General features: G+C 37.2%; 2 protein-coding genes across 12 annotated transcripts in view; one reads left to right on the top strand and one right to left on the bottom strand.

Annotated features, from left to right (window-relative positions):
* LOC117322309 (sushi domain-containing protein 2-like) overlaps nucleotides 1-31,165 on the top strand; it is a 38,313-nt gene extending 7,148 nt beyond the window's left edge. Inside the window, exons 2-18 of the mRNA XM_033877161.1 lie at nucleotides 13,505-13,795; nucleotides 14,219-14,356; nucleotides 14,786-14,948; nucleotides 15,389-15,640; nucleotides 16,648-16,787; nucleotides 18,654-18,796; nucleotides 19,382-19,651; nucleotides 20,265-20,527; nucleotides 21,095-21,238; nucleotides 21,730-21,891; nucleotides 22,695-22,838; nucleotides 23,166-23,291; nucleotides 23,777-24,010; nucleotides 24,697-24,879; nucleotides 25,887-26,031; nucleotides 26,710-26,796; nucleotides 27,271-31,165. Of these exons, the coding sequence (XP_033733052.1) occupies nucleotides 13,505-13,795; nucleotides 14,219-14,356; nucleotides 14,786-14,948; nucleotides 15,389-15,640; nucleotides 16,648-16,787; nucleotides 18,654-18,796; nucleotides 19,382-19,651; nucleotides 20,265-20,527; nucleotides 21,095-21,238; nucleotides 21,730-21,891; nucleotides 22,695-22,838; nucleotides 23,166-23,291; nucleotides 23,777-24,010; nucleotides 24,697-24,879; nucleotides 25,887-26,031; nucleotides 26,710-26,796; nucleotides 27,271-27,358 (2,973 nt within the window). The 3' untranslated portion in view covers nucleotides 27,359-31,165. The remainder of the gene's footprint in view (nucleotides 1-13,504; nucleotides 13,796-14,218; nucleotides 14,357-14,785; nucleotides 14,949-15,388; nucleotides 15,641-16,647; nucleotides 16,788-18,653; nucleotides 18,797-19,381; nucleotides 19,652-20,264; nucleotides 20,528-21,094; nucleotides 21,239-21,729; nucleotides 21,892-22,694; nucleotides 22,839-23,165; nucleotides 23,292-23,776; nucleotides 24,011-24,696; nucleotides 24,880-25,886; nucleotides 26,032-26,709; nucleotides 26,797-27,270) is intronic.
* Nucleotides 31,166-33,980: 2,815 nt separating this feature from the next.
* Nucleotides 33,981-111,534, bottom strand: LOC117322308 (microtubule-associated protein 2-like). 11 transcript variants are annotated; one of them, XM_033877153.1, is made up of 12 exons: nucleotides 108,950-111,534; nucleotides 106,829-108,886; nucleotides 101,308-101,354; nucleotides 100,382-100,553; nucleotides 98,103-98,197; nucleotides 88,258-88,356; nucleotides 86,497-86,586; nucleotides 84,461-84,550; nucleotides 82,130-82,225; nucleotides 80,982-81,077; nucleotides 53,278-53,336; nucleotides 33,981-40,780 (listed from the first exon to the last, which is right to left on the bottom strand). In XM_033877153.1, exons 1-11 carry the CDS (start codon nucleotides 111,423-111,425, stop codon nucleotides 53,322-53,324), a joined length of 5,334 nt encoding a protein of 1,777 aa, XP_033733044.1. In that variant the 5' UTR covers nucleotides 111,426-111,534; the 3' UTR covers nucleotides 33,981-40,780; nucleotides 53,278-53,321. The 11 variants fall into 11 exon arrangements, with proteins under 11 accessions (XP_033733044.1, XP_033733040.1, XP_033733042.1 ...); XM_033877149.1 differs by lacking the exon at nucleotides 53,278-53,336 and having other exon boundaries at nucleotides 106,829-108,760; nucleotides 108,824-108,886; XM_033877151.1 differs by lacking the exon at nucleotides 53,278-53,336 and having other exon boundaries at nucleotides 108,950-109,075; nucleotides 109,196-111,534.
* Nucleotides 111,535-122,305: the final 10,771 nt, after the last annotated feature.

Genomic DNA, 122,305 nt, shown 5'->3' with positions numbered 1-122,305 from the left:
CAGAAATTAGACATTAGAACTTAAAACGATTTTCATCTTATGTAATTCGTTCTACAATATATTGTGTGTTACGATAACACTCCTGTATGTATAAGTGCTTTAGGGAATATGATATACTTGTAGGTAATCATTTTGTTTGTCATGAAGAGCTAGGCGTGATATGCAATGATAATTAAACAAGTGCAACGATGATTGCGAATTCACCGTCGGCAAAGGTAACCCCCGCAAAATACTTAAACTTTACGAATTAAATGATATACAGTCTCAATACAGAAGTAATGCATTTAAAACACAAACAGTAGATATCTCCTTCCAGTGATGTTCGGCATCAAACAGTTCCGGACGAAAATCGGAAAATCAGTCAACTCCAAACACACCCCCTCCTAAGAGTGAGGACGAAACAAAATCCAAAAAAGATCGCAACACATTTAGTTTTTTGACAAAAATTATCAAAAATATTGTAAGATTGAGTGTTGATCCCCCCAAAAAATTAAGTCCAATTCAAGAACTTAATTTTGAAAAAGATCAAATATCATTTTGCTGCAACATCGCTCCTAGACCAATAATTAGAATTGTTTATACCAAATTGGAAAGGTAAATAATTCCTTAAGCTAATTTGGGATTTTTTCCCGTAATGTCCGACTATACATGTATGCCTTTTCTTGCTGGATGTAAATGTATTTGGAAGCATTTTAAAACTTTATCCATAAAAAAACCATTAAAGTTATGGGATGGCACGCCGACGTCGGGGAATAGCATTACCGTAACTCCGTAAGCGGTGAGCTAAAACTGTTTAAATTGAATTTCAAAAACGGAGGATCACGAAAATGTATAAAATGGTACACACGTTAAAGAAATGTGTCTTATTAACAACAACAACAACAACAAAAACAACAACAAAGGCAGAAACAACAGCGACCTGAAAATGACCTACGTCTGAAAGTTAAATACCACAAATATTGAATTGGAATACAACAGTGTTTCTTCCGGACGCAAATAATCGCTTAACTGTAGCATTTATTTATGTAACATTTCAAAGATAAAAAGTGAACTTTAAGTGGCAGCGATAGCTCAGTGGCTTAGAGCGCCACCAGCCGGTGAAGATCCGAGGTTTGTGGTTCGACTCTCCCTTCCCGTGTCGGTTTGTGTTTCTCGGGAAACTGGGAAAAACACCGGTCTGTACAGTTGAGGCTAATTGCTCTGGATGGCATACGGGCCTCTCGTATGTTGTTCAGTGAGGTAGTCACCAACTACTACAATGAGACCCCGCCTCAAAATGACCCTGTTCACGGGCGATAAACTCAACAAACAAACTGTTAGAGGGCGGCAGCAGCGTAACTTAGGTAACTTTAAGTATTGCATATAATATACAACAATCTATTTTAATTTTCTAATTTTCAATTAATCACAATTACTCATTGTCGGCGTTGTAGTTTCGTTAAACATTTTTATCATTTTATGCTTAGCATTACTTAATAATAGAATACATTGTAGCCAGCTCTGTAGTCCGAGGTTTGACCTCACACCGCTGGACTAGTAATCTTTAGTCCGAGATTTGACCCCTCACACCTCTGGACTAGTAATCTTTAGTTCGAGGTTTGACCCCTCACACCTCTGAACTAGTAATCTTTAGTCCGAGATTTGACCCCTTACACCCCTGGACTAGTAATCTTTAGTCCGAGATTTGACCCCTCACACATCTGGACTAGTAATCTTTAGTCCGAGGTTTGACCCCTCACACGGCCGCTGGACTAGTAATCTTTAGTCCGAGATATGACCCCTCACACCTGTAGATGGTTTGACCCCTCACACCTCTGAACTAGTAATTTTTAGTCCGAGATTTGACCCCTCACACCCCTGGACTAGTAATTTTTAGTCCGAGATTTGACCCCTCACACATCTGGACTAGTAATCTTTAGTCCGAGGTTTGACCCCACACACCTCTGGACTAGTAATCTTTAGTCCGAGGTTTGACCCCTTACACCCCGGACTAGTAATCTTTAGTCCAAGGTTTGACCCCTCACACCTCTGAACTAGTAATCTTTAGTCCGAGGTTTGACCCCTCACACATCTGGACTAGTAATCTTTAGTCCGAGGTTTGACCCCACACACCTCTGGACTAGTAATCTTTAGTCCGAGGTTTGACCCCTTACACCCCGGACTAGTAATCTTTAGTCCAAGGTTTGACCCCTCACACCTCTGAACTAGTAATCTTTAGTCCGAGGTTTGACCCCCGCCTCAAAATGACCCTGTTCACGGGCGATAAACTCAACAAACAAACTGTTAGAGGGCGGCAGCAGCGTAACTTAGGTAACTTTAAGTATTGCATATAATATACAACAATCTATTTTAATTTTCTAATTTTCAATTAATCACAATTACTCATTGTCGGCGTTGTAGTTTCGTTAAACATTTTTATCATTTTATGCTTAGCATTACTTAATAATAGAATACATTGTAGCCAGCTCTGTAGTCCGAGGTTTGACCTCACACCGCTGGACTAGTAATCTTTAGTCCGAGATTTGACCCCTCACACCTCTGGACTAGTAATCTTTAGTTCGAGGTTTGACCCCTCACACCTCTGAACTAGTAATCTTTAGTCCGAGATTTGACCCCTTACACCCCTGGACTAGTAATCTTTAGTCCGAGATTTGACCCCTCACACATCTGGACTAGTAATCTTTAGTCCGAGGTTTGACCCCTCACACGGCCGCTGGACTAGTAATCTTTAGTCCGAGATATGACCCCTCACACCTGTAGATGGTTTGACCCCTCACACCTCTGAACTAGTAATTTTTAGTCCGAGATTTGACCCCTCACACCCCTGGACTAGTAATTTTTAGTCCGAGATTTGACCCCTCACACATCTGGACTAGTAATCTTTAGTCCGAGGTTTGACCCCACACACCTCTGGACTAGTAATCTTTAGTCCGAGGTTTGACCCCTTACACCCCGGACTAGTAATCTTTAGTCCGCGCTTTGACCACTCACACCTGTGGACTAGAAATCTTTAGTCCGAGGTTTGACCCCTCACATCGCTGGACTAGTAATGTTTAGTCCGAGATTGGACCCCTCACACCTCTAGATGGTTTGACCTCACACTTCTAGACTAGTAATTTTTAGTCCGAGATTTGACCCCTCACACCCTTTAGTCCGAGATTTGACCCCTCACACCTCTAGATGGTTTGACCCCTCACACCGCTAGTACACTTGTATAATCCACAGAACTATTTTGGGGGCGAATAGGGCCGCTGACCTCAAACTATCTACAGAATGTTGTTTGTGAATAATTATACAACCATCACTCCCGACTTTAATACGACTGTGTATGCGGCAGCTTTTATATATTAGAACATCTGATCATAGATATTCTTCTGTTTAACAGCACTCCATCTGAACATAAACCCAACGATAATGAGATCGTGTATTACCGCCCGCCGTCTGGTACCACTTTCTGTTTCATACATATGTGACGTCATAAGCCGTAAACATGGGCGTGGCTAATTAATGGACAGGCGCATCGATACACACATGTTCGTAAATTCATATTATGCCTTTGATGACGGCAAGATAATATGTTATGCGAAATTATAAGGTACAATTGAATGCGGGACGCCATTAAAATAAATGCACGCCCCACTGCCAAATATAGCTCAATAGCTATGAGAAATTATTATCCCAAATTTTAAGATAACATAAATGAATATACTTCATCCAAATTTGTTTACATTTTCACCCATTTTTCTGATTTTGTTGTCGTCTGCCCCGAACCTTCTGAACAATGAGCTGCTAGGATGTTCTCGCCGTAGTTTCATTAAGATCATTTCATTGAATGCGATACATAATATATATATTAGTCACTGAGCAATATAACTTCTGCATACAAATAAAATAATTATGTTTTATGTTGAATTCATATGTACAATGCTAACCACGAATTCCACTTCCGGACCCGAATCTCTAGACCACCCCACGGCTGACCACATCCCTTGATGTCGTCTGAGCATTGCAAGGTTTCGCGAGATGCCGATTGATGAAAACTCCGAGGAAAGTTTTGTGGTCGTTATTACAATATCAGCGGGGTTACTCACTTAAGTGTGAGATGGTTGTGATGTCACTGTCTCGTTCTGATATGGAGCTTATGGAATAAGGGTCAACAGCGTGACGTCATAGATGACAAAATGGCCGCGGAAGTCACTATAAAGCGAGTGTCATTAAAAATACGTTGAACGGTTGAAAAAAACGTATTGTTTGTGGCAAACCGAATATGCTAATTTTGTTACTTTACTTTTGATATGTAGGTATATCATGGTCTTAAAGGTTTATGTTTCTCATTTATGGGCAATGAATACACTTTACTTTCTCTGGAAAGCACGAGACGGGTCTCCCGTATAATGTTCAATGAGCAAGCAAACAGCTGCTACATGGACAGCCCGTCTCAAATTGACCTTGCATATATATTTGGCTGATATCGGAGCGATTAACGAAGCAAGCAATTAAACTCGATGAAATATGTGTTTGATAAGTTGTTTTGTTTTCAGTCTAAAGAGATATAGTCCCGCTTTGAAAATAGTGACCCTCTATATTGGCGTAGACAGCTTGTAACCAAAATCAAGTATATATTATATATGATATATATATATGTAAGTTAAATAGGAAGCCTGGTCTATGCTTTTTATTAAAATCAATATTTTCCAGTAGATCAAAGTGAATGCTTGGAGATTTTACCATTTATTTGCTCAAGACCATAATGAGGTTCAGTATGTGTCGATAACAACTTAGCTCACGCATTGATAAAATTGTATATCAACACAAATGGACCTGTGCCCATTGAGTAAATATATGTATAAAGGGCGTGAAGTTTTAACACACACACAGAAACAGATTGTCTTCATGACGGAAACTGTTTCACGCGAACGTTTACTTTTTAAACGAGGAGTCTTTGTTCCGGCTTCAGTAAAGCGGCTACTGTCGTACTATTCCAACGCGACGGTCTGAAACCAATCTTACGTAATACCTTTTCACTTATTTCTCTCAATATCTACCTTCCCGCACAAAATAATCCCACGTCGACCGCCATTAGAGTACAGTCATATAGCGAAGAGTTGTCCATAATCTCTTCTTTATTTGTTTGAATGTTTAGTAAAATGGTTTTCATAAAAATTGCAGGAGAAGAGTAGTTAATTGTTCTTGGTGTAGTAATACCTATGTCCGTTTGTAAACATTCTCGCAGAGCACAAGTGTCTGATAGGAGTAGGTGGGCTAATATTTCTTTCTATAAATACTTAACAGATGCAGACGCCTGTGAGCAGATATATTTTAAGTTTTAAGATTTTCTTGTGGCAATTAGTTTTGGTGATAAATCTTTTTTTTATGCATATAAACGCATCTGAAAACGCTTTAACTTTATCAAACTTCGCTATGTTAATTATTTGTCTAGATGGGATATGATGAAAGAATTGTCTCCAAATTTGCATGGACGACAAATTGCCGTCGCAAACTTAGCCTGATTATGTCAAGCCGTCGAGATGCCCCATAGCAAGGCCGCAATTTAGGAACCTGTGTTAATAGCCATTTTTTCAGACTTCGTATACACAATTGTATAAAATCTTAATTTCCATATGTCATGGCAGATGTTTTTGTGAATAACTTACTTACTGTGTGCACATGTTAGCCTAGGCATGTGTGTTTAAATGATTCACAGCCGGCTTTTTGTTTACCGTAGAAAATTTCGCCGTGAGTGGGCAGTGCCCGAAAAATGGCGGATCCCTTTCATAAGATCATTCTTCGGTCGGGATAAATTTCGGGCTTGTTTCATCAAATTTGAATAATCTTGTTGTGAAATTTGATGAAGACGGATGTAAAAAAATGCGTCATTGGCGGACATTTCGGCCACGGCAAAGTGGCTTTAAAAGGTTGAAGCAATAAGGTGTCTGAAACTCAATCTAATTCAAACATTATGTATGGCTAGGGTGTCCGGGTAGGTTGTCTTTAGTTTCGGGGAACTGGCTGAATTGATAAACATATTTTTTGCCACAATAGTTTAACAGTTAAAGGAATCCTAGGTTGCTACACGAACCAAGACTCTTATAAGTTTTGATGTCAAAATTTCACTGGAACTCGATATTGTATCTTTCTGTTGGATTTACGCTTCTTTAATGTTTAATTCAATTTATCAAACCTGTTCCTAATCAAAATAATGTATCCGTCAGATAATTTTTATTTGGGTATAAATATATGAAAATGTATCTAGTGTAAATTATTTTGAAAATATATTGATTTATTATTTTTTTTATTTATTTTTTTTAAATCATAAAATGGAGGCCAACTGGAACGTTCTCTGTTGTATTTAGTGTAAATAACTTAATATTATTATCTTTAATGTAAATTTTGAAAATCTACGGTGGATTTTTGTAACTTCGCTTTTGTCAGCTACATACGGCGAGGCTTTATAACAGGAACGAACGTAAAGGGGAGTGTCAGTAAATCTTAAGCAGGGATACTTCGGGGAAAATATTAAGTATTTTGTGTCGATTAGACCCAACAAGTTTTGAATGGGATAATTTTTTTTAATAAAACTTTCATCCCAACGAAAGATATAGTATTGTGATTATCAAGTTTCCGTTATACTTCTAACTGTGTGTGTATCGGGTCGTTCATTTCCCCAACATTGGGTGTGGTCCCAGTTTGACCGGGAAGTGTACTTATGTGGCCAGCCATACACTTAGGTGGTGGTTGGCGGACGGCGGTAGCTGGTCCGACCGTAATATAGGACAACATGGAGTACATTTATGAATGTCGAAACAGACATACAAACAAATTCCAGGCGTAGTGTCGGAGTTTTTATTATGGTCTTTCTTGTGTTTGTCCAAACCTGATTTTCCGGTACTGGTTATTGAAATCCGATTTCCAACAACATACATATATATATAATTATACAAGTATCACAAATTCGTGAGAGCCTATAGTTTGAAACGGTTTCATTAATTTTATATGCAATCCGGGTCTCGTGCGCAACACCTACATTTGTTGTTAAAATGGAATTTTGTATAAGGCTTTAATTCATGCATAGGGTTAAATGCAAGAGGTTTTTTTTTTTTTTTTTGTAAAAACGTACGCCCTTTTTGTGACATGTGATACGGTAATAAGCATGGATGACCAAGCAGTGTGGAAGCTTTTTGTTGTTGGTTTTAAAAAAAAAAAAATTGTTGTTTTTGTTTGTTTTTTTTTTGAGGAAAAACAAAAAGCTAAAGATTTATTCTGATTGCTTCCAGAGACGCATAAGATATCCCCTAATTCCGCGCGATAAAATTAATTCTGGCATTCAGGCAATTTTGAACAATAACAACGAAATTCCTCACCTCCGACAGTACCACCACGCCCGAAGTCGTGACCCCGCATCCAACACAACACTGACCCCACATGTGGCAGTGAACACGGGGATTTCGAGAACAGGTGCACGTGCTTATCGGTGACTCCGTGTCTAAAAATAGTACATGCACGTAAATACGTCGACTGAGATGTATTTACTTTTGACTGCCTGTTTGTTACCTGATGTTTTGGTATGTTGTTGTAGATATGTAGACTACTTGACAATAGTGTGACACCTGTATGATCATTGTTATGATGTAAACACGTGGATTAAAAGATATATAATTCCTAATCATTATCATCACTTTTCGTCAAACAGGTAATTGGTACAAGAATTTTGGTGATTGTCAAAATCGCATTTGAAGCCGAGAAACCCCAATATAAATGCATATTTTAATGTAGAACTTGAAGATCTATAAAAACATTCTATGAAATACATTCAGTGTGTTTTTTTCCTTATTATGGATATTAGCATAAACTTGATTGAAATGGAATATTCAAATTTTCCGATATGGAAAAAATACTTTCTTGATCTTTTGTTCATGTTGGGTTGAGGCCTGTTTGAACCATGAACCTCATTGTTCAAATTGTCTCTACATCATTACTTCCCGTTTTAAGAATAAGATAATACCATAATTTTATCTAGATTTGACTGGCTAAATTTCGCTGAGGAAGCATAAGCGAGGACGGTCGCCCATCTGAAACGCCTAGTCCTTCTCTTTGTATATTTTAATGGTCTAGAAATCCTTCCTGTAAACTTACTCGATTATGACCTATAGACTTCGGATACGTTGGCGTTGCTGTGTTGTTTTTTACATGACTAAAAAATATACATGATGATGTATATATATAAATTGGCAGTCAATAATTTCTCATATAAGTTTAATATATTTTACCTGCTACATTTGACAAGGCAGTCAAACGTAAAAAAAAAAAGTCATTTATTTCATTTATTTGATATTTCAGTCCTAACTATAAAAAATCGTGATTTGGTATGACGCCATTTCTCTAAGTAATGCACTTTATCAGACTGAATTGGTGTCGATATACATGTACAAACAATTGAATAATTGATGAGAAAAAAGGACATTAGGAAGATATATATGGTGCAGTTGTTCCTACTAAAATCCGTCTTGAACGTACAATGTCACGTATAGGGCCGCGTTATGACGTGTGCTATTTGCATACAAATGTATGATATTGTGTACATATGCTACTAGTCGACTGGTTCCACCACAACTTACAAACTCTGGCTCCTGACCACACTACGTATTTTATTATAAAGGTCATACTTCAAGCGACTGTCTTACAATTTAAAACGTTTATTTATAGATACCAGACATGTGAAGAATCGGGCTATAGATGAGTAAATGAACACAATACGTCATCATTTGTTTAAACATAAGCTATTCATCAACATCTCCCTGTGACTTGTTTGTCTTTTACGCGTGTACACTCACGGATATTTCAAAGTAGAATAATCGAAGATCTTAAAATGATTTATTCTCTACCCTAGGACACGAACAACAAACGATGCAAAATGTCATTATCCCTTATCAGACCCCAACCGCATGGGAAATGTGATCGCTGAGTTATCGACACGAGGCGATATTCCAGAACGAGGCAAAGCGACTCCACCCATGTTTATTTATATAACGTATTTATATTGACTGCAGATAGAAGGGGCTTACCGAGAGCAACGAGTAGGTCAATTCCACATAGGTGAACGAATACACACAGGCTTTAATAAGTCGATTGGATTTTTAACTCATTTGTGTTAACAAGGCCTACGTACCAATGTGTAGATATATACCGAATGAATCCCAGAAAACCATGTTATATTAAAACTAGATTTGTACCGTTGTATAAAATATGTTTACTTGTTAAATGTAAGAAAAACGTAATGTTTACTATATATTTAAGTCTTTGTATACAAATCGCGGTTGGAGGTTATTGAAAACCCCCAAGATTTTTCAATAACAGTTGATAAGAATTTTAAACAGTATGACGTACATGTATTCGTTATAAAATTGCGCCTTCGACTTTAAATGCCACGCATATCACAATTAGTGGGATGTTTCTATTGAATACACGTGTCTCCCCGATTCACTTGTACCTAAACCAAATGTATTTCCTGGGCATACGACCAGGTGTGTCATAAAAATTAATGACCCGTACGACTTGATATGTGTGTGGAATGTTGTACTATACACAGATATTATATTGGATACGGTATGATGCAGTTGTCTGTCATTGTCGTTTGGCTTCAGCTCTGTAAGCGGCCGTATTACGTCAAATCGACATTTCACGATAAGAGTGGCCCCCTACATGTGTGTATTTGCTTTGTTCTGATAAATCTTAACCATGATTTCATTTGTTTGATCAATAGATTGAGTTAGCCGTATACGTATAATACAGCTACCATGATTAAGTGTTTGATATAGAGACTAGCCTCCAATCTAAGTGCTATCCTCAGATGAAATTTTAATATGTTTTTACTCTTATGTAGACCATCGTTCGTGAGTGACGATGTTATATTGATTTTAATAAACCAGTTCAATAACTTGATATATCAGGAGTCTTTAGGTGTAGTAGAAATTGTTTAACGAGTTTTAGAAATATATAAATGATATATAGCCACAAGTGTATGTAATTTATCAGTATAAGTCAAAACTCTTAGATTAATTCTTAATGTAAGAGTTCTCAGATGGTCAGGTTTTTCTGCTCAGAGTCACCGACTTATTGCAACGTAATAAATAAACAATGACGTCGCGATGGTGTTATTAGTCGCGTGTCTTACGATATTTATAACACAGTCGTATGATGTTGTATAATTAGCCAGTTATGTAATTATAAATGTTTGTCTCGTTACGAATGGTGTACGTCTGGCAAGTCGACCGATTGTTAATGGTCCCCACCTCACAGCTAACATACAACTGTACGTGTGTACGTCTGACGGGTGATACAGCTGTACGTGTGTACGTCTGACGGGTGATACAGCTGTACGTGTGTACGTCTGACGGGTGATACAGCTGTACGTGTGTACGTCTGACGGTTGATACAGCTGTACGTCTGACGGTTGATACAGCTGTACATGTGTACGTCTGACGGTTGATACAGCTGTACGTGTGTACGGCTGACGGTTGATACAGCTGTACGTCTGACAAGCGATACAGCTGTACGTGTGTACGTCTGACGGTTGATACAGCTGTACGTCTGACGGGTTGATACAGCTGTACGTGTGTATGTACTGACGGTTGATACAGCTGTACGTGTGTACGTCTGACGGTTGATACAGCTGTACGTGTGTACGTCTGACGGTTGATACAGCTGTACGTCTGACGGGTGATACAGCTGTACGTCTGACGGTTGATACAGCTGTACGTGTGTACGTCTGACGGTTGATACAGCTATACGTGTGTACGGCTGACGGTTGATACAGCTGTACGTCTGACGGTTGATACAGTTGTACGTCTGACAGGTGATACAGCTGTACGTGTGTACGTCTGACGGTTGATACAGCTGTACGTCTGACGAGTGATACAGCTGTACGTGTGTATGACTGACGGTTGATACAGCTGTACGTGTGTACGTCTGACGGTTGATACAGCTGTACATGTGTACGTCTGACGGTTGATACAGCTGTACGTGTGTACGTCTGACGGTTGATACAGCTGTACTTGTGTATGTCTGACGGTTGATACAGGTGTACGTGTGTATGACTGATATTTGGCATGATCACATGTAGATTCATTAAAGCGAACAGAAATAACATTCTTTGGGCGTTGTCTTGTTTAGGAGTGTTAATTCGATCGCTTAAACCTCCAAACAGTATCTCGGCTACCTACCTTTATTTAATCTCGTCAACCAGACATATCCTGGCAAAGCCTACACTTCCCTGTTCCCCGCTAACCTACAAATCTAGCCTGTTTGTTTGGGCGGTACCTTTGCGATTCCACAACTTTTGTAAAGAAGTATAAAACCTATTTAATTTTATTGTTTAATTTCTATTGTTGCGTGATCTATTTTAAGCATGCCATAGCAGCCACATGCAATGACACACGCATATCCAGTATTCAATGCTTAGATCAGAAATAGGAATAACCGGAAAAAAAACAACTGCCGGGTTGGTAAACTATATGGTACAACCTTGTTTAAATCATGCTCTTTCTTGTAATGTAAAATCATTATCCTTGCCTCATATATATATCTGCATATGATATAAATACTCTCTCTAAATGTCCCTTTAATTTGTTTGAGTATTTGGACATACCTGATCTTAATGCCATTGAATTTGGCTCTTCAGTCCCGACCATATCCTGATGTTTTTTATATTTGAATTTTTTATTATGGATGATCAGTATCAAGAACATTAATTTGAAATTCGTGGAAACATGTAATAAATTAGGCAAAACTTTCTTAGAATGACGGGTCATTGTTTATTTGCAAAAATCATCCGTTACGTATTTAAACATATCAATATACATATATTGTACAATATTGAAATAACATCCAATACATCACACACTGAATAAGCCAAATTGAAATTGTCCTCATTTAGTCAAACTCTCTCTATTAAGCGAAGATGCATTAGTAGGTTGGGTTTACCTGTTTTAAAAGTCTAATTTAAGGCGAGTCGCCCGTAGCCCATGTGACACAGATGTCTCCGGGAACATCTCTTAATGCTTTGTCGTCTGCCCGCTGTAGTAGCGGATGATGATGGATGAGAAGGGAGGTGCCGGCGAGATAACACACATGTCAGCCGGGTATGGCAACATCGGATGATTTCGTGTTGTCTGCTCGCATTGCGGAGAATTTAGAGTAGTGTGATGGATTTGACTAGATTTGTAAGTTATCCTTTGGTGGTCATATTTACATAGTGTTTATGTAGCTATAATTGAAAGGAATCCACTCAAAGTGGCCTGTCATAGCCGCCATCTTGAAAATAAAATTGCTATCGCCACCTCTGAAATGTATTAAGATTAATGTTTGGTCAACAAACGTGCCAAACTAGAATTTGTGTCATACCCAAGGTAGCCGACATAGTCACTATTGTGGAAAAACATCTACTTCTTTCCTAACTGAATTTCAAACCCATGCCACATTTAAGAGATGGCTGCCATCAACTTGCAATATGGTAGCCAGATTGAAAATGCACTACTGTTAATACAATATTTGTTTATGGAAACATGCGACATTCCTGTTTGTAGCGATACCCTTTCAAGCATCCTCGCTGCCGATCCATATACCCACAACGCCTCAAAATGGCCAAACCGAACATGCATGTCAAAGCAAAGACAATTGCATCAAACCCACTTGACCTTCCTAATGCCTTGCCAGTTTGCTTTGTTGAATGTCAATTACATTTCCTGCAATTGAATCGGATTTGCAACAACTAAAAAAAAAATCATTTTACTGAGAACTTACATTCGTATAACGATTGAATACTATGTCGTACACTCAGATGTAAACTGTTTTCTGTTTAGCAATTCCGGGAAATTGTTGATGTCGCACGCTGCTGAAAATAACATTTTATGGTGTTATGATAATTTATTAACCAAATCACATTAATTTCAAACTGCCTGATATAATCATTACACTGTTCATCATGTCCTATGACAGAGCTGTTGGTTGTGCGTATACCATAAGAAACCCCAACTTCGTGTAGTTGTGTCAAGCGATGGATGAATCTAAGATTTAAAGATCTTTGAAAAATGCATGATAATCTTTGAATTTTTGAAATATTTCGTTTGAAATTTAAGACTTAATGGGGGTGGTGCAGTTTCTACTGTTCATTGAAGCAATAACGTGAGCGCGTGCGCTATACATTCTATATATGGTAATGTTTTTAGTAGATGATTGAATACCGAAAACGATAACAATGCTGTCAGAACCTTGCTTGTCAAACGGTTTTTGGCAGGATTTCAATGGATAAAATAATTTCAATGAAACCAAAACGGAAAAAGTTCGTGCGTCTAAAACATGATTTCTTTAGTAATTTTTTTTCTCGATTATCCTCGCATATCTCAAATAAAACGTGGTTTCGATATGAAACCTTTTTTTTCATAAATTTCACATTTTGCGTTTGATAAACTTTCCGTACTTATATCTCTCTTATGTTGTATTTTTTCAGGTGAACAATAACGGACTGTTGACATTTGAAAAGGAGAAAACGACATACAAGCCTAAAAAATTCCCTCTGAGTGACAATACTTCTGTGATAGCCGTGTTCTGGGCTGATATAGACATTCAACGAGAAGGCGGTAATGTAACATACAGACAGACCACTGATCCAAGTCTTCTGACAAGGGCTACAGAAGACGTTAGAAAATATTTCTTCTTGAGAAAAGAATTTACCTGGATGTTGATTGCAACGTGGTACGAAGTTGGGTTCTACGGGGCATCGAACTCGGGAGAATTAAGGGTAAGGGCTTGTGATAAGAAGTTACACTATTTGGATTTTAAAATTTGACTAAGAATGTTTAAATGTATCAAAATTTTGAACAGGATACATATTTTTGAGAGAGAAAAAAAAAGGAGAATATATTTTGCTATTTTCATTTAATTTGTTAATAAACACATTTTTGACATCAAACAAAAATGCTCTTCAATGGACAATTGAACTGATGCTTTGCTATCGTTTTGTTCATTCATTTCTAGGCGCTTGGGTTTTGGAAGTTCAGTAAGCTTTATTTTTACAATCCTAGTTTAAAACAACAGCAATTACCCAATTTTAGAAGACGCCACAAAGTACATTGGGAACGTATCAAAGATGTATTGCTAGTTTTCCGATTTCATCTGGAAACTATCACTTTGTTAGTTACACATCAATTTCATTGTGTTCCAGAAAAACACTTTCCAGTTAGTCCTTTCTACAAATGAAGAGAAGTCCTTTGTGTTCTTTTACTACAACAAACTTCAGTGGACCACTGGATCGAACAGTCTTGGGAATTCCTCTACTGGACTTGGAGGAAATCCTGCGCAAGTAAGTATATTGTCAAATAGAAAAGTTATCATCGTCTTCTAGTTACAAAATATAACTAATGCCTTGTGGTTTTTCAACAATCTATCGAATGTCATTTAGATGATCAACTTATTTTTAATTGTTTTGGAGTGCTCTATTTTCGTGGGTCTCTTATTCGTTGTTTTTCGAAAAAAATATTTCGGGAGCAATTGTCTTCGTGAATTATTAGTGCTTAATTATAAGAAATCAGTTTAAGATGTAATTTATAAATTCATTAATTTATGAGTTTTGCTTAAGAGTACACACCAAATGAACAAAAACGAAAGCCTACGAAAAATATTTATTTTACAGTAATACAAATATATATTCAGCATAAATAACATTGCATATTTAAAATTAAGATTAACCTTGGAATTGATAGGTTCATATTGTTTTGTTGTCTGTTAATAGGTAGGCTTTAACTCTGAGGACGGCGTGAGTTACCTTAGTGTTGACGGGGCCCAGACTGATGCCGTCATCAACCTAACCCGAACTAGTAACGTGGACGTACCGGGACAGTGGATCTTTGGAGTTTCCGGATCCGAAATCCGAGATGTCAAGTGCAACCATGATGGTCAGTACATCTACGTAGTTTTGTTTTGTTTGTTTGTTTGTTTTTGTTTTTTGTTTATTGTTGTTGTTGTTTTTTTTGGGGGGGGGGGGGGGGTGGTCTGCTCAAGGTCATTGGAGACTGTAATGTAATTGTGGAAGGGCGAGATAAACGTATCACAAAAACAATGAATATGATCACTTCAGATTTCATAAAATTCTGGTATTAGAAGCAGAGCAACAACTGTTACAGAGTTAAAGATATCCTTGAACCGAGTTCTTGTGGCTAAATATCAAGTGTATATTATTAAATTTCATATTAGCTTGTACTTGTAGAATTCTTACGAATAATGTTGTACTTGTATAATTCTTACGAATAACAAAGTTCCACCTTCAACATGTTATAAATTGATAGTTATTGATTTATAATTCCTTTATATTACGTGTTCCTTTTTTTTTCTTCAGTTCAAATCCAGATTGTGCCAAATACCGGATATATGTTGGGAGGTGAAGAGTTCCAAGTTACCGGTCCCTGTTTCCAATTGGATTCTAACGTCACAGCGCGAATTGTGCAAACTAACACAACTTTTAAGTGTGCAGTTATTAACTATGTGTCAGCCAAGTGCGTGCTGCCACCTTTATTCAAAACAGGGGAGATGACCCTTGAGTTAAATCCGTACGGCATTAGTTGGAATTACTCCACAGTTCTTCAGATAGGTGAGTTCTGACATTGTCACTTCCCTGCTCTCTCGTCCTATATTTTACGTGTCCCATCTGATTCGATATCCAAGGATTTGTTTCAAGTGTCCCGACAATTTCAGTGACTGCAGACTGAAAACGGGGTTTTGAGAAATGTAGGTTGATGATGACCATATCATCAAGTTGTATGGTCAATATTTTGATCTCATTAGGAAAAAGTATTTTCCCCAGAGTGATATAAAGTCAGATGTGTTAATGCATGTTCATTTAATGTGGAAGTAAAGACGCTTACTTTCCGGGACACCTGGCCTTATTCTCCTTCTATAGTTTTGATATATATCAAGTCATATGGAAAAAAGGGTTACCTGGTGATAGACATGTTAATTCATCTGGTATTTATGATATATAAAAATGTTTCTGATGTGAAAATACATTGGCTACATTATGATAGTTTGATTAAAGAATATCCAATTGCGCATTTAAGTTATTTTTGACTAAAGGAGACAATAGGATTGTTTTTTGGGTTTTAAAAAAAAATTATTTTAAGATATTAAAGGATTTCAGTATATAATTGTAATATTCGATTTAGAACGAAATAGGTAATTTGAATTTTCAAAAATTCGTCAAATTATTTCGTGAATCATTGCACGAATGGAACACGGCAATATTTAAAATGGTGCCGACGTCACTGATATTCCATTATGCAGTTTACTAAAACGTGGACCTACTTATCTGCCTGGTAGGACTTCTCATCTACTCAAAATCAAATCGGATTTCTCTTTCTGGTTAATTACAACCAGAAGACTATGTTTTATAAACACATTTTTTTCTCAAGCATTCGTGTAATCTAACGACTATTTAGCATTACCGAGTGGTAAAATAAAACTTGAGATATGTTGTTCAGTAACAACAATAAGTATCAAAGGTCAGGTTCAAGCGTCCCGGTGACAGTTTTTGCTCACGTAACAATTGTCACTGCGTGTAATGAAGTGATCTGAGTTTCATATGACGTCTTGTTCTTTCAGATAACGTAGCGTCGATGGCGCCAAAGGTAGTGCGAAAGGAAATCAGCCAGTGGATTGTGGGAAATCCTGTCAAAATTAATTGGAACTCAACTACTCTTCCGTACAGTCGGGGTTTGACTGTAGAACTGTTGGGCTTCCAGGTAACAACAATCAAAATATGAAAATAATAGCTACAATTTTACTTGGAAGGACGTGCAATCTTTATCAAAACGGGTACCATTGTCTCTCCTATCGATTTCCAAATTATTCACGAAGATGATTGTTAAAGACGGCTTTGACATATCTGGCGGGTTGAGTTGCACAGTGAATTGAATGCTTGCCTTTAAAAAATGCACACGAAAGGTCACGGGGTCATATACCTGACCATCTGTATTTTCTTGACACTCCAGTTTTCCACATGATATACACACGCTGTCCGGGGCAGCATGATTCGTGACATTAAACATCATTTTCTTGTAAGGTCAGATTAATCAAGATTAATTCACTTTTTATTTCTAGTATTTATAGCGGTATTAAGGGCCATGTCGTGTTAGTGATCCGTCGATCAATTTCTTCACAGAAATCGTATTATCTTCTGAGAAAAATAATAATGTTGTAAATGGACAAGCGTATTGGAGTTATCTCCCCTTATCAATTGAGTCTATTGAATTTGAAACGAGTAGAGTGCATCTCGAATGTTGGACAAGACGTCTTTTAACGCTATATTTTCGATAGAACGGACCGACAATGATTTGGTTAGTGAAACTGTTAGGTTCAACTGTGTTAAGATTTGTTCGGTTAAGCAATAGAAGAAGGACCACATCGAAAACCGCCAACTCTCTCGTGTTATAAGCATTCAAAACGTATTATTTCTAAATCTTTGTCGATAACCAATCAACACCGGCGCTGTTAGGATTAGTAGCTATAGTCTGAGCTGTGACGTCACAAGTGTGAGGTCCGGTAACTTTGTACATACCGAGATTAGTTCTAACATCGAAGCTATTTTTGTGTTAGCTCGGAGCAGACTCGCCGTAAACATTCACAGCAATTTTGTGCACATAGTCTTTATTTCGACAGCACTTTCTCAATTTACGTGTTTACAGTTACCGAATATCCAAATAGGTATTATTTGACATTTGCTATTATTGATCGGTTGTCGGTCTATTTTATAACATCCAAGACTCTCCTACGCAAAGGATCATCAATGAATATTTTCAAAATTGGTTATCGACGTGCATCTTATAGGCCCGTGTCGTGCCATTTCACTATTTATAAATACGTCTGTCTGTGATACATGGTTCCATTGTGTTGTTTTGTTGTGTTTTATTAATTTCAGTTGTTAAATTATAGTCGTAAGAATAGCTGTACTGAGCTAATGTTACTTAATTATAAAACCCGACTTTAAATAAAAATTCTCGTATCTGAAATGAAAAGGAACCTCAGGCATCCACTGTTTAGCACGCAATAGATTCATTTGTGAATTCACGTCGTGGAAAAGGCGTGAGAAATCATGTCAGGAACACATAGGAAATAGGTCTTTATATCTTTGTTTCTAATATAGATAAAAATAATAAGGAATAGTGTTTTCCTTTAGACTATGCGAAAATGTTTATTTTGACGGTTATCTGTACCATGATCTACTATTCCGGGTCATCTGCTCAGATTTCGATGACGTACCGCGCTTGTCGGAGAGATTTTATTTAGGGTAGAGAGGTGCCAATTCATCCCATAATTTGCAAAAAACGAAGGAATCGCTGAGTTTGTGAAAAGGCAATCGAATATGAAAAGCGTATTCGACTTCGAGCTTTAGGTAGTCCAATTCTAGGACAGGTCAGGTTACTGAATTTATGTGTTAGTACCACAAACATTTCTCGAGTAGGTCTAGGAGATTTGTGACTTGAAAGTCCAGATTTTTGAATTTCATTTTGCTATCTACAGGGAATGTGCTTGGATTTGCTATGTAAGTAGACAATGAATCCAAATTCCATCTATTTATATTAAGTGTTTTTTATTGTTTTATTTTACAGCATAACAATGGCGTCCCGAGCTTTACAGTTATAGAACCGACGGATCTCGATGAAAGTTTAGATTCATTTGTATTACCAGAATCACTGACGTCATTCCAGATCGCCGCTGTGCGCGTGCGTGAGACAAACCCACTTTCGGGGAGGTAGGTACACAAATCGAAAATATCAGACGTTACCTTAAATAGTGCATTACCGTGTTTTGTTGAACCAAGACTTTAGGGACACTGATAGGCTTTTGCTTGATATTTTTCGGCAAAACCGTTTATAAACGATTTTCAAAACATACGTCATGCAGTAAGAAGGTAGGACCAAAAATGAAGTGTGATTTCGGGATTTGTTGAAAATACGTAATGATAATGCAATAATGTTTACGATTGGTCAGAAGTGGTGTTGGTATAAATTTCCAACTCGGTGCGAAACGAAAAAGCAAAATGTCTGCCCCCAGTACTAGACACCTAATCGTTGCTTTTGGAAATAATGATAAGAATAAGCATTGATGTTTACAATAATGATTCAAAATGAATTAATGTTTTATAGCATATTTAAACTTTAATGTCAGTCGTGTGTAATGCCTAACAATGGCCGAAACTGCATAATACGATCGGGAGCATGGTCACTGTTTCACGTTTGTGGTCGGGAATATTTATTGGTTTAGTTTTAAATCTGCAATGTAAATCTGTGTCAATATTGCCGGTTTTTTAATATATTTATTGTTTCTATTGTTTCAGTTTACCAGTAGCTGTGTGGTCTGATGTATTCCCTGTCCGAGTCAGTGCCAACTGGTCCTCTTTATTGTGTAGTAACTGGAACAATTCTGACAATCTCTTGCCCAGCATCGCTAGTAGCGATCTGTCCTGTCCTTGCGTCGCCAAACAGGCGTCACGTGACACGGGGAGGTTCGCGTCAGATCCCTTGTGTAATTTAGACAACAATAACATTTCTACAAACTGTGTTTACAAACCTGGTGCTGTTCAGTGTTATTTACGAATCCTTCAAAGGTAATATTTCAGATAAATTTCATTTTATATAATTGAATGTCCAATATTCAAAGTTGTCGTCAATATGAACTTGCCCGCTTTGTTATTTGTGACAAATACTACATATGTCACCGAGTGTGTCGCCATCACTAACATTGCACCTCGATCCTGAACCTTGGTCAACCATCCGTCATAGACAACAATTATGCATGTTTGATTTGGTTGTCGTTCGGAAAAAAGCGCCAAAATTTGTCGATTTGCTATGCTTTAAACGTTATGATCAAATACCTCAAATTGTGTACTACGATAACTATACCTTTAAACAATTTCACGGTCGCTTCTTACACTTAGAATATCTTTGTTCTTACAAACTCATGAAAAATATTTTATTCAACGGAACATCATTAAATATAGATCAGTTAACATATCATACATAAATATTTGACAATGTCTCCATTTAGATATTTTATTTGTGGTTTGACAAGATTTGCAAGAGTAAAAGCGTTCTCACTATTGTAAATTATTTTCAAGCGCAGTAGAGACTGGTACGATACTGCTATTGTTATTATTAAAGTTATCTTTAAGGTGTTAAAAGGAAAATTGTTTAAATTTATGTTGTTATATTCCATTTCAGTGGATTAAGTACCGGTGCTTCGTGTTGCTATGATGACACGGGTGATTTGATAGACATTCGAGACAGTAACGGAGGTGGATCCTCCTTACGGTATACTGTGCAATCTCAGGGAGACACCGTCGTGCCTTACTTTTCATTCTTCAAGGACGATCTTCTTTCTTCCGTACACTGCTGTCAGTATTCTGATTCTTCTGACATGTGCCAACTTTTCAAGAATAAACGCCCACCTGTTACATGTGACCAGTATGAACCGCCCACCGCAGGTTTGTACATAAACACACGCACTTGAAATAGGTAGCTGCGTAATTGAGGACCAGTGTCGGTTGATCAAGTTTAAACATTTCAAAAATAAACAACTAAACAATAATGCCCAAATATAATCTTATATGTAATACTAACACATCATATACCAAGCCATCATCCTCGGTATTGAAAGGTATGTTTTCTTTCGCCCTCTGCACCCGTAGAATATGTCGCGGGGAAATGGAAGGTACCTATACACGACTAGCTGTTGTATTGGTATCAGGGAAAATCTGACCAATAGCTCAACTGTCACATTTCGTTTGAAGGTTACAAAGGATTAACAACAAAGTTCAAAGTCAATTTAACGGTATGGCGACCTTAAGATTCGTTTGATGTTCACCACTTCAAAGGCTCAAGATAGCATCGACAGAGCCTCAATTTTGCCATGGCATATTCCAGGGTAGCAGAGAGTGGAAGTGAAAACTCTTGACTATCAATGATGACTAAACAACCTTACCTTACCTTAGGTGAAGTGATAGTTGTTTTCTCCAATGTCTTTGCATTTACATTTGCACGTTTTATTCTAGCCCAAGCCGCAGGTGATCCGCATCTTACGACACTTGACGGAAAGAGCTACACTTTCAATGGTTTAGGCGATTTCATTTTGGTTGAAGACGAAGCTTCCGGTGTAGTGGTTGAAGTCCGAGCTGCGCAGGCGCAGGATACGGAAGGTGAGCAGATGAAAATGCATGAAATGTTTTAGAAGGATTCAATAAAAAATACACTTGTCACCATACGAAATGAATATCTGTATCCATCTTTGTCAAACTTCACCCAAAATACTACATGTGAAGGGTGTGGTCGGATAGCAGATACGTTTCTGTAAAGAGATCATATTTCTTGCTTTCAAAAGAACAAGACATTCTTGATAAACAAAACAAGCATTGTGCATTTTCGTTTTTTCCGAACGACGCTCCGTATCTCAATCTTTCAGAATTCTGGTAAATGTTTCGTTTGTGTCGGATCCCTGAACTCACTAGATTTTAGATTAACCAAATTTTATCCAGATATGTTTCAATTCAAGGATGTGCTTATCCTCGTAACTTGATAACTTGTATAATAAATGTCACTTTTGCTGTAATCCAGCGATACATTTTGTTTACATGTTGTTATTTACAAATTTTCATATTAGATGTAACATTTGTTTGTTTTCTTTTCCAAGGCAACTACCAGAACGCAAGTATCTTTTCGGCCGTTGCTATGACGACCAGGGGAGTATCTGACGTGATTGAGGTGCACAGGGACACTGATACGGTGTCGCGGATCCTTATCAACGGCTTTCTTGTCACAAAAGAATTATCTACCTCGGTCACACAGTTCAATGGTAAGTACCACATTCTCCAATGACATAAATTATTACTTATTAAAGTATGTTTCTTCAGCATTTTATTTATTTATTGTCTTTTCTCCGACAACATGTGTAGCTTATCTTATTTTAAGACATCAGACCAAAGTTGGGGAGAGTTATTTTTATTTGGATTCCTACATTTAATTATTCTTCACCGGTGCCGCTGTTTGTAAGAGTTCAAACGTGGCACACGATGCAAACTCAGTCCTTGGACTAACTGTCCACCAGTAAAATTTACCATCCCGCAATTGTAAAGGATTTTACAAAAGACACCCAACTGAAATGCAATTTTAAGTGTGATTTCCGTAACAGATTAACATATGCCGAATATTGAAGTCGTCAAAGACTCATCAGTAATACTTGAAGGCAGAATTGAAGAAATCTATAGGAGAAGCTGGGAAAACCGAGGGGCCGCGGTGGCCGAGTGGTTAAGGTGTCCCGACACTTTAACACTAGCCCTCCACCTCTGGGTTGCGAGTTCGAAACCTACGTGGGGCAGTTGCCAGGTACTGACCGTAGGCCGGTGGTTTTTCTCCGGGTACTCCGGCTTTCCTCCACCTCCAAAACCTGGCACGTCCTTAAATGACCCTGGCTGTTAATAGGACGTTAAACAAAAAAAAACAACAAAACAAACAAACAAGGAAAACCGAAATGGAAAGGGAGTTAAACTCTGTAAACAATACTTAACTCAATTTTATTTAAAGATGATAATCAATTATGAACAATCCTTGGTAATGTTCATGACTCAAGGGCTGATTCTAAAGCTACTATCGTTTCAGGCTTAACAGTGCAAATGAGTCGGACGGATGCAACGACGCACAATATCTTAGTGGTTTTTGAAACCACCGGTCTGTCCGTGTCAATGGATGTTAACTCTGACCTCATCAACATTCTTGTCGTAGTAGGAGACGACAGGATGAAAGGTAACTATGATATTCAAAAACTTGGCTGTTCAAAATCACGTATCCATAGAGATTTAGTACAAAGACACTTATGCTCCAGCAATTTAAGCAGACATCAAACCTAGTATATTGGTATATTAGTTTTCACAAATGTTACGTCTTGCGACTTGCTATTGGCGGCTTCAGCACTAGCAGATCTACGTTCAAAACTGAAACAAAACCAATATTAAAAGGTGAAAAAATACTTGAAAAGCGGCTGATATGGTCAGGGAATGATTAATTTTCATGCGTATGTTAAAAAATTGAACAACCTAGAATTTTGAATAACATATTGTTAATCCCCTGCAGGTAACCTCCGAGGTCTTCTTGGTAACTACAATGGCGATCCGACTGATGATTTTATCTCAAAGACAGGAGAACAGCTAGATACTGACATCAGTATGGAAGATATCCACTTCCGGTTTGGTATGACATGTAAGTAATCTTCCACTGGAGATATACCAGTGTGCTTGTCATGTAATTGTAGATAAACATAGTATATTTTTTATAATTTCCAATCACATATCCCGTAGAAAATATTATTCATACATTGTGATATTGTATGACACCTCACGCGAATATCTAACATAATGCTGCCTGAGAGAGAATTGAATAAAAACTTAACTTTTGGAGAGAAAAAACAACATTGTCACAAGAGAATGCTTCAAAGCAAATTCAGGCGGATACTTCACTTTAGATTGATAACGCAGTATGCCATCAATGTTGGTTACATGTTCCCGAAGCCTAAATTTTTATAACTTCTTACCATGTTCACAAAAGCAGTATACTTCTTCAATGACAAGGAATGCCAATTTACAAAAACAAGCTGCTTTTAATAACAAAATATAAATTCTATTTTCTACATTTTTATTATAGTTGTTGATGCGTCAATACTTTAATGATTTTTTTTTTCATTTTAGGGGAAGTGCCCAGAAACCAGTCATTATTTTCAAATGTTGTACCTCAAGCATCAAACTTTATACCTACGTTTAGTGATTCTGGAACGTTACCGGTGCGGAACGGTACAAAGGAAATGTGTGGAAGTAATGTTCAGTGTCAATTTGACTTTCAAGTCACCGGAAATGAAGCTATAGCAAGGAGCACCGCCAACTTCATAAACAAATTTAATGTGCTGAAAGAAGATTTAGTGAAGGGTGAGTATTATGTTAACCAACTTGTTTTCGCAGTGACTTAATTTCGCGTTTTCATGTCCAAAGACTTTTTTGCGGCGGTTCGATTTCGCAATTTTGTCATAAAAGACCTACTTTAAACTATTTCGCGGCGATTAATTTTTGCGAATTATAATCGCCCGCGAAATTTAGCTGGTTTACAGTAATTCAAACACTATATAATTTCATAACGTGCAGAATTCTTTGCAAATTCGTCGATTATAATATTTAATTACAAGTGACTTTTTTTATTTCGAAAACGTATGCATCCATACCGTTGAACTAGGGTATTGCACAGTGTGGAGATAATTGGAGAGAGGAGCAAAAATGATGAATTGTTGAAAAGGATATTTTAAGGATACATTATCAACATACAAGACTTACGTGGATGATCTCGTGATGCGTGATGTTATTAAATAAATTAATATGCAAAGCACTCGGAGAACTTGATCATATGAAGTAACTGAACTGTTGAGATTTATGCATTTATACATTTATACACCCATATGTAAAATTAAGTGACAGGCCGTCCACCTTCCAGGTTTTTGTCAGCAAAACCGTAAATACAGAGTCGATTTCAAGATAATATTTTTCGCATGACCTGCTAGCAAAACCTTTAGCAGAAATTATGTTTTTAATAACCAATTTTTAATTCCCCGTTTTGTTTCCAGTTGTTCGTTGTCCTTACCTGGATACCCCGGAAAATGGAATAAGAAATATATCGGGTTATTTTCCCGGAGCTAACGCTACATTCGAATGTTTACCTGGCTTCGTCACCATCAGTGGTGATAAGAGGCAGACATGTCGGGGTGACGGCACGTGGTCTGGTGCCACAATAACATGTGTACAACCTGGTAAGTATATACCTAACATAATAAAAGACACAAAACTAATTAAGCATTACTTATATCCCTATTAATCACCAAGGAACTCAACCTACGCAGTTTTAACAGTGTACTCTAGGTTAAGATGAAAATTACTATACCTTCACTACACCGTAGAAATGTATTGCTGGCCAGTCCCGTCATCAGGCATCTTCGCTAGCCAAGGCCTCTGATTATGTTACACACAACGAACCCTTGGCATGTATAGTCGTGTTTAAATTTTTGCGCCTTGGAATCCCAGGGCATCCAATTCAATCGCGTTTTACATTCAGGCTTGTTTTTGCTGCAAACAAAAATTGCGGCGCCCAGTATAGAGCTACCTTGTCGACTATGTCATGGCATTTTACATAAATACAGAGACGTGCAATCATTGGGGATTTGATGATCAATTGATAGAAGTTAGTTATTGATCACATATCTCATCAAAATGATCCAAGCCTCCACGTTTGTTTGTAAACATCACCGATGAAGTACATCGGTAACGCTCGTTTTGTGTTTGGTCGAAAATTTGAAGCGTAAATGGGAGGGGGGGGGGGGGGGGGGGGGGGGGCAATTTGGAATCCCCCGCTGGAGGGCTAGAACTGACGCCTATATCTGTCAAGGGTACGTGGATCGTAACGTAATCAGAAACCTTGGCTAGGAAAGATGGTGGATTATGACACTATACATTATTGTAAAAGAAGGTATAAACTTCTAAAGCATGGTAAATTGATATTTTTACAGTGTATATTACTTAAATGAATGGATAAACATACGAAATGTGTACTGATTGAAATAGAAACACGTTTTCATTTTAATGAAGCATAAATTGAAGAATGCATCATCATAGTTCCTATCCTTCCTTTCAACTACACTTTGTTAATGTTTTGATCTCGTGTGTTTTCCTCAATGACAAAAGAATGTGTATCGCTGCATGTTTTTAGTGATTTGTTTTTCGTTATCTTATCATTAATTATTATCCATTTGTCTGATTACAGTGCCACAAGCCGATGGAGGGTTCTCCAAAAAAATCATTATTTACAGCTTAACCGGTTCTGGTGTTGCTATTTTCGTCATCATCATCATTATATGCATCATATGTCATTGTCATCGACGAGAGCCGAAGACGGCAGACGTAGAGGAGTAAGTATAGCTGCCTATCTATGATTACGCATCTGGGGATCGTAGTGTGCGAGAAATACCGGTTTATGAAGACTATTGAATGTACCAAGGTCGAAAGCATGATATCTGGGGATCGTAGTGTGCGAGAAATACCGGTTTATGAAGACTATTGAATGTACCAAGGTCGAAAGCGTGATATCTTGGGAACGCATTGTGTCGAGAGAGTCGGGTTTATGAAGACTATTGAATGTACCAAGGTCGAAATCATGATATCTGGGGAACGCATTGTGTCGGGAGAGTCGGGTTTATGAAGACTATTGAATGTACCAAGGTCAAAATAATGATATCTTGGGAACGCATTGTGTTGGGAGACTCGGGTTTATGAAGACTATTGAATGCACCAAGGTCGAAATCATATGTGGGGAACGCATTGTGTCTGGAGATACTGGTTTATGAAGACTTATGAATGTACCAAGGTCGAAATGGGGAACGAATTGTGTCGAGAGATTCCGGTTATGTTAAAGTACCAAGGTCAAGATATCAGCAGGGAATATTCTACTTCTTTGCGCGATATGAAGTTTCTACGTTTTCAGTACTCGTTTGTATGCTACTTAGTCATTTTATGAGCTCTTCTTGCTGTAAGATCGGTCATGCTTCTCTAACTAGTAAATATTTACTATTATGTTTCTCTGATTTCAGGGATAACCCTCATGTAGATTTACACGTCATATTTCCCCCATCAAACATTCCACGACCTATGTTTGAGAATGAGGACTTCCTGGAAATGTAAGTGCTTTAGAAAATATTTTTCAGTAATTCATCAAACTATAACGAGGATATAATGAAAATTCACTTAAGCTCAGTCTAGCTAGTTCATATTTCGAATATTTTATAGTGTCTTGTATTCGTTCGATGCAGTTCAGTTGTTTTCTTGTTATTTAATTGTTATGCTAAATGACTCGTTGTAAACTGTAAGCTGGTCAGAGTTTTAGTTACAAATTAAATGGCGGTAAAACTCCGGCTGATGAGTCTATAAAACAAAACGGAGACCGGTCAAAATATCCGAAATAGTTGCCGCATACAGTATTAGTAATTATCCTGAGTTTTGAAATCGGTGTATAAATTGAATATGTTTCAGTCTTGTTTGATATTGTAATGCTTATGCTATGTTTATTAGTATGTCTGTCCTAGACAGATACCGTTAATGCAATAGCGTAATTTAAATATATCTGACTAATTTGTACTCTGCCTTTATTTCAGCCTTGGACAGTTAAATTCCGGAGACGGGTTTAAAATTCCACGCCCGAGCTACGTCGATCCACAAATATTTGATGAATATTTCTTCTAGTCAGGGATATAACATGTTTCCAAATAGAGAATGGATATTTAATTCATCAAATTTTATTCAAACTGGAGTGCTAATTACCTACAAGATGTACAAGTCAACAAAATGTGTCAGTGAAACTTTTTAAGACACTGAAGGATGTTTATTATTCCGACGACTTACATATGTGTTTATTGAACCGTGTCAACCGTTGTCGAGGTGAACATATGTGTTTACTGAACCGTGTCGACCGTTGTCAAGGTGATTGAGCCCGTAACACAAAGCGGGGTGTTGTGCACGCGGGAGTTCCTTGTCTAGTCAAGCAAATGAGGAGCTGTCGATGGACCATATACCGGACTAGATTTTCCTCACCTGGTCAACCGATACAAATGCATATTCGTACGGTGCTTTTTTGTCTGTTTTAAACATCTAGGAAATAACTTATTGTGTTTTTTCCTAGAAGTTTATGTAAAAATCTGGTGATAGTTCACAATGAATAATATATGTCTTATTTATTTTATGCTGGATTCAATGGGCGAATCATATGTATACAATGATACATTTCCTCCGATAATTGCTTTTAACATGAAACATATTTTTACAAGGGTCACAGTTCTGAAGGTGAAAAATCATTGTCACTGTTTCTATAAATAGAGCACGATTCTTTTTTTAATCTCACTGCTTTCGGCTACACAAGAAACATATGTATTGAAATCCATGTTTCCTTTTCGCGACAAGGAGTAAACATTTGAAAAAGAGAAAAATGGAATCGCCTGCTGTACCTATAATACCTTTTACATTTGATATTTTTCATTATGATTCACTTTTATCTTATTGCTGAACCTTACCACAACAACCTAATCATCTTTTACCGAAAGAGATAACTGTTTTTTCATGCAAATGTCTTCGCGTGATTCGGTGATTTTTTGGACTTACGTTATTGGTGATAATTCAAACTCTTTGCTTTTGTAACATTTGTTACATCAAAAATACTGTCACCGATCAGCCTCTACCCACGTCCATACAAATTTTTATATAGGCCGGTGCCGGTGGTTCTTCAACGTGTACCCCGGCCTTCTTCCACCTTCAAAACCTGGCACGTTCTTAAGTGACCCTGGCTGTTGATAGGACATTAAACAAAATAAAATAAAAAGATAAACTGATTAACGATGCCGTATTGCGAATATTCTGTAGACGTGAATGCAGGTACAATGAATAAGGTTTGTCCGTTTCATCACCTGATGTGCCGGCCACAACAAGTTCAGACGACAGGGTATCTTCCGTATGTAATACATGGGAGACTTTTTATTTTTTAAATTAAACATTTGTTGTTGCGGTAGTTTAAGGCAATGTTTTTTTAGTAAGCTATGGTAGCATAGGTTTGCCATCGCGATGACGACTCAATGAAGTTGACACTATTTTTAGATAACTTAGCTTTGACAAATTCTAATGCGTACTGGTCAGAATCCTCTATCTCTCGCTTGATGGGGTGCTTGCATTTATGTTTGCTTTTATTGGGAAAAAAGTTTGGGGTTTTTTTTCACTCTCTCGGTACATTCATCTTGGAGATGTGCGGAGATGTAATTATTCCATTTTCATTGAAATTTTGGAGGGATTATTTCTTTCCACTGTTTGTTTTTACTATGCCGTGCCTTTCCCTTCTTCACATCGACGTAAATCTAGTTGTGTGTGCTGTTTTTGTCTTTTGGTAATATAGTTACTTCTTGCATCCCATTTTCGTATTTCCCATTTAAAAATAGTTCACGGATTTATTGAAATCTGAGTGCTAATTGATGACCGTTAGTTAACGATGGTAAATACATCATATCGTTCTCACTAGAATTAGATCAGTTGTGAAGATCACATAAAAATTTATGTTCTGAAAGAAGTATGTTAGACGTTCCTTAGTCAACAGAACACTGAAAGCATGATATACTGTAAAACAACTTATTTTCGCGTGCGATTAATTTTCGCATCTTCTCTACAGCATTAATCCGATGGAGTAAATGTCCCCTACAAGTTTATCAGTACGACTCTCGTGAGCTAACAGATGTAATCAAGGAACACAATCAAGAATGATTTACTGGAAATGAAATTCGAATTTTTATTTTGTTAGATTTGTTTTCGTGGTGCTCGAGGAGTAACAGTGTTAGAAGATGACTTTTAATATCAATATTTATTTGAATTCCTCAAAATAGAAATACACACCAGTTTGGTGATGAGACAGGTGGATACGTTTATATCAATGCATGAAACACTATTCAGGGATAATTGCAGAATCGGTTAATTGTCTACAGGTATATGAATACTAGACATGAATGGGGTAAGAATGACTGATTTTGTAATATCGAAGAATATGTATACCTCGTTGTGTATTCTGGTATTGTAGTGTTCTAGTATGTATGCTAGCTAAAGATATGATTGTACAATTGGTGCTAAATCTGGAAAACGACGTTTGGATCCTAAATGGTACTGAAGCTTATGTTTACACTGAGAAATGTCTTTAATGTGTAACTAAATTCAGTAATTGGTATGCTGGCATATTCAATGTACTAGTTAAAAGTATTACGTAAAAAGATTAGGTTAAATGAAATGGAGAATATACTGTTTGACTCGGTCCGTTGAGTGACATTGTATAATTGAAGGGTGTATAATGATCTTTATCGGTTCATAGTTACCATAATATTAATATGTGCGTGTGGGAGAGTTTGTGTGAAGATATCCTAATATCATGTGCAAGTATGAGGGTTTGTGTGAGGGTGTGTGTCGGGGTATCTTTGCGGGATGCGTGCGAAGGGTGTGTGAGGACGTTTGGCTTGGATGTTTATATTAATTGTATAATGAATAAATGTGGTCTGGAAGGAATACGATCTCATTAGTGTCATTATCTGTATATATTTGTTACCATTCTGGAAGTGTTTTTGAGGTTGATATTCATTTGTATGTTAGTCAGGAGTGTAAGTGTGTTACACTAGCATGGACGCAATTGCTGCTAATCAGGTGTAGTTGTAAAAATAGTGCGCACGGCATTGGTAATGTGTAGATCAAGTCAAAGGCTGATAGATCAAAATCAAAATCGCTCCTAGTCGCGAAATACTGTATACTGGGATATTTTCTGGTGCTGTTATTTTGCGCTTTTCGCTGTAGGGCGCTTCGTGAGTTTAAAAATGCCGCGGAAATGTCCAATTCTTGACACTGTTTTAAACTACTTACAAAACTAGATAAAAACCGAATTGTTAGTTTAGTTTAGTAAGTTAGGGATCTCAATAGAGAAGCAATGTTTTAATCTGCTACTCTTATAGGGGATCACGGTGTTTTACTGAATTTTTGTGATATGGTGTGAATGAATTTGCTGGACTTTGAACTACATTTGTATGTGGAGTATGATTGAAAGAGAAGGCGTGTTAGTGTGCAGTATGATTGAAAGAGAAGGCGTGTCAGTAGAATGTTTTAAATGATTGTGATACACATATTTGCATAATCATCACCCATCTATCTTTCTGTTTTCATCTATCACCATTACCTACATTTTGTTAATGATACGCAAAGTACGAAAATGGAAAATTTTATTTATTGATTTAAAATGTCATGTTTGGTTTTAAAGTGAGATAAACAAAGAAATATTAAGCACAAAAAGGGAAGAGGCGATTTTGCTTGATCGTGATAAGATTGCACTCGAACTTTGTTACGGCCATTGTAATGTTACAGTTTCATTGATAATTCTTATTGATTATAGATATAAATGTTATAAATAGTGTACATGAAAGGAGTGAACACTGCATAATTAAATGGAGAATATTATCTGATTAAATAAATGATAAAAAAAACTTATTCAACATTTGTTACGTTATTTTTCTTCTTGAAATAAATGTAAGCATGTATAAATATATTGGTTTTCACTTTCACGGAGTAAACGTCTTTGTATAGCTGTATAAGGGATCTGAAAGGGAAAAAGTTTCGTCTCACCTGGTCATCGGAGCGGTGACCTTGGAGCAGCGTCAGTCTTCGGAGGGGCAGAAGGAATTGATCAAATAGGATAAATAGAGGTTACTATTTCATTATTCAAATACAGAGGTTGTCATCATATTCGGTTTGTATCGTCGACAACAGAAATTGTCATTATTTTGTATCAACAGATATCAATGGCTCAAGAGTCTTAGTTGTAATCACGGGACCGGACCCAGAGGGACAGAGGGGTTGTGTAATAATAACTCTCGTGCTGCTTTCGTTTGATATTCTTTTGTCGTATATTCTATCACTTCGAACAAAATTGCGTTTGAGAACATGTACAAATTATTGTTTGTGAACCTGTTCAAACGGTTACCTACCAGGTAGATCAAATCATTAGAACCATTCTGAGAAATAATCAAAGAGAGATTTCTTAAAGCTGTCGTTTAAAACCAATTGTAACCAACAGTAACAGCTGTATAATAGAGTTAACCAATTTTCACGGGGCGATATTCGGCGAACAATCCACGGATTTTAAGTGGCTACATGCATATATTAAAAGATCTTTTTCCGTGGAAGCAAAGCAAGTTCGATAAAGAAAAAGAAACAAAGAAAACTGGGTGGAACTGGACACTGCTGCACTCAGTTAGACACAGTGGATCAAAAACGAGGTGAATCCTTTTTCCACCATTTAGTCGTCACGATTATTTCTTCCCAAAATTGTTGCATATAATCTCGCGACTCGTCTGCGCCGAATGGATATCAGATGTTTCAGACCACCCTTTCAGAACTTACATGAAAAGAATGTGAACTGTGTCCTGAGCATGATGCAAATAGAATTTTTGGAATCGTAAGGAAGAAATGGTTAACTTTTAGGAAACTTTACGGACTGTGTACAAACGGGACTAACATGACGGCAGATTTTACAAAATTGAACAGAAGATAATCCGTTGCCAACTTAGTCCATTTGGGAAAGTTTTCATTCAGCGAATTTGTCTAAACGTTATCATGTAATATGGTAGATCAGTTCTCCTTACTGATTCAGGAAACATTCTCATTGAGTAAGACATACCTCTTTGATGGGTATTTCCGCCATAAAATACCAATTGTTATCGAAAGTGTTTACTTCAACGAATTCCTATCGAATCCCTTCTTGTCGTTTCCAGTCAGTGTGTCAGTACTCTGTTGAATCGGAGGCTACGTGCTGATACGCGAGTTATATCGTGGAAAATTTCCTTTTCCTTTAGCATTTTCATCTTGACCGTTGAACCCCTCCTTGATACAACTCAACTCACAGGCACCACTCTCGTCATTTTGGAGGTGAAACATTGTTTTAGGGTTACCGGAGTGTGCTAAGGGAGACAATCCCTTCATCGATCGTGTCATTATTTCCAGCTGCGCCTGTAGAAAGTCCATATTGAAATATTGGACCCGAAATATTTCTCAAACTTTTAGTTTGCAATATTTCCTCGTCCATTTTTAACATCAGGTCAATTTTCATAAGTAATACAAGTTCGAATGGAATCGTTATTTTGATCGATTTTGTTCTCTCTGCTATCAGAGACATATAGGCCTATATGTCTCTGCTGCTATATATTTCATCACCATAATTAGTGCTCCGAGCTACATAATCTTCGACATTTCTAACATGATATTCGTATTCATCCAGTGCTGTTGTGGTTTATTACACAGTATATAGCTATTCAAAATAGGTTCGCTAGCTAGGTCAGTCTCGTCAGTCACAGCTGCCCAATGGTACAGTGTATACAGGCCAAAAAAGTGAGACGATTTGTTTTCCAGGTTAACTTCATGTCAATATATACATTTATGTTTGTCTTGACATGAATAGACTATTTTGCTCTTTTCATGTCAATTTGATCTGAACAATTCAACATGAAACTGCTGAATTTGACTTTGATTGACACGAAGCCATTTTGATTTTGCCGGTGTACATTACAGCTATGTAATAACAGAACTTGCTTTGGCCTCTAGCCATGCTTGTGAAATGTCAACAAAGCATTTGACCTTCTACATATTGTAATTTGGCAACATTGGACATCCAATATACTTATTAGTTCGTCCAGCTGGTTTTTTTTTGGGGGGGGGGGGGGGGGGGGGGGGGGGGGGGATGGATAGAAGAGCAAACCGGTGTTCATTGGCCATTATTAAAGCTCAAACACTGTTATATGCGTTGGAAATGGATGGCAGAGAAAATGAGGTCAATGGATATCAAACAAATGATAGTCAGAAATGTAATTTCCCTATATAAATTATGTGCATATTCACAATTTTGTTTGACCACTGGCCATGGAAGCTTCCTGCCAAATGCCATTGAATTTGGTTCAGTAGATTTGGAGAGTCGAATATGTAAATTGTTTACTTACATTCAGAACAATTCGGTCAAATAGCAATGAAAGATGTGGTAAAATCTACGTATTATATGCAACACTAGGCCATATGTACGGACATGGTAAATGTTGATCTTTTATAAAATATGATGGTTAAACAGTTTATACGTTACATGTAATCACATTTAACAAAATTACAATTTCTCTTGAGTATAAATTCTCCATTCTCGGAATCCCTTCACAATGGCATTCTTGTCATATATGTAACTAGTACTTATCAGAAATAAGAATTGTTGATATAGCTTTTAGAATTTGTTTATGTGATAAAAAAAAACAAGTCAATTTTTTTTGGTATTTTTAATTGACATACATATATATCAAAGCATACAGATAACTTAGTGCTAGATAAAGGTATGTCAGAGAAATATCGGATCATTTAGAGATCAGACATGACAACAAATCACAGAGGCTGCTAAAGGTCACAGCTTACCGTACTTATGACCAGCTGACCAACAGGAAGGGGCCGACTTGTGAGGAACCCCTGGTCATCTCAGCTTTGACAACCTTAACAGCAACAAATTCCTTTTAATCAACGTCATATGTTAAAAAGCATCGCACCTACTTAAACAAAACATATCCCAGCATTATATACCTGTCCAGATCAGTTCGTAAGGACATCTGATCATGTTTGATTTCTAAAAATAGCAATACACAGGGGTCCCTCAAATTAAAATCCGAAAAAAAGAGGCCCAAAAGGCCTTATCACTCGCCTGGATATTTGGGCATTATCAACATCATGAGTTTGCTTTTGCTCTGCTTCTCTGAACCAAATGATACAGTGTTCTTCCTTTAGTTATTAAAAAATTGAATGTCTAGGTCCCACAGACCATAGTGAAAGTTTAATTACATATACTCTCTTGGTTAAGTGGAGTAAAGGATATAAAAACAGAACATCCAATTTTTCCATTTTAGTTTTACCCTCTCTTACGAGAGCTACATTCATGTTTTAGCAACTGATCCAAAAAGCCGCAAAAGTAAATATGATTGGGTTAAGTATATAAAGGTACATTATGGTTGCAGGTTGGGGGTCTCAGCTGTTTTAGGACACCTTCTCTGGACTGGGGTGGACCTCAAATGAAATCAATGGCATGTATAGATTTGTATTTCAAAGATACAGGGTGTGGATTTCAACTGTTTTAATTTGATGACTTTGGGTAATAAAGACATTTTAACAGTGGGGGATGATGGACTTTGGAGTCATTCAATGAAGCATGGTTGTGCTACTCAACTCATACCCAGCAATATTTGATATGACTATAAGATGGGGATCTAAAATGTACATTTTGACCTCAGGATTAAGTCTAACAATGAGGCTAATCCTATTGTACCCTACCACTCCAGCTCCAGGGGTTACACCAACTTCACATACACAAATTGTCATCATTTTGACAAACGGTGATGCTCCATAAAGCTGATTCGAAAGAGTTGTAGAATATCTCAAAACGAAAATTACCCTACAGTCATATATAAGACCCCATCTTTTAGACCCCAGTAGGACCAAAGCCTTATAGTTCAACATATAACATTCTATTCCCTTGGTCTAAGGGTACCCCAGACATAATCAAATGAATGAATATATGTTTATCTGTTCATCAGAAGAATGAAGTTCCTTCAGAACAATTGATTTCCTGTAATGGTCCTTTAGACCCCATCTATCTGCTCCCTAGGGTAACACCCTGATATGTACCTTACTCTATATATACCCCACTGATTCCCATGGTCCTAATAATACTCAAGATGACATTTTCCCCAAATCTATGCAAATACTCAATAAGATGTATTTTTAAGGAAAGCGTTGGTAATTTATTGATGACGGACGTTACACTACAGCTTAGACTCACAGGGTGAGTTCAAAAAATCATTGTAGAAAGCAGAGTGTCACTGAAGAAATTTCACATATAAAGCTGAACAGTGATATTAATGACTAGGTACATCGTGTACAAGTCTAGTTGTCTAGGTTACTAAAGCACATGCATAGCATTTCGTAGTTCAAACTAAGTCTTGACAGATACCTTATATATATGCAGTGGCAGTTAATTTGACATTTCCTTTTTAAAATCATAATAACCAATTAATAAGTTGAATGTGAAAGACATCCATGCTTCCCTCCATAAAGCTTTGTTACACAACCATAATTCATGAATTTAAGACAACTTAAACATTTACAAAACCGTGATTTGAATTCAAGACAATCTTAAAATTCACAAAACCATAATTTGAAGTAAAGACAATCTTAAAATTCTTGAAACAATCATTTAAATAATATAATCTAAAAAATCACTAAACCATAATTTGAATTTAAGACAACCTTAGAATTATCGATGTATCGAGAGAATTTCTGTTGTCTTTAATTGGATAAATAATCATTAACACTTATATATTGTCCCTGAACCAAGTTTCCTTGATCGAGAATGCTTTTATAGAATTAATATTTGAAAAAAAAATTCTGTTTTATATTCAGCTATTTATTACAGTTTTTTTCTAAATGAATCAGAAATTTGATAATAAGCTATAGGGAAGAGAAGATTTTTCTGTTTTCTGTATTTTACTGAAACACTTATTCACATTTGAATATAATGACACTTCGGTATATTTATGAATTGATATTTACTACGAAAATTAACTACAATAGCTATTCTTTTTTTTTCTGATTAAAATTTCATGCTATAAGCTTTTATAGGAAAATCTGTTTCACTCCGAATACAACCAACACTACCGCAAGATCGAAACCAATACAATAGAGATTTTAATCTGTTTAATGTAGTTTGGGGATGTTTGTTTTCAAAACAATGTTACCTTTTTCTATATCTAGTTATGTATATACAGAAAATATACTAAAGATAAAAGAATGATTTATTGGTTGTGAATTGAACATTTCACCTAGCACCTCTTGGAAGAACAAAATGGCATAGTATTTCCTCAAGGAATAGATATTTGCCGGCAGAAGTAATTTAATACCGTATCTATCGGCAGATAAACCTCTACTCACAAATAAGCTAACTTTTTTTATTTTTGTAGAATCATCAATTCTAAAATAGTAAGCTAAAAGTAGTTCACAAGTAAGCCCTCCCCGAACTTTAATACATGTACTTAAACTTTACACCAGGGGAGGAGGCTAATTCGAGGATAAATACGGTAGCATATTAAATCTTTTATAATAATTTAGAATTTCGCATTACATGATTTGATAGTTATTTCTGAATATACCTCAAGTCTAAATCACCTAACAAGTCCTATTTCATGATTCTTCATTTTAATCTCATAATAAAACCTCGGAAAATTAGCATATCCTGCTCAAAAGTAACCAACACCTGCGTTAAGGGTCATATGAATTCTGATGTAATCGTATCTTTTTGTGACGCGATTTGGAAATCTTTATGTAAACAAGGCAAGATGACTAGTAATACATGTAATGCAAATAAAGCAACTCCGGTCTACCAACAATGAAGTGCTTGTGATAATCTGGGACTGAAGAAAAAAAGTTGTTGACATTTTAGCAGATTTGACCCAATTTTTGCCCTGTCCCTCGAAGACCTGGGAATAGGTCTTGGTTAATATCCTATGCCATCAAACTGTGGTCTAATGTAAGTTATTCCAACCAAGTTTGATATTTTGTTTCCAAATGCGAATTAATCAAATTCAAGTGTTATTTTCCATTTATAAGAAGTAATTGCCTAGACAAACATCTTGACTGGTTGAACATACAATCATATAAAGCGACGACTAGATTATTTTGTTCCAAAAGGTGGGTGTTGGGATAAACAGTTTTATGCGTAATGACAATGAGATATTTGTGAAGTTGTTTTCTGTCGACATTAGAAATGCCCACACTATTTTCATTAACCAAATAATGCAGATTGTGCTCAAATTCTTTATTAATAAATTAAAATTAATAAATTCTAATAAAAAAAGATAAAAAAAATCTACTAAAATATGACAAAAACTTAAATTTAAGAGTCAGGATATCTTCCTGTTGAGTAAAATATGATAACATTGATTTGAATAAAAATGATGTTTAATAAGTGACAATTCCTGTATGGCAATACAAGGTGTATGTGTGCATTAAGGGACAGATACTGTAAAATGTAGACATTTTTGTGGGACTAAAATCTCATGGTTTCAGTGGGTACATGTACTTAATTTTGCAGGTTAATTTTACACATGAAATAAACTAAATAACTGTTCAAAATGTCTGTTTATAAAAGAGATAACACGTATATAAAGTGGAAAACTAATGAACAAAATTGATTGACAACTCTTGGACAAAGCATTGCTTACAACAGAGGCATGCACACCCTTGCTCACAAAGTTAAGTATGTGTACTAGAAAGTACCCATAATAACCTTCCAAAAAAATTCTAAAGCTTTACTTGAATAGGAGGTCACTTTCTTCCAGACAAATTCTGAAATTCTTTGACCGGAATCGTTGCATGATACCTGATCATTCTACACCAAAGCCAACCCATATCTAGGATTATCATTAGTTGCTCCGTGAACATGGGGACAATTTGAGGTATGTACCATATTGATCCTGTTAAAAACCCATGCCTGGTAATTCACTCATCCATGAATACTACTCTAAGAAAAAATTCTTTAAAATCTTATGTCCTTGTAACGCAGTATCTCACACCTACTCAGAGGCAAAGTTGATGCCTTTTTAGCCCCCTGGGCCTATTACAGGGTGAATATGGTAATCTACTTTTTATTCCTTTGGACAAACCAGTTTCTGTTCTGTAAAAAGTTTTTTTCCATGTATGGTGAATAAAGTATAATATATTGGCAGAATGATAAATAAATTGTTCGCATTTCAAGCTCCGTAACATTTTGCTAATTTAGCACACTCCATGCTAAGTGAAATTATAGCAAGTCATTATTTATTCATAAAACAATGCTGATCCTGTATTCCATCCAATTATGTTTTGTTTTATGGGACATCCCACATGAAACTGCTCTCATGATATTGGAAATTATAATATATTGCAATATGTGATGCAGAGTTGTCTTTCCTTGACTGTCCCTCCCACCCCACCTCTCGCACACATTCCTTACAGTATAAAAGTACATATGTATGTAATATGAGGTTACATGTGGTTGTATTATAAATATTTTTGATGTATCAGTTAAATTATTACCTAGATGGTAATGCTATGAAATAAATGCTTTAATTAAATAACCATATCGTTAGGTACTAATTCAATGTAAGTAAAAACATTTCAAAATCATTACTATTTTTTTACCGTTAGAAAAAATATAATAGATGATTAAAAAATTCATTGATAAATCACAACTTTCCGTTGTACATATTTCCTACAATACATATTAAAGGGACCAGCTTTTTAGAGATATAATTTATGATATATTATCATCAAAATTTCTTCCTAATTATTAATTTCTAAAACCTGATGAGCCTACGAGAAAGAGCAACAAAGCATGTTGTTGTTTTTAGTTCCAAGACTTGATAATGAACTCTCTCCCCCTTGGTAATTACAGAAAGTTGGCAATTTTAGAGGATATCTTGAATGAGTTTCCACTTCATATGACATCTATCCAACATGTGTAAAACATTTCATTTGATTGTATCCTTTGGAGAGGATACATATAAAATCCTTGACTAATTTCATTAATTTCAAATGAAATAGACACAACCGAGATACTTTTCAAACATTTCTGAAAACTTCATTTAATCTGACTGTAATGGAATCTGATATAGTGATATCCTCACTCCAATCCTCTCTCTGTGCCGACGTCACAATGCATGCTGTGCCAAGAAGTTGTGACGTCATAATTGAACCAATGGGACCTATATAACCAATCTAAGTGTCGTTACACGTGTGTTCGTAACAAAATTTATGAAATGGGTGTTATTACACTGATAACAGGGAGGTTATGTGATAAGATACTTTCTGAAATTGCCATACATTAAAATAATTTCTCTACCTCGATTATCAGGTTACCTAATATCAGAGGGGGAGTCACAATTGCTTGTAGTACAACATTAACTAATTATCATGTGCCAACATGAAAAATGAAATATACGTAGTTTGATATAATTCTAACAGTGTTTTTTTTATTCTTATAATTGATGATCTCCCACTCATCCAAGTTTCAGCTTGAATGAGAGGGATTCTCTGTAATGAAGCCCGGAGGCTGGATAGTTAAATAATATGCATTTGTCAACCTACTGGTTGCATGACACTGAAGTACATTGTCGAAAGTTGTTCTCCCGTTTGGTATTGCATGTGCCTATAACCTTTGGGGTCAGCTCACCATTAAAAAACATGGCCAAGTCTCGATTCATGCAACCAACAAGCAGACATAATGTTTTCCTCTGTAGACTAGACTATTTGAAATATTAGTACATATGGATAAGTTCTTTAAAATTTTTCTGATGATTAAAAAAAAAAAAAAACATACAAAAAATTGTTTCTTCATCAGGTTTCTGCTTTGCATAAATTTCCAGTTTTTTAGAGGGCTGAATCAGAAATTTGAACATTTCATTAACTAGATGTAATAGTTATCGTTGACCACAGACATGGTGATCACCAAACAATACAATAAAATTAGAATTCTATGCAAAACAGATTCCTGGTAAATATAAATTAAAAAATGATAATAAGAGTTTTTTTGAATGTATGATTTTCATAAGTTAAAATGTTATAATATGTTATATTGGATTTTCATTTTTTTTTTTTTTTTTTTTTTAAATGACATGTTTACAGAAAATCGAAAATATTCTTTTAACTAGTCTTTGAATATAGTAGCGGCTCCTGTGAAAGTGATTTACTATGATCCGCTTAGCAGGTTCTCTGTGTTTATATGTAGTCTCTGTGCTGTCGCTCAGCTGTAGATTAAAGGTGTTGTCAGATCATCTGTCCATTCCTTCACTTCCGAGAGGCTATCACGACTCCTGTTTTTCTAGGAGACTATCACGATTCCTGCTCTTCGGGGAGACTATCATGAGAGATACCACTGTCTGGGCGAGGTGATTTAAGGGAAGGAGACTTAGATTGAGGAGGAGAGGTCACAGGCCCACCGCCAGTGTCTGTTCGGGGTCTAGCAGATTCTTTAAATGTCAGTTTGTGGTTCTCAATCTGGAAATGAAAAAAACAAAATTAAAATTAAAACAAGAGATTCAATGGGCCTGTATCATTCATATGTTATTGATTATTTAATCCAACTAAAAATAAATCTTATGGAAGTTATTGTTCTGCAGTTGATTTAATCAGTAGATTTTTAATGTCGGTTTAAGTCATTCATGTGGATCCCAAACTTAATGACAAAGTAATCTGATTATTCAGAAGAAGCTGATTAAAGACTTTTAATATATTTGACCTCTGTGACCTAAATATGGGTCAGTCAGTCATCTCGGCAATTGCCAATGACCCAATACTGCTAATTCCCTTGATTAAAAGATCTTTGTTATCAATCAGAAGTCGTCAACCAACATTAACACTTTTGACTTCTGTGACATCAACTTTTGAGGCCTTCTGGCAATTTGTGTGAAATATGATTTTAACAAAAGAAACCACACAAACAAGTAATTAACAAGATTCAGACCATTTGTATCTACACTGAAATTGTAAAATCCAAATCTTAATTGGCCCTATATTAGAAAAAAACAATCAGAGAAGATATTTTTTACTTAGAATCTACTCAGACAGCCCTATCCATGCCAGCTTTGAATGTCTCCTCACCTGCATTAACTGTATCTACCAATCAGGAGCCTCACTAATACATCATAATATTAACAAGTTCTGCCTTAATTTGACTAACCATACAGGAGAAGTAGTGATAAGACTATCATGAATGCAGTAATGTTGACAATCTTCAATGTGGTACAAGTCTGTATTTCAGTATGAACTTTACACAAGTCATTTATAATTTTTTTTTTTTTCATACTAATCAACCTGTTGAGGAGAAATAAGATATGAGAATTATAACATGTTCAAGATGGCAGCAAAGTAAGAAAAGCACGGGTCCAAATTTGTAGAGGAGTAGTGGAGGTCCTCACAGTGTCTAAAAATCACCATCCATTCAGGAGGAGTAGCAGTTAAATCAGGAATTCTTACAGACACTGGACTAGGCCCCATGACAAGACACTAGACTAGGCCCCATGACAAGACACTAGACTAGGCCCCATGACAAAATGACAATAGGGCTCGACAGTAAAAAATAAGGGTTAAGAAAATAGGACATTTTATTGAATTGTATCCAACAATTATTGTAATATGACGATAATATTTGTTTCCATTCTACATTGATGTACATTTTCTGACTGTCTTTTTCGATTTTTTATTCTTTCCGTAAGGGAGTATCTAGACAAAAAATTTGGGATGAGCAAGATTGTTGACTCATATTATGTATGCAATGCTGATACTAGCAAGCAAATGTTGAACAACAGAAATAACATCATAATTCTCAAATCTATGAAATAATGTGAAGTCCCCCCCCCCCCCCCCCCCCCCCTTTCTAATACGTCATGATGTCAGAAGTTTTCTTCCTATTTCACATATTTTTACTTACTAATTAAAGTGCTTTATTATCAAAAGTGTACATGAAACAAGTATCTTAATTAATTTAAATCATAATTGACATTTTTTTTAATGGGGGCAATATATCTCAACACTCCATATTATTGCCCATGCTCTTTCAAATATGATAAATGTCTTTATGAATTTATTTGATGAAAAGTTGTAGTCTTTAATATGTCAACCATGCTGTTTTTAATAATGTCTTATAAAAATTAGCACTAGCACATCTTTGTAAACAGTGATATTTTCTATCCCAAGACTAAAATACATAATATTGTGAAAGGAAACCCCTGATTCATGCATTATAATTTCACTTTTTCTATATGATAACATAATATACTGCCTCAAATCAGAATTTCTTTATTTGGTTCCAAGCTGCTAGCATACTTAGCATTGAAGAGCCCTAGAAGGAGGACACCACTGCATACATATGATGCTGTTTCACTCATTATACAGGGTAGAAACTGTTTCTATAATTGAATTCATCGCTATAATATAACTTATTTGTCTTTAGGACTCTCTGATGCGGAACCCAGCCTTTATCTGAATTCATCATCCAACACTTTTATTGAAATGCTGAAAGAGAAATAACAAACTGCACTCTTAGGGACTTTGTTGCCTTTTGATGACAGCACAATTATCATTTACAATTATCATGTACCGGTCTTATAAATTAGTTAATGTTGTCATAACTTGTTCATAGGTACATCAATGTAAATATACCTTAGTTATCTCAAAATGATCTCAGTTTTAATGAAAATTAATTATTTTTGTTCTTGCTTCGTCATTTTATGATGATGAAAATCACACTGGTGTGAACAATTCAATCAACCAGGTACCGATCTGTATCGATCATATTTGTATGGATGACAATGTCCAACTAACTAATATCAAGATAGGCACTGTGTGTAAACTAACATGTTAGACACATTCAAGGTACTGCCCACATGTCCCTCTTGGTAGCTCAATGTCTTAGCTCGAGATGACGGAAATTTTTATGACAGGCATCATCAGAGTTATGATAGGGCCCCATGCATACCAATGTAGCAAATCCTTGTATGTTGAAATAGTGCCAGGATATAAATATTTCAGTATAATTTGGTAAAATACTCCCCCCAGCCAATCTTAAGGATACAATATATTATAAATATTAAATACATCGATAAATGACCTACACGTGATGTTATTTTTACATTTTTATTGACGTTTCCAGACATGACGAGTATCTCACATGCATTACCATAAACCAATAAAGTTGATATGACAATCGACATAATGCAGTTTGGGACATGCTGTACTGTCAGACATGTACCATACTGATTAATGTTTGTAGTGAAGTACATCAATTAAAATATTAATACATTTTAGAGCAATAAAAGCTGATTTTTATAAATAGTGTCAGAGTGATTCATATGGGGCCAAATTCATACGGGCCGTGAGGTGTTAACTTAAGGCCAGGTATGAATATTTGTACTATCATCCTATAACATGTATCATGACAAGTTAGAAAAGTGCTTAGACAACAAAATGAAATAAGGACCAGAAATATGTTGATACTGTATGTACATATAATACTTTGAGTCATTATTAAACCACTGATAATCCTTCTCTGGATTAGCTACAGTACAATATGTAGTCTCCCAATCACAGTACTGTAGTAATCTGTCACAGGAGAAACCTCCACAGTACAATATGTAGTCTACCAATCACAGTATTGTAGTAATCTGTCACAGGAGAAACCTCCACAGTACAATATGTAGTCTACCTATCACAGTATTGTAGTAATCTGTCACAGGAGAAGCCTCCACATCACAGGAGAAACCTCCACAGTACAATATGTAGTCTACCAATGACAGTATTGTAGTAATCTGTCACAGGAGAAACCTCCACAGTACAATATGTAGTCTACCAATCACAGTATTGTAGTAATCTGTCACAGGAGAAACCTCCACAGTACAATATGTAGTCTACCAATCACAGTATTGTAGTAATCTGTCACAGGAGAAGCCTCCACATCACAGGAGAAACCTCCACAGTACAATATGTAGTCTACCAATGACAGTATTGTAGTAATCTGTCACAGGAGAAACCTCCACAGTACAATATGTAGTCTACCTATCACAGTATTGTAGTAATCTGTCACAGGAGAAACCTCCACAGTAACAATATGTAGTCTACCAATGACAGTATTGTAGTAATCTGTCACAGGAGAAGCCTCCACAGTACAATATGTAGTCTACCTATCACAGTATTGTAGTAATCTGTCACAGGAGAAACCTCCACAGTACAATATGTAGTCTACCAATCACAGTATTGTAGTAATCTGCCACAAGAGAAACCTCCACAGTACAATATGTAGTCTACCAATGACAGTATTGTAGTAATCTGTCACAGGAGAAACCTCCACAGTACAATATGTAGTCTACCAATGACAGTACTGTAGTAATCTGTCACAGGAGAAACCTCCACAGTACAATATGTAGTCTACCAATGACAGTACTGTAGTAATCTGTCACAGGAGAAACCTCCACAGTACAATATGTAGTCTACCTATCACAGTATTGTAGTAATCTGTCACAGGAGAAACCTCCACAGTACAATATGTAGTCTACCTATCACAGTATTGTAGTAATCTGTCACAGGAGAAACCTCCACAGCTACAGTACAATATGTAGTCTACCAATGACAGTATTGTAGTAATCTGTCACAGGAGAAACCTCCACAGTACAATATGTAGTCTACCTATCACAGTATTGTAGTAATCTGTCACAGGAGAAACCTCCACAGTACAATATGTAGTCTACCAATGACAGTATTGTAGTAATCTGTCACAGGAGAAACCTCCACAGCTACAGTACAATATGTAGTCTACCAATGACAGTATTGTAGTAATCTGTCACAGGAGAAACCTCCACAGTACAATATGTAGTCTACCTATCACAGTATTGTAGTAATCTGTCACAGGAGAAACCTCCACAGTACAATATGTAGTCTACCAATGACAGTATTGTAGTAATCTGTCACAGGAGAAACCTCCACAGCTACAGTACAATATGTAGTCTACCAATGACAGTACTGTAGTAATTTGTCACAGGAGAAACCTCCACAGCTACAGTACAATATGTAGTCTACCAATGACAGTATTGTAGTAATCTGTCACAGGAGAAACCTCCACAGCTACAGTACAATATGTAGTCTACCTATCACAGTATTGTAGTAATCTGTCACAGGAGAAACCTCCCCAGCTATAGTACAATATGTAGTCTACCAATGACAGTATTGTAGTAATCTGTCACAGGAGAAACCTCCACAGTACAATATGTAGTCTACCAATCACAGTATTGTAGTAATCTGTCACAGGAGAAACCTCCACAGTACAATATGTAGTCTACCAATCACAGTACTGTAGTAATCTGTCACAGGAGAAACCTCCACAGCTACAGTACAATATGTAGTCTACCAATGACAGTATTGTAGTAATCTGTCACAGGAGAAACCTCCACAGTACAATATGTAGTCTACCAATGACAGTATTGTAGTAATCTGTCACAGGAGAAACCTCCACAGTACAATATGTAGTCTACCAATGACAGTATTGTAGTAATCTGTCACAGGAGAAACCTCCACAGCTACAGTACAATATGTAGTCTACCTATCACAGTATTGTAGTAATCTGTCACAGGAGAAACCTCCACAGTACAATATGTAGTCTACCAATCACAGTATTGTAGTAATCTGTCACAGGAGAAACCTCCACAGTACAATATGTAGTCTACCAATCACAGTATTGTAGTAATCTGTCACAGGAGAAACCTCCACATCACAGGAGAAACCTCCACAGTACAATATGTAGTCTACCAATCACAGTATTGTAGTAATCTGTCACAGGAGAAGCCTCCACATCACAGGAGAAACCTCCACAGTACAATATGTAGTCTACCAATGACAGTATTGTAGTAATCTGTCACAGGAGAAACCTCCACAGTACAATATGTAGTCTACCTATCACAGTATTGTAGTAATCTGTCACAGGAGAAACCTCCACAGTACAATATGTAGTCTACCAATGACAGTATTGTAGTAATCTGTCACAGGAGAAGCCTCCACAGTACAATATGTAGTCTACCTATCACAGTATTGTAGTAATCTGTCACAGGAGAAACCTCCACAGTACAATATGTAGTCTACCAATCACAGTATTGTAGTAATCTGCCACAAGAGAAACCTCCACAGTACAATATGTAGTCTACCAATGACAGTATTGTAGTAATCTGTCACAGGAGAAACCTCCACAGTACAATATGTAGTCTACCAATGACAGTACTGTAGTAATCTGTCACAGGAGAAACCTCCACAGTACAATATGTAGTCTACCAATGACAGTACTGTAGTAATCTGTCACAGGAGAAACCTCCACAGTACAATATGTAGTCTACCTATCACAGTATTGTAGTAATCTGTCACAGGAGAAACCTCCACAGTACAATATGTAGTCTACCTATCACAGTATTGTAGTAATCTGTCACAGGAGAAACCTCCACAGCTACAGTACAATATGTAGTCTACCAATGACAGTATTGTAGTAATCTGTCACAGGAGAAACCTCCACAGTACAATATGTAGTCTACCTATCACAGTATTGTAGTAATCTGTCACAGGAGAAACCTCCACAGTACAATATGTAGTCTACCAATGACAGTATTGTAGTAATCTGTCACAGGAGAAACCTCCACAGCTACAGTACAATATGTAGTCTACCAATGACAGTATTGTAGTAATCTGTCACAGGAGAAACCTCCACAGTACAATATGTAGTCTACCTATCACAGTATTGTAGTAATCTGTCACAGGAGAAACCTCCACAGTACAATATGTAGTCTACCAATGACAGTATTGTAGTAATCTGTCACAGGAGAAACCTCCACAGCTACAGTACAATATGTAGTCTACCAATGACAGTACTGTAGTAATTTGTCACAGGAGAAACCTCCACAGCTACAGTACAATATGTAGTCTACCAATGACAGTATTGTAGTAATCTGTCACAGGAGAAACCTCCACAGCTACAGTACAATATGTAGTCTACCTATCACAGTATTGTAGTAATCTGTCACAGGAGAAACCTCCACAGTACAATATGTAGTCTACCAATGACAGTATTGTAGTAATCTGTCACAGGAGAAACCTCCACAGTACAATATGTAGTCTACCTATCACAGTATTGTAGTAATCTGTCACAGGAGAAACCTCCACAGTACAATATGTAGTCTACCTATCACAGTACTGTAGTAATCTGTCACAGGAGAAACCTCCACAGTACAATATGTAGTCTTCCAATGACAGTATTGTAGTAATCTGTCACAGGAGAAACCTCCACAGCTACAGTACAATATGTAGTCTACCAATGACAGTATTGTAGTAATCTGTCACAGGAGAAACCTCCCCAGCTATAGTACAATATGTAGTCTACCAATGACAGTATTGTAGTAATCTGTCACAGGAGAAACCTCCACAGTACAATATGTAGTCTACCAATCACAGTATTGTAGTAATCTGTCACAGGAGAAACCTCCACAGTACAATATGTAGTCTACCAATCACAGTACTGTAGTAATCTGTCACAGGAGAAACCTCCACAGCTACAGTACAATATGTAGTCTACCAATGACAGTATTGTAGTAATCTGTCACAGGAGAAACCTCCACAGTACAATATGTAGTCTACCAATGACAGTATTGTAGTAATCTGTCACAGGAGAAACCTCCACAGTACAATATGTAGTCTACCAATGACAGTATTGTAGTAATCTGTCACAGGAGAAACCTCCACAGCTACAGTACAATATGTAGTCTACCAATCACAGTATTGTAGTAATCTGTCACAGGAGAAACCTCCACAGCTACAGTACAATATGTAGTCTACCTATCACAGTATTGTAGTAATCTGTCACAGGAGAAACCTCCTCAGTACAATATGTAGTCTACCAATGACAGTATTGTAGTAATCTGTCACAGGAGAAACCTCCACAGTACAATATGTAGTCTACCTATCACAGTATTGTAGTAATCTGTCACAGGAGAAACTTCCACAGCTACAGTACAATATGTAGTCTACCAATGACAGTATTGTAATAATCTGTCACAGGAGAAACCTCCACAGTACAATATGTAGTCTACCAATCACAGTACTGTAGTAATCTGTCACAGGAGAAACCTCCACAGTACAATATGTAGTCTACCAATGACAGTATTGTAGTAATCTGTCACAGGAGAAACCTCCACAGTACAATATGTAGTCTACCAATGACAGTATTGTAGTAATCTGTCACAGGAGAAACCTCCACAGTACAATATGTAGTCTACCTATCACAGTATTGTAATAATCTGTCACAGGAGAAACCTCCACAGTACAATATGTAGTCTACCTATCACAGTATTGTAATAATCTGTCACAGGAGAAACCTCCACAGTACAATATGTAGTCTACCTATCACAGTATTGTAGTAATCTGTCACAGGAGAAACCTCCACAGTACAATATGTAGTCTACCTATCACAGTATTGTAGTAATCTGTCACAGGAAAAACCTCTACAGTACAATATGTAGTCTACCTATCACAGTATGGTAGTAATCTGTCACAGGAGAAACCTCCACAGTACAATATGTAGTCTACCTATCACAGTATTGTAGTAATCTGTCACAGGAGAAACCTCCACAGTACAATATGTAGTCTACCTATCACAGTATTGTAGTAATCTGTCACAGGAGAAACCTCCACAGTACAATATGTAGTCTACCAATGACAGTATTGTAGTAATCTGTCACAGGAGAAACCTCCACAGCTACAGTACAATATGTAGTCTACCAATCACAGTATTGTAGTAATCTGTCACAGGAGAAACCTCCACAGCTACAGTACAATATGTAGTCTACCAATGACAGTATTGTAGTAATCTGTCACAGGAGAAACCTCCACAGCTACAGTACAATATGTAGTCTACCAATCACAGTACTGTAGTAATCTGTCACAGGAGAAACCTCTACAGTACAATATGTAGTCTACCTATCACAGTATTGTAGTAATCTGTCACAGGAGAAACCTCCACAGTACAATATGTAGTCTACCTATCACAGTATTGTAGTAATCTGTCACAGGAGAAACCTCCACAGTACAATATGTAGTCTACCAATGACAGTATTGTAGTAATCTGTCACAGGAGAAACCTCCACAGTACAATATGTAGTCTACCAATGACAGTATTGTAGTAATCTGTCACAGGAGAAACCTCCACAGTACAATATGTAGTCTACCAATGACAGTATTGTAGTAATCTGTCACAGGAGAAACCTCCACAGTACAATATGTAGTCTACCAATCACAGTATTGTAGTAATCTACCACAAGAGAAACCTCCACAGTACAATATGTAGTCTACCAATGACAGTATTGAAGTAATCTGTCACAGGAGAAACCTCCACAGTACAATATGTAGTCTACCAATGACAGTATTGTAGTAATCTGTCACAGGAGAAACCTCCACAGTACAATATGTAGTCTACCAATCACAGTATTGTAGTAATCTGTCACAGGAGAAACCTCCACAGTACAATATGTAGTCTACCAATCACAGTACTGTAGTAATCTGTCACAGGAGAAACCTCCACAGCTACAGTACAATATGTAGTCTACCAATGACAGTATTGTAGTAATCTGTCACAGGAGAAACCTCCACAGTACAATATGTAGTCTACCAATGACAGTATTGTAGTAATCTGTCACAGGAGAAACCTCCACAGTACAATATGTAGTCTACCAATGACAGTATTGTAGTAATCTGTCACAGGAGAAACCTCCACAGCTACAGTACAATATGTAGTCTACCAATCACAGTACTGTAGTAATCTGTCACAGGAGAAACCTCCACAACTACAGTACAATATGTAGTCTACCAATCATAGTATTGTAGTAATCTGTCACAGGAGAAACCTCCACAGCTACAGTACAATATGTAGTCTACCTATCACAGTATTGTAGTAATCTGTCACAGGAGAAACCTCCACAGTACAATATGTAGTCTACCAATGACAGTATTGTAGTAATCTGTCACAGGAGAAACCTCCACAGTACAATATGTAGTCTACCTATCACAGTATTGTAGTAATCTGTCACAGGAGAAACTTCCACAGCTACAGTACAATATGTAGTCTACCAATGACAGTATTGTAATAATCTGTCACAGGAGAAACCTCCACAGTACAATATGTAGTCTACCAATCACAGTACTGTAGTAATCTGTCACAGGAGAAACCTCCACAGTACAATATGTAGTCTACCAATGACAGTATTGTAGTAATCTGTCACAGGAGAAACCTCCACAGTACAATATGTAGTCTACCAATGACAGTATTGTAGTAATCTGTCACAGGAGAAACCTCCACAGTACAATATGTAGTCTACCTATCACAGTATTGTAATAATCTGTCACAGGAGAAACCTCCACAGTACAATATGTAGTCTACCTATCACAGTATTGTAATAATCTGTCACAGGAGAAACCTCCACAGTACAATATGTAGTCTACCTATCACAGTATTGTAGTAATCTGTCACAGGAGAAACCTCCACAGTACAATATGTAGTCTACCTATCACAGTATTGTAGTAATCTGTCACAGGAGAAACCTCTACAGTACAATATGTAGTCTACCTATCACAGTATTGTAGTAATCTGTCACAGGAGAAACCTCCACAGTACAATATGTAGTCTACCTATCACAGTATTGTAGTAATCTGTCACAGGAGAAACCTCCACAGTACAATATGTAGTCTACCTATCACAGTATTGTAGTAATCTGTCACAGGAGAAACCTCCACAGTACAATATGTAGTCTACCAATGACAGTATTGTAGTAATCTGTCACAGGAGAAACCTCCACAGCTACAGTACAATATGTAGTCTACCAATCACAGTATTGTAGTAATCTGTCACAGGAGAAACCTCCACAGCTACAGTACAATATGTAGTCTACCAATGACAGTATTGTAGTAATCTGTCACAGGAGAAACCTCCACAGCTACAGTACAATATGTAGTCTACCAATCACAGTACTGTAGTAATCTGTCACAGGAGAAACCTCTACAGTACAATATGTAGTCTACCTATCACAGTATTGTAGTAATCTGTCACAGGAGAAACCTCCACAGTACAATATGTAGTCTACCAATGACAGTATTGTAGTAATCTGTCACAGGAGAAACCTCCACAGTACAATATGTAGTCTACCAATGACAGTATTGTAGTAATCTGTCACAGGAGAAACCTCCACAGTACAATATGTAGTCTACCAATGACAGTATTGTAGTAATCTGTCACAGGAGAAACCTCCACAGTACAATATGTAGTCTACCAATCACAGTATTGTAGTAATCTACCACAAGAGAAACCTCCACAGTACAATATGTAGTCTACCAATGACAGTATTGAAGTAATCTGTCACAGGAGAAACCTCCACAGTACAATATGTAGTCTACCAATGACAGTATTGTAGTAATCTGTCACAGGAGAAACCTCCACAGTACAATATGTAGTCTACCAATGACAGTATTGTAGTAATCTGTCACAGGAGAAACCTCCACAGTACAATATGTAGTCTACCAATCACAGTATTGTAGTAATCTGTCACAGGAGAAACCTCCACAGTACAATATGTAGTCTACCTATCACAGTATTGTAGTAATCTGTCACAGGAGAAACCTCCACAGTACAATATGTAGTCTACCAATGACAGTATTGTAGTAATCTGTCACAGGAGAAACCTCCACAGTACAATATGTAGTCTACCTATCACAGTATTGTAGTAATCTGTCACAGGAGAAACCTCCACAGCTACAGTACAATATGTAGTCTACCAATGACAGTATTGTAGTAATCTGTCACAGGAGAAACCTCCACAGCTACAGTACACTATGTAGTCTACCTATCACAGTATTGTAGTAATCTGTCACAGGAGAAACCTCCACAGTACAATATGTAGTCTACCAATCACAGTACTGTAGTAATCTGTCACAGGAGAAACCTCCACAGTACAATATGTAGTCTACCAATCACAGTATTGTAGTAATCTGTCACAGGAGAAACCTCCACAGCTACAGTACAATATGTAGTCTACCAATCACAGTATTGTAGTAATCTGTCACAGGAGAAACTTCCACAGCTACAGTACAATATGTAGTCTACCTATCACAGTATTGTAGTAATCTGTCACAGGAGAAACCTCCACAGTACAATATGTAGTCTACCAATCACAGTACTGCAGTAATCTGTCACATCTACAGTTTACTTTACAACAATTTGTATTACATGTGATATATGACCAACTTACTGCCTAAACCAAAAGGAAGAATGGCACTGCCACTAGCTATGTGTAAAGTCCATGCTACCCTGACAGATGTCAAAACAATTCATCCTCATGGCCATGACATGGTAATGCATGTAAGGAGTTGGTGTGTTTATGATGTATGTTTAAATTCTTGATGTATGAGGATATAAAGAATTCAATATTGTACATATTGCATACAATACCTTTCTATTCCTTGATAAAGTTGGATTGATATCTTTTGAAGTTCCAACTTAAACCATAATGTACAATAAAATGTATATATTTATATATATACTAGCCAAAACCATGGCCCTTATAGACCCCGTTTCCAAGGGCCAGCAGGTACACCCTCAGGAATGATCCTAGTGCATTGAACATGACCAGCTATTCATGTGCATTCAGGGGTGGGAGTACATTATGAAAAATCACAGCTAACATGATTTTGTTTATCCACTCATGCTTAGCAAGCTTGTATATAGTGATAGAAGGGGAATCTCAACTGTTATGTCATGGACCAAGATCATGTCCCCAGGACCCTGGAGTTAATCCACAGTAGCATGATCTTGTTCATCTATTTAATTCCTTTCAAGATACACACAAGAGGTGACATGTCTATTTTCATCACTGCATGCTATATGCATTGTCACCTATTAGTGAGCCTGGAAAATAAATGATAAATACCTTCTCAGATGAATGTGACGTACCAGGTGTTGTTCGCTTAGATCTCAGTCTTGGAGAACCTAGGTCAAATGTACAAACATAACAAGGATCATCAACACCTTTTCCTGATACCTTTAGAATTACTCAGGTCACACTCCATGCAGGGATCTAGCTGAGTAGAAATATCACACTTTAAACTTATACATCACCAGGTCAATTTCAGGAATCCCAGCTGAAGGTTTCAATGACATTGTCTCAAAACCTCTAGAGGATGTAAGAATGGAGCCAGGCAGTGAGTGAATTCAGTAACAGGTGAGGTCTGATGACATGACAAATTGGCAGTGATGATGTCAGGCATAAAGTGATGATATGTCAGGCATAAAGTGGTGATGTCAGACATAAAGTGGTGATGTCAGACATAAAGTGATGATGTCAGGCATAAAGTGGTGATGTCAGACATAAAGTGATGATGTCAGACATATAGTGATGATGTCAGACATAAAGTGGTGATATCAGACATAAAGTGATGATCAGACATAAGGTGGTGATGTCAGACATAAAGTGATGATGTCAGACATATAGTGGTGATGTCAGACATAAAGTGGTGATGTCAGACATATAGTGATGATGTCAGACATAAAGTGGTGATGTCAGACATAAAGTGATGATGTCGACATAAAGTGGTGATGTCAGACATAAAGTGATGATATGTCAGACATAAAGTGATGATATGTCACGCATAAAGTGATGATGTCAGACATAAAGTGATGATGTCAGACATATAGTGGTGATGTCAGACATAATGTGATGTCAGACATAAAGTGATGATGTCAGACATAAAGTGATGATGTCAGACATAAAGTGATGATATGTCAGACATAAAGTGATGATATGTCACGCATAAGGTGGTGATGTCAGACATAAAGTGATGATGTCAGACATATAGTGATGATGTCAGACATAAAGTGGTGATATCAGACATAAAGTGATGATGTCAGACATAAAGTGATGATGTCGACATAAAGTGATGATGTCAGACATAAAGTGATAATGTCAGACATAGTGATGATGTCAGACATAAAGTGGTGATGTCAGACATAAAGTGGTGATGTCAGACATAATGTGATGATGTCAGACATAAAGTGATGATGTCAGACATAAAGTGATGATATGTCACGCATAAAGTGATGATATGTCAGACATAGTGATGATGTCAGACAAAGTGATGTCAGACATAAAGTGATGATGTCAGACAAAGTGATGATGTCAGACATAAAGTGATGATGTCAGACATAAAGTGGTGATGTCAGACATAAAGTGATGATGTCAGACATAATGTGATGATGTCAGACATAATGTGATGATGTCAGACATAATGTGATGATGTCAGACATAAAGTGATGATATGTCAGGCATAAAGTGATGATGTCAGACATAAAGTGATGATGTCAGACATAATGTGATGATGTCAGACATAAAGTGATGATATGTCAGGCATAAAGTGATGATGTCAGACATAAAGTGATGATATGTCAGGCATAAAGTGATAATGTCAGACATAAAGTGATGATGTCAGACATAAGGTGGTGATGTCAGACATAGAGTGATGATGTCAGACATAGAGTGATGATGTCGACATAAAGTGGTGATGTCAGACATAATGTGATGATGTCGACATAAAGTGATGATGTCAGACATAAAGTGATGATGTCAGACATAAAGTGATGATGTCAGACATAAAGTGGTGATGTCAGACATAAAGTGGTGATGTCAGATATAAAGTGATGATGTCAGACAAAGTGATGATGTCAGACATAAAGTGATGATGTCAGACATAAAGTGATGATGTCAGACATAATGTGGTGATGTCAGACATAAAGTGGTGAGGTCAGACATAAAGTGATGATGTCAGACATTAAGTGATGATGTCAGACATAAAGTGGTGATGTCAGACATAATGTGATGATGTCAGACATAAAGTGGTGATGTCAGACATAAAGTGGTGATGTCAGACATAATGTGATGATGTCAGACATAAAGTGGTGATGTCATACCTAAAGTGATGATGTCAGACATAAAGTGATGATGTCAGACATAAAGTGATATGTCACGCATAAAGTGATGATATGTCAGACATAGTGATGATGTCAGACAAAGTGATGTCAGACATAAAGTGATGATGTCAGACAAAGTGATGATGTCAGACATAAAGTGATGATGTCAGACATAAAGTGGTGATGTCAGACATAAAGTGATGATGTCAGACATAATGTGATGATGTCAGACATAAAGTGATGATATGTCAGACATAAAGTGATGATGTCAGACATAATGTGATGATGTCAGACATAAAGTGATGATATGTCAGGCATAAAGTGATGATGTCAGACATAAAGTGATGATATGTCAGGCATAAAGTGGTGATGTCAGACATAATGTGGTGATGTCAGACATAAAGCAATGATGTCAGACATAAAGTGGTGATGTCAGACATAAAGTGGTGATGTCAGACATAAAGTGGTGATGTCAGACATAAAGTGATGATGTCAGACAAAGTGATGATGTCGACATAAAGTGGTGATGTCAGACATAAAGTGGTGATGTCAGACATATTGTGATGATGTCGACATAAAGTGATGATGTCAGACATAAAGTGATGATGTCAGACATAAAGTGGTGATGTCAGACACAAAGTGATGATGTCAGACACAGTGATGATGTCAGACATAAAGTGATGATGTCAGACATAAAGTGGTGATGTCAGACATAAAGTGGTGATGTCAGACATAAAGTTGTGATGTCAGATATAGAGTGATGATGTCAGATATAAAGTGATGTCAGACAAAGTGATGATGTCAGACATAAAGTGATGACGTCAGACATAAAGTGATGATGTCAGACATAATGTGGTGATGTCAGACATAAAGTGGTGATGTCAGACATAAAGTGGTGATGTCATACCTAAAGTGATGATGTCAGACATAAAGTGATGATGTCAGACATAAAGTGATGATGTCAGACATAAAGTGGTGATGTCAGACATAAAGTGGTGATGTCAGACATAAAGTGGTGATGTCAGACATAAAGTGATGATGTCAGACATAAAGTGATGATGTCAGACATAAAGTGATGATGTCAGACAAGAGAGAAGTTGGTGAGATTTCACTGCAATAAGTGAAATTCATGCCTCTGAAGACTTTATGTCAACGACAGAAACAACCACAGCAGTGAAATCAAAATGCAGAATTATGAAATCCAATCCAAGCTTCTGGAAGCGGTGGTATGACAACAACAAGCTATAAGGTGTTATAGGTACGAACCTTCTAATAATGAAGGGTGATTGATATAGATGATGTATAAACAAACCATGCATTCTGTGTTACCAAGGAGATTCATGTTACCAAGGAAATTCCATGTTACCAAGGAGATTCTGTGTTACCAAGGAGATTCATGTTACCAAGGAAATTCCATGTTACCAAGGAAATTCCGTGTTACCAAGGAGATTCCATGTAACCAAGGAGATTTTGTGTTACCAAGGAGATTCCATGTAACCAAGGAGATTATGTGTTATCGAGGTGATTATGGATTGCTGTATTCCCAGTATATGATGAGTATGACACAAAGTAACAAATATTCACTCATAAAAAGCCATGCATGGTCAGCATATCACACACCATTCCAGGTCCGTAGTGACTTATATATATACAGTGCTCCTCCAATATACATTATATTCTCATTATATGTCCTTCCGTTTATCCCAATGGTCATATATCCCTTTCAGGCTATCCCCTAGTCATACATGTCCTTTTGTTTGTCCCCAGTAAGTAATTCTACATCTGTCCATCCCTCTGGGCACTTGCACAAAAAATTTGGTATACGTGTATATGAATTATTCTTAAACCAAATGCAGTAATCTGACAGCTTCAGTTGAAAATGGCTAAGGAAAATCTGACAATAAGAAACATTGTTTATGTACTCTTTGGTTTGTATGACAAGATGACAGATACTCAAATCATGTCAACACATGGGCACAGCCATCTTGGTATGATGTTTCTAATTTTTTTTAATATTATCTGTTGCAGATTAAATATCTTGCTATGGTAGCTTACTTGGGTCATACACAGTGTTGTAATATTTTTGGTTAGGACAGCCCAATGATTATATATTTGAAACATTTCAGGTCAATAAAACTGGAATGACTTGAGAAGTTTAAAACATGTTTTGTTTACAAAGTAAGATACAAGATGTTGCACAAGCATTTCCCAAAATGGCTACCATGCATGCCAAACTTCTAATTATAAAGCTGAAAAACAATAATTTGCTGGCTAGAGATCTGGAATATTTCCACCTGTTTGTTGAAACCAATCCACTGTAGGAATTTCAAAATCAATTTAGAATAGGCTTTTTCTAGCTGGGAGCATTGGCAGACAAAACTATCCAACAAAACTTAAATGTTAATTATTAGCACATATTATATATATCATTATGTTATAGGCATGTCTTAATATCAATTTATGCAAATTTCGCAAAATCAAAAAATTTTAAAATTCACCTATCAAATATATAACTCTTTTCCAGATGACAAAAGGAAAATTGCATGTAATACTGTAGTTTGAAACAGATTTTCTAGAAAATCCTTGAAATTCATGTTTACACAATGCCTTACATTTCCATCCCAAAAATACCACTCTAACAGAGAAGTAAGAAGGGAAATGTGTAGCTGTCTTACTAAAAAAAATCACCGGGTACAAAACATCTTTCGCTTTGATTATATCAACTCCCGATTTTTAGAAAGTTTCTTAAAATCAGATGTTTTAACCACAAAAATACACATAAAAAATAAAATCCATGTAATCCTCTTGCGTAATATTGTGTGTTAATTGGGATGTCATAAATAACTAGCATGTTCTGAAAAACTGAGCTTAAAATGTAAAACTTTTAAAAAGTACTGATGATAAATTCTGTATGATATGCCATAAATGAAGGGTTTATTGATATGTGAGATGTGATCCTACTATGTATATATTTACCAAGTTTGGTTAAAGTTGGATTGAAATTTTTTGAGCAACATATCTATACAAAACTATCAATGTGCTAATGGCAACACCTGAAATTAACACCAGTCCATATAGAGTCGTTTTTGTGAAATATTTTGTCACAGACAAGACAAAAAACAGAAGATAATGCTATGCAACTTAATATCATATTAAGTTTATATGGCCCTTAAGCTCTGATGAGCTTAAATAAATAATTGGGTGGGCGACTGGCATAACGGTAACACACTGAAGGCAGCTGGGGTTGGATTCCCCGATCAGACAAGAAAAAGTATTGGGTCACCTGCCGGAACGCGTGGGTTTTTGCCAGGTAATACAGTTTTCTCCCACAATAAGTACCCTAATCCATTCGAGTCAACAAGGGTGATTAATATCAGTTAATATTTAATTTCACCATAGTTGTAAAATAACTAAAATTTACATTTACATTAATAACACACTGATGACATATTACATATTTATCTACAGGTAAACTTATTTATTAGAAAAACTGCAATAAAGCCTTTAGTTGGAGTATCCTCTTAACAAACAGCACAAAGTGAACAATCAAGCAAACATTTCTGTGACTTAGACATTAAGCAAGCTTGTTATGTCCTTGATAAGACGTGTGAAAGTAGGGTAACACACATTGGACAGCTTTGGGTAAGCTATTTATATAAGATTATTTATCAAGGGGTGTTAATAAGTTTTTAGTAGGATTATTCATGGTGTAGTCAAAGTGGGATTCTGTATGGAAAAGCGAACTTCATGGTGGGAAATGAAATCAGTGAAAATATGAGTGAAGATACAAGTGTCTGGAGGAGCAGCATGTTACAAAGAGCAGAGTGTATAAGTCTACTTAAATGTCCTGATCCAAATCTAGCATTAGAGAACAGAAAGGTCTACAAAGTAATTATCCGTCCACATCATGTACATATTTGTAGTAGCTTGTAATATTGAAAAATAAAATTTTATTTATTTTTCTTTTATTTATTTTTTTTTCACTGTCATATCAAATTTAAAGAGCTACATGTATTTCAAAATATCTGAAATATTTTTTATCAATTATGTCACATGATGTATGGACTTTTCAAAGAACATACAAAAGGAAAGGTAAGTTAAATGTCCTCAATTCTGAGATAATCATCACAGCTCATGTATAGAAAAGGTGTAACTTTTCAAACATTTGTTAAGTATTCAAAAGTTAACAAATGCAATTTGAAATAAAATTAAAGTTTGTGCCAACAGGGTTTGAACTGCAAATAGCATTTCAATCTGGTTGAAACTAATTCTAATTATGTTCCATTTCGTGATTCAGAATTGAGAATATTTACCGTATTTATCCGACAATAAGCCCATGTCTGGAATAACTCCACCCACACATAGTTCAGTAAAATATTAATTCACTGTCCTCCAATAAGCCAACCCAGACTATATTGAGTCAAAAGTTTTGTGTTGCTTGCCTGGGCTTATTACAGGATAAATACGGTACACTAATTTAGTTCTAAAAAGTGCCCTCTTCCCTGCACATAGAATTTAACTTACTCCTCAGCCAATCTGGGACGTCCTACTTTGGTTTCTACTCCGGCCTATATACACATCATCGAAACATATCTCAATTATAGCAATGTCAAGGTCATATTTTTTTTTAAAGATGCTACACCACCAATGGTGCTTCTCACAAAAATGCATAAAATGGCATTTACATTAAAAAAAATGTATCTAATTATCACCAACAAATGGAAGAGAAATTGTCAAAAGCCATCTCAAAATGAATGCTTTTTAGATTGAAAGTTACATATAAAATATAGAGGTGGAGCAAGACAGACTATCTTTGGGATGCAAGTAACAATTTGTTGACTTTGTAAGATAGAAAAGAAGCCCAAATTTTCAGAGGCTGCATGGTATTAGTGTAACGGATGTAACTTTTGGCATCGTAATAAATATACAGTCTATTGTTGTTCAATAGAAAATTATTACTCCTTGTCGGAGATGTAGCATCTTTAATGTATCAGGTATCGTTAATCTATAAAAAGTTCTCTAGTCCATTTCTTCCAAATGATATTTTACCAATTTAATCACCCAGTTATGAATTCATTATAAAAGAATATTAAAGAGAATAATGCTGAAAACCTTGAACTGAGCATAAAAATGTATCAATCAGTTTGATATTATTTTACTCAATAAGGAATAAATTTAAGTTGAGTATAGTTGTTTTTTTATAACTATATTAGTGTTGTTCTGCCTTAATTGCCTTCAATAATCACCTGTAAGTGGGGAAAGATTATCCATGGATCCGCGTGGATACGGCCAGATTTTCATCGGAATTTTAGTATCCCCACCTCCAGGTTTATGATCTACATTTTCCAAGGATTTCACTTTGGATTGCCCTTGCCACTGCAACTTATGGTTCTCCACACTCACATTGCCACCTCCGGGAACATATCCAGCATTCTCCAGCGATCCGACCTTTGGGTCTGCTTGCCAACGAGGCGTATCAGTTACAATGGTGACATTTCCACCACCGGGCTGATATCCCGAGTTTTCAAGAGAGCCTACCTTAGGCGATGCTTTCCAATTATTTTTCTCATTGACTATTGAAATTTGACCCCCTCCAGGAACATGTTCACGATTTTCAAGAGAACCAACTTTAGGATTTGCCCTCCAATTTAAAGGTTCCGTATGTATTTCCACGTTTCCACCACCGGGCTGATATCCTGAGTTTTCAAGAGAACCGACCTTAGGTGAGGCTTTCCAATTACTTTTTTCGTTAACTATTGAAATCTGTCCTCCACCGGGAATGTGTTCACGATTTTCAAGGGACCCAACTTTCGGATTCGCTCTCCAATTCAATGGTTCTGTATGTATTTCGACATTTCCACCACCTGGCTGGTGGTTTTTATTATCTAATGAACCCACTTTTGGTGCTGCTTTCCAATTTGTTTGCTCTGTGACCATCTGGACATTACCTCCCTTTGGCTGATAGTTTTTATTTTCTAGTGAACCAACTTTAGCTTGCGCTCTCCACTTAACATTTTCGGATAAAACCTGGACGTTTCCTCCGCCGGGCTGGTAATCCTTGTTTTCTAGAGATTTCACTTTAGACTGTCTGTTCCAGTTCACTTTCTCATTGAGGATTTTTACATCTCCGCCACGAGGTGTGTGGTTGGAATTGTCTAATGATCCCACTTTAGAACTTGCATTCCATTTAGGTGGAGCGTCAAGAATCTGAACATTACCCCCTCCGGGCCGATATCCTTTATTTTCTAACGATTTCACCTTTGATTTTTTCTCCCACTGTAGTCTCTCATGCATTATTTGAACATAACCCCCACCTGGAGTATGCTGTGCGTTTTCCAAAGATCCTACTTTTGGCTTGCCATTGAATCTTTTTGGCTCCACAGGGACTTCAAGTCTCCCTGTGTTAGGATTTTCACGTACCCCTTTCCAGTTATGTTCGATTGATCGATTGGCATAATACTTCGGAAATTTGATGGTTCCTTTATTTTCCTCATCACTTCCAAAACTTGTTGGCCTTCTCTGCGTTCGGGAAATGTGATCAGGATCCAGCGAGCCTATTTTTGACTCCTTTTTCCAGTTGACAGAATTTTTGGGAATTTCCTTATAACTTTGTTTTGGTTTGTGTTGGATATTTTCCAGAGAGTTGATCTTGGGTTTTCCTTGGAACCCCAGATCTATATCGGGTAGTTTAGTATATTGTGAACGTGATTTGTTATCACGAGCCATTGTTTTCATTGCCATGGATATATTTCTTTAAAAAAGCACTTCACTTTCAAAAGTCTAAATGAGCTTATATGAAAAGTCATTAAAGAGTGCTATTAAATAGTTTTAGTGATGATATAAAAATACTCATAGATTTTATATACATGTCAAACATCATCACTTCTATGGCTACACATACTTTTCTCTGCTAACCACAGGATCGTGGAAATTAGTATAAACGGTAGACTCGAGTAACAGTCACGAAAGTAAGACTCCAGTCAAAATAGACTAATTCACTCCAGTATCGGAACAACTACTTCACTCCAGTATCGGAACAACTACTTCACTCCAGTATCGGAACAACTACTTCACTCCAGTAGTAACGGACCAATTCACTCCAGTATCGGAACAACTACTTCACTCCAGTAGTAACGGACCAATTCACTCCAGTATCGGGACAACAACTTCACTCCAGTATCGGAACAACTACTTCACTCCAGTAGTAATGGACCAATTCACTCCAGTAGTAACGGACCAATTCACTCCAGTAGTAACGGACCAATTCACTCCAGTATCGGGACAACTACTTCACTCTAGTACCACAATTACACAATACACATTACCAAAGTCCTGAGGAAACAGTAGTATTTCTTACTACCAATTTACAAAATCTGTACAGTGGAAAGTTGTGTTGGTGTAGTTAGGCTGGAGTCGCTAGGGACTGGTGTGACAAAGAGCATTTCACTATAGTCCAATAGTCTGTTAATGTTTGTCTAAGAAAATCACAAGTAGTCTACAGGTTACTCGCTATATCCATATCCTACTGTTTTAGCCTTATCTATATCCAAATCCCTCTTGAACACTGCTCCTCTCTCGGCTGAGTCTTTGACAAACATCCACCCCACAGTGTTTAACATATGTTTACCTGGGCCTGGTTGACATTCACAATCTCATTTCCTTCGTAGTTGTAATCTTGCATTCTTTATATAGCCTGTTTATATTTATTCTCTGGTCACCGTTTATAAATTGATCCACGGATATCGACTTTTAATACATGCATTCACTTTTAAATGTATTCCACTGCTGTTTGCTGTGAAGTATATATGTACTGTTAGCCAGAGTCTTAAATTCAATTGCAACTCTCCATGTTCAGGGTCAGAGGTCGACTTCTGTGTACTTGGACACCCATGAAAACAAGTGTATACACACACAGGTGTACACTATCTCCCAGGTGGAGACGAGTGACATTCGAAAAATCTGTCAATATGTTCGGTAAAGCAATAAATTATGTAAAATATATGAACACTTTAAAAATTACATCCTGCTCGGAAAAAATTCACCTTTTTAGAGATTGTAGCAGATATCTGTTGGAGGTATCCATGGTGTTGGACTATTGGTACAAGGAACCGATTGCTTTTCCATGGTCGTGTCATTCAGACTTTCAGTCATTTAAACATGTGTACAAACACTACACAGTACAAAGGTTCTAATAATCCCATTAGTCAGTTGTTCCTTTTAAATTTTCCGACCAACCGCAATATTTCGTCCTCAATGTTGAGGATAATTGTTATGCTGTTTTAAATCCATTTTGTATGAATGTTTATACATTATCCACTCGGATCCATTGTAATCTCCATTTGGTGTGTAAGTGGCATACTCATTCAGTTGTAGGTACTTTTGTTGAAGTGGCTATACCTACACATATCTAGATCTAGTAGTATCTGGTAATTCAAGAACATTCCACACCAACTAACAGAACTTGTTTAAAAGATATGTTATCTTTCTTCAACACTATCGAATACTATATTTGATATATTTTCTAATTTCTTATATTAATCAATATCATAATTAACTTGATTAATTTATCAAAATCTGTTTATGATAAAGAAACTAACACAGAGAAGAGAGAATAAGTTTGCATGTGATTACCGAAGATAATACAATTTTTTTTTCTCCAAACTAAGTATGCCAAGTTGTGTCGATTTGATTGTAGATAATTAACAATGGGCAGGGTGTTTTAATATGGAGTGCCTTATTAGGTGTCTAGGTTGTTATTATCGATATTACTGATCCCATGGGGTTATAGGCCCAATATTATCTAACGATCTCCCGGCAGCATACAGCGTTTCGTTTTACCTGGTCAATTACACCTGGTGTCTCATTCATAAGATACTTAGACTGTTATACCCACCTAATCTGTAGCCACCTGATCATATAATATTATACAGAATTTCTGTACAGTTATATTAATATATACTGCCTCAAAATCTGAGAATTTACTTAATATTCTGTCACTAATATCATATTTATCTGTAAATTTGCCCGCTGTCTATAAATCAGCCCCCTTCACCATTTTTGTAGAATCATAAATTTTAAGGTAGAGTGCTAAAAGTGGTTTACAAATAAACTCTGCTGAAACTTTAATACTTAACTTTTTAAAGTAGGAGAGATACCTTATTTGAGGATAAATACAGTAAAAACTTTTACACTAGGGTGTGGGGGTGGGGGAGTATTTGAGGATAAATACGGTACTTAACTTTTATACTACTACGGTACTTAACTTTTACACTAGAGGAGGGGGCTTATTTGATGATAAAGGGAGTACTAAACTTTAACACTAAGGGAAGGGGCTTATTTGAGGATATAACATACAGTACAAAACGTTTACACTAAGGGAGGGGGCTTAAATATTTGAAGATACAGTACAAAACTAATACAATAAAGGAGTGGGGGGCTTATTTGAGGATAAATGTGGTACTTCCTTGATTATAATAATATTCTATATCGTATGTGATCAGCACATTTATTGAATGAGGCTATTAGGTACTGACACTAACAAATCACTATTTTACATGGACATAACATGTAAACATTTTGAATTATCATCCTCTTACATGATTACTGCCGATTTTAAAGGGCAAGGCATATACATCCAGCTTGCCGAAAGGTTTATCGGCCTAGCCATATTTATTCTTGGTTTCTTGTATGTTAACAAAACTAAGGGTCATCTATAGAGGAAAATAATGTTGAATCTTAAAAAGGAACAGATATCCACACAGCAATCAACAAGTACAGTGTATATGTCACACAAATAATCACAGCTGAAAGATAACCAAAACAAGTGTCTATAGCATGAAACAGGGTCATATTTGTTTGACTGGTTTGGTTTGGTTTATTTTGTTTAATGTCCTATTAACAGCCAGGGTCATTTAAGGAGTGTCAGGTTTGGAGGTGGAGGAAAGCCGGAGTACCCGGAGAAAAACTACCGGCCTAGGAGAAAAACTACCGGCCTAGTCGATCCGTACCTGGCAACTGCCCCACGTAGGTTTCGAACTCGCAACCCAGAGGTGGAGGGCTAGTGATAAAGTGTCGGGACACCTTAACCACTCGGCCACCGTTTGACTGGATTTGATTTGATTAAGCTAGGCATATATATGCATTAATTTTGTTTTGCCCTTGAAATGCTCCTATTGCATAATATTATGACATCTGCTCATAGAAAGAAGGATGTTTTCAAGAGAAAAAATTGAAATGCTGAGTTTGGGGCTTTTTTCAGAAATCTGCATCTTTTACCTCAAACTCAGGAGTTTAACAATATTTCCTAAAATAGTCTTTTTGATATATTCAGAGTTCTTCATAGTGTCTAATAACAGCATTTTTGATGACTGAAATGCCTCCCTTTATGCCATATTTGTGTGATATTATTCATAACTGCCATTTGCATTTCAATGACAAAACAATTTTTTTGTTTTTTGTATGTCATATGAGTATATTTCCCGTTCTTGTTTGTTACATTTCATTTTTTCATGTTGTTGTATGTTATATAACTTACCTTTTTTCATGTTCTATGTTTGTGGTGTAGTTTTTGTATAGTTTGGCAGATTGTCATGAAAAGCTGCCAACTCACTATGTACATACTGTCACTATACCTTCTCTGATCAAACACACACATATATCCACCAAAACAAAGAGATTAGAATCAATTTTGACTTGTTCGTCTCCCTGCCTCAAATTCTTAAATCAAACCTGATTGCCTGGACATCAATATTGAAAGTTTCTTAACCACCATGCCTGGTGCTGTTATATCTTATGTCTCCATGTTGTTTGGGGATCTGGATGTTCATATTATCCATGACAAATGACATGTCACTATGATCGTGTTAAGTATTCAGCTACTGTATTACTATGGAAACGAAACAACCTAGATTAGGGATTGTTTTCGACTCTGAAGCTAGTTCAGAGTTCCAATCGGCCAGCTGACAATCAGTACTACCACTAGACTATAGGGAAATTCCCATCAGCCAACTGACAATCAGTACTACCACTAGACTATAGGGAAATTCCCATCAGCCAACTGACAATCACTACCACTAGACTATAGGGAAATTCACATCAGCCAGCTGACAATCACTACTACCACTAGACTATAGGGAAATTCCCATCAGCCAGCTGACAATCACTACTACCACTAGACTATAGGGAAATTCCCATCAGCCAACTGACAATCACTACCACTAGACTATAGGGAAATTCCCATCAGCCAACTGACAATCACTACCACTAGACTATAGGGAAATTCACATCAGCCAGCTAACAATCACGCCTACCACTAGACTATAGGGAAATTCCCATCAGCCAACTGACAATCACTACCACTAGACTATAGGGAAATTCACATCAGCCAGCTAACAATGACGCCTACCACTAGATCATAGGGAAATTCCCATCAGCCAGCTGACAATCACTACTACCACTAGACTATAGGGAAATTCCCACCAGCCAACTGACAATCACTACTACCACTAGACTATAAGGAAATTCCAATCAGCAAGCTGACAATCACTACTACCACTAGATCATAGGGAAATTCCCATCAGCCAGCTGACAATCACTACTACCACTAAACTATAGGAAAATTCCCATCAGCCAGCTGACAATCACTACTACCACTAGACTATAGGGAAATTCCAGTCAGCCAACAGACACTAAACTATAGGGAAATTTCCGTCAGCTAGTTGACAATCACTTCTACAACTAGACTATAGGGAAACTCCCATCAGCCAGCTGACAATCACTACTACCACTAGACTATAAGGAAATTCCAATCAGCAAGCTGACAATCACTACTACCACTAGATCATAGGGAAATTCCCATCAGCCAGCTGACAATCACTACTACCACTAGACTATAGGGAAATTCCCATCAGCCAGCTGACAATCACTACCACTAAACTATAGGAAAATTCCCATCAGCCAGCTGACAATCACTACTACCACTAGACTATAGGGAAATTCCCATCAGCCAGCTGACAATCACTACTACCACTAGACTATAAGGAAATTCCAATCAGCAAGCTGACAATCACTACTACCACTAGATCATAGGGAAATTCCCATCAGCCAGCTGACAATCAGTCCTACCACTAGATCATAGGGGAATTCTCATCAGCCAGCTGACAATCACTACTACCACTAGACTATAGGGAAATTCCAGTCAGCCAACAGACACTAGACTATAGGGAAATTTCCATCAGCCAGTTGACAATCACTTCTACCACTAGACTATAGGGAAATTCCCACCAGCCAACTGACAATCACTACTACCACTAGACTATAGGGAAATTCCCATCAGCCAGCTGACAATCACTACTACCACTAAACTATAGGGAAATTCCCACCAGCCAACTGACAATCACTACTACCACTAGACTATAGGGAAATTCCCATCAGCCAGCTGACAATCACTACTATCACTAGACTATAGGGAAATTCCCACCAGCCAACTGACAATCACTACTACCACTAGACTATAGGGGAATTCCCATCAGCCAGCTGACAATCAGTACTACCACTAGACTATAGGGAAATTCCCATCAGCCAGCTGACAATCACTACTACCACTAGACTATAGGGAAATTCCCATCAGCCAGCTGACAATCACTACTACCACTAGACTATAGGGAAATTCCCATCAGCCAGCTGACAATTAACACTACAACTAGACTATAGGGAAATTCCCATCAGCCAACTGACAATCACTACTACCACTAGACTATAGGGAAATTCCCATCAGCTAGCTGACAATCACTACTACCACTAGACTATAGGGAAATTCCAATCTGCCAACAGACACTAGACTATAGGGAAATTCCCATCAGCCAGCTGACAATCACTACTACCACTTGACTATAGGGAAATTCCCATCAGCCAGCTGACAATCAGTACTACCACTAGACTATAGGGAAATTCCCATCAGCCAACTGACAATCACTACCACTAGACTATAGGGGAATTCCAATCTGCCAACAGACACTAGACTATAGGGAAATTCCCATCAGCCAGCTGACAATCACTACTACCACTAGACTATAGGGAAATTCCAATCTGCCAACAGACACTAGACTATAGGGAAATTCCCATCAGCCAGCTGACAATCACTACTACCACTTGACTATAGGGAAATTCCCATCAGCCAGCTGACAATCAGTACTACCACTAGACTATAGGGAAATTCCAATCAGCCAGCTGACAATCACTACCACTAGACTATAGGGGAATTCCAATCTGTCAACAGACACTAGACTATAGGGAAATTCCCATCAGCCAGCTGACAATCACTACTACCACTAGACTATAGGGAAATTCCAATCTGCCAACAGACACTAGACTATAGGGAAATTCCCATCAGCCAGCTGACAATCACTACTACCACTAGACTATAGGGAAATTCCCATCAGCCAGCTGACAATCAGTACTACCACTAGACTATAGGGAAATTCCCATCAGCCAGCTGACAATCACTACTACCACTAGATCATAGGGAAATTCCCATCAGACAGCTGACAATCACTACTACCACTAGACTATAGGGAAATTCCCATCAGCCAGCTGACAATCACTAGTACCACTAGACTATAGGGAAATTCCCATCAGCCAGCTGACAATCACTACTACCACTAGACTATAGGGAAATTCCCATCAGCCAGCTGACAATCACTACTACCACTAGACTATAGGGAAATTCCCATCAGCCAGCTGACAATCAGTACTACCACTAGACTATAGGGAAATTCCCATCAGCCAGCTGACAATCACTACTACCACTAGATCATAGGGAAATTCCCATCAGTAAGCTGACAATCACTACTACCACTAGACTATAGGGAAATTCCCATCAGCCAGCTGACAATCACTACTACCACTAGATCATAGGGAAATTCCCATCAGTAAGCTGACAATCACTACTACCACTAGACTATAGGGAAATTCCCATCAGCCAGCTGACAATCACTACTACCACTAGGCTATAGGGAAATTCCCATCAGCCAGCTGACAATCACTACTACCACTAGACTATAGGGGAATTCCCATCAGTAAGCTGACACTCACTACTACCACTAGACTATAGGGAAATTCCCATCAGCCAGCTGACAATCAGTACTACCACTAGACTATAGGGAAATTCCCACCAGCCAACTGACAATCACTACTACCACTAGACTATAGGGAAATTCCCATCAGCCAGCTGACAATCACTACTACCACTAGACTATAGGGAAATTCACATCAGCCAGCTGACAATCACTACCACTAGACTATAGGGGAATTCCAATCTGCCAATAGACACTAGACTATAGGGAAATTCCCATCAGCCAGCTGACAATCACTACTACCACTAGACTATAGGGAAATTCCAATCTGCCAACAGACACTAGACTATAGGGAAATTCCCATCAGCCAGCTGACAATCACTACTACCACTAGACTATAGGGAAATTCCCATCAGCCAGCTGACAATCAGTACTACCACTAGACTATAGGGAAATTCCCATCAGCCAGCTGACAATCACTACTACCACTAGATCATAGGGAAATTCCAATCAGACAGCTGACAATCACTACTACCACTAGACTATAGGGAAATTCCCATCAGCCAGCTGACAATCACTACTACCACTAGACTATAGGGAAATTCCCATCAGCCAGCTGACAATCACTACTACCACTAGACTATAGGGAAATTCACATCAGCCAGCTGACAATCAGTACTACCACTAGACTATAGGGAAATTCCCATCAGCCAGCTGACAATCACTACTACCACTAGATCATAGGGAAATTCCCATCAGTAAGCTGACAATCACTACTACCACTAGACTATAGGGAAATTCCCATCAGCCAGCTGACAATCACTACTACCACTAGATCATAGGGAAATTCCCATCAGTAAGCTGACAATCACTACTACCACTAGACTATAGGGAAATTCCCATCAGCCAGCTGACAATCACTACTACCACTAGGCTATAGGGAAATTCCCATCAGCCAGCTGACAATCACTACTACCACTAGACTATAGGGGAATTCCCATCAGCCAGCTGACAGTCACTACTACCACTAGACTATAGGGGAATTCCCATCAGTAAGCTGACACTCACTACTACCACTAGACTATAGGGAAATTCCCATCAGCCAGCTGACAATCAGTACTACCACTAGACTATAGGGAAATTCCCACCAGCCAACTGACAATCACTACTACCACTAGACTATAGGGAAATTCCCATCAGCCAGCTGACAATCACTACTACCACTAGACTATAGGGAAATTCACATCAGCCAGCTGACAATCACTACTACCACTAGACTAGAGGGAAATTCACATCAGCCAGCTGACAATCACTACTACCACTAGACTATAGGGAAATTCACATCAGCCAGCTGACAATCACTACTACCACTAGACTATAGGGAAATTCCCATCAGCCAACTGTCAATCACTACTACCACTAGACTATAGGGAAATTCCAATCTGCCAACAGACATTAGACTATAGGGAAATTCCCATCAGCCAGCTGACAATCACTACTACCACTAGACTATAGGGACATTCCCATCAGCCAGCTGACAATCAGTACTACCACTAGACTATAGGGAAATTCCCATCAGCCAGCTGACAATCACTACTACCACTAGATCATAGGGAAATTCCCATCAGCCAGCTGACAATCACTACTACCACTAGACTATAGGGAAATTCCCATCAGCCAGCTGACAATCACTACTACCACTAGACTATAGGGAAATTCCCATCAGCCAGCTGACAATCACTACTACCACTAGACTATAGGGAAATTCCCATCAGCCAGCTGACAATCACTACTACCACTAGACTATAGGGAAATTCCCATCAGCCAGCTGACAATCACTACTACCACTAGATCATAGGGAAATTCCCATCAGTAAGCTGACAATCACTACTACCACTAGACTATAGGGAAATTCCCATCAGCCAGCTGACAATCACTACTACCACTAGATCATAGGGAAATTCCCATCAGTAAGCTGACAATCACTACTACCACTAGACTATAGGGAAATTCCCATCAGCCAGCTGACAATCACTACTACCACTAGACTATAGGGAAATTCCCATCAGCCAGCTGACAATCACTACTACCACCAGACTATAGGGGAATTCCCATCAGCCAGCTGACAGTCACTACTACCACTAGACTATAGGGGAATTCCCATCAGTAAGCTGACAATCACTACTACCACTAGACTATAGGGAAATTCCCATCAGCCAGCTGACAATCAGTACTACCACTAGACTATAGGGAAATTCACATCAGCCAGCTGACAATCACTACTACCACTAGACTATAGGGAAATTCACATCAGCCAGCTGACAATCACTACTACCACTAGACTATAGGGAAATTCACATCAGCCAGCTGACAATCACTACTACCACTAGACTATAGGGAAATTCACATCAGCCAGCTGACAATCACTACTACCACTAGACTATAGGGAAATTCCCATCAGCCAACTGTCAATCACTACTACCACTAGACTATAGGGAAATTCACATCAGCCAGCTGACAATCACTACTACCACTAGACTAGAGGGAAATTCACATCAGCCAGCTGACAATCACTACTACCACTAGACTATAGGGAAATTCACATCAGCCAGCTGACAATCACTACTACCACTAGACTATAGGGAAATTCCCATCAGCCAACTGTCAATCACTACTACCACTAGACTATAGGGAAATTCCAATCTGCCAACAGACATTAGACTATAGGGAAATTCCCATCAGCCAGCTGACAATCACTACTACCACTAGACTATAGGGACATTCCCATCAGCCAGCTGACAATCAGTACTACCACTAGACTATAGGGAAATTCCCATCAGCCAGCTGACAATCACTACTACCACTAGATCATAGGGAAATTCCCATCAGACAGCTGACAATCACTACTACCACTAGACTATAGGGAAATTCCCATCAGCCAGCTGACAATCACTACTACCACTAGACTATAGGGAAATTCCCATCAGCCAGCTGACAATCACTACTACCACTAGACTATAGGGAAATTCCCATCAGCCAGCTGACAATCACTACTACCACTAGACTATAGGGAAATTCCCATCAGCCAGCTGACAATCACTACTACCACTAGATCATAGGGAAATTCCCATCAGTAAGCTGACAATCACTACTACCACTAGACTATAGGGAAATTCCCATCAGCCAGCTGACAATCACTACTACCACTAGATCATAGGGAAATTCCCATCAGTAAGCTGACAATCACTACTACCACTAGACTATAGGGAAATTCCCATCAGCCAGCTGACAATCACTACTACCACTAGACTATAGGGAAATTCCCATCAGCCAGCTGACAATCACTACTACCACCAGACTATAGGGGAATTCCCATCAGCCAGCTGACAGTCACTACTACCACTAGACTATAGGGGAATTCCCATCAGTAAGCTGACAATCACTACTACCACTAGACTATAGGGAAATTCCCATCAGCCAGCTGACAATCAGTACTACCACTAGACTATAGGGAAATTCCCACCAGCCAACTGACAATCACTACTACCACTAGACTATAGGGAAATTCACATCAGCCAGCTGACAATCACTACTACCACTAGACTATAGGGAAATTCACATCAGCCAGCTGACAATCACTACTACCACTAGACTATAGGGAAATTCACATCAGCCAGCTGACAATCACTACTACCACTAGACTATAGGGAAATTCACATCAGCCAGCTGACAATCACTACTACCACTAGACTATAGGGAAATTCCCATCAGCCAACTGTCAATCACTACTACCACTAGACTATAGGGAAATTCCAATCTGCCAACAGATATTAGACTATAGGGAAATTCCCATCAGCCAGCTGACAATCACTACTACCACTAGAATATAGGGGAATTCCCATCAGCCAGCTGACAATCACTACTACCACTAGACTATAGCAAAATTCCTCTAAGGTCCAAAGACATTCCAGATTCATAACATATATGTAGTTCCTAAGAAGCCTTAGTTGCCCAAAGTTTACACTTGGACTGACCAACAACAATCTTTGAGGATCAAAGAAAAGTACCCTGCTTATGCTAGGGCTCAAACTAGTGACAATCACTCTCTAAGCAGATATCCTATCACATGGCTAACGAGAATTTACCATTGGTTGAAATACAGAATTGTAAGCATACAGGTATATTTGTTTGTGTGGTTTATTACAGTGTCATCAATACATATCAAGTAAGGTACAAACGTATACAGGAGAAATTTGGACTTGAATTGGGGAATTGCTAGTGAGAAGTACAAAAATTCACAGTCTTAATTATCAGATATTGATATAAATGATTTTAAATATTGCACAGACATGGGAAATGATATATTGTGATTAAGATACATATCTATATATACATATAGGACTATTCTGATATACATTAAGCTTTGTACACACGAAGGGATGACACAAAATACTTTCCGCAAAGATTTCAAAGAAATTTCAGCTATTTTTGGATGGCTAAAATAGTCTTTTGTAAATGATTTATAATAAGATGAGTCATTTACTGAAACACCTGGTAATTATCAGAGAACATTTGTCCCTTATTGTTTCACCCTGGGTCTACATGATCACTGTTCTGACTCTTGGTCAAGTGAGACTTGTTCCGATGATTCTTCAGCGGAGGAAATTGGTGTTCCCTCCCCCTGGGAGTGAATTCTGTCTGTTTCGGGAGATTCATCTTCTGAAACATGATTCCATGGCAGTTTTTCAGACACGACCTGGAAATTTCCTCCACCGGCCTGGTGTTTTCTGTTGAGAAATGAGCCAACCTTTGGGTCAGACTTCCAGTTCAGTTCGTCCTCTGGGTACTCTACGTTACCCCCTCCGGGCTGATGTTTTTTGTTAACAAGAGATCCCACCTTTGGTGAAGCGTTCCAATCCAGTTCCTCTGTGTTATAAGCCACATTGCCACCTCCAGGTTCATAATTTTTGTTTTCAAGAGATCCCACTTTTGGTGAAGCATTCCAATCTAGTTCCTCTGTTTTATAGGCCACATTGCCTCCACCAGGCTGAAAATTCTTGTTAACAAGAGATCCAACTTTCGGCGAAGCATTCCAGACGAGTTCCTCAGTGTGATAATTCTTGTTGCCTCCCTTTGGTTTATGAGTCGTATTTTCCAGCGAGCCGATCTTTGACTCTGCTTTCCAAGTAAGTGGCATGGTCTTGTATTCAACATTTCCGCCACCTGCCTGGTATCCCATGTTCTGAAATGAGCCCACTTTTGATTGCGCATTCCATTTCTTCTTTTCTGTCAGCACTTGTACATTTCCTCCCCCAGGCTGGTAATTTTTATTGTCCATTGACCCCACCTTCGATGAAGCTTGCCACTTGACGGGGTACTCAATTGTCTTCTTTCGCTTTTTGGTTGGTATGTAGCCAATGTTATCAAATGAGCCAATTTTTGACTGCACATTCCAGTTGAACTTCTTATTGCTGATTTCTACATACCCACTTTTTGGCATGTAGTGAATATTTAGAAGAGATCCCACCTTGGAACTTGAGTCCCACTGTGGTCTCTCATCAGGAATTTCCACATTCCCACCGCCTGGTTTGTGTCCAGCATTCTCCAGTGATCTTACTTTAGGTTTCCCAACAAATTTCTTTGGTGTAACTGGAATTTCAAGTTTTCCAGTTACAGAATTTTCATAAGCTCCATCCCATTTTTCCTTTACTCGACTGGCATGACTTTTTGGAAGGACGATTGTCTTAGTGTGTTGGTTATCGTTCCAATTCTGCGGCTTCTTTTTAGTCCGATCTATGTGCTCAGGGGTCAATGGACTTGACCTTTGCTTCACTTTTCCAGATGACTGGGAATGATGGAACCTCTTTGTAGCTCTGTTTAGGTTGGTATTGAGTGTTGGACAAAGAGTTAATTTTAGGTTTTCCACGGTAACCCATGTCAATACTGGGCAAATGGACCCAGTCCGACTTATCACGAGGTCTACGCTTCTTGGTGCTGGTTTCCATAGTTATGTCTCACCAACCTCCTGTTTAGTAGGATCAATCCTATAGCATCAAGTAACACTCTGTACAGATATCAGTTTGACTTTTGAGAGTCTTAGTCCAGATTACTGATTTAAAATGTCTCTATCCTCTTGATCAGTAATTTGCTGTAGGTACAGAGATATGATATGATCCACTTACCAGACTATCACTTGCCCAATTCTACACAGAATAGAGATATTTGTTCAATCTAAACACAATAAACAAGAATCACATGTCCAGGGACCAAACAATGTACAAATAAATCTCACTTAAAACTATCTGCTTCAGCTTACAGCTATGTTATTACCTGGCACACAACAAATCTCCCAAGATACTAATCTCCCTAACCAATTAGCTGTATACCTTTAAACTTCCACGTTGATTAAGCCAACAATATGTTCCTGACAATAAAACCAAGCAAAGAGATATTACTAAAGAATTAGAAAACAAATTGAGCAGGGAGCTAGGGTTCACATACATATACCCCACACCTTTTTTTCAGTAAACGGTAAATGAAATTATCTTTCTTTTGAAGTGTTCTCTAGAAAGTTAAATTAAGCCTGGTAAAACCTAATCAGGTGTTTTGATGCTGTGTTATGGTGTGAATATGAACTAACTCTGTTTTGGGGTCCATGAAATATCTATTACATATTTATCTTTTAACAAAAAGTGGACAAGTGTGACCCTGACCACAAGATCTATTCGGGTGTAGAACTTGATGTTTTGATGCTGTTTTATAGTGTGAATATGAACTAACTCTGATTAGGGGTCCATGAAATATCTATTACATATTTATCTTTTAACAAAAAGTGGATAATTGTGACCCTGACCACAAGATCTTATCGGGTCTAGAACTAAATGATATATATGATACTATGGTGTGAAAATAATAACTGTATCTATTACCATGTTCATGAGAAATAACTTGCATGTACATGTACTCAAGCTTTTTGCCAAAGATATACACATATCAACTAGGATGAGCAGACAATATGATTAAATATCTCTTTACTAGGTCCAGGTATTGAAAATTTTGTTACTTTAACATTATAGCCACTTTAGATATTTTGTAATGTTCCATGAGGCGAGTCTGACTTTGTTATTATAGTACAAATACTTTAAGCCATATTCTCATGAACAAGAGGCCCAGAGGGCCTGCATATAAAAAATATTCCAATTTATGATTACAATCATTTCCCTTTTTGTGACACAGCTGCCGGAGCTTTCTTGTTGGAAATTGGAAGCATTTACGTCTAGTTCCAATGATGGTTCGTAGCAAACAAGAACAACATACAATTGTTGAATAAACAATTTCTGTCAATTTGTAGGCATTTTGGGGATAATTAATACTGGCACACCTTCATTGGTACTTACTCTAAACAGTTCAACTAAGCAGAAGTCTTCATTTCCTCAAGATTATTGTATATAAATAGCGGAACTCACATTTTCTCCAAACTCCCACAGACAAATTTTGAGATTTATTGGACAATGGTTGAATTTTGACCAACCTGAGGAAGCTGCTATAAATTCATTTTTCCATTTGTCATTTGAAAATGAACCATCAGCTTAGTTCTCCATATAAGATTGTACAAGTTCAAACATTTTGATGAATTAGAAGCTTCGTTCCAGTTACCATGGCAACAGAAATGGTGCTTGTCCAGTGCTGAGCTAAACCAGAGTGCTTACATTGACAAAGAACAACTGCTTATATATTCCAAAAATATGATGTAGATTCAATGATCACTCATGTCTGAATAGAGGTTAATTGAAATCTTACAACCTAACATACCCTTTATACTATTATCAGTGTATACATATTACTGTAAAAGGTAACATGGAGGAAGACAAGCACTGGATGGAGAGATCGATGGAGGGACAGATAACCTGATAATCATACGGCACCACATATTCTAGTTATATTTGGACTTATAAATAAATAAAGACTGTTTTTTTGCATTCAAATTTGAAAAGTTTTCCATATTGTGTATAATTCCCTGTAAATTATTTGTTCTAGAGCTGTAGTCCATTCTATTAAAATGAGGTTTAAAAAATAATTTTATAACCATCCTCTAATTTTAAAGTTCAAAATAGTAAAGTTGCTACTAAGTATCATAAAATTGGAACACTCCACTTTATCCCGGATGATTTCTCAATAAAATCGTTTACTATACTATTTGGATATATGTCAAGAAGTGACTGGCCGAGAAATCTCCAGGGCTAACAAGATTGTATTTCAATTTAGCAAGGTTGTCTGACAATGTCAGATTCTATTTCTACCAGAATCAATCACATGAAGTTGGCTCCCAAAGGAAACTAGATCGTTACAAACCACCTTGTATCTCATTCATGGTAACTATTGACATGGTACGTTATTCTATTATATGAACTTTTAGATTTTAATAATGCTTATGGTATTGAGTGAATTCCTGTTGGAGTTTTCCTAGCGGCTTACATACAAATATGTAATATTGATCGACAGCAGGGCTGTCTGGCACATGTCCAATAGTCATTCCACGGCCATGGGTGTATACCCAGTTATTATTGCGGTTTATTGGCACTAATACCTCATGTATTACAAAGTACATAATCGATAGATTATCCCGTAACAAAAGTAAAATGAATTTCCATTCCAGTAGCTAACCACCTCAGACCACTACTTCAGTAATTCTGTTTTAAAGATAACAAGAGGCCTAACTGAGAGCCTTTACACTTATATAATAAAGTATTAGCGAGATCTATTGTCAACTTAGTTGTACTTAAAAGGCAGAACTAGAGACCTGCGGGGCCAGCTGGATTGCTTACCTTGATATTTAAACTCAAGCAACATTACTGCATTAATCCAGCATTATAAGCCTATGGTGCAGTTCAATAATAAATGAAAACTTTAATATATTGTCGTGCAATAAACTGGACACTAACACTATTGTCTGAGATAAAGTTTATAAACCGGACACTAACACTATTGTCTGAGATAAAGTTTATAAACCGGACACTAACACTATTGTCTGAGATAAAGTTTATAAACCGGACACTAACACTATTGTCTGAGATAAAGTTTAAGTGATGGCCCCCTAGGCTTATATCATTATGGTACAGAAAAGTGGCAGTAATGAGTAAATATGGCAAAACAGGATTGATTACTGTGAGGTAAAACTTTTATAACTTTCAGGACTCTTTCAGAAAAAAATATTTAAACTGTAACAGGAAACTTTTCTTTCACACACCTTCCAGGATCCTCTCTACAATTTAGGTTGAAAGGAAACTGACCTCTGATTTGAACTGACAAAAAGTGGTTGATAGCTAGGTGCTAAATGAGGACTTACAGTGAAGAGTTGATGTGAATTATAGAGGATTTACTCATAAATATGATGATAGTATTCATTCCTGCTTTCAAGGAACTGTGAAAGTGTTTGCACAGCTACGTTTTTTATAATTCATTTTTCACACTACATCAACATCGATTAAGCTTGCATGGACTGGCTACTACAAATGCACAATGATAACAGCCATCAATGTAAATATTGAAGATTCTAGAAATATTATTTCACACCATACAGTAAACTGAAAGCGCTAAGGAGATTGATTTTGTAATCATAAACAAACATAGGTTTGGCTTCTCATACAATTTACTGAAATGAATGAACATTGATTTTATCAAAGCAATTATATCGCATGAAAAAATGGACGTTTTGACCAACAAGAATTACATGTAATTATACGCAAGTCGCAGTCACAACTGGAAAACTAACACTGTTGTCTGACTTCATTGCAGGCGAGACAACAATGGTCAAGAACATTAAAGCATGTCTGTGCCATAAATGAAATCACCGCTTTTATCTAGCAACTTATTGTCCAAAAAACAAAGCATGTCTGTGTCAAGAAATGAAATCACTGCTTTTATCTAGCAACTTATTGTCCAAAAAACAGTCTATTTATAATACTTTCATGCGACAAGGTGTGAAGCTTTAGTGCAGCTATATATAGATGTGACATTCATGCAGCAATCTTAGTGCTGCAAAACTACGTATGAAACGTTGACACAAGCTGAAACACAACAGACAGCTTTTGAGCCACAATTTAGTGTGGCCTAACTAAAAGTCACAATATCGTGGTTGTCTGCTACAATTATACGTGTAAAGCCATTCAGTTCTGTTAAAGGGATCAGATATATATGCTTCAAAGTATGGAAATCATCAAAGATGAACATATGTATGTAAACAACATCCTTAGAAAGTACATGTAAATTCATTAATTTCATTTGTATCCTCCACATAACTTGCAGTATAGCAGGGGTGTGCAATAAATACTAAATACTTATATCCATACACAAAAGTAATCATTCTGTTCATGTGTTTTGTATGAAAGGCATCGACAAAATTAAATCAACAAATTTTCTATTATCTTATACAGTTGGTGTCAATATAGAATTAAACAAGATACCTAATAAACCAACCCTAGTTAATACAGACAGCTCTTAGCCATACGACTTCTAACTCTGGACAAATGAGGGATTACACAGGGATGGATACGATGCAGCAACATCTAGTGTCCTATATATATGGACTAACAGACAGAAAACGAGATGTTTGAGAGGCTGGGTGTTATGTAATATTGGATTCAGTTTATCCAGACAGAATGACATCAGAGCAGCTTCAACACATATAAAGCAAGGAACCAAGAACCTGTTCAAATTTTTTATGAAGCATGATTCAGAGCCATTGGGAACATCACATTTTGAATGTGAAAGATCCCCCAATACTACTAACAGTGCTTAAACAAAACTGAAAGCGCAAACTTGAAGGTGGCTTATCTTTCGGGTGAAATTTAAGGAAAAGCATTTTAACTGGAAATCCAAGATGGCCATTATATTTTTCTGATCAGTCAATACATACAACTAATACATCAAAGGAAAACCACACCTCAAGTCTCAGGTACCTCCTAAAATTCCCAGACATGGTTGCATAGGAGAGAACAAAGACTGAAAGGGGGGTCTTGGGGACGTCCCCTAGTGGGGTTACAAGGGCCAGAATTGAACATCAAAGTTTTATGAAAAGCAGAATTCTGCTGTAAAGCTGAAAATAATCCTGTCTGAAATCCTGAGAAAACACACTAACAAACTCTTAACTCTCCAAATGTATTATGCCTGTCTGTTGTCTATTCTGATGTCTGGGAAGCCATTTTGTTTTCAATCAGCCCCAAAATACAACTATAACAACCCAAACATTTGTGTAATAGTTTCTATGACAGAATACATGCATGGATGAAAAAGGTGATTTCTGCAGCCAACTATCTCAGAATGATGGAATAAATATGAAAAAGCCAAATGAATTTATCCAGAACCGATTCACTAAAGCACCATGCATGCAATGATTTAACCCCCTCCACCTTTGGTAAAAACTACCAAGTTCCATTAGAATTGGGAAATTTACACTGGGAATGACCCATTGTATTTCTATGATTTATGTAAATGTCCCTTGAAAAGTGTCTACTTTCAACAAAAACAAAATTATTTCATTGAAAGTCACTCCAACAAAATGGCACCTGAGAATAACAGGAGGAAAAACCTAAACACTTACCTTTTTTTCTCCTCCTCCAGGTTTATGAGTAGCATTATCTTTGGAACCAATTTTGGATGCAGCCTTCTCTTTAAAATCTAACTTCTTCGTTTCAATCTGAAGAGAAATATATGATATGTTAAATGTAAAGTAGCATGCTAGATTCAGATACAAGGTACAAAATACATATTCCTATATCATGTTTGTCCTTCTGTGTAGTCCAGAAAGGCAGTTGGAGGGGTGGGGTTAGAATATATAATCTGAACTGAAATGGTGACAGGTGAATGTTATCCAAAAATTTTCTGGAAGATGTTCAAAGGAAAATGATGGGAGGTGGAAAACTGATGTTTCACCAACCAAAATCTCAATGGCATGTTGTGACAGGTGATTTAAAATGTGATTTAGGAAATTTGGATATGGTTAGAACATAATAAGAGCACAATATTCACCTGTCTGACGCCAAAGTGACATAAACTCCTGTATCAAAATGCATAAAATAGGGAAATTTAATAACAATCGAATAATATAATAGTGTATGTCAAGGTAACAAATCCTTATGTCTCATATAGATCACTTTGATTTAAAGCAATGTCATAAAACTTTAAATACTGAAACAAACGGAAACTAGTAGTGCTTATTGGGGACCGTTACATACCCTTAACAATCCCTGCAGTCGTAAATCAAGAAATTGATATCTCAAAAGTGTTTGTGATGTCATACTACACCTACATAACAAATTGCATCAAGATCTGACAATGTCTAAATTTCGACCAGTCAGGGGCCTCTGTCCAGCTGACCGCTTGACCAATTGAACATAAAATGCATTTGCACACCACAGGTCATGCACAAACTTCGTTTGGGGGACATGATTATTTTGTCAGGAAATGTTTCAGAGTGCCACTCACAGAAAAAACAATTACAAATATCACGATTACAAAATGACTGCTACCAAGTTTTAAAGATATCAGCTGAAAACATGGGGAGGAGATCTCCAGATAAACACAGACAGACAGACAGGAAGATGACAGATGTGCAATGTCATACTATAACACTCCATCAAGATTTTGACAGGAACATAAAACAAGCGTACTCAAGTACATAAGATTAGGCTAAGATACAAGATTTGACCGAGACCACTGAACACAAAATAGATCTGAGAAGACACATACCTTTTTGTCTCCCCCGCCAGCTTTATGATCCATATTGTCCTTGGATCCGACCTTCGATGCAGCCTTCTCCTTAAAGTCTAGCTTGGCAGTTTCAATCTGCAACAAAAACCATACTGCTGATAACACACTTCTAGAATAGGAAATATGAATATCATCACAAAACAATATTCATGTTAGACTGAACATATCTGCTGTTTCAAGAATAGTGCGATGTTCCCTTATTCCCAGAATTGAAAGTAGCCACCTCTTAAGTTAAAGCATTTATAAAATTAGAATTGCCCAAATGGAAAAAAAAAATTACCCCTGCATCATGAAAATTCCAAAACTTTGGCAAAAATAGTTAGCTGTCAAGTACAGCAAAATAATAAAGCCCCTCTATTACCAAGAGCCAGTTGATTTTGCCATCCTTAATGTACAGATATATGTACAAAAATACAATGTGCTGTCATCATACAATGCATGTTGCACTCAGCTCCAACATATGGTATATAAGGAGTTGTATTTCTAATTACATGTACAAGATTTCTCAAGTAGAATACAGACAAGGGAGATAACTCAAGAAAAAAAAAATTGGACCATCAGTTTTTTCCTTCATGCATATCTACATTGTAACTACTTTTGACTAATTAAGCTACATGAATGGACAATAGACACATAACATTACACAGTAACCATGGAAACAGAAATTGACAGACAATAGACACATCACATTACACAGTAACCATGGAGACAAAATTGATAGACAATTGACACATCACATTACACAGTAACCATGGAGACAGAAATTGATAGACAATTGACACATCACATTACACAGTAACCATGGAGACAGAAATTGATAGACAATAGACAAATTGCATTACACAGTAACCATGGAGACAGAAATTGTTAGACAACAGACACATAGCATTACACAGTAACCATGGAGACAGAAATTGATAGACAACAGACACATAACACTACACAGCAACCTTGGAAAAGCGAATTTGAGAGACAATAAACACATCATATTACACAGTAACCATGGAAATAGAATTTGAGAGACAATAAACACATCATATTACACAGTAACCATGGAAATAGAATTTGAGAGACAATAAACACATCATATTACACAGTAACCATGGAAATAGAATTTGAGAGACAATAGACACATAGTTTTATGTTCCAGCTGGCTTCCTGTTAAATCTTCTTGTAAACTCAAAATAAAATACATTTAAATAAAGTACCACTAGTTTGTGTTCTGTGCAGAATAAAAGCAAACATAACAGAAGCAGATATTTCATGCATTTTATATGACATGCAAAGATGAACAGTGTACACCCTAAGTCACTTAAGCATCACAGTGAGATGCTAATTAACATTTATCAATATGATAAAGATGCAGGAACATGTATAGTTATACCATATAGCGGGTTGTTTTTATGGGCTTTGATTTTCATGATTTTCACTCAATTAGATTGAAATTTATTCAGTTTATGGGATCTACACATTTGGAGGAAGAAAATATAAATACTGTTTTCTATGTGATTTTGTTAATTATATATATGAAGTAAGCTCTAGTTGGTTAAATGATAACTTTTTAAAATATTTATATATTTCAGACATAATTTAAGTTGAAAAAATATAAGAGGCCCATAAGGCATGTATCTTTTCAGTCAATTTAAAGTTCTTTATCTGTACAAAAGATTAAGGGTTATCGAGTAATAATGTCACGATCCATCTATTTCAAACAGGATCAGACAACATATTTACACCTTCACCTAAGGATACTCTGGTGGAACTTTGGTCAAAATCCACTCAGGCATTCTGGATGAGTAGAATTCTAAAGAGAAGTTCATAGTTTGACAAATAACCACACACAAATGCATGTACACTGGTATTTCAGAATGATAATACATTTGTAGTAGATTTCAACTTCAGGTAAATTCAGAACTTTGTATGTGAGCTATCATTGTCAGGTTTGACTTATGAACAGCACAAAGATATACAATGTAGCTTGTATTGGTGGAGATCATGTTTAATTGTACTGTAAATTGTGGAAGTCAAACACTTAAAAAGTATCATACTCATGTATTCTCAGGCTCATTATTTACGACTTTGTTTCACTTTCATAGCTCAATTGAGTACTATTCTCTCGGACATCATTGTCAAAGTCAAAGGAACTTAAATTCACTATATATTGACACCGGTGGCAGTGGCCAACACTAGAGCTGTCAATTCTAATGATCTACAAAAGTAATATACCTCCCCACAAAAATATCCCGCTATATGGTTGATAATAAACAAAGGCACATGTAGACAGAGTCTTGATTACGAGGTAAACCATACTTTAACATTGCCGCCTCCAGCTTCATGCTTCACGTTATCCAATGACCCGACTCTCGACTCTGTTTTCCAGGCAACCTTTTCATTTGTTATCTAGATGTAAATAGCCAGACAGAAAAGATCTGAAATTAATTCTTTGATGCTTTCAAATTGTTACCTAATACTGGAAGTGATGATATTAAATAACTCTTTAGGTGTCGTCAGAAGATTCTACTCGGTTTAGGAAAAGATTTTGGTTCAAACTGTACTTCTGTATTTAAAGAAATAGAGCACAATGAATGATCAGTCAAACTCAAAATCATGTCGTTTTCAATTTGTACTGTTCGCTTAACCTACAATTAAATGAAAATTGACTGTAGTATTGATATATCCAACTTTTATTTACAATTAATGATCAGAGACACAAAGTTTGAATTATGTGTCACTTTTCAATAAAAAAAAACACAGAGTGAATTCAGAATAAACTGTGAATTGGTTTTGAAGAAATCAAGAGTGAACTCCCTTCTATGGCTCCATAGGGTAAAACAAAATCAGTGACGATAACCCTTATACTTTAATCTAACTGAAACAGAAGATTACAAAAAAATATCGAACCGTCTCTCTCTTTTTAGAAGTTATTTCAGCCAAGCTAAAGTGACATGGAATAATGAGTCTATTTTTGATGTTATGCAGTAACATGATAAAAATATCTGCCAATAAATATGTTTGATTCATGCAGGATTACATTGTTCTACAAGGATGCCAAGGCAGACAGAGTCATAGTCTCCTCATTAAATATAAATACATGTTATGCATACAAATTTTAATGGTTATGTTGAGGAAGATGATGTGATCAAAGCAATTTAGGAAGAAAGCATCAGCCACATTGAAAGCAAATTGAACAAGCCAGAAGGAGCCAGGAGATTATACGTTATCATATATATCCCTATAAACCAGTTTCTGGACAGCAGGATGTGGGAATAAAATCAATTTACTATCATTTCTGATAAAAAAATTCCTTTACTCTCCGTTTTCTTACCAATTCAAAATAGTTTACCATACCGTGGTACATAAAACACCTGTCATAAACCATGAGACAGTTTTATGTATCATCGATATAGTGTGAAATATTCAGAAGCTATTGTGTTAATGAAACAATCTTCCATTACCAGTAGATGAATTATGCAACACATCAGAAAGAAGATGTACCATCGATTGAACCTTTTATGGTAATAGATCTCTCCCTACAAAACTATCCCATCACTCTCTCAAGGTATTGAGCTGGCAATAGTGACAGAACATTTGTTATAATCCTTTAAATATTAATTATTATAATTGTGTAGGTTTCTGATGTATCTAGCTCCCATTACATAAATGTCACACTGTACTTGTGTGTTTAAAATTCCTTAAAAAAATGAATTAATGTTACATTTGTTTTTTTAACAAACAAACAAAAATGCTTCACTTACCTAGAATTTACATATGAATGAAATGTATTATCGATTGACATTTCTTTTTTTTATCAAAAACTTAAAAATACTAATGGAAAGATGGCACAAAAACAAATTCAATGAATAAATATAAATAGATCAGTTGGTGTAAAACAGTTACTCAATAAATTCTATCCAATTATCACCAGCAAACACATTGTTTTCCAAAATGCATAAAGGGCCATAACTATAAGAATTATAGATATATCTGTTGAAGTTCTTGATCTTCACGAGTGATAAATCTTACGAGACTCGAATTTAAGCTAGTTCATCAATAATGGACAGAAATAGAAAGTGACCTTCAAACAGAATGTAGCATGTTGCACACTAGATGAGTGTAAGTAACAATATCATCTAATCCTCACAACAATACCAATCAGGCTGTATTTTACAGACCATATATTTTAACTGTAACATTAATTAATGTGAACAATTTTAATGATACTATCAAATTATATAAAGAATCATGCCAAGAGATCAAACAAGAACTCATAAGTACATAAGTAAATTCGAAACAAAAAACAGTTTTCTTTTAATATTAACACTTTCATTTTTGTAAATGGTGCATACTTTGACTTTACCGCCACCTGGTGCATGTTTGGCATTGTCAAGGGAGCCAACCCTGGACTCAGCTTTCCACTCAAGTTTCTTGGACAAAATCTAAATCAAAAAGAAAAGAGGAAGCAGGCAAATAAAAGTCTGAAGCAGAATATTCAATTTTGAGTGTTATTAATTCAGACTCACAAACTGTAAGCTTTTCAGGAACTGCCTTATAGGGTTTCATTATCAAGGGGGATAACTCTAGTAACATACTTATCATATCATGCATAGTGAAACAATTAGAGATTATTAATATAGTGTGTGTCTATCAAATGTAGCAAATGATATGATGCCCTGCATTTACACAAAAACACAATGCTTTATCCCGTGAGAGAAGGACAGAGCCCAGCTCTGACTCTAAAGTCTTAAATGATACCCTTAGTGAGGGCTATACATGAACTAGCAAAATTACTATACAACTCGTACCGAACGGAACCGGTGCTGCACAAACTTCTCGGAAAAAATGATGACACACTGTTAACTCATGAACCAAGAATGAAAATTAATAATTAAATAAGATGGTATTATTTTTTTACATTTTGCAGAAACTTTGATCCTGGAATCCAATGGCCGTCTAGTAATTGCTCTCAAAGTCAACCAGAAGCAGTTCAACAAAGACCTAATGAAAACCTGGACACAAAATTCTGTCAAGCAACTCTTCATCATCAGAGTCAGTTTTACTGCATCTGATACCTCAGACATAAGTAAGTCAGACAACAATTATTTGAGGAAACTCCCACCCCATTTAATCCGGGGTTACTTCTGGCAAATATAGCATCACCCTTGTTCTGTTAGTGAAGATCGAAGCCGATTTATCAGTAATATTTATTTATTGTGAACTTTGACTCCAAACAACATTTTACCTTTGACCTTAACAAAATGTATCAGGAAAAGATGAAAATGTTTTTCCCTTCAAAACTAAGTAATGTATCATAGATCCTGTGTCTTTTTTATGAAATGTTATTTAAGGTTTGGAATTCACTCTTGTGAAAATGACTTCACGTTCATTTATAGAAGTCCATCCCTAGTTGTTGGAAGGGATCAAATTCTTTCAAAGAAAAAATTATGACTGGACACAAAAAATGACTGACCCTGCTCATGTACCAAAAGCTCATCAGCATTTTTTGCCAGATGAGCTAAAAACTAACTCAAGTCATCAGCAACTGAAATTACAAATACACACAGCAAAAATATGAATGCAGAAAAGCCCGAAAGTGTTCATTTCTCAAACGTGACATCACCAGTGGCTCCACAGGTCAGCTTGTTATTGTAAGTATGTAGTGCTTTAGTAAGGGACGGAGGTTCAAACCGCATTATCATTTTATATCATGATAATGGAGTATCACAACCAACACTGCAAATACATTAAAACATTTCTAAAAGCTTTCTACCAGGCTCAACAATTCATGCCAAATCATATCTACACCAGATAAAAGATCTGTGTTGGTATACCATTGTAGTCCAAGACTGACATGAGGGGAGGGGACTTTTTCGCTGTAGAGAAATGGCACGAGAAGTGATAATTCATCACCAAGACTAAAAATAAATTCCAAACAGCACAAATGCAAAAACACACACTTCTCTGGTCTGGCCTGGTCAGAAATCTTTCATCAGAAACACCAAAAATCCTGAAAATTATTTCAAAAGAGAACCCATATTGAACAAAGATATGTTAAATATGTGCTGATGTGCCCTCTGGTTGTGGTATGTTAGGTCCTTTTATCCCGTTACCTTTTTGTCTCCGCCTTTTGGCCGATGGTCAAGGTTAACCTTTGACCCTATCTTGCCTTGCACCGCTGAGTAGTCCTTTTTCTGATTGGCTATTTTTACCTACAAATAAAACAATTCTTAGAAAATTGCATTTAACAATTACATACATCTAGATAAAATATATAATATTTTCTATAAGTACAGTGGACCCGCGATAATCCGGACGCTGATAGTCCGGAAAACTCACAGTCCGGACGGAAATGCACAGGAACGGATTTCCGTAACGTTATTTGTACTCACCAGTCCGGAAATTCCGATTCCGATAGCCCATTTTGGGAACGGAACGTACTTTTCATTAGTAAATTTCCCTCAATAATCCGGACGATTTTTTCACCACGAGGAGAAAAAAATGTCGGGGCAAGTCACCCGTGTCGACAGCTGTACAGACTATCGCTTGACACTGTGCGTAGTCATAGAGACCGCTGCCAGGTCATAGCCCCGGGTGTTTACCTGTGTTACAATGTGTAGCTTTTGTTTTTATAATGGTACATTGCTTTTTCTCTACGACCTAAATGTTACAGAATTTATGCACAAACATACAGTACGTGATACGATAATTAATCAATCTCAAATACATGTAATACATTTATGATCGGTAATTAACATCATTAACACTTGTATTGGGTAAACACGGATATCGGCTTTGTAACACCGTTACATGAAACGACGACTCATTGAAAGATGCATGTTATTAATTACATACACATTTACGTATTAAGCAGTGATCACAAGAACTGGGTTGATTACACACAAATTAGTCAATAGTCGTCTGATACTTAACTATAAGCGTCACATTGTTAAGTGAATACGGGTTTAATAATTATCGGACATCTTGGGTAGTTCTCGCTGGTGTCGCGTACTTTTAAATAGATAGCTTGGGGTTTCTGGTACGTAAAAATCATTAAAAAAAACATGGACTGACGGTAAGTTGTAAAATCCGGGTATTTTATTTAAGGTATTTAACGTTTGTAATTTCTACTTGATTGTGAACCTCCGGGACGTGACACATGTGTGTTGTTTGTAGGTTACATATGCCCGCTATAAATAAAACGATTTTCACTTTACATGTTCTTTTAAAAACATAGTTTATTATTACTTTCTAAAAAACAAAACACGAATCATATCAGAAACATAAGTATTTTTATTGTTAAAAAGTCTGACAAGTCTGACGTGTTTATGAAACGTCCCGGATTGTATATAATCAAGGGAGATAACTCTTACATGACAATTTTTTTGACCTGGTACACGAAATTCGGCAGTCCGGAAAACTCGTAATCCGGACGGTTTGGACTGGGAACGAAGGTGTTCGGATTATCGAGGGTCCACTGTATTTTCATTTCATTTTTACCAATAAAATGTCAAATATCATTTGAATAAAACTCGACACATAAGCTGTGAATGACGATATATCTCAGTCATGACCACCCTGAGCAATATAAATGTAATATTCATTTAACTTGAATGCACCATATGGAACATACCAAGATTTGTTTCAGCCATCTTGGTTTGCAAAATAGTCCCAAAATGATCTGAGATATAGCACTAACTATCTAAATCTCTAAAGTAATGCTGTCAGCCATCTTGATTTCTGATCAGTTCTTAAATATTACAAGCAAAGGTGGTATTGCTTAAGCAAAACATGTCCTCTGCCACTCTACCAGCTCCTGCTAAAAATAGTAACAGTGACCTTGACCCAAAAACCCTGAAACTAAACTTGTCATGGTGTGATGTTTGAACAAAATCCCTCTCAGTATGAAACTGTTAGAGTGATGACAAACTTAAATGTTATGCACATTCATACAAGAAGGATGAAGTTGAAACCTATAGCACATCCCCATCCCCCACCCCCTCCCCAATTTTAACGACAGGGTACTAATAACCCAAACTAGGAACACACTTGTTATAGTCTGAAAGATCCCTTCAGTATTGTCTGAAATATGGCACTATACGAAAACTTCAACTCTTAAAATCCAAGATGGCTGCATGTTGGCCATCTCCCTTTTCATTCAGTCTCAAAATATAATGATTGGTTTTGTATCACATGGCTTCAAGGGGAACATCCATGTGAAATTTCAGTAAAATCCTTTCAATAAAATGTCCTGACAAACTGCACCAACATCAAAAGATCCGAGAAGGATCTTGGTGCCCACTATTGAGTGACCTTTATTGGATCTCTGTTACACTGATCTTTTCTGTACTTTTCTCTTCTTCCTTTTAATCATTTGAAAACAAGCTGAACTTCTATATTAAATCTAGGAAAGATCCATCAAGAACACTTTAGACAAACTTCAACTAATAAAAGAGGAATAAAAATGAAATTCAAGAAATATTCATGTCTTAAACTTTCTGAGAAATAATGCCTTACTTTCCAAACAGTCTCAAAATGGAACATACACAAAACTAAAGGCCAGGGAGAACCTACATGTGAAATCTGAGAAAGATCCATGAAGAACTCTCCAAGAAATGGAGATAACAATCTTCACTTGTCAAAAATTAAAAATTGTCCATCTGACTGCCATCTTGTTTTCAGATCAGTCTCAAAATACAAAATGCACAACTAGGTACCAAGGGGCACCTACATGTTTGGTTTGGTTTTGTTTATGTTATCTAACGTCCTATTAACAACCAGTGTCATTTAAGGACCTACAGGTAAAATTTTAGATAGATCAATGAAGAAACGATAACAAACTTCAACTGTCAAAATTCAAATGCCTGCCTGTCAGCCATCTTGAATTCTGATCTGCCCAAAAGTTGAACATGCATAACTAGGGACCAGGGGGAACCTACATATGAAATTTGACAATGATTGATCTAGTGCTTCTCCAAAAATAGTGGTAACAACAAGAGGCCAAGATGGCCTGTATCACTCACCTGGTTGGATTTGACCAAACCTCAAGATATTTTCATGTTCCATTTAATTTTTCAAAAGCTTTATTTGTTGATGTCAAACAATGCTATATATGGTTATGGGGAAGGGATATCAACTGCATCAAAGATGAAACCCAGAAACAAAGTCCAGACTCCCTATGGGTGTAAAAAGACCCAGAGATTGTTTTTACAACATGATTGTGTTTAACCCTTTGCCACATGCAGGTTATAACACTTCAGCACTCTGTGCCAATAGTGCAAAGATACATTGTTGCAATGCAACATTATTGCGCTGACTGAAATATACATACACCATTTCAATGGCAGTTTTTGAGAAATTAAGCTTTGTTTTGATTAATTTTTCTAAACCTAATTTTGAAAGTGAAATAGTTGTTTTAGACACTTTTAGTAAGTTACAGTTATGTTCAGAATTTCTTAAATTTTAATTCTGTGCTATTTTCTTTATAAAACCAACAACACATAACCACGAAATCAGCTGTATACAAACAGAACAGACAAATTTCAAAATATTTTGACAATGTAATTTATAATTCATTGAATTCCTGTACATGAAATGATTCAACATTAACTCCCAAATGAAACAAACTGAATTTTCAAAGTTTTCACAAGAATATTTCAACAGTTCAGGCTTAAGCCTAGAATATTTTATATCCGATGTCGCGACGAAGGAATGTGTATCCGACCATTTTGGGTCAAATCTACCTTCGTTTTTCAAATGCCAGCGAGCGTAGTTATTAGTGTGTCGAGCTATGGCGGAAAACTGATTCTCATTGAAGAAAAGGTAGAAATAATCAATGGGACTTGCAGTATCAACATCAAAATTTTCTGGAAGTACTGGCCCCGTTTCCCTAACAAAATCATTTACTGTGATCGGCGAAAAATCTCGGTCAACATTACCTAATGGCGGCAGTACAACTAGTCGCCGTTCGTCCTCATTTTCGGACTCGTTATCTGTTGACAGTTCATTTAGAACATCGTTAAGATCAATATCTGACTCAATGTCTTCAGGTCCAAAGCCATCGAACTCTAAATTATCATCATCGTCGTCAAAAATGTCCCGCAAAATCGTAGCCACAGACGCCATCACGCCTCGTTGTTGTCACACTTTTCTACACTCATGACTCACACTTTCTAGGTAAGTTGTTTTTTTGATTGGTCTCAAAATGCAATATGCATAACTTGGTACCAAGGGGAACCTACATATGAAATTTGAGAAAGATCCCTTCAGTACTTTCTGAGAAATAGCGATAACAAACTTCAATTGTCAAAATCCAAGATGGCTGCCTGTCGGCCATGTTATTCTCCGTTTGGTCTCAAAATGCAATATGCATAACTAGGCACCAAGGGGAACCTATATATGAAATTTGAGAAAGATCTCTTCAGTACATTCTGAGAAATAGCGATAACAAACTTCAATTGTCAAAATCCAAGATGGCTGCCTGTCGGCCATGTTGTTTTCAAATAGGTCTCAAAATGCTTTATGCATAACTAGGCACCAAGGGAAACATACATATGAAATTTGAGAAAGATCTCTTCAGTACATTCTGAGAAATAGCGATAACAAACTTCAATTGTCAAAATCCAAGATGGCTGCCTGTCGGCCATGTTGTTTTCAAATAGGTCTCAAAATGCTTTATGCATAACTAGGCACCAAGGGAAACATACATATGAAATTTGAGAAAGATCTCTTCAGTACATTCTGAGAAATAGCGATAACAAACTTCAATTGTCAAAATACAAGATGGCTGCCTGTCGGCCATGTTGTTTTCTGATTGGTCTCAAAATGCAATATGCATAACTTGGTACCAAGGGGAACCTACATATGAAATTTGAGAAAGATCCCTTCAGTACTTTCTGAGAAATAGCAATAACAAACTTCAATTGTCAAAATACAAGATGGCTGCCTGTCGGCCATGTTGTTTTGCGATTGGTCTCAAAATGCGATATGCATAACTAGGCACCAAGGGAAACCTACATATGAAATTTGAGAAAGATCCCTTCAGTACATTTTGAGAAATAGCGATAACAAACTTCAATTGTCAAAATCCAAGATGGCTGCCTGTCGGCCATGTTGTTTTCTGATTGGTCCCAATATGCAATATGCATAACTAGGCACCAAGGGGAACCTACATATGAAATGTGAGAAAGATCTCGTCAGTGCATTCTGAGAAATAGCAATAACAAACTTCAATTGTCAAATTCCAAGATGGCTGCCTGTCGGCCATGTTGTTTTTTTGATTGGTCTCAAAATGCAATATGCATAACTTGGTACCAAGGGGAACCTACATATGAAATTTGAGAAAGATCCCTTCAGTACTTTCTGAGAAATAGCAATAACAAACTTCAATTGTCAAAATCCAAGATGGCTGCCTGTCGGCCATGTTGTTTTGCGATTGGTCTCAAAATGCGATATGCATAACTAGGCACCAAGGGGAACCTACATATGAATTTTGAGAAAGATCCCTTCAGTACTTTCTGAGAAATAGCGATAACAAACTTCAATTGTCAAAATCCAAGATGGCTGCCTGTCGGCCATGTTGTTTTCAGATTGGTCTCAAAATGCAATATGCATAACTAGGCACCAAGGGGAACCTACATCTGAAATTTGAGAAAGATCTCTTCAGCACTTTCTGAGAAATAGCGATAACAAACTTCAATTGTCAAAATCCAAGATGGCTGCCTGTCGGCCATGTTGTTTTCCGATAGGTCTCAAAATGCGATATGCATAACTAGGCACCAAGGGGAACCTACATATGAAATTTGAGAAAGATCCTTTCAGCACTTTCTGAGAAATAGCGATAACAAGAATTGTTTACGGACGGACGGACGGACGGACGGAGGGACGGACGACGGACCACGGACGCAGGGCGATTTGAATAGCCCACCATCTGATGATGGTGGGCTAAAAACCTAAAACTAAACTTGATATCATGGTCCTTTATCATTGTGTGATGTTTGAACAAAATCCCTCAGTATGGAACCGCTAGTGCTGACAAACTTCAGTGTTACGCACATACATACAAGAAGGATGGATTGAAACCTATAGCACATCCCCATCCCCCACCTCCTCCCCAATTTCACCAACAGGGGACTAATAAACTAGTAACACACTTGTTATATTCAGAAAGATTCCTTCAGTATTGTCTGATAAATGGCACTTAAAAAAAACTTCAACTCTTAAAATCCAAGATGGCTGCATGTTGGCCATTTCCATTTTCATTTAGCCTCAAAATATAATGATTGGTTATGTAGCACATGGCTTCAAGGGGAACATCCATGTGAAATTTCAGTAAAAGCAACAAGAGATCCCCGAAGGATCTTGCTGCCCACTATCGAGTGACCTTTATTGGATCTCTCTTACACAGATCTTTTCTGTACTTTTCTCTTCTTCCTTTTAATCATTTGAAAACAAGCTGAACTTCTATAATTTGAATCTAAGAAAGATCCATCAAGAACACTTTCAGACAAACTTCAACTAATACAACAGGAATCAAAATGAAATTCAAGAAATATTCATGTCTAAAACTTTTTGAGAAATAATTCCTTATTTTCCAAACAGTCTCAAAATGGAACATACACAAAACTAAAGACCAGGGAGAACCTACATGTGAAATCTGAGAAAGATCCATGAAGAACTCTCCAAGAAATGGAGATAACAATCTTCACTTGTCAAAATTTAAAATGTCAATCTGACTGCCATCTTGTTTTCAAATCAGTCTCAAAATACATAATGCACAACTAGGTACCAAGGGGCACGGTGCTACAGGTAAAATTTTAGATAGATCAGTGAAGAAACGATAACAAACTTCAACTGACAATATTCAAAATGGCTGCCTTTTAGCCAGCTTGTTTTCCAGTCAGTCTCCAAATGAAACATGCCTAGCTACCAGTAATGCGCAATGGGAATCTACAGGTGAACATTTAGAAAGATCCATGAAGAACCTGCTGAAAACTAGTGATTGATAACAAACTTCAACTGTCAAAATTCAAATGCCTGCCTGCATGTTGGCCATCTTGAATTCTGATCTGTCCCAAATTATAGCATGCACAACTAGGGACCAAGAGGAACCTACACACGAAATTTGATTTATAATGATTGATCCAGTGCTCCTCTAGAAATAATGATAACAACAAGAGGACGTCGAGAAGCGCTTACATGGAGATAATGCAAAGGCATCGGGAAGCGCTTACATGTGGCAAGGGGTTAAAGAAACTAAGTCCCTTGGAGTGGGGAACGACCCCTGAGCTTACTGTAAATCACTTATATTTCGCGTGGGATTTTATTTTCGCGTTAATTCGCGAGGAGAGTCAAACGCGAATTCAAATCCCTCGCGAATATTTGTATAAGAATGACAAGAATACTAAGTGGCGTCCATTTTGAATCTACCGTAATCTTTAGTTGGTAAGCAAACATCGCCGTTAAAATAATGATAGAATGATAGATTATATACTTATATCAGAGTGTGTTTTTATATCACAAAACACCAAAATTTGACACACATAACCCCACTGAACACTGATATTGTGGTTGAACTTGGACTTAATCAACTTCTAGACTACGTTTTACATGTACAGTGGAACTTCGTTAACTCGAACTCGGAAAACTCGAATACCCCGCTTAACTCGAAGTACTTCGTCAGTCCCGGCAGAATTCTCTCTTTATCCTAGTAAAAAAAACTCGGAAAACTCGAATTCGGAAAACTCGAAAAACTCGGATAATACGAAGTAAAAATATGGTCCCAACAATACAAATCCTACTTGAAATGATCGAAGAACTCGAAGTATCATTTTTGTGTCCAACACGATCGGTTGTAAACGCCGACATTTTTTCAACATCGAAATTGCGTTATCGGCACTACAATTCTATCGATTATTATACGCAATTATAAGTGTTTCATAAATCCATGAAAGAAATTGTTGGTTATAACAATAACTGTCGGTGATAAAAAGTACTGTTTTACTTACATCAGGTAATTTCCTAAGGCGGTCGCCGATAATAGTACACACGATAGTCAACAACTCATCTAGGCCTACCCGCTCGCTCAAGCGGAACTAATCTCTGACACACCGGTAGATCTACCCGGCTGATGTTTTTACAGGTGTAGAAATGAAACAGTAACCGATGCCTTATTAAATCTGTAAACTGCTGAAACAATAGCGTAATTACTGCCGAGGTGTTCAGAGACTGTAACGGTCAGTGCTGTCTATTAAATCGGATAAAACGCCATCTCAGTAACAGTAACATTTTATACGCACATGCGCAGTACCAACTTCCTGTTACGTTTTACATATAATCTGTGTTAAATTTAAACGGTTATTTGATATAACATTAATAAATTGTTATTCGGATGAATACCATTTTATCGTTATTCCTATTGCAACCATGACATGAACATCAGATCGTTATTGAAATGATTAAGCGAAAGAAACTTTATCGAGACTGGATATCGGCAAAACTACACCAAACTACGAGTGACAGAACGAAACATTACATATACATTTACATGTTTTGACCAGTCTTTACACTGAACTGATGGGCGACAGAGCGGAGTTATAATGATTATATAATGTTGACAAATATTGACCAAACTTTGCACCAAAAATGACAACTCGCTTAATTCGAACACTCGGATAACTCGAAGTTTTCTCGTGGTCCCGTCAACTTCGAGTTAACGAAGTTCCACTGTAGTTAATTTAAGTATAATAGGTACAGTCCCGAGGATCCCGGATGGCCACCCGGAATACGTCGTACTTTATTACCCACGCTGTTTTAAGTTATATAAGGTTACATGTATACATAGCACTTCACATCGCTTGATTCTCGAAAAGATATTTACCATAACAAAGTTGAAATCAAACAAACTATTTATTTAATTCAAACATCCAGAGCAAATAATCCCCTGGAGTATAAATCATTCGCAATAGAGAACTGTTCATCAGTATCACTGTATACACATGTACGTTAATTACAATATACGTAAACTCACAACCTATTGTAGTCCCGTCATCTTCCAGGCATTCTTAATGAGCCGTGGGTTTTGATCAATGTCTGACACCGCCATTGTTAGCCATTTAGCATGTATACAGGTACGGTAAATACAAATCAGTATGGCCAGACACCGATATCACATGATTGAATGACATGACTTTTCATGTACTGTCACATGACTCTCATAAACAAAATGGCTACCAACATGGGAAAATCCCCAATCTGTTAGACAATCTAACGTCATTCGCGAATTTAAAGTCATTATGAGATCGGAATTCGCAAAATTATGTATTCGCGAATAAGTCAAATTAGGTGAGTTCGCGAAATTAAGTACTCGCGAAATATAAGTGATTTACAGTACTTTTAAATCAGGATTGTGTTTACCTCTTCATGCTCAACAATGCAATATATGGTTATAGAGTGGAGATCTAAACAGTTTCAAATATATATCAAAGAAACTAAGTCCCTTGAGATGCAAAATACCCCAGGGCCTATTTTTATAACAGAGTTGTGTTTATCTCTTGGTGCCAAGCAATGCTATATGTGGTTATAGGGTGGGAATCTCAACGGTTTCAAGAATACAAAAAGTTTTGATACCAATATAGCCAAATTGCCCCCTATTGGCCCCGTTCCTCAGCCCCCTGGGGGTAATCCACACAATTTGAAGCTTTTCGAATCCCCATCACCTACAGATGTTCGGACAAAGCACACTAAAAACTGTGAAAAGATGGACTGATGCCAAAAAAATGCTGGACGCCAGACGCCAGATGAGGCCATCTGAGGCCATCTGATGATTGTGGGCTAAAAGATTATCTAATAGATGACAGATCTGACACAATACCGAAATAACCAGAAATGCATACGTCTGCATACATTATGAGTTCCACACATTACTTTAGAGAGAATTCTCTGTATCATATTTACGTACATTTCCTCCTCCCGGGGTGTGGGTAGCGTTTTTCAGTGAACCAATTTTAGACTGGACATTCTTGGTGTCTGGAGTTGGTCCTTTAGGTGTTCTAGCTGTAAGTACAAAACATATTCACATAACAATACTGGTAAAAGTACAATTAACAATACATATATGATTTAGTCTGAGACCTCTATTTCATTTACCAACTTGCATATGATCTGAACATTGTATTTTAAGTATAGTTACCAAGCTGTTATATTTCTCAACTTAAAATGATTCATTCTAATTGAGTTAATTTTCAATGAAATTTCATTATAACTTTCATTACAATTTGACATCACGAAACTCTATAATGAAGTTAAATATATAGACACAATCATAAATATGACTGATTATACCTACCAATGATCATGACGAGTTTCAATGTGGTACGATACTTATACAAATGTGACTTTTTATATTACCACAAACCACACACAACACAAAGAAAATCGGACACGATCATCCAAAGCAGGTCATCATAAAAAGTCCCGACCTGACCATTCGTGTCTCTGAGTACATGTTTACTTCGGGACACACAACCCAACAGTGTACCAAAATACAACAACAGTACGCTCAAATTACGTATAAAGATATCTCTGTCCAATATCATTAACTAGACCACCGATTGAACATTGTATAGAAAAGATGGAGAGATTACAGACTAAACGCGAGACAATCAGAAGATAGACAGATAAACAGACAATGTGTATTGAGGGATGGAAAGACAAGATCAATACAAAGCTGTGTTTAGATAAACAGTAACACAATTAAAAATCAGGGTAAACAGTCTAAAGATAGTTCATCTTCATTAACTATGTTTAATACTTATTAAATAATATCTAAAATTTTATTTTCTGCCTTAAGAAATTATAGTTCATTAACTATGTTTAATATCTATTAAATGATATCTAAAATTTTATTTTCTGCCTAAAGAAATTATACATGTAGTTCATTAACTATGTTTAGTATTTATTAAATAATATCTAAAATTTTATTTTCTGCCTAAAAAAATTATCGTTTATTAACTATGTTTAATATTTATTAAACGATATCTAAAATTTTATTTTCTGCCTAAAGAAATTATAGTTCATTAACTATGTTTAGTATTTATTAAATAATATCTAAAATTTTATTTTCTGCCTTAAGAAATTATAGTTCATTAACTATGTTTAATATCTATTAAATGATATCTAAAATTTTATTTTCTGCCTAAAGAAATTATACATGTAGTTCATTAACTATGTTTAGTATTTATTAAATAATATCTAAAATTTTATTTTCTGCCTAAAAAAATTATCGTTCATTAACTATGTTTAATATTTATTAAATGATATCTAAAATTTTATTTTCTGCCTAAAGAAATTATAGTTCATTAACTATGTTTAGTATTTATTAAATAATATCTAAAATTTTATTTTCTGCCTAAAGAAATTATAGTTCATTATAATCATACCAGAACAATTGGCTGCTTAAAACAGCAATGATCTTTGGAAAACTTTGTTTAATATCTTAAATTTAATTTTCTTTCTAAAAAAAATCATGGTTTATTAATCAAACTAGAACAATTGTTGTTTTAGAACAGAACTGGTCTTTAGAAAACTTTTTTAGAATTAATTTTAAATTCTAAGGAAAAGTAGAATAGAGCAGTTTTAAAATGATAACATTCTATGTAATATTGTGCAAATATTACTGTATTTAAGCATTTACGATTATTTGTAATATCTTGTTTCAATTATAAATTAGATACTACCTGGTATGTACATGAAGATTCCTCATAACCATTTTATAAAATTCAATTCAAGGAGGCATTTATCTTATGTATACAAGTACCAGCCTTAATCTTTATTTATTTATTTTTTTATTATTTTATTCAATTTTTTTTTTTTATTTATTTATTTACTTTTTTTTTTTTTTTGGTTTGTCAGTATTAGTCAGTACATATTGAAACATAATTCCAAAAATTGAAAAGAAGAAAAAATAATTTCAACCCAAAAATTTTGTTGTTTGCAGAAGTAAGAAGTTAAAGCCAAGTGTCTGTGTGGTGATCTTGTTGTATGTCCCCAAAGTTAAAGCCAAGTGTTTGTCTGGTGATCTTGTTATATGTCCCCAAACTTCTGTTGAAGGCTCACCAATAACCAATCTGATTAAAATACAGATCCTAATACTATCGTGTATACGATAGTATTAGGATCTGTATTTTAATCAGATTGACCAATAACTTTGAACTAACGGTTAACAAAGAGTTAACTTACGAGTGGAGTCTCTTTGTGTGGATGTTGGAGTTTTGGAGCGGGCATCTATCTTGGACCCCACATGTCTGACGGTAACCTTCTGATCCGTGATCTTCACATTGCCTCCACCCGGTTTGTAACTATCGTTTTTGGCATCAATTCCATATTTCTTCCTCGGAGAAGTAGCCGAGGCCTGAAACACCAATCATCGTTGTTTTTTCTTTTTTTTAATCTGACCAAATACAGAAGGCCAGAACTTAATATCAATCATTAAAGAGTTCATTTTCATTCTTGCAAAAACGTTAATGTTTTCTGAGAGAGACTTTGCATGAGCCACGTTTTAAATCTTAGAGAGTAGATACTTGATTTACCTGGCCATATCAGGTAAGGATAGATGAGATTTACCTGGCCATTTCAGGTATGGATAGACAAGTAAGTGTATTTAAGTATCTAGAGTATGTTTTTTTTCCATTTTAATAGTTCACAGGTGAAAATGGTTGGGAAATTGAACCAGGAAATATTAACAACTGATGCAGGAGAATTGCTATCATTGCAAAATACATTTCTTTATCTTTGTATTGTGGAATTGTAATCTTTAAAACATAAACAAATAAAGCATGTTTGTTTTCACTCGTAGCTGATTAACATATAATGTATTTGTGAGTGCCTGATTTATTAGCCTCTCATTTTGTTAAAACACTTTAAGAACTGGAGAAGAAATTTGATTGATTCTTAAACTGTTTTACCAATAATTGTCCATGTTAACCTTTGACCTTAAAGCCTGCACTAAAGGTTGACCTTTGACCTACACATGCATATTACATCCTTAAATTGTTTTACCAATAATTGTCCATGTTAACCTCTGACCTTAAAGCCTGCACTGAAGGTTGACCTTTGACCTACACATGCATATTACATCAGCGAATGTCTCGAAAAATTATAATTACCGCTCTAGGGGTCTTGTTCTCCTCGAAGCCACTGTCTGATGTGCCATCTGTAACAACAACAGGGAACAATGGTCACCAACTACTCAGTTTTACACATGAACATTACAGTCAAATTGTAAAAAAAAGGTACAAAGTGATTCAGAAATAACATTTCATTGCAGTAATACATGGTAAGAACTTTTAAATGTGAAACATTGTTAAACAATTAAAGAACATTTAGTTGAATTTTAATGAAACAAAGCAAAAAAAAACAATAAGTCATTATAAAGGCATATAAGAGAAAATTAAATTCTGTAATATTTGAACAAATTAATTAAGTTAAGTAATTGGTTTCTATTGAAGAACTAGCTGGAATATACCTTCAGGCTCACACTTCATTCAACATAAATTTTGGTTAATATGGCAATAATAAGATTCCATCCATCATATCAAATATCTTAAATATTCACAAATTAAATTAAACATGTATCTTCCTTAATATTAAACATTTTTCAATATTGACCTAAAATAATTAAAAACATACTTAAATAACTTAAATAGGCAAACTAAGGAACGAAAGTACATGAAATTATATAAAAATGCATGCTGAAAAACCTACAAAGTCAAAACCTACAAAGTTTGTCTATAACAAAAGTATTGAGTAACTTGATAACTTGGTACTGGTAATTCAATAACAACATTGGTCTCCATTTATCCTGTAATAAGCCGGCCAAACATAAAGTTTGACTCAAAATTAAGAGGAGGTCGGCTTATCAAAAGACATTGGAAAAATATTGGGCAGCATTAAATTTAAACAAAGCTCAAAAAGACATCAATAGGCTAAGCTTATTACCAGACATACACTTATTGCCTAAATTAAACTTCTATTGCAAAGAACTTTTGAGAGTGACTCTGCAATAAATCTTAATGTTTTGTGTTTTTGTTTTTGCTTTGAAAACCCTAATAGTTTTTAATTCTTTAAAGTGTAGATCATGAGGTAAGGTTTATATAATATGAAGAATGAATATCTCGTGATACAAGTAATACTGTGTAAAATAATTTACAGTAGATTTTGACTTTTTGATTCATGTAAGAATGTAGATGTGGCATGCAGGGTAGCAGTAAGCCTTTGGGACTAAATGTCCACCAGCGGGGCTTACCTTCAAACAATCTCAAGGGATTGCACATTGTATGTCACAAAACAAATAGCATCTTCAGGATAATTATGCAAAAAGCACAGACTCATGCAATCTACCAGAGTAACGCATTGTACCATCTCAGGTCAACACATCCTACAGCTGGATCAAATGTAGTGAGTTTAATGCAGGTTCTAATTAAATTCTCATTATCAAGGCATTCTGTATAAAACTAAGCGGGAAGGATGCTTTAAAGCTCACTGTTGAAGGGGGAAAGAAAGATGCAGTTGGAAGACAATTTTCGAAATGTTATCAACAGAAAATTGCTTTCACAATGTATATAGAGACTGAAACAAAACTTTATCATTTGAACATTTAAGCTTTTTTTTTAAGTGAAAGAAACCTTAGTGTCCTCTCAATTACAGAAACAAAGCAAGAGGCACAAAGGTCTGAACAGTCATCTGAGATGTAAAATTACTGTCTGTATTTTGCTATGTGAACTGGAAATAAGTAACTTAAAACTTCTCTGTACCTGGTAACACAAATTTGGCAAATGTTTTTCCTGAGGAAAATGGTGAAATTTTCGTTAATTTTCAATGAGTATAACTATTCTTACCATTTTCTTTTTTTTATGATAATGACGGATAAAATGCAATTGCAATAAGGGACATGATTTTCATCCAAGTATCTTAAAAGCATGCATAACATCAATCTTTTTTAAGATACATGCAAGCAATTCATCAAAAGAAAAATGAAATAAAATCAAGACAATGAACTAAAAAATAAACAATTTTATTAGCAAGATTTCATTAGCAATCAAAAGTGCACGAAACAATCATTATTTATTGAAAACATAAAAAAGAAAGAACAAAAAATCAATAATTAACAAAATACAAACCACATGGCACAGGCTTCTGGAACAAAACAAAACTTTCTAAAGATAACTAACACAAATCAAACAAGCTCAGAAGATAAAAACAAAAACAGTGGGCTAAAAATAACACATTCAGGTGCAAAACAACCAGTAAACTATGGTAACTAAGTAATATGTGTCATGGTGTCAACATTGCTGCCATTACTTGATATTTCCAACAATAAATACTGCAGATGGTTTTATGTGGTTTCAGTGGGGAAAGTCACTTCAGATGCATCATGGAATGAGATAGTCTTTAAAAAGAAAGAAATAAATCTTTAAAAAGAAAGAAAGAAAAGTGTGATAGAAAGATGGTAATGATATGATTTTTCTTTACGATTTCAACATCTCTACAAAGGTCTGCATCCTCATCTTCACAGAAAACTTACAAGGTATGTCCATTTCCTATCTATCAAAACAATCCTTTTTGTACAAACAAAAGGAGCATTGGGCCTGTGTCACTCACTGGACCGGGATCTCGGTACCATGGACACTAAATCTTTGCTTAGCATTCACACTTCAGTAAAAAACAAGAGGCCAGAAGGGTTTGTATCACTCACCTAGATATTTCAGAGTTCATGTAAAAATATCACTCATAGTTAATACATTGTAATAGTAAGATTTTTCTGATTCTGGGATCCGATTACCATTCAGTACTTTCCTTTTTTTATAATATTTGATTTCCTGTATCCAAGAATGCTTCATAGTAAATTAAATTCAGCTCATTATTTATTTCATTTTTAACATCCCAGAACTTCCCTTTGAACAGCATTGAGACCTGATCTTCACTCAAGAATTAAAAAGACACCCCCTCCCCCATTATATAGCTGAACAGTACATAAAGAATTTTAAAAGTATTCCTCTTTTTCCAGTGTATCTGAGGGACCAAATCCTCCCTATATATAAAGTTGAGTACCCTTAATCTATTGATTCTGCAGATCTAATATGTTTCCTTATCCGAACAAACAAGAAATGATTTTAAAGATCTACCTCCATTCCCCAGGTTTTTGGCAATACAAATAGCATTCTAAAGAAGACATGGACAGCCAAGTTGGTCTGAGTGAAGCTACGTCATGGAGTAATCCTTAATTGACAAAGTGAGCTTCAAACTTAGCTTCTACCAAATAGACCTTCAGACCTTCCTTTGAACACTTAAAACTCTCCATGGCAGCCATTAAGGATTTCAGAAAGATCCAAAAAATTACGCATGGTCAGTTGCATAAAAACAGTAACAACACTTGATGAAGAATATCTCAAAATCAATCTTGGCATGCTAGAGCTTTATCTCATTTGTAAATCAAGAGAAGAATCTTACAATTTGTTTTTGTACCGACCCGAAAAATATCAACAGTTGGTCAGGACCATCTTTGGATAATTCCCATTAACTTTCAACCAAATTACAATGTTGGAACTTGAAACAAAGTTAAAGAAGAAGAAAATTTACAGTGTGCAAGTGCACAACCGTGAGTACACGAAACTTGATGGCTCAGATCATGCTGCCTAAAAGGTCACATGACCTTAAACTGAATCATCTCCCAAAGACACACCAGACCAAATCTAGTAAAAACTCATGCAATTACAAGTGTTCTGGGAAAGCAAAACTTTAAAATCGATAGAAGAGAGACAACTGATCCTATGCCATGACATGAACATAAGATTACCAAACAAGAATGTCCTTGTCTTGTCTCAGGTGACCCAATATAGAGGTGAACTTAAAATAAAAATTTAGGACGTTTTTTCTTCAGACATTACCAGATGATGAGATGTTTGATAAGAAGTCATGGAAAATGAATGTAGATGTGATTCTTCTGGGTAGCAATACAGGTAACTTGAATTGGATTAAACCTCACTAGACTATACGAAAAATAAATAGTAAAAATAAGCTTATCTAAATCTTAAATAATTATACTTTCTATCAAAGAAGACATAAAAAGCCTTATTCTAGAAAAAAAATGTGAAAACATATACCATGGTATAGTCTGTGTCACACATGTATTTATCTGAGAAAAAGAAAAATAAGTGAAAAAATCTAAAAAGATGGCAATGATACCAGTATATTTTCAAAAATAGTCCCTCAGGCCAGTTCATGTATAATTTACTTGGTAGAACTGAAATGCAGTTTTTAAAAAGTTAAGCTATCAAATTATATGCCCAGGAATCTGGTAACTATATACAGCTTGACAAAAAATATTTTTATTGTTGTGTGGACCCTTACCAAGGAAAACTGTGGAATGACAATCTAAAAACAAACAGAATCTATCAAAATATATAAACAGAGTAAATCAAAAACGCAAGGCAAATATCACTCACGCTATTATTCAACTCACTTTTGTGAATTTCAAAGGGGGTCTATAGATGTAAAATTCATGAAATGGGCTTGACATCTATCTTTTCGAAAATTTGATTTCTTTTTTTTGCAAGATTACATTGCATTTAACCTGATGATTTTTTATTGCAAGATTTTTACACTTTTAAAATATGCAACCTTTGAAGGTCAAAGCCATGTCCTTAATACCAGATAATTTTCAGTAATATATTAGCAACATATATGACAATGAAAGTGGTTCAAAGTTACCAATGGAGATTTCCATAAACCTAGGCATCTTGCTTTTTGGGGCAAGTAAAAATAACCTTACTTAACTGTAGCTGTTTTGTTAAATCATTATTATACTGTTTATTTATTTATTTTTTATTTTTTTTTTCAAAGTACATTTTGTATAACTACATCTTTTATGATACAGACTATAGCACTCCCTGTCTGACTCTTGGTTTTTAATCAATATATGAACAAAAGTTCATCTTGTATGATACAGACTATAGCACTTCCTGTCTGACTATTGGTTTTGAATAGACATAAAGAACATTTATCACACTGAAGGAAAACAATAGCTAAAATTGGATATATATGGTAAACCGACGACAAAAAAAGTCAATGAAATAGAAAATGATTTTTTTGGTTAACATTGAACAACATCAATTACATTCACTAAAAAATTGTGAAAACACAAACATGCTCAATGGAAATAATTTCAATAATTAAATGTGTTTTAAATTTTAAACTATAAAAATTAAACTTATATAATAATTAAAATACAATTATATAAAAAAAATAAAATATTTACACATTTTAACAATGACTTATTTAAATGATTAGTTACATCAGAACATACATGATCGCCGAACCAACTTTACTCCTCTAGAATATATAATAAAGAGAATACTAGGTTGGGTAGCGGGGGTTCTACTACTACGTGTAATTACCTACCATAGTCCTATAGAAAGTCAACACACATATTGCTACCCATGTCCATGATTTAGTGGAGATGTTGATTGGGGAGAATGAAATGGCTTGATATAAAAAGGTATATAAGAGTGTGGTAACAAGCATACACAATGCTGTGGCATACAGGCAGGTGAGCATGACAGAAGCTGGCAACAGTCAGAATATCCGCCATAACAGAAGCACTCGATACATTAGAAGAGAGAGAAAAACCTTTCTTTGGAGTTCGACATCGAGGCCTCGACATGCGCTCCAGAAATGACTCGGTGGCCTCTTTACTCTGGGTCTTAGTGGAAAGCTTCTTGGAGGGGACTTTGGTGGGACTTGGTGTGGTTGGTGTCTGCGACAGAGGTGGTATTCTCTGCGATGACACAGACACTGCTCGTGGGGATCTTGTGTCAAATGGTGGTTTGTCAGTGCTCGGTTTTACGTCGAGTGTACGCGGAGAGGCTGCCTTTGATGGCCTGGCAGTCCGTGTGGTGGGTTTGGTGGTCCTATTCTCGGTTTTTGTAGGGGAAGGGATTTTAGACGTTTCATGTTTAGGTGGTGTTTTTTCTTTTGGTTTTCTCAGCGGTTTCTGTGGTGTTTTTGTAATGGGTTTTTCTTGTTTCTTTGGCTTTGCATCCTTTCTTTCGGATTTCTCTGAAAGTTGTATTTTCTTCTCAGCAGGTTCAGCAATTTTCTTTGCCTCTTTTTCAACAGGAGTTCCTTTGTCCTTGCCAGCAATTTCAAGAGGTTCTTTTTTCTCTTCAGCAACCTTTTCAGATATCAAAGGCTCTGGGACAGATTCTGGCAACTTTTGTTCCACTGCTTGCTGATTAGCAGGTGGTTCTGGAAGCTCAGACACTGGAGTTGGGGCGACAACCTCATCCTTACCTGTCACCTCCACTTCCCTAACATCTTCAGTAACCATTGGCTGTTCAACCTCAGCAGCCTCAAGTGACTGTTCTTGTCTGTTTTCTACATCCTCCATAGGGTCCCTGATATACTCCTCTAATGCTGATTTAGTGGAGACAGGCTGAGACAGAGAAGATGCATCATTATCCATCACAGTCTCCTTTAGCACCATGGAACACTCATTAGGGGATGTAGCTATCTCAGATATTTCAGCAGCTGGACCTTCCATGCTCTCATTCACAAGTTTTCCCATGTCCCCATCATCCTCCACCATCTGACTGGAGACTTCTGATGGTGGCTGGTCATCAATTTCCTGTGAGTCCATGATAACTGATTTTGTCATACCAGTTTCCTGTGAGTCCATGATAAATGATTCTGTCATACCAGTTTCCTTTATATCAATTCCAGGTTCCAATATCTCTTTTCGTTCCTCATTACTCTCTTTTGAGACGGTTTCCATGGAAACAGGCTGATGGTTGTCATCTTTGACATTTTGTTGAACTGCCACATCCTCATCATCAAACTGTTCAGATAAATTTTCATCAGAATAGCTGCCACCTCCAGCAGTCAAAATGGCGTCTCTTTGTCCATGTTCTACATTCTGATCAAAGTCATTGACACCTCCAGCAGTTAAAATGTCCTCTTTTTGTCCATGTTCTACATTCTGATCAAAGTCATTGACACTTCCACCAGTTAAAATATCCTCTTTTTGTCCATGGCCTACATTCTGATCAAAGTCATTGACACTTCCAGCAGTTAAAATATCCTCTTTTTGTCCATGTTCTACATTCTGATCAAAGTCATTGACACCTCCAGCAGTTAAAATATCCTCTTTTTGTCCATGTTCTACATTCTGATCAAAGTCATTGACACCTCCAGCAGTTAAAATGTCCTCTCTTTGTCCATGGCCTACATTCTGATCAAAGTCATTGACACTTCCAGCAGTTAAAATATCCTCTTTTTGTCCATGTTCTACATTCTGATCAAAGTCATTGACACCTCCAGCAGTTAAAATATCCTCTTTTTGTCCATGTTCTACATTCTGATCAAAGTCATTGACACCTCCAGCAGTTAAAATGTCCTCTCTTTGTCCATGTTCTACATTCTGTTCAAAGTCATTGACACCTCCAGCAATTAAAATTTTGTCTCTTTGTCCATGTTCTATCTGTTCAAAGTCATTGACACCTCCAGCGGTTAAAATGTCCTCTTTTTGTCCATGTTCTACATTCTGATCAAAGTCATTGACACCTTCAGCAGTCATAAAGTCCTCTTTTTGTCCATGTTCTACATTCTGATCAAAGTCATTGACACCTCCAGCAGTTAAAATATTCTCTTTTTGTCCATGTTCTACATTCTGATCAAAGTCATTGACACCTTCAGCAGTCATTAAGTCCTCTTTTTGTCCATGTTCTACATTCTGATCAAAGTCATTGACACCTCCAGCAGTTAAAATGTCCTCTTTTTGTCCATGTTCTACATTCTGATCAAAGTCATTGACACCTCCAGCAGTTAAAATATTCTCTTTTTGTCCATGGTCTACATTCTGATCAAAGTCATTGACACCTCCAGTAGTCATTAAGTCCTCTTTTTGTCCATGTTCTATCTGAGCAAAGTCATTGACACCTTCAGCAGTCATAAAGTCGTCTTTTTGTCCATGTTCTATCTGATCAAAGTCATTGACACCTCCAGCAGTTAAAATGTCCTCACTAGGCTTCCCAACATCCTTTGCATCCCCAGCTGTTCCTTCCAGTCTGAAGGCCTGACCTGGAGGCAATACACTCTCTTGTTCCAAAGCTTTAAAAGGTGTGGGAGCCATCCCAAATGTTTCATCAATCACAGGCTTGTCTTTCTTTTCTGGTTCCATGTCATGTTCAAATGAATAGGATTCCTTTTCAAAGGATTGGGATGTAGGCTGTTTTTCTTCATATGCACCTTGCTCTTCAAAAGGATTCTGGGTATATAAACATTGATCTTCAGGATGGGGGACTGATCTCTCTTCTGATGCAAAACTGTTTTTTATTTCAGGTGAGACTGACCTTTCAGTTGAAACCTGGCTCTGTTTGAATTCATTTAAATCCTGTTCTGTAGAAGACACAGACCTCTCCTCTGATGCTAACCTGTTTTGCGGAGAAACCAACTCTTTTTCGACAGACATTCTTTCCTCTTGTGGTGAAACAGACCTCTCCTCTGAAGTCAGCTTTTGTTGTTGTGGATGAGTAAATCTTTCCTCAGATGAAAATTCCATTTCTTCTTCTTCCTCATCGTTGATAAATTCTTCTTCGTCTTCTGAGTTCTGATCATCTGGGTATGTGCCTTCATCTTCACCTTCATCATCATATTCTTGATTCTGTTGTGTAAACACTGGATTTGGAACCAGATCTTGTGGTTGTTGTCTGTTTGGTTCAGCCTCAGCTTGATCAACACCAGATTCATCCATCTGTAATCCCTGTTTTGATGTTTCCTCCAACAACACATCTCTAGGAGATGCTACATCATCACTATAGCCTGTTTGTTGTCTTGCTGGAGAAAGTTCTAGTGGGGAGGCGTCCTGCTGAGGAATCATAGGTTCATCCCAGTGAACTTGGCTTGGCTGTGTTTCACCATAAAAATCTTGTTTTAGAGGGGACATTTGTTCATCCTGCAATACTGCTTGCTGTTTGTTTTCTGGTTCCAGCTGAACAGTTGGTTGTTTGGTAAACATATCATTATCATCTCCACAAAATCCTGCAGGACCCGATTCCATGTCTGATGCAAAAATGTTTTCTTTTTCCTTTTGGCTCATTGTCTGTTCCATTTCATTTTCACCAAATGGTGTTGATGCTCCACCAATTTCTTGGTTTGACTGGTTGTCCTGGAAACCAGATATGTGTTGGTCTGAGACTACTATGCCTGTCCCCTTGTTCTCTTCTACTGGTGGCGTGATGGATCTCTTCTCCATGTCAGAGTCACTCTCAATGGTGAAAGTGTCACTCTTACTGATGGTATCCCTGGAGAGATCTCCAGAAGCAACCTGTTGGTGTTCCATAGACTCTTGTCCAATATCCATCTGTCTGCTACCTATCTCCTCTGTCTGATCGCCTAGTTCTTGTTCCGTGCCGCCTTCAACCAATAGTGGTTCAGCATCCATGCTTGGCATAAGTCCCCCACCCTGCTGCTGAAATTGTAATTCATTTTCATTAAATGCATGTTTTATAGCACTCTGATCAAACTCAGGATGTACATCAGCAAGTTCTGTACCCTCACCAGTCCCTGACATAACATCGTCCTGAATGTTTTCAGTATCCTCCTCCGAGTCTGTGTAGTCATCTTCAATAATCTCATCATTCTCAACTTGTGAATTAGATTCACTTTCCGAGTAATCCTCCTCATCCTCATAATCATCAACATCACCATCCCCTTGTTCTGTTTTGGTGGTAGGAACATTCCAATCCTCCATCAACACAGGCACATTTTCTTTACATTGAGTGCCCATCACATCATGTGCCTGTTCCTTTGGTGTGCAAGTGTTACTTTGAGGAAGCTGAGGTGAATCGCTACTCTCTAAACCTCCTGAATGAGGATTCTGATCAAACATGTCTGCCTGCTGAGAATTGCGCGATAAAAATTCAGGAGCATCATGCCTCAGTGGTGAACAGTCAGTAGTGCTGCGTTGTTCTGGAAAAAACTCGGGAGCATCGTACTTAAGGGCAGACTGAGCAATTTGTTCAGTGTTCTTGGTGTTCACATCATTAGACTGAAACTCACGGTATGGGTCAGAAGTGTGCATTTCCCCTGGTGCCGAGTCACTGAAAGGATTTGTGCCAACACATCCTAAATCTGTAGTTTGATCATCATCCTTGGAGAAATCTATGAGCTCATTTTTCTGGCCCGTGGGGGGCACAGGGTCAGGAAGGGCTTCAGGGGTTGGATCCATTTCCTGGTCACCCCCAAAGGCTGAGAAGGACTCGTGGCTTCCTGTTTGGGAATAGGAACTTATTTCTGAATTAAAAGGTGAGAATGAATCATCAATATTAGAACCAACAAAATCCTCACATTGCTGTGGAAAGGAGGCAGCATCACTTCCAAGTGGAATCTCTGGCTCCCTGGTCACTGGATAGCTAGGGACATCGCCTGGGAAAGTATCCTCGGCACAAAATGCTGTTGGCACCTTCTGGTCATCATTAGGGGGAAACCTGCCACCAGGATTTTGATCGAAATCTGACTCAAAGCCACCTACTACCTCATGCTTGTGGACATCACCATTCCTTGTCTCCTTTGTAGCACCCTGCAAGAATTCACCGTCAGCCATTTTGTCAGGAGATGTCACACCATAAATGTATTCAGAGCTGTCAGCAGCCTGGCAAGATCCTACAAAAGAGAAGAACCAGAGGTTAGACTTTTAGTAAAACGCCATGGTGACGAGAAGGATATATAGTGTAATACACCATGGTGATGAGGAGGCTATATTGTATAAAATACCATGGTGACGAGGAGGATATATAGTACGTGTAATACACCATGGTGATGAGGAGGCTATATTTTCATAAAATACCATGGTGATGAGGAGGCTATATTGTATAAAACACCATGGTGATGAGGGGGAGGCTATTGTAACAATCAATAATTGGTTAACAAGTTCATAGGTCTCAACCACCACCAAAGTATTGACAGATATTACATTTTCAACTTGACCACTGTGTGTCCAGTAATAATATTATCAAAAGTATTAGAAAACAGAGCACCTGACTTATTCCATATATGGCAAACGGATTTAAGAATCTGAGTGTAAAGAAGGAAACTGAAGAAATTTTAGCAAATTGGAACTCCTTTGAGCCCCATCCCTCAGTCCCTGGGGGTTAGTTAAAGTCAAATTGACATAGAATCAAGGCCTAACCATCTATTCATGCATATATACAATGCAATTCCAACCTATATTGAATTTACAGTTGAAAATGAACAAAATATACCAAAATTAATAATTTTCCTAAAGAAACTATGGTAACTTTCATTCCATCCCCAGAACTGTCTATGAAGTATGAGAGTAATAAAATTCTTACTTTTGATACGCCACTTTTTATGGATAAAGAGTAAATGTTTGCAGCATATCTGGGTCTGAAGGAGAGCATGAAAATTTAAGCCAAATTGACCACCTGTCCCTCAGCTGTTGTGTTACTAATATCATTCATGTCTGGGTTATAATTCCAATCAAGTTTGAATTATTTCAGTTGAAAAAAAAATATACCCTAAAGCATGATATTTTCCTACATAATAGCTACAACCTGCAATAGAAATGCTTTGACTTATAATTGAACAAGATGACACAGTTGTCAATATCCCCATGCCCAGCTAATTAAAGAAACAGAAGCTAGACATACATGTACACTGTAAGAATTTGTTTGTTTGAATAAAGTGCAATATTTAGGTTTTTAACAATCAGTTTTCAGGGTTACAGGAAAATGATGAAAAAAAAACAAAGCACACCATACTAAAATGCATCACAGATGCATGAATTGTATCTGAAGCACTGACACAACAAAGGAGCCTGGGTAATACCCCCCTGGGGGATAATAATTGCATTTAGTGGTATTAACGTAAATTAATTCAGGAATATTTTATCAGGAGATACCAGAAGTTAAATGCAAGTGAAACCGTGTCTCAAGCAAATGACAAATAGAACAGAAGATTTATTTTATTAGATGTATGTAGGTCAAAGTGACCTATTTTTGAAAATGACACAGTGCCTCACCATGGTGAACCCATGTTCCAATTATGAAGTTCCAGTGAAAAGTAATGTGAGAGATAGATCCTGGACAAAATTTCACTTTGACATAGGTAAAAGGTCAAAATGTGGGTCGGAGTGATCTACTTTTGGTACATATACAATGACACACTGCCTCACCTAGGTAAACTCATGCCCCAAGTATGATGATCCATTGACAAGTAGTGTATGAGATAGAGCCCAGACAGGAAAATGGCAGACAGCCAAACAGAAGGACAGATGGACACGATGTAAAACTGTAGTCCACCACCAGGAATATAGATATCCCTCCAATATATATACATTTGTTTATCCCAATCAGAAATCCAGAACCTCACCTGATTAATCACATAAATGTAGGTTGTCAAACCTTGTGATCACACAGGTAATTTATAATCAACACACACAAAGGTAAGTAATTACCTAACGAGGTCACATTGCAACAAACGTGTGATTATCATTGGTCCGTACTTGTCCCTTTCATCCTGGTCATGAGAATGTTTTATTGATGTGTGTGGCAACACAGCCAAGGGAAAGACCTTTGATATGAGGACTGGCCATGAGATGGACGCAAATAATTCAATTAAATGCATCCTAGGGATAATAATCACCCAATAGCACATAACAAAAAAAAACAATAACGAAGAGCCACCACCACGTACCCCTCCTGTGAGGGAACAAGTCTTCCAACCAATACTTTAATGAAAAAGGTTCATTGACCACTGAGATATCACCACAGGGATAATTAGTGACAATTTGATAGACCTTGCCACTTCCCTTGTATATTTGAGTGATCAAATATTACTTATATTGCTATTTGGTGATCATGTGGATGTATTCATTGAAACTCCAAGAGCAGTAACATCTAAAACTTGCATCTACCAGCAGAACTTCAGATCCCCTCTCAATCACTATATTGCATATGTAGACTGTAAGGCAAAACAAGAGGCCCAATGAGCCTGTATTGCTCACTTGGCTCTATAGCAACTTTGGAGTTAAGGTTATTTCTGCAGATACTATGCTGATAACCACTTTATTTAAATATCAGATTAAGCTAGGTTTATTCATGTCAATAATTTTTTCAAGTCCTTCATTCCAGTATAAAAATTGGCCTCTTGTTTATTGAGAAGAAGTCATTTGAAGATTTTAGCCAATTTGACCCATGTAACCTTAAGTGAAGGTCAAGGTCATTCATTTGAGCAAATTTGGAAGCCCTTAAACCCATCATACCACAGGCTTAATATCAAGTCCGCTGGCTTTTGGATATTGAGAAGAAGTCATTTGAAGATTTTAGCCTATTTGACCAATGTGACCTTGAATGAAGGTCAAGGTCATTCATTTGACCAAACTTTGTAGCCCTATATCCCAGTATGCTACAGGCCTGATATCAAGTCCCTGGGCCTCTTGGTTATCGAGAAGAAGTCATTTGAAGACTTTAGCTTATTTGACCCATGTGACATTGAATGAAGGTCAAAGTCATTCAGTTGAACAAATTTGGCAGCCATTCAACCCAGCATGATACAGACTCAATTTCAAGTCCCTGGGCCTCTTGGTAATTGAGAAATAGCTGTTTTCAGTTTTTAACCTATTTGACCCATGTGACCTTGAATGTACGTCAAAGTCATTCATTTGAACAATCTTAGTTGCTCTTCACCCCAGCATGCTACAGGCATAATATCAAGTCCCTGGGCCTCTTGGTTATTAAGAAGAAGTTGTTTAAAGATTTCAGCATATTTGACTCGTGTGATCTTGAATGAGGCTCAAGGTCATTCATTTGAACAAACTTGGTAGCCCTTCATCCCAGCATGACACATGACCAATATCAGGTTTGTAGGCTTCTTGGACTTTGAGAAGAAGTTGTTTAAAAGAAAAAGTTGATGCTGGACAGACGGACGATGGACTGACGACATAAGCTCACTGCCCCTTTGGGCAGGTGGGCTAAAGAAATGTTTAATGATTTATGTCGGATTCAGGGGCTAAAAGGTGAGCTCACGAATATGTTGGATTATTTTGATCTTAACACTAATTAGCCCTTACAAAAGCCGCAGAGCTGATTTTTAAGATATCAATATTTAACCATAAATATGTAATGTGAAATGGGGTCTTAAAGCTAATGAAAAATCTTGATCGGAATCAAAGCAACTTTGACTATGAATATTGCTATAAAACAGGCTAAAAATGATATTTTGATAATAAGCTATACTGTATTTTACTGGGTATAAGCCCACAGGGGGCTTAAAGTGCACTGAAAATCAACAAAAGTAGGGGATGGACTTATCCCCGAATAAAACCCTTTGCAAAAGCTGGAACATTTTAGCTGCCATCTTGAATATAGAAGACACTATAATATGGAAGAGGAATCCCCGATCAAATGATCTATGACTGAAACATTTTACAAATGATCTATGGCTGAAACATATTATCAGATTAATTCAATACATTGTTTATTATATTCAAATTTTTTGACAACAAATTACAAGCGACAGATGAAACCGAAAGTTACAAAGTTCGAAAAATGCATTGTGTTCTGTCATCACTTAATATGTGAAAACAAATGAAAATATATATTTTTTCATTGTTTTATTAGTAGATATAGATACATACACCACCACACCTAACATATACCACACCTAACATATACCACCACACCTAACATATACCACCACACCTAACATATACCACCACACCTAACATATACCACCACACCTAACATACACCACCACACCTAACATATACCACACCTAACATATACCACACCTAACATATACCACCACACCTAACATATACCACCACACCTAACATATACCACCACACCTAACATATACCACCACACCTAACATATACCACCACACCCAACATATACCACCACACCTAACATATACCAACAACCACCACACCTAACATATACCACCACACCTAACATATACCACACAAACAACCTAACATCTACCCACCAAAACACCCAACATCTACCACCACACCTAACATATACCACACTGCTAACTATACCACCACACCTAACCTATACCACACCTAATACTATACCACGCTAACACCTAACTATACCCTACACTAACATAACCAAACCACCACCCCAACATAAACCCCAACCACACCTAAAAAACCACCACACCAACTTCCACCCCCAACACCTAACTTTACCACCACACCTACCATATACCACCACCCTAAACAACACCCCCACACCTAAAATTTACCACACCTAAAATAACCACACCTAACTAACCCCCCACCCCCAAAAATAACCACCACCCTAAATTAAAACCACCCTAACTATACCCCACCCCAACCCACATAACCAACCAAACCCAACAACACCACCACCCCTAACAATACCACCCTAACATAACCACAAACCTAAAATACCCCCCACCAACATAAACACCTAACAAAACACACCTAACTATACCACCACACCTACCAAAACCACACCTAACTAACCCCCCCCTACATTAAACCCCCCAACAAACCCCCACCACCTAACTTCCCCCCAAACCCACTAACATAATTCCCAAAACCCCAACATTACCACACCTAACATACCACCACACCTACCAAAACCCCCACCCAAAATATCCCCCCACCTAAAATTAACCACCCCACCTAAAAAACCCCCCACTACATATACCACCAAAAAAACCCAACCCTATCCCCCCCACCCTAAATATCCACACCTAAAAATACCACCCTACATATAAAAACCCCACCTAAATACCCCCACCAAAATAACCCCCAAACACCTAACTAACCACCAACCCCCCTAAAACCCCCCAACTAAAATATACCACACCTAAAATAAACCCCACCTAACATAACCCACCACCTAACAAATTTCCAACCTAAACCCAACCACCCTAACATATACCCCACCTAAAAATTCCACCCACCTAAATTACCCAAACCACTACCCACCAAAAAAACCCCCCACCTAACTATACCCCCACAAAACCCCCAAAACCCTTACCCCACCTAAAATATACCAAACCCCCCCCCCCCATACCACCACACCTAAAAATCAACCCCAAACCAAAATATACCCCACCCCCAAAAATACCCCCACACCTAACATACCCCCACACCAACTAAACCACACCTAAAATATACCACCCTAAAAATAACCACCCACCCTAAAACCTACCACCCACACCTAAACCTAACCCCTAACTATAAACCACACCTAAAAAATTACCCCACCAAACCTAAATAAACCCCCACACCTAACATACCACCCCCAAACCCACCCAAAACCCCCCCCTACAAACCCACACCTAACTATACCCCAACCTAAAAAAACCACACCAACAACCCACCCCCTAAAATATACCCCCCACCTAACATATAAAACCAAAAAACCCCCCCTAAAATCCCACCCCACCTAACTAACCACACCCTAATTACCCCAAACCCCAACATATACCAACCACCCCAACTAAAACACACCAAAAAACCATCCCCCCCACCTAACATCCCCCACACCTAAAAATAACCCCCAAACCCCAAAAAATAACATACCACAAAAAAACCCCCCCTAACATAACCCCCACCTAACCAAAACCACCCCCACCTACACCCCACCCTAACATACACCACACCTAACATATACCACCACACCTAACATATACCACCACACCTAACATATACCACCACACCTAACATATACCACCACACCTAACATATACCACCACACCTAACATATACCACCACACCTAACATACACCACACCTAACATATACCACACCTAACATATACCACCACACCTAACATATACCACCACACCTAACATATACCACACCTAACATATACCACACCTACCATACCATACCTAACATATACCACACCTAACATATACCACACCTAACATATACCACACCTAACATATACCACCACACCTAACATATACCACACCTAACATACACCACACCTAACATATACCACACCTAACATATACCACACCTAACATATACCACCACACCTAACATATACCACACCTAACATATACCACCACACCTAACATCATCCACCACACCTAACATATACCACCACACCTAACATATACCACACCTAACATATACCACACCTAACATACACCACACCTAACAAAACCCCCCCCTAACATAACCCACCTAAAATTAAACCCCACCCAACCTACCCCCCAAATACCCCCCACACCTAACATATACCACCACACCTAACATATACCAAACCCCCCCTAACCATAAACCCACACCTAACAACCACCTAACAAAACCCCACCCAAAATATACCACCCTCCAACCACCACACCTAAAATATACCAAACTAAAAATTCCCCAAAACCACAATACCACCCCCTAACATAACCCACCTTAAAACCTAAAAACCACCCCCTAAAATAACCACACCTAACATTAACCACACAACTTAAAAAAATAAAAAACCCACCTAAATATACCAAACCTAACTATACCACACCTAAACCCAAACCCAACCCAAAAAACCCCCAAAACCACCACACCAACATATACCCACCAAAAAAACCCTAACATACCCACACCTAACATTTTAAACCAACCCACCTAACATAAACCCACACCCAACCTATCCACAACCAAAAATACCCCCACACCCCAAAACCCCCTTAACCACCACCCTAAATAACCCACCCAAAACCCCCACCTAACATATACCCCACCTAACATATACCACACCCAACCCTTACCACCACCCCAAAACATAACCCAAACACACCTCATATACCACACCAACTAAACCCCCACCCACATTAACATAAAAATTCCCACCACCTAAATAACCCCCCCCAACATATACCACACCTAACATATACCACCCCCCAACATATACCACCACACCTAACATACACCACCACACCTAACCTAACCCAAACCAAAAACCTACCCAAACCACCCTACAATACCACAAAACCCAACATAACCAACCCTAAATATCCCCACCTAACTAACCCCCCCACCACATCCTAACATACCCCCCAACCTACTTACCCCACCTAAAATAACCCCCACCTAAAATATACCCACCAAAAATTAACATAAAACACCACACCTAACAACCCCCACACCTAACATATACCAACCCCCAACATCCCACACCTAACATACCACAAACCCAACAACCCCCCTCAAAAAAACCCCCAAACCCAAAATAACCACCCTACATATACCACCCCACCTAACATATACCCCACCCCAACCCTACAACAAAAACCCAAACCAACATACCCAAACCCCCAAAATTACCAAACCAAAAAACCCCCACCTAACATATCCACACCAAAATAACCCCACCTAATATACCACCACACCTAAAATATACCACACCTAACAAACCACCCTAACCATACCAACCAACAATACCACACCTAACTAAACCAACCTAACAATTTCCACCCCACCTACTATACCAAACCTAACTAACCACACCCCAACATAAACCCCACCTAAAATAACCACACCCCAAAAATAAAAACCCACACCTAACATATACCACACCTAACATACACCACACCTAACATATACCACACCTAACATATACCACCACACCTAACATATACCACCACACCTAACATACACCACCACACCTAACATATACCACACCTAACATATACCACCACACCTAACATATACCACCACACCTAACATATACCACACCTAACAACCCCACCTAACATACACCACACCTAACATACCACCACACCTAACATATACCACACCTAACATATACCACACCTAACATATACCACCACACCTAACATATACCACCACACCTAACATATACCACCACACCTAACATATACCACACCTAACATACACCACACCTAACATATACCACACACTAACTATCCACACCTAACATATACACACCATATACCACACCTAACATACACCACCCTAACATACCACCACACCTAACATATACCACCACACCTAACATATACCACACCTAACATATACCACACCTAACATACACCACCACACCTAACATACACCACACCTAACATACACCACCACACCTAACATATACCACCACACCTAACATATACCACCACACCTAACATATACCACCACACCTAACTAACAACCAACAACCCCAAATAAACCCCCCACCTCATAACCAACCCCAAAAATACCCCACCTAACATTCCACACCTAAATAAACCACCCCAAACCCCCCAACCCAACCACCCTAACATAACCAACCCCAAAACCCCCAAACCAAAAAAACACCTACCCCTTAACCCCACCTACCTATACCAACCCCCAACAATACCCCCACCTACATTACCACACCTAACCCCAATAACCCACCACCCTAACATACCACACCTAAAATACCACAACCTAACATATACCCACCCCCTAACATTAACCACACCTACATATAAACCACACCTTTAAAAATATACCCCCAACCACAAAAACCCCCCAACTATACCAAACCCCCAAAATCCCCCCAACCAAAAAACCACCCTAACATTCCACACCAACAAAACCCTAACATATAAAACCACACCTAACATACCCCCACCTAACATTTCCCCCCACCCAACACCCCCCCAACATAAACCAACCAAAATAACCCCCCACCTAAAATAAAACCACACCTAAATTTAAAAACCCCCCTAACCTTAAACCACCCTAACTATACCACACCAACAAAACAAACCCCACCACCCTAACATACCCCCACCCAACACCCCCTAAACATAACCAACACCCCCCAAAATAACCACCCACCAACATATACCACCCCCTAACCATACACCACACCCAACCCATACCCCCACCCCTAACATAACCCACCTAACATAAACCCCACCTACAAAAAACACACCTAACATATACCCCAACAAAAAACCACCTACATAACCCCAAACCAACATAACCCCCCACCTAACATATACCACCCCTAACATATACCACCACACCTAACATACACCACCACACCTAACATACACCACCACACCTAACATACACCACCACACCTAACATATACCACACCTAACATATACCACACCTAACATACCCCACCACACCTAACATATACCACCCTACATTACACCCTAAAAATAACCAACCTAACATATACCCCCACCTAAAATACCACACCTAACATTACCCCAAACCCAACCACATAAATACACCAACCAACATAAAAAACCCCACCAAAAAATCCCCCAACATACCAACACCTAACATAACACCCCCCAAACATAACACCCCCCACCTAACATATCCCCCCCCCACCTTAAAAATATACCCCAAACCCAAAAATATAAACCACCCCACCTAAAATTACCACACCCAACATTCCCCCCCCATACCCCCTAACAAACCACCCTAACTTACCAACCAACCACCAACCCAAAATATAAAACCCCACCCACACCTAAAAATACACCCCACACCTCAATACCAACACCTAACATATACCACCACACCTAACATATACCACACCTAACATTCCCCCCAAAACCCAACATATACCACCCCTAACCAACCCAAAAACCCACCTAACTAACCACCCTAACATACACCCCCCCTAACATACACCACCACACCTAACATAAAACCTAACAAAAACCCTAACATATACCCCACCTAACATATACCACCACACCCAACAAACCACCACCCTAACAACCACCACACCTAACATATACCCCACCAAAAAACCACCTAACTTACCACACCTAATCAAACCCCAAACCAAAAAACCCACCCTCAACCCACCCCAACCCCACCTAAAAAACCCCACCTAACCCATACCACACCCAAAATATACCCACCACAATAACCCCAAATTACCCCACACCTAACATAAAACCAACAAAACCCCCAATATACCCACCCTAACCATAACCAACCCCAAAATATACCACCCTAACTAACCACACCAAAATATACCACACCTAAAAAACCACACCTAACAAACCCCCCACCCTAAATATACCACACCTAACCCATACCACCAACAATACCCACCCCAACATATACCACACTCATAACCCCCACCTAACA

Source organism: Pecten maximus, chromosome 2, assembly GCF_902652985.1.
Source record: "Pecten maximus chromosome 2, xPecMax1.1, whole genome shotgun sequence".
In the NCBI taxonomy this organism is placed as follows: Eukaryota; Metazoa; Mollusca; class Bivalvia; order Pectinida; family Pectinidae; genus Pecten; species Pecten maximus.
This window is presented reverse-complemented; position numbering and strand designations above follow the sequence as displayed.

Coding starts and splice junctions, on each gene's coding strand:
- LOC117322308 (XM_033877148.1), bottom strand. CDS start 111,425: ATGGATCCAACCCCTGAAGCCCTTCCTGACCCTGTGCCCCCCACGGGC. Junction 108,887..108,949: donor GGACATTTTAACTGCTGGAG/GTGTCAATGACT, acceptor TGACTGCTGAAG/GTGTCAATGACTTTGATCAG. Junction 101,355..106,828: donor ATGTCGAACTCCAAAGAAAG/GTTTTTCTCTCT, acceptor TTGTTGTTACAG/ATGGCACATCAGACAGTGGC.